This window comes from Saimiri boliviensis, chromosome 9, assembly GCF_048565385.1.
Source record: "Saimiri boliviensis isolate mSaiBol1 chromosome 9, mSaiBol1.pri, whole genome shotgun sequence".
NCBI classification, from domain to species: domain Eukaryota; kingdom Metazoa; phylum Chordata; class Mammalia; order Primates; family Cebidae; genus Saimiri; species Saimiri boliviensis.
In genome coordinates this window covers 25,431,134-25,575,312 of record NC_133457.1, presented here as the reverse complement: position 1 = coordinate 25,575,312, position 144,179 = coordinate 25,431,134, and positions in this window count along the sequence as shown.

The following is a 144,179-nucleotide window of genomic DNA, read 5'->3' as shown; positions in this document are numbered from 1 at the left end:
TGGCTGTATGATTCAGGGGTTTGTCTTGCTTTACTAAAATCCGTCTGGCCTGGTGTCTCTAATACACACATCTGCAGAGGCAGCAGGTAATTAATGTTATTGATGGTGCTCATTTACATTGCATCTTTTCACCAAACTCCTTGCAAAAATAGAATGGGCTTTCACATGAGAATTCTTTAGAGATATCTTATGATATTTCTTTACACAATTCGTTACCACTTAGTTCCTCTAGAAAACATCTTTTTTCTCTCATTACTTAAACAGATTCTAAGGTCACAATAGACCTTGCTTTTATTCACAGTGAAAAAAGGTGATGAATGTTTTCCAGGAGAGCTTTCATTTCTCTGATTGTTAACTTTTTTTCATTGCTCCATTTATCAGAGAAGATAGTAAAGGTCTTTCAGGAATGAATCAAATTGAATTAGAATGAATAAACCATTTTGAATGTTATTCAGTATCAATTAGCTATTGCTGAATAGTATATTTTGAAAGTTTCTAAGAGTCTGCTTTGATTTTAAATTGGAAAACACCTTAAGCAGTTGATAAAACTTGTGTTTACCTAACACTGCAATAAAATGCAGGTGTGCTCATCTAAAGAGATCTAATTCACAATGAAATCTCATCTCATATGAGACACAGAATTATTTGCGTAGTATTAGTAACTCATTTATCAAATACACATATTTTGATTGCTGAACACTACTTTTGCACACTAAATTAAAGATCTAATTCATGTCTTGTGGTTTCTTCAATATGCTGCCTCAATGTTTTTCTTCACTGCAAAACATTTCTTTTCCCAAAAGAAGAAAATGTAATCATACACAAATATATATTATATGCAGCACTACACTTTGTGCAATCAAATAATAAAGTTATGCTGTTAGTGCCATCTGTATTTCTGAGATTGCTCCTAGATTCAAACTATATCATCAGATGTATGCTGTTCGTTAGAATATATGATTGTTCCAGAGATAACTAATTAGCACAGGCCTATTAATTCTGTAGGACAAAGTGACAGTCATTGAAAATTGATAACAATTGTCAAGACAATGTATGCCATGGTACAACAATATTAAGATAGTTACAGTATTTTGTAATTCAAATTGTCATCGTTTGGAATTAATTTATATGTGCATTTACATAAAGATGTACTAATAAAAACCCAAGTTATGTTTCTGTATATGAAAGAAGGAATAGAGTTAAGATATACTAAGTTGTTTTAGTGCTTTATGTGGCATTACATGGCTTCTTGTTAAATTATAATAAAATTTATTTTTTAAATGAGCAAATTTTTACACATTTATAATTGCTCTTAGTTGTTTGTCTTGAAATTAAATAACCTATACCTATATATCTTATAATGATTCATTACTTTTTATATTTCACATGACCCGAGAGTACTCCTGAGAGTCTTTTGAAATATTTTGAGCTTATATTTAAAAAATAGAACATCATTTCAAGTGATTAGAAAGAAAAAGTGTTATAGATATGTGGAAAAACTGACAAGTCAAAAGTTTATAGATATAGAATAAGAGATTATCAGTATAAGTTTGACAAACAGCTACTGAAAATTACAGATTTACAAATTCAAACACATGATGGGAAATATAACATAATGTAAAAAAAAACAGAGGAAGTGATATAGACAAAGGAGTTCATGAAGTTCTGTTTCTCTTGATTAATAATTGGTAATTATTAATCTGAATAATTATTAATCTGTGGAAACACATTCAGTTGAGTTCACCAAATACTTATTGACACTACTTTGTACCAGTTCTTAATTGCTTACAGCAATTAAATAAATTAGCTATTCTTCAGGTACTTATTAATATATAGGGGATGGGGAACTAAGTGGCTACAAGAAAACAATACATCATATTAGAATAACGGAAAGCCTATCAACCAGTCATCTAGGTTTTAATTCCTGCATGCACGTGGTACATGTATACCTATGTAACAAACCTGCACATTCAGCACATGTATCCCAGAACTTAAAGTAAAATTATATATATGTACATATGAATAACAGAAAGCCTGAGATTCTGGTACCATTTAAGTCACCACAGAGGACAGAAGTTAAGATGTTGAAAATAGACCAAATTTCTGGGTTGAACACAACAACAACAACAACAACAAATTGTTATTTTCCCATATTCATTCAGCAATCATATCGATCATCTGTTTTTCCAAGCTTCCTTTTATTTATATATAAAGACATGTAAATAAAAAAACAGGAAAAACAGTGAATTAGACCAGTTGGTATTATCTCTTACAAGATCATATTTATTTAGTAACAGAGAGCTTCTGAACTTTAAAAGATGAGTATTTTTACAAATCTGTCAGTCACTTTTTTTTTTTTTTTTTTGAGACACAGTCTCGCCCTGTTGCCAGGCTGGAGAGCAGTGGCGCAATCTCAGCTCACCGCAACCTCCGCCTCCTGGGTTCAAGTGACTCTCCTGCCTCAGCCTCCCGATTAGCTGGGATTACGGGCACACACCACCAATCCCAGTTAGTTTTTGTATTTTTAGTAGAGACGGGGTCTCACCATGTTGGTCAGGATGGTCTCCATCTCTTGACCCCGTGATTAGCCTGCCTCGGCCTCCCAAAGTGCTGGGATTACAGGCGTCAGCCACCGTGCTGGCCCAATCACTTTTAAAAATTGACAAATCTGGGCCAGGCGCGGTGGCTCAAGCCTGTAATCCCAGCACTTTGGGAGGCCGAGGCGGGTGGATCACGAGGTCAAGAGATCGAGACTATCCTGGTCTACATGGTGAAACCCCGTTTCTACTAAAAATACAAAAAATTAGCTGGGCATGGTGGCGCGTGCCTGTAATCCCAGCTACTCAGGAGGCTGAGGCAGGAGAATTGCCTGAACCCATGAGGCGGAGGTTGTGGTGAGCCGAGATTGCGCCATTGCACTCCAGCCTGGGTAACAAGAGCGAAACTCCGTCTAAAAAAAAAAAAAAAAAAAAAAAAAAGACAAATCTGTACCTTCCTTGTTCTGCAAAGATGTTCTGCAAAGATTGCTTAAGCCCAATACCCTACCCCAATGTCACACAACTAAGATTTATAGGAAAGATAAATAACATCCTCTCTCACTCTGCATAGTATTTTCTTTAGAAAACACTTTTTTTTGATTGGTTCATTCCATTTGACACCTTCTGATTTTCATTTCTCTTAGCAAATGAGCCCATTGTTCACCCTTCTATTATCAGCTTTGGGATATGACACAGTGCAGAGTTTCCAGCTGGCATTTTTCTTCTCTTTTGAGCATCCATTTAAAAAATAATATTCAAAAGGGTTAAAATACGACTCCAATAAAAATATAAAGTAAACGTGTGTCTTAGTAGTTTAAATGCAATACAAAATACTATAAATGGGAAGGCTTATGAACAACAGAAATTTATTTCTCAAAGTTTGGGAGGCTGTAAGTCTGAGATCAGGGATCCAGCATTGTCTAGTTCTGTTGAGGGTCTTCTTCTGGGTTCCATATGGGCTAGTTTCATTGTATCTTCACATGGTAGAAAGAGAATCAGAGAGCTCTGTCTGGGGTCCCTTTTATAACCGCACTAAATCCAGTCATGAGAGCTTTACTCTCATGACATATCTCCAAAGGGCCCACCTCCTAATATCAGAATATTTGAGTTTAGGATTTCAACATATATAAGCATTCAGAGTCTAAAATCATGTGTCAAAAACTTTCCAAATCCATTAATTAATGAGGTGTCAAATTTTATATATATATATATATATATATATATATATATATATATATATATATATAATTAAAGATAAAATTGTGGGCCAGGCGTGGTGGCTCAGGCCTGTAATCCCAGCACTTTGGGAGGCCAAGGTGGATGGATCACGAGGTCAAGAGATCGAGACCATCCTGGCCAACATGGTGAAACTGCGTCTCCAGGGGGAAAAAAATAAAATAAAATAAAATAAATTAGCTGGGCATGGTGGTGTGCGCCTGTAGTCCCAGCCGCTCGGGAGGCTGAGACAGGAGCATTGCTTGAACTTGAACCCGGGAGGCGGAGGTTGCAGTGAGAGCCGAGCTCGAGTCACTACACTCCATACTGGCACCTGGTGACAGAGCGAGACTCTGTCTCAAAAACAAAACAAAACAAAACAAAAAAACAAAAACAACAACAACAAAAAGATAAAATTGTGACTTCCATGTAAACCTAAAACGAATGTCTCAAAAATTTTATTTATCTTTAATGATGTATGAGTAAGGAATTACAGCTTATTTGAAAAGCATTTGAAAAATTAGGATATCTATAGATATATTCACAGAATTGTATCTAAAACCCATATTGCCCTACACATTCATAAATAAGGACTTTTCAGGGACACACTCAGTAAGTAAGTAATGAGTCCAGCTAAAAACATTTCTGTAGATAATCTTTGGGTGGACTTTACTCCTGTAATGAAATTACTAGATAGAAACACAATACAGCTTTTTGCCTTAATTCTAAGTTTCAGACACATTTTCAAGCACATCAGAATTTCTCTTCCCATTTCCCAGTTAAACCTAGCCAGGCACCTCATTTTAGAATACTAGCCTTGCCCACTCGTTTTCATATTGATCTCTGTAATGGTTTTGGCTATTAATGTTATAAATCCCCCCAGAAATCCAGCATCTTTACTGCCAAAATGATAATTTCAAATTGTACCCTTGATTCTTCGAATAGTTACGCTCACCATTACATTTAAGAATACTCGGCCAAGTGCTGTGACTCACGCCTGTAATCCCAACACTTTGGGAGGTTGTGGGGGGGGGCGGATCACATGAGATCAGGACTTTGAGACAAGCCTGGCCAATATAGTGAAACCCCCTCTACTAAAAACACAAAAAATTAGCTGGGCTTGGTGGCACATGCCTGTAGTCCCAGCTACTCAGGAGGCTGAGGCAGGAGAATCACTAACCCGGAAGGCAGAGGTTGCAGTCCGAGATTGCACCACTGCACTCCAGCCTGGGCAACAAGAGTGAGATTCTGTCTCAAAAAAAAAAAAAAAAAAAAAAAAAAAAAAAAAAAAGATTAGCCGGGTATGGTGGCACATGCCTGTAATCCCAGCTACTCAGGAGGCTGAGGCAGGAGAATTACTTGAACGCAGGAGACAGGTTGCAGTGAGCGGAGATTGTGCCACTCCACTGCAGCCTGGGTGACAAAGCGAGACTTTGTTTCAAGATGTTTCAAGAAAGAGAGAAAGAGAGATCCCAGAGAGCAAGAGTGAGAAGGAAGGAAGGATGGGAGAGAGGAAGGAAGGAAGGAAGGAAGGAAGGAAGGAAGGAGGGACGGAGGGATGGAAAGGAAAAAGAATAGTCTGTGAAAAACAACTACTGAGAGATTTTTTTTTCATAGTAATTTTGTGTATTAATTTCATAAATGTGCATCAAAAAGGCAGCCTGTATTTCTGAATGTCTGATTAATAGCTGTGTAAGAGAGGTTCTACGTGGCCCCCAAATAATGTGGGAGACAATGCGTACTGACTACCCATAATACCTTAGTTTGATGTGCATCCTGCGTTTTAACTACTATAGGTTATACAAGAAAACTATTATCAATGTTTGTTTGGTTGGGGTTTCTGTTGTTATTTTATTGTTTGATTGACTGATGTTGATATCTTAACTCACCTTTGAACAGTGTCTGAATTTTATTCTGCCTAATATTATATATTCTTCAAAACCTGGAATGCCTCTTTGACCATGTAAGTAATTTCAATGAAGCCAAAATTTATCTTGTATTGGAAATCATCTCATGTGAGTTATCCATGAAAGAGGTAACATGGTTTTGATCAAATAACATGAATTCTGAGATTAGACAGACCAGCATTTCCATTTTCACTTGTAATAGCTATATTGTTTAATCTCTAAATTGTTACTAAATAAATCTAAACAACTGAATTATAATCATTCCTCTGAAAAAGTAAAGGATTACTTGAGATACTACCAACACTACCATTAAACCCATTATCTGGCAAATAACAGAATGGCTATAATTTATTTTTTCCTTCATGTATATATAACCCATAGACCCCATTTGTGAAACCTTTTATGTTATTTCTGAGGCTTTTTGTCTATTTCAATCATGGAGGACCTAGCCATTGTGTGGGGGTGGAAGGAAGTTCTAAGGCAACTGAAGATTTCTGGCTAGAGTTCCTCTCAGTGTTATCTGAACGTCCTTAGACCGCCTCCAGTCCCCAACAGCCAATCGGGGTGTCTGCACAAGGACTTCCAGCTTTTCCTATTTCATGTCTCCTATCTTTTGTTTTTTTAGAAGGAGTGTTGCTCTTGACACCCAGGCTGGTGTGCAGTGGTGCGATCTCAGCTCACTGCAACATCTACCTCCTGAGTTCAAGCTATTCTCCTGCCTCAGCTTCCCAAGTAGCTAGGATTACAGGTGTCTGCCACCAGGCCCAGATAATTTGTGTACATTTAATAGAGTTGACGCTTTGCCATGTTGAGCAGGCTGCTCTCAAACCCCTGACCTTAGGTGATCTACCCACCTTGGCCTCTCAAAGTCCTGGAATTACAGGTGTGTGCCACCACCCCTGACTTTATCCCTTTTTTATATTCAGTGTTGCAGATGTTTTTGCAACCTAGAGATATAGTCTTGTTGGGTAGAGTTCCTTGGTGTCTTAGCAATCAGGAATTTAATACAAATTATGTAAGTGTTGCAGATGTTTTTGCAGCCTAGAGATATAGTCTTGTTGGGTAGAGTTCCTTGGTGTCTTAGCAATCAGGAATTTAATACAAATTATGTAAGTGTTGCAGACGTTTTTGCAGCCTAGAGATATAATCTTGGGTATAGTTAGTCATGTCTTAGCAATCAGGAATATAATACAAAGAGTTGTTGCTTTTGTAATTTCCTAGAAGCAGGGGAATCAAGATTTCAGTCTGATTTTTTACCCGATAAGGTCCCTTCTATCCTTCAATAATAGACGTTCACAGCACTCTATGGGAGGATACTTCACCCCAAGTGAATATTCTCCTCTCCATTTGGGTTTTATTTTTATTTATATAAAAACTCAGCATTGTCCAGTGAATTTAAATAGTTCATTTAGGAGGCAAGTTAAAGTTAATTTTCTTATGCTGGGGGGCATGTTATAGGAACAGCCTATCAAACCCTAAACCTCTTTTTCTAACTTTTCCCTGAAAAGAATTTGGAGTCAGTTTTCACCTAACATTTCTAACCCTACACCGCCACCTAGTGGAATGGGATTCTTTTCCAATGGAAGCCTTGTTCGACCTCTTCCCCAAATCTCTAGTTACTCAATTCTTTTGTCTTCTGCACCCTTCTATTAGTAAACAGAACAACTTCACTCTTCCATAACCAGGAGGAAGCTATCCTGATAAGACAGATCTTGGCTTCAATACTGTTTCCATCAAAATAGAAGCAGCTATTCAATTTTCATACTCTTTTAAGACACCTGTTGTGCATACAATCACATTGGAATTTAAACAAAGAAGGAATTTTATGTTTAGAAATTAATCAATTCCATTCTGTAGGATTTCAACTTTTTGCTGCAGCCATAGCAAGGGAAATTAAAAGTAATACTAAAACATGCCCTCCATTAAAGAGTATTGACCAAATCCAACTACTATGTAACTTCTCCCAGACCTCGGGGGCACCTTGGGTACCTTTTGGGCTGAATGGGTCTAGGAATCCAGCAGTGGAGAAGGCAAGGGTTTTAAGTAGGTAAGTGTGACTAAATCCTGCTGACTAACTTGTCCAGTACCACGAGTAAAGGTCATGCTTGTATCCATGGAGTGGCACCTATTATGGTTGCCAGGACCCAGAAGAGAAGAGGAAGGAAGAGAAGGGATTCTCTTTTCCTGAAGCTTATGTCACACAAAAGGGAGGAAGTGAACTGAGGGATTTCTTGTCTTTTCCTCTTTTTCTAGATTGGTAACAAACCATCTGCAGTCTGTACAACCCTTGAGTGCATTTTGCATCAGTGGGACACCTTTGACTTTAAGACTCTAAAAAGAAACCAGCTTATATTCTATTATTGCACAAGGCCATACCCATCTTACGAACAGGAGGCATAGCCTTTTCAGGAACAAATTAGTTTCACTATTATCCCACAATTAGATCTTCCTTTACCTTGAGAGGCAACCCAGATCTTTATAAGCATTGTAAAATTAACCCTGCCCTATTGGCAACCATGTCAGGAAAGACAAAACAATAATTCCCCAAAGACAGAGAGACACACCCTTTGTGAATCCTTAAATTCAACTTCTAGGTGCCCTACTTGCCTCATGTATTTGGGAATCCCAATAGCAAAATCATTATCTCTTCTCCTTGTGCCACTGAAAAAACTCCCAATTTTACTGTTGCCCCTGCAAGAAATACTCAGTGAACATGGTGACACTAGAGTCCAAGAAGGACCTAAGCAAGATCTCTAATAACCCTGATATATATATCACGGGACTCACTTCCATCTCTGATTAGTCCTGGGCCAAGGTACCTGACCAACCCTTCACTTCAGCTCCTGATAGGTCCTGGGTTAAGCTGAGCAGGCTCTATAAATCATCACTTCAACCCTGATTGATCCCGGACCAAGGCCTGGGCCAAGCTGAGTCACAGGTACTCCACAACAGCCTAAAAACTAAGCACATTTCTTCCCCTTCCCAGTCTATAGAAACCCTGCACCCCAGTCTCATAAGAAGTACTCCCATTCAGGACCTCCTCTCTGCTTACAGAGAGCTTTCTTCTTTTGCTTATTAAATTTTGGCTGTAACTTCTCTTTTGTGTCTGTGCTTCTTAATTTTCTTGGAGATAAAACGAAAAACTCCAGGGATTATCTCAAACAACAAAAATCTGTTACAATATGATATTGTATATAGTATAGCATAACATTTTTTCATAATTTAACATGGGAGATAAACCTAATGTTATTGATGTCAAATAATATTAAAATGTACAGGACATTAAAAATGCAAAGGAGGGGTGGGATGTGGTGGCTCACACCTGTAATCCCAGCACTTTGGGAGGCCAAAGCAGGTGGATCACTCCAGTCAAAGAGTTCCATGCCATCCTGACCAACACAGCAAAAACCTGTCTCTACTATAAACACAAAAGTTTAACTGGATGTGGTGGCACATGCCTGTAATTTCAGCTACTTGGGAGGCTGAGGCATAAGAATCACTTGAACTCAGCAGGTGAGGGCTGCAGTGAACTGAGATCATGCCACTTGATTGCAACCTGGGTAACAGAGTGATACATTGTGTTAAAAAGAAAAAATGCAGAAGAGTGCAATAGTATAAAAGTGAACCCTCCCATACACACACCAAATTGATGGAATGCTTTAGTATTATGCAAGCCTTAGTAGTTAATAAAATTATAAATTTGTGTGTCAAATATTAAATTATATTTTTTATTTATGTGCGTTTACAATAAACCTTATCTGATAGCATGTTCTTATTGCTTTCCTTTGATGTAGTTTCACTCTGAAGATTATAAAATGACAGTTTATTTAAACATAATGTTTTGACAATTCAGACTTTCAGTATAATTTCAATATATACATATTAAATACTATGCACTGTCTTTGTAAGGTAAATGCTATTATGACATGTCAATTCTTAGAAAATTTATAACATTTGCTGGTCCACTCCTGAAATTAGTCAGTTTTGTTGTGCCAAATCTGTCAAATTTGCACGTGCTTCTCTCTCCGCCCGATATTATTAGAGAATACAGAAATATCCTCTATACCAAAACCCTCTCAGAAAATAATATGATCTCAAATATGTATAATTCTAGCACATTTGACCACATTTTAATTCTCTTAAGAAATTAAGCATAAACATTTAAAATTAAATGTTGAATTATGCAGTACACTGATTTCCCAAAAGAAGGGAATGATAAGTCATTAAGGACCAGGTGACAAATAATTTTTGAGGAGAATAAGGATTTATTCATGACAAAACACACTTAGCTAAATTTGTGTAAGAAGAGTCCTTGCATCTTTGTGCACATAATGCTTGTTTAACACTAATGACAAATTTACAATATACGAACTACAGTAAGAAAAAAAGAGATGAAACATCAAGTCTATCTTCTCTTTTGATGATATTTACATAAAAGATTTGGAAGATTTGCCTTGTTTTATTTGAACACTGGATGTCAATGAATTAAACACACCCAAACAATTCATTTTATGGCTCCTTTACATGTTGTGTTCAAAACATCCCTCTGGTGCTGGTAACCCAAAATAGCATTTTTATAAGGAATTCACTAACTTCTTTTTAGGAAGACATTGCACAGATTCACTATTTTCTATTCAAAACAATTTAAATTACTTTCAGTGTTAAAGCTAGTGTAATTCTTTGATAAAACTACACAGAGTGCTCCATTTGCCTTTTAACAGTTAAAAGTATAGCAACTTCATTCAACTTCTTTTTCAGTAAGGAAGCCTGCCAGCTGTAGTCCCAGTACAATTATTGCTTTCACAAAGTGCTCTAAATCTTTCAACAAGAAAATACATGAACTACTGTATAATAAAGTTGTTAAGAAGGTGACCCAGTTGTTTTTAACACAACCACTTCCTCTGGCAGAGACATCTAAGCAAAACTGCTGATTAACAGTGTCTTGGTAGCCAACAGAATTAGAGGACTTTTCTTTCTCCTTATAATGGGGGATTTTTAATGATTTGAAAAGTATTTGATAATGTTTTCATCCAATTTAATCCAAGTGAAAATTTAGGAAGAGTGTATTAATATAATATGAGCAACCACAAATAATTTCAAACAACAAAAGGAAAGATAAATAGCATTTATACAGGGACGACTATGTATCTTGTCTTTTAGTGATCCTATTTCAATAAAATCCAAATACATCTAGGGTAGGTAGTACCCCCTTTTAAGGATGAAGAAATAGAACTTTGACAATTTATGTCAAAGGGTTTGTAATTGGCAAAATTAGAATTCACAATAAAGTTAGTCTTAATACAAAGTTTTTCTTCTGTTTTTGGCTACCTATGAATATTTGCATATATGGCTATAAGACAGCTGCACATGATGCTACAGTTTTTGCATTTTCTATATCTGATCTGCTATTCTCCACAAATTTCCTACCAATTGGTTTGGGGACAATTAACCTTAGTTAATACAATCAATTAAATGTAACTTAAAATAAGAATGTTTTCAGTAAACGTTTTGTTGAAACCTACACAGAAAAAGCATGGACAAATCCTGAATATCCACTTTGATAAATTTTAAAAACGGAGTACATTTGTGTGAACATGTAGGAAGAGAAATAAAAGTGTTATCAATACCACAAGGGCCTTAAAGTGTCAACATCTTCACTACTCACCTTCTCCAAAGGCAACAAGTGTACAACATTGACCACTATAAATTATGTTTAATTATGCCCATTCCACAACATATAAAAATGAATTAAAAGACCAGGCAAGTGGCTCATGCCTGTAATCCCAGAAATTTGGGAGGCAGAGGTGGGCGGATCACCTCAGGTTGAAGACCAGTCTGGCCAAGATGGTGAAATCCCATCTCTACTAAATGTATAAAAATTAGCCGGGCAGGGTAGCATGCACCTATAATTCCAGCTGAGGCCAGAGAATCACTTGGACTCAGGAGGCGGATGTTGCAGTGAGCCGAGATCGCACCACTGCACTCCAGCCTGGACGATAAGAGCGAGACTCTGTCTGGGGAAAAAAAAAAAAAAAAAAAAAAAAAAAAAAAAAAAAAAATTTAAAGAATTAAAAGAGTATAAAATCTCTTTTGATTAGCATTGTGTGTGCAAGTGTCTTTTATATTGTTATGTATATTTGTAGCCCATTAATTCTTGTTGTCATACCAAACTACAGCTCTAACAAATTCCCTTAATCCATTCTATTCTGGATATACATCTGAGCTGCTTCCAAGGTTTGGGTATTATAATTGTGTAGCCATAAATATTCTGGGTTTTCCTGTGTGTGAACATATTTGTAAAGTCACACATTGCTTAACAGTGGGGGTACATACTCAGAAATGCATCATTGGGTCATTTCTTGTGCAAATGTCACAGTGTATACATAGAAACCTTACACAAACCTTACTGTGTACCTGGGATATATGATGTGGCCAGCCTATTATGAACACTAAAACCTGAGCAGTACGTTACTATATTAGACACTCAGGCAATTGTAACACTTTGGTAAATATTTCTGTATTTAAATATAGAAAAAGCACAATAAAATATGGTATAAAAGATAAAAATGGTATGTGTGTCTAGGGCACTTATCATGAACAGAGCTTGCCAGCCTAGACGTTGCTCTGTGTGAGTCATTGAATGAGTGGTGAGTAAAAGTGAAGATCTAGAACATAATTGCACACTACTTTAGACTTCATAAAACTACAAACTTAGTGTTCCTTAAATTTATTAAAAATTTTTTCTACAATAAGTTAAACTTAGCTTAACATAACTTATTTATTTTATAAACATGCTTTTTAAACCATCGATTCTTTTGTGCTAACAGCTTAAAACACAAACATATCATGCAGCTGCACAAAATATTTACCTTCTTTATATCCCTTTAGGATAAGCTTTTTAATATTTCTAACTTGTTAATTGCTTTAATTTTTTATTAAAAACAAAGACACAAACACACACATCAACCCTGGCCTATATAAGGTCAGGATAATCAATATGACTGGCTTCCATCTCCACGTCTTATGCCATTAAAAGTTCTCCAACGGCAATACACTCATGTCATCTCCTATGACAACAATGCCTTCCTCTGGAATACCTCCCGAAGGACCTGCCTGAGGCTGTTTTACAGTTAACTTTTTTTTTTTTTATAAGTAGAAGCAGTACCCTCTAAAATAACAATTAAAATGTAGGCTAGTAAATACTTAAACAAGTAACACAGTTGTTTATTATCATTGTTAAGTATTCTAAGTATTCTGTACTGTACATATTATGTTTTCTATCATTTTGTATTACTGGCAGAGCAGCAGATTTATCTACACCAACATCATCACAAACGTGTGAGGAATGCCTTTTAAAACAATGTCACCATGTCACTCGGCAATAGAAAATTTTTGGCTCCATTATAGTCTTACAGAACCATGGTTGAATACGCGATCTATCACTGACTGAAACGTGATTATACCTAACATGGCTACATGACTCTGTTTTTACTGAGTTTATACCTTAAATCAGAATTGTTGCTTATAGGGAAAGCATATCACGAGCTCTTAGAGATATTCTGAAAGAGTTTTCCAAGGACAGTATCAAAATAGATATACACATTTGCACTCCCACTAGCAGTGTGTAAGAGCTCTGTTTTCTTTACATTCTTGCCAATACTAGGACTTGTCAGCATTTCTCATTTAGCTCTTCTGGTGGGTGTTGTGTTGTATAGCATCTCATTCTTAGTTTGTTTTGCATTTTCCTATTGCTTGAATTAGAACTTTTTTTCTCATGTTTTATGGATATATTGATATCTTCTTATCTATAAGCCTTGTTCAAATATTTTTCCAAATTTTCTATTAGATTGTCTTATTAATTTTAGTTTTGAAACAAGGTTGAATGTAAGATCTTTATCATATATATGTTTATGTATATGTATATGTGAATTAAATTTAAACTATTTTTTCCATTCTAAAATGTTGTAATGTAAAGGACAGAAGTATGAGATAGAGATGTGGATTTAGAGACATTTAGTGCATGTATGTAATATCATAGAGACGACAAGATTACCTATAAGGTAGAATGGTAAGTGAAATAACAGCACAGAAAACAAAAGGGACTAGGTACTCTCCGAATACAACGGTCAGCTTATTCTACACAGCGCGGGGAAGATATTAACTGCAGAATCTCAGTGACTTAACAAAAGCCAGTGCTTATTTTTTATTCACAATACATATCTTTTGTGAGTTAGTGAAGCCCTAGTCTTGTCGTCATCTAAGGAATCTGGCTGAAGAAAAGGACATTATCTGGGCACTTAAATCTTCTGCTCAGAAGTGCTTCACATCACTTCCCATCATGCATTACTGAACAAAGTTCACTGGACAGGCAACATTGACATCAGTGTGGTAGAATGTGTCCTCATGCTTAGGGAAGTGGCTACAGGTAGAGGATGTATACAATGTGAACAACACCACAATTGACTTCAGATATAAAAGCCTGTGCACTCACTCCAAAATTATATGTGTTTTGAGGATCTATGCTTTATATTCACTTTATGTTTCATTATTCGATGGTTACATTTCAGTGGTTTGTCTATTTCTTTTTTATTTTTATCAGAATGCACATGTCAAAAACATTAAGCCATACATAAAGGCTTAGACTGAGTAGTAGCCATATCCAGAACCATTCTTTCTCACTTCGAGTCCCACATCCAGATGTCAAAAACTTTAACTTCCGCTACTCACCAAGATGTAATTGTAAATGTGAAATGGAAATGTAAGTAAAATTAAAATATAAGTGTCCAGACCTAATATATGCTTTTGCCTTTCTGGTAAATAACACAGTTAATACTGTTTGTCAGAATTTGCATAATTTTTATTTATATTTGTGTCACAGCTTTGGTTGTTAATTGAATACTCTGTGTGTCCCAATAGTTAGCAAGGTTTACAAATACTACATTCTAAAACAGTTGCTATATTTAGTATTTACATATTTGAAAAGAAAGAATGGAAAAATAAACATGACTATATTATTTGTGTAAATTAACCCATTGATTTAATATGATTAGATATTATGAGTCATAGATTACATTCCCCAAAAAATCAATTATTTCCTTTTGTTAAAGAAAAAATATTCTCAACATCTCTAGTGACTGAACTGCATTCTTCAAGGATACGGGTAGTTTTAATTTGAATAGCTTATGGAAGAATTGAGTTACTTCTCTTTTAAAAAGGATAGTGACATGCAAATTTGTGAAGCATTCTATATTTATTAAAAAATAAAAACACTAACAAAAAGGGACTGGCGATAAATGAAAATGACAAATATTTCTTTTGGTTCCTAGGAGTATCAGCAGAGATGTGAACTGGCAATGTTTTCTATGTATTCCACTGCCTCCTTAAACTTTGCAAGACAATGTGTACTTGATAAATTGTGAAATTCTGGGAGGCTGAAGTCTGAAAGCTATTGAAAGTCCAAACAAGAATTAAGATAATTACTACGACATCTGTGCAACAGAAAAGTCTTTTGAGTTCAGAGTCAGTCTTGTGGTTACTTTTCCTTGTAAAAATCTGGGCATGACGAGATCAACCCTGCTATAAAAATTATGTACATAAATCTGAACAACAGAAGCAGGACCATTCTACAGAAGTAAGGGTATGTTTGCCATTTTACTGATAAGCAAGAGAAACAACAGGTTCCTTTTTTAGAACTTTGAACTAGGAAATCAGAAAGTTAAACCTTGCCAATATTTGACTGTGTTTTTATAGGTTTAACTTTCCATTTCTTAGTTCCTAATACTCTATTATATATTCTGGTTTACAGTCTAATTAATATTGAACAATACAGAAAATCAATATTGACTAAACTGGCACAAGAAAATAATCTCCCCAGAAAAAACCCTTCCTATTCAGTATGTGCTTAAGTTCAACAAACTATAGAGTAAACTATATTTGCTTAACATTCTATAGTGCAGGTTTCTGCATCTTCACATAACAGGTATCTGAATAAATTTTCAAGGTAAATAATTTCTCCAAATAGTTTTAAAGACGATTATATCAACTGAGAATACCTTCCCCAATTGCCAATTTCAAATAAGATATAGTGAAAAGTCAGAACCAACTGGGCAAGCATCAGCTCTTATACAATAATGACTTAGAAAAGGCCGTCTTACCTCTTTCGGACATATTGTATGTTGACAGAACAAATGGATGGCTAAGAGTTTGCATTCTACCTTTTTCTTTGCATTATCCACCAAGGTTAAGCATTTGATGTCCATATTAACTACATTTTCAGGAGTTCCCTGTATATTTTACAGATTATAGCAAGATGTTGTGCTCAAATTTCATAAAACCTGGCAAGATTCTACAATATAAAGATAAATACCCCAACTTCATCCAGACTGCAAGAGAGAACTTTTCATCCCCAATATCTTCCGGTATAAGGAAGTTAAAATTAAATCTGAGGTATTTTACTCACACACTTTGCAATTCCAGAGTAAAATGAGACATTTCTTCGTTCGAATATATCTCAGTCTGCCAAAGTTTGGCAGTTTAAACAGTATTGCCTGCCATGTTTTCTCTTTGCTTGATTTTTAAAAAAATGAAACAAAACAAGACGAAAAACTTGGCATCCAATAATAACGTATGTTTGTATACACAGGGCTTGAATGTGTGTTTGTATATTGTCGTCCTAAGTAGGCAAAACCAAGAGATAAGGAAGAATAGATATAAAAGTAAAAAAAAAGTGGAAGGGATAAATATTAACCCTTAGTAAGGCAGATAGACAGAAAGATGTATAGATAAAATTTTGACACAGTAAGAGAAAAGAGAATGGGAAATGAAGAAAGATTTGTGGTGACAAATCTTTTACTATCTCCTGTCTTTTTCAAATGTGACTCCAAGATTCATTTCCTCAACTCTATGCCTGGGTCCTAAATTGCAAGCAACCCACAGCCTTGCTTCTGATGGAGGTTTCAAATTTTGCTGTTATTATGGGCTGAATTGTGCATTCTCAAAATGTTTATATTGAAGCCCTAACCCCTAGTACCTCATATTGAGATCGTATTTGTCTATAAATTCTTTAACAAGGCCATAAAGTTAAAATGAGGCCATTAGGTTGGAGCTTGAACCAATCTGACTGGTGTATTTATATGAAGAAGCCATTTAGACACATGAAAGGACGTTAGGATGCATGCACACAGAAAAAAGACAGTGTGAAACACAGAGAAAAGGCACACATCTAGAAGGCAAGGTGAGATGTCTCAGAAGACCCCAAGCCTGTCCAAACTGTCAACGCCTTGATCTCACCTCAATAGCTGAGAGATAGTAAATTTCTATGTTTAAGCAATCCTGTGTGTGGTATTTTGTTATGAAAGCCTGAGCTGACTAAATGCAATTGTTGACCTGGGAACCATCACACTGATCATACTTTGATACATAATCCCAAATCATTTAAAATACTGGAATAAAGGAGGGGAATGGTACTAGTTGTCATCCACGTACGATACCACTCCAAAACTCATTGATTTACAAATATAAATATAAAATTATTAGTTTTTATTTTTTTTATTCGGAATTGTTTGCTAAAAATGTAGGTCCCTGGATGACTTCCTTTTCTTTCTCCCTCATTCAAAATGGCTATACATTTAGTTAAATTTTCTTAATAAAATGTATCCTTGATAGTAAGTACAGTGTTTTCTTATGGTATGATGTATCAGTCCATTCTCACACTGCTAATAAAGACATACCTGAGACTATGTAATTTATAAAGGAAAGAGATTTAATTGACTCACAGTTCAGCATGGCTGAGGCGGCCTCTTCATAATGGAAGGCAAAACAGGAGCAAAGGCACGTCTCACATGGTAGCAGGCCGGGGAATGTGTGCAGGGGAACTGCCTGTAATACAACCATCAGATCTCATAAGGCTTATTCACTATCACAAGAACAGCATGAGCAAGATTCAATTATTTCCCACTAGGTCCCTCACAGGACACATGGGGATTATGGGAACTATAATTCAAGATGAGATTTTGGTTGAGAAAACAACCTAACCATATCACATATATTCTTGTTGATTAGAAGAATATCTAATATTGCACATAAATCATAGTGAATGAGATAAAATTATTTTGAGTAATTTATAATCTCTGAGATGTTTTCTTCATACATATATGATACTATAGCACAGAGTGCAACATGCGTCTATTTTATTTTCCCCAACGATTTAAAACTGCACACCCGAGTTGTCCTTTCTAAACCATTTGGGTAGAAAACTACTCAGAGCTCAGAAATTTAAGGAAAACTGATTTTGTATTGAGGCGGCAGGAGCCTTTCTTTTAATTCTATTATATTTGAAATATTTGCCCTTAATTATATAAATCTTATTTATGCTAGTTCATTTATTATGCTATAAGGTCCAGTCTGATCATTTGTATCAGATTGTTTTATGAATATTTTTACTTTCTATTTGAAATTCTTAATTAAAATTTTTGAAAATGATTAATGTTTGGGTTTACCATAGTTTATTTTTCCAAATATTAAAAATTTCAATATCTATAATAACTAAGTAAAAGAATTTAAATAATAGAATGTTATTTATTCTATTATAGTCAATGACTAAACAAGTCTGTAAATACCCATGTTTTAAAAATTATTCAGAGTATATATAATTATCATTAACTTGTGAAGAACACCATAGGTTTAATCTGGGGAAAATCGATATGTTCATATGTTAATGACCTAATTATTTGGCCCTTAAACAAAATCAAGGCATATTGATATTTTTGTATTTATGTACATTTGAAAGTTGAACATTTTGATAATTTTTAAAATATACTTTTCCTAATATATAAAAGTCATGCTTATATGCTAGAGTCATATAGTAAGAAATATTTACCCAGTAACCATAACACGCCTAGAATATATTGAAAACCATGAATATTTCACCAGAATATCCCACGTGATTTGATAAAACATGACCAATACATTTTATTAATGAATGCCCAACCCTATGTGCAACACCTCTATCACTTTGCACATTCTGCTGTGGAGGCAGCAGGTGACCATACAGCTTAAGGTCTCATCATGAATGTAATACTGTCTCAACCACCAGGCTATACATTTCTTCAAGTGCCATAGCAATATATTAGCAAATAAAAATGATAAGTAAGATATTAAGCAGGGGTAGATCTGGAAGGTATAAGTAAGTTGCATAAGCAGGGGACTCAGACCAGGTCAATACCACCACCTGCATTCCCTTCCCTCCCTAAATCATGTTTACGTACTGCTAGGGCACCCTTCTTGACCAGTTGACTGAGGGAAAAGAAAATATTGAGCCTGATTTATATGTGGTTATGTTTTACACGCTGATACCATCTGAAAGTGAACAAGTATAGCAGTACACACCCTCACAGGTAACCTTGAAGGACAGTGGTGAAAGAATATCCTTCTAGTAAGCAGAACTTAGAGTAGCACATTTGGAGGCCTACATGTATGAAGTAATAGGTGGCCAGAAACACAGTTTGCATTGTTTTAGGGAAAGTACTATGGTTTGTTTGGATGAAACAGGATTGATAGATTAGTAATCAGTGAAAGAAGTATTGTAACAAAACTTCCAGAATAAGCTTACACTGTGAAGATGTTTGTGTCTCATATGACTGGAAATATTTAGGATCTATAACAGAGAAGGTTTTTAATAATAAGATGGACAAAATGTCATGCTCTGTGGATGTGATGTCTTTTCTTGGTCATTCTTGTGCTTGCTCAATGGATGCATAAATATACTGGCCATGGTGGCAGAAATGAAGGCTATGTATGACCTCAACAACAAAGACATTCAGGTACCTAATTGGAAGGTGGAATTGCTTACTGAAGACTCAGTTACAGTACCAATTAGAAGATAAATACCTTAAAAAAAACTGGGCAATGGTCTTGCAGTTGCTATGTATTTTGAATTACCATTATTACAATAGTCCCCCCTTATTTGTGGTTTTACTTTCCTCAATTTCAGTTATCCATGATCAGTCGTTGTCTGAAAAGATTACAGTATTACGAGAGAGAGAGACAGAGAAAGAGAGTATCCACATCCATATAACCTTCATGACCATATATCATTATACTTTTTTTCTATTTTATTGCCATTCATTATTTATTATTATTGTTGCTATTTTTTTTTACTGTGCCTAAATTATAAATTAACTTTATCATAGGTATGTATGTATAGGAAAAATGTCATATATAGGGTTTGGTACAATCCATGGTTTCAGTCATCCACTGGGTGTCTTGGAATTTATCCCCTACCACCAGGCAGGGACTACTATGAGATCAGGGCTCTCTTTCCCATATCCAGGATATGAGGGTATGGAACTTAGAGAGTAGAATTCTGCTACTATCTAATAGCAGAGAGGAAGCTGTTCCTCTCTATTAGAAACTGACAGATTTTTAAATTTTTTTTTTCACTCCTATGCCATGGAACCAACTAGCAGAAAAAGGAGGGGCTCTAAGGGTTAGAGTGATCAAATTACAACGGGGAAATTCAGTTGCTACTAGACAAGGAGGGCAAGAAGACTAGGTCTAGCACCAAGGACAGTTTATGAAGTGCCTCTTAATACTTCCTTACTGGATATACAGTTCATTTTGTGATTTTGAAATGGCCTATGAAAAATAATATTTATGAGCATAATATTGTACACTGATAATTTTCACTTTATTTTGACAAATCTAAAGAGAAAAGCATGTTTTGCAATTTTACAAGTCATCATATTTATATACGTATTCATTTATAATATGTATTATATATTATTATATGATATACATTTTATAGATTATGTGTTATATAATTACATAGAATATATAAATATAATAATGAGAGATTATTGTTATATTAATAATAAGAGATTTTTGGGGATTTAATGGTTTTACAACTTATTTTATAGTTTAAAAGGAGCCCAGAATTGATGTACTTCCTCAAAGAAAAAATTCTGTAAACATCACTTTTATAGATGCATAGAACTTCTGCCCAAACCTTTACTTACACAAAATAACATTATTTTAAAACATACTACTCCCTTGGCACTGATAAAGAGAACAAACATGTAACTCCTTTCATTGTTAAATTTAGCACAGCCACCTTAAGAGGTTTACAATCCTCAGAGTTGTACTAATAAATGCCTTTCAACGTTACTGTCAACTTTCTTTTATCTCCCTTTTGAAACTGTGATAGTAGATATATCTCTGTATCCTGTAAGAATTTTACGTTTTTATTACAATATTGGTATATTTTCTCCCATAAAATAAAAAAAAAAAAAAACTCAAGGAAATTTAAGGCTTCAATAAGATAAAAATATTTTTAACCATGTCCTTTCAATTTATACTGTAATTTATAGAAAGATAAGTTCATGCTTCCAGAACCCAGTTTAAGGAATATACTTCCCTATACATGGATCCTCCTTCTTAGTGTCTGTGTTTCATGATGCTATGGATTTATAACTATAAGATTGACATGCTATGCATTTTAATAAATGTGCTGTGCTTTTAAAATAACATTTTACTTACTTGATTTGCCACTTCACAGTCTATTATATAAGTCCTAGCATGTAAAAGTTACCTTATAGGGTAATTTAAAATAAAAGAAGAAATTAGCTTTGTAAAATATAACATAGAGCACTGCAGCAAATCTTTAAGTTATATGATATCTTGGGGTGTTTCAGCATGTTGTGCTTTTGTATCAATTATGGTCCATTGTTAAGCAGCTTATCCTCACACCCCCCAAATGTGTTCAGCTGACAGAAAGACTAAATACATTTTCTGCAATCCATTCCCAGTATGGCTCTGCTTTAGATTCCTCTTCTAAGAGGTACTTGAGTGAGACTTGGATGACCCTGGCTTCAAATTAACCCAGAATTTTTACATCTTCCTTAGACTTCGTGATTCATTTTTATTTTCTGGTCTCAAATAAGTAGGTCACCTGAACTTCATATGCAGCCTCTTGAAGTTTTCTTATTTGGGGGTAATATCTTTACTTGACATCTGTTTCTTCTGTACTTCCAATAATTTTGTAAGTACTTATTTCTCTATATTTCTGCTGAAAATATCTGAAGTTTTGTTTTTGTTGTTTTCCTTATTAAACTTTGATAAGTATGTATTCGATTTATAATTTTATGTATATCTCATGTAGTAGCGAAATACTGAAGTCAGCCTAAATTACTTTTGATAATGATTGATTGATTGATTTTCCTGAGTATTTGTTTTTGAACCATTACAAACATGCCATTTACTATTATAAAATATTATTTTTATAATGTGTTGTTCTTTTTTTATATATATCCTCAACTTCCCATCTGAGTAACATTTATGTGGTAAAATAATTCAATTATAATATTTAAAATATACTTAATGTATTACTCCAACAATCCCATACAAAACTGTTTATTTTATAATAAACACTATCACTTAATCTTCAATGTATTATACAGAATTATATTTGTATGCCAATATTTCTAGTTTCTAAAAAAAATTCTCTCAGAAATGCTATATTAATTTATATTTATATAGAAATGGCTTTATATTTTTTTCAACTTGTTGAATTTTAATATCTGATTGATAGCATTGATAAGATACTATCAATGATGTTTAAGAAATTAAGATATTAATTATTTTTTCAGGAATAACAACTCATTAATTGGCAATCTATTTGAAAGATATTTAGAAGTCTTTTATTTCTTTGTATAATCTCCTCAGTAAAGCCTCATTGGAAACTTCATATTATTTTCAATCTGCCTAATATGTAGAAGTCACAAAACCATAGTTTAACATTAAACAAGTATGTACAGCTGCGACACACAGAGAAGATAGCCTGTCAAAATAGTCACAAAATTGTGACAATGATTAGTTGGAAGAACTATTTTAATTAGGTTTAAATGTGATTAGCATAATTACTTTACATATCACAGCTACAGAAACATGGTTAAATCATCATGGCCTGCCTTATAGCCAAATAAGCACAGTGGACTGAGTTTTGGCAAAGAAGAGTTGAAGAACTGTAAAACAAAATAAAACTGTTGATGCTTAATTAACGGGACAAATAAGAAAATTTTTTAAAAATAAAGGTTTGTTTGCCTACATATCTGCCATCTGTGACCTTGACTTCAACATTAGACGGTGAAACTCATTAAAAGGCATAATTTACTACTCATATATATACACGAGTAGAAACAAAAAACTAACATTCTAAGTTTTGTAGAACAAAAGTAATAATAATAATAAACCTATATTTACTGTTATTTCATTGAGTACTAGATGCTGTAAATATTCTTAAGAACCATAAATGCCAACAAAAGCAAAAATTGATAAATGGGATCTAATTAAATTAAAAAGCTTCTGCACAGCAAATAAAATTATTAGTAGAATAAACAAACAACATACAGAATGGGAGAAAAATTTTGCAAACTATACAACTTGCAAAGGTCTAATACCAAGCACCTATAAAGAACTTTAAAAAATTACAAGAAAATAAGCAATTCTTCAAAAATGAGCAAAGAACACGAAAAGTCACTTCTCAAAAAGACATTCATGTGGCTGATAATCATATGAAAAAAAGCTCAATATCACTGATCATTAGAGAAATGCAAATCAAAACCACAATGAGATACTCACACCAGTTAGAATAACTAATATTAAAAAGTCAGAAAAACAAAGATACTGGTGAGGTTGTGGAGAAAACGGAACACTCTTAACACCTTTACACTGTCTTCCACAATGGTTAAACCAATTTAGTGGTTAAACTAACCGTGTGGAAGACACTGTGGTGATTCCTAAAGACCTAAAGAAAGAAATACCATTCCACCCACCAATCCCATTACTGGATATAGACCCCAAGGCACAGAAATAATTACATTATCGACACATGCACACATACGTCGATTGCAGCACTATTCACAATAGCGAATACTGTAACTGGAATCAACCTAAATGCTGATCAATAATAGACTGCATAAAGAAAATATAGTACATCTACATCATGGAATACTATGCAGTCATAAAAAAATAAAGAGTTCATATCCTTTGCAGGGAAATGGATGAAGCTGGAGGCCATTATCCTTACCAGCCTAACGCAGGAACAAAAAACCAAATACGGTGTGTTCTCACTTATAAGTGGGAGCTAAATTATGAGAACACAGGGACACATGGAGGGTAACAATGCACACTGGGGCTTACTGGAGGTGGAAGAGGATAGGGAAAGATAACTAGTGACTAGGCTTAATACCTGTGTGATAAAATAATCTGTACAACAAACCCCCGTAACACACATTAGACCTATGTAACAAATCTGCACATCCTGCACATGTACCTCTAAAATTAAAATAAAATTTAAAAAGAACCATAAATACATTTAAATCAATTTGGGTATGCTTCCTTAATATTTGGAGTTGAAGTAATTCCTAATATAAACAGAATTTAATGTTAATAAAATTATCTTGTGTTGAAATTAATTTTATATTACCTTTGAATGTATTTTAATTGGATATCATTCTATGGAAAGATTCTATCAATTACAAGTCATACATGGCATTACCAGAATACAGTCTTTATAATTATTCTATTTTATAATCCTTTGATTTAATATATAATTAGATATAATGTTGTCAAAGTGACAGTTTTGAAAAACGTATTGGCAGTAATTATTGTCAGATTTGTGACCATTTACATAATTAGTTCTTGTGCAATCAAAGAAAGCAAGTAGTGGATTTCTTGCTTCATAAAATAAATTATGTCTAAAAATTCATAATAGTATTATGGTAGATAAGTCTTAAATGATCTTGTAATCTCTAACTCAGTATAACTTTTCCCTTATTACAAAATAAATTTATTTCTAGATTAAGATAAACTAGTGTGTTTATGCTTTAATAAATGACTATTGTCCATTAGTCCAGCTGTCAATTATTTCTACGTCTGGCCCTTTAACATCCCATGCTTTACCACATACGCACAAAGAGGTAACTTCTAACTCCTTTAAGAAAAGGAAGGAGGGAGAGAGATGGAGAGAGGCTGTCATGTAAATTGAGAGTTTAAACTAATATTCTAAAGCATATTAAGAAATTGTGAGTGAAGAAGTATAGCCAAAGATTTTTTTTTTTTAATTGTACTTCAGGTTCTGGGGAACATGTGCAGATCATGCAGGATTGTTGCATAGGTACATACATGGCAAGGCGGTTTGCTGCTTTCATCCCCCCATCACCTATATCTGGTATGTCTCCCCTCATTATCCCTCCCCACCCTCCCCACCCTCTGCTATCCCTCTCCTAGCCCCCCTCAACTGACTGCAGTGTGTGATGCTCCCCTCCCTGTGTCCACATGTTCTAATTGTTCAACACCCATCTATAAGGGATAACCTGTGGTGTTTGGTTTTCTGTTCTTGTGTCGGTTTGCTGAGAACGATGGTTTCCAGGACATGGATGAATCTGGAAGCCAAAGACATTTTTAAAACTACCTCCTTATAACAAAGATTTGATTGAATAATCTTCTGAAAACTTTATAATATGTATGTATAGAACATTCAGACATGCAAAATTTTAAGACAAAACAAAAATGTTAATGAGAAAAGGTGACAAAGAATTTTGGTGAGAAACTCAAAATTAAAAGTTAGTTATCAGAAGTTAAAATCTTTTAAGTGAACTGCACAAATTCTAATAAGCACATTAAAAATAAAATATGGCTATTTTCTTTTTCTTTTTTGCCCTGATAGGTAATCTAATGAAGGCTGTAGATTAAAATTTTAGGTAAAGCAGTTTGCTTTAAAAATCTCCTTTATACTTTATTCTCCTTTTTTTAGTTTTAGTTGAGTTTAAGGTTAAATTCTCAATTTTGACATTTAAGCCAGGCCTGGCAGAATTGTATAAGAAAAAACAAAATCTCCAAGGACCTTTAAACTAATAATAAATCTTTTTTTTTGTTTGTCAAATAGTTGATTGACTAGTCAATGCAATCAAGAAAGCATTTTAGGTTTTATTTATTGTGCTTTATTTTGTTTGTTTGTGTGTTTTTCTGTGTCTTGCAAGACAGAAAAAAAAAAGTTTCATGTTGAACACAGGTATCTTAATTGTTATTCCGAACTGAAGATTTTTAGCTGTATTATCTGAGAAAACTTGTATAAATGTTTATTTAGCTATTTTTATTTTAGACTATTAACATTTCAGTTAACTGTTACATCACCCACACATGATTATTAGCCAGGAAAACCTAAATTTACCTTTCCAAAAGATATTTAGGTTACAATTTGGAAAACCATTCATTTCCAAATGCCTCAAAAACTTAATTTTTTTTTTTTAAATATTGACTGGAATGCCATGAGCAGTAAGTTTTATCTCAACATCTGCAGAAGAGTAAGGAACTTCAAAGTAGGCATATAAAACAACAAAGAAAAAGAGAAAACTTAGAAGACTCTACATATTAATTTATAGTTGTAGTCTCTTAACTGGATAGTGAGAATCAAAAAGTTTGGGGAGTTGAAGTGATCCCCAAGATGGTCATTGACTAAAAATGCGCACAAGAAAAATCTGTGTAGCTAACTTGAGTCCCAGAGAGCTTGGTGTATCTTAATGTTTGAAATTACCATTACATTTTTTATTAATTTCTTGAAAGCAAAGAAAATTACATAAACTCTGTCAATGAACATCAGACATTTGAATCAGTGTGTAGACAATTGCAAATGTCCTAGTGGCCTTAATGGAGCCATGATGTGTCCACCATTTAGAATGCTTATTTTTGCTCTCAGATTTCTAGAAACTAGCAAAGGAAAAGAGCTGAATGCTTTATACAGATGCATGCAATCAAATCAAGATGAAGCCAAAATCAGAGTGCTTACAAAAATTTTAGCCGTGACATATAAAGATCAAACAAAATATTAAATTAAGCATGCAAAAAGAAACAAAAGTAAATTTACCAGAAAAGACATCGTCATAGAATGTGAATTCTGTAGAAAGCAGAGCACTCAAACCAAAAGGACGCTTGTCTTTATACCAGAAAAAAACTTTCCAGGAATGATAAAACATTTTTTATTATCTTAGGAGGGCTGGAAAGTTTTTTATTAAAGGTGGCCTTATAATCAAAACAAATCGTGAACAAAGTTAAAAAACCTCTAATAAAAAGACGAAGGCTTGGCCTGAGAAAAGATTAACCAAGGCAGAAAGGACAAGCTGTGGAAGTGGAGAGCTCTAAGGGCTCACGTGAGTACTGTACAACAGCCCCGGTAATTGCCGATTCCTTCTGAACACGATCTTGCCTCATGTCCTGCTTCTGGACACTATGTGTATCAATCAAAACAACAAACAGAAAGAAGCTCTATAAGATAAGACGATATTTATTTGGGAATAGGACATTTCAATAGGAATATGAGTGTCATAATAAACTATGTGCATATTCAGGGAGGTAAAAAGACAAAGATTTTTAACAAAAAAAAATGATGGGGGGCCGGGCGCAGTGGCTCACGCCTGTAATCCCAGCACTTTGGGAGGCCGAGGCGGGTGGATCACGAGGTCAAGAGATCGAGACCATCCTGGTCAACATGGTGAAACCCCGTCTCTACTAAAAATACAAAAAATTAGCTGGGCATGGTGGCGCATGCCTGTAATCCCAGCTACTCAGGAGGCTGAGGCAGGGGAATTGCCTGAGCCCAGGAGGCGGAAGTTGCAGTGAGCCGAGATCGCGCCATTGCACTCCAGCCTGGGTAACAAGAGCGAAACTCCGTCTCAAAAAAAAAAAAAAAAAAAAAAAAATGATGGGGAGGACAATTGTTTTAGATAAAGAACTTCAGTGATTGGGATCGTTAATGAGGAGGGTGCCAATCTAAGTTTGGACAGGCAGTTGCTGGGCAGATGCCTTCACAGAAGCATGTTTGATGTAAGGTTGTGATGGTTTTTGCTCAAGGTGCAGTTTTTGAAATCTTTTATGATAGTTTTTTTTTTGTTTTTTGTTTTTGTTTTATTTTTCTATCACGCATTTGTGCCTGAGAATCCTTTTCTCATTACCTTCCAAGCTGTCTTTGTCAGAGATTTTGTTTTGATATATCGTAAACATGAGCAACTTAATTTTGATTTTGATAACTTTCACAATATGTTACATATCACTAATAATTTTCCTAGTACTCACATATGTTAATGTATTTTTAAGTTTAAAAAAAAAAAAATCACATGAAAAGTACCTAAACATTTGTCAGGTTTTTCCATAGATATTTGTGGTATAACATAATTGTAGCTCTCATTTTTAAATTTATTTTTATCTCCCATTTTTTCTAGTATAATAAAAAAAACTAAAATAAATATATTTATTTTATGTTTTGTTTTTAAATTTTTTTTTTTACAAAATTAGCTTCTAATTTTTAATAAAATATAAATGCTTGGATATTTTCTTTTGCTTTAGTTGATTTTCCTTTTGTGGACTTAAACTAAACTGTGAAAAGCTGGATATAAAAAAGTACAGGTACAAGAAGAAAAATACAATCACTTTTTCTTCATAATATTATCCTGTGTTGTAACACGTAAAAAAGAAATGAGGTTATGCTTAAACCTGAATATTATATTTTCTTTTTTCTTTGAAAATGCATTGTTTTAATGATCCTCTTTATTGTCATTTTAGAGATATGGTCTATTTGGTCACATTGAATGCATTGAAATTAATGTGCATCATTGTAAAAATGTCAGAAACTGACTGTTAGCAGAATCTTTCAACATTCAGACATTTTCAGTTTTTAGTGTGTAAGAAAAACAAAATCTGAATTGGTTGCCAATATTTAAAAGTCAAGGAATTTCATATAGACTTCTGGATTTGTTTTCTAAAACATTTTGAAAATACATTGACACCTGGAAGTTCTAGCCAGAGCAATCAGGCAAGAAAAAGAAATAAAGGGTATCCAAATTGGAAAGGAGGAAATCAAATTTTCTCTATTTGCAGATGACATGATTGTATATCTGGACGACCCCATCATCTCAGCCCACAATCTCCTGAAACTGATAAACAACTTCAGCAAAGTCTCAGGATACAAAATCAACGTGCAAAAATCACAAGCATTCCTATACACCAGTAATAGACTTCAAGAGAGCCAAATCAAGAACGAACTGCCATTCACAATTGCTACAAAGAGAATAAAATACCTAGGAATACAACTAACAAGGAACGTGAAGGACCTCTTCAAGGAGAACTACAAGCCACTGCTCAACGAAATAAGAGAGGATACAAACAGATGGAGAAACATTCCATGTACATGGTTAGGAAGAATCAACATCATGAAAATGGCCATACTGCCCAAAGTAATTTACAGATTCAACGCTATTCCCATCAAGCTACCAATGACCTTCTTCACAGAACTGGAAAAAAACACCTTAAACTTCATATGGAACCAAAAGAGAACCCGCATAGCCAAGTCAATTCTAAGCAAAAAGAACAAAGCAGGAGGCATCACACTACCGGACTTCAAACTATACCACAAGGCTACAGTAATCCAAACAGCATGGTACTGGTACCAAAACAGAGATATAGACCAATGGAACAGAACAGAGGCCTCAGAGGAAATACAACATACCCACAACCATCCGATCTTCGACAAACCTGACAAAAACAAGCAATGGGGAAAGGACTCCCTGTTTAATAAATGGTGTTGAGAAAACTGGCTAGCCATGTGCAGAAAGCAGAAACTGGACCCCTTCCTGACACCTTACACCAAAATTAACTCCAGATAGATTAAAGACTTAAACATCAGACCTAACACCATAAAAACCCTAGAAGAAAATCTAGGCAAAACCATTCAGGACATAGGTGTAGGCAAGGACTTCATGACCAAAACGCCAAAAGCAATGGCAACAAAAGCCAAAATAGACAAATGGGACCTAATCAAACTCCACAGCTTCTGCATGGCAAAAGAAACAGTCAGTAGAGTGAATCGGCAACCAACAGAATGGGAAAAAATTTTTGCAGTCTACCCATCTGACAAGGGGCTGATATCCAGAATTTACAAAGAACTAAAGCAGATCTACAAGAAAAAAACAAACAAGCCCATTCAAAAATGGGCAAAGGATATGAACAGATACTTTACAAAAGAAGACATACAGGAGGCCAACAAACATATGAAAAAATGCTCATCATCACTGGTCATCAGAGAAATGCAAATCAAAACCACATTGAGATACCATCTCACACCAGTTAGAATGGCAATCATTAAAAAATCGGGAAACAACAGATGCTGGAGAGGATGTGGAGAAATAGGAACACTTTTACACTGTTGGTGGGAATGTAAATTTTTTTTTTTTTTTTTGAGATGGAGTTTCGCCCTTGTTACCCAGGCTGGAGTGCAATGGCGCGATCTTGGCTCACCGCAACCTCCGCCTCCTGGGCTCAGGCAATTCTCCTGCCTCAGCCTCCTGAGTAGCCGGGATTACAGGCACGTGCCACCATGCCCAGCTAATTTTTTGCACTTTTAGTAGAGACGGGGTTTCACCATATTGACCAGGATGGTCTTGATCTCTCGACCTCGTGATCCACCCGCCTCGGCCTCCCAAAGTGCTGGGATTACAGGCTTGAGCCACCGCGCCCGGCCGGGAATGTAAATTAATTCAACCATTGTGGAAGACAGTGTGGCGATTCCTCAAGGACCTAAAAAGGGAAATCCCATTTGACCCAGCAATCCCATTACTGGGTATATATCCAAAGGATTATAAATCATTCTACTACAAGGACACGTGCACACGAATGTTCATTGCAGCACTGTTTACAATAGCAAAGACCTGGAACCAACCCACATGCCCAACGATGATAGACTGGATAGGGAAAATGTGGTACATATACACCATGGAATATTACGCGGCCATCAAAAACGATGAGTTCACGTCCTTTGTAGGGACATGGATGAATCTGGAAACCATCATTCTCAGCAAACTGACACAAGAGCAGAAAATCAAACACCGTATATTCTCACTCATAGGTGGGTGTTGAACAATGAGAACACATGGACACAGGGAGGGGAGCACTACACACTGGGGTCCGTTGGGGGGAAATGGGGGAGGGACGGGGGGTGGGGAGGTGGGAAGAGATAGCATGGGGAGAAATGACAGATACAGGTGAGGGGACGGAAGGCAGCAAACCACACTGCTATGTGTGTACCTATGCAACAATCTTGCATGTTCATCACATGTACCCCAAAACCTAAAATGCAATAAAAAAAAAAAGAAAATTCATTGACACAATTCCAAATTTTGCTTAACCTGAATTAGGTGTTTTTCCCATTAAGCTATGCTGACTGTCTCTAGTTTATTATAACACTTACCACACACCAGTAACTATTTTGATTAACCTAATATTTCCATTTGCTCATTTATATTAGTTCCCTAACTGTATAAATATGACATTATATATTGTTATAGACTATATACATAATTGTAATAGCCTGCTTAGTCTTCCATAACAAAATACCACAGACCAGGGGGCATAAACAATAAAAACTTGTTTTCTCAATTCTGGAGGCTAGAAGTTCATGTTCAAGATGTGAGAAAATTTACTTTCTAGTGAGGACTCTCTCTTTTTAACTTATAGATGGTGTTTTGTTTCTGTGTCTTCATGTGGATTTTCTTTTGTGCATGTGGACAGAGTGATTCTTGGCATCACTTCTTTTTTTATGAGGATACTACTATGGAATCATATTCAAATATTTATGACTTTATTTAGCTTAATTATCTCTAACAGACTTGATATGATTAGGCTTTGTGTCCTCACCCAAATCTCATCTTGAACTGTAATCCCCAGGTGTTGAGGGAGAGATCCTGTGGGAGGTAATTAGATCATAAAGGTAGTTCCCCTCATGCTATTCTGGTGATAGTGAGTGAGTTCTCACAAGGTCTGATGGTTTTATAAGGCAGTTTTTCCTGCTCTTGCATTCTTTCTCTTTCCTTCCACGTGTAAAGAAGATCTTTCCTTCCCCTTCACATTCTGCCATGATAGTAAGTTTCCTGAGGCCTCCTCAGACATGGGAAACTATGAGCCAGTTGAGCCTCCTTCCCTTTTAAATTACATAGTCTCAAATATTTCTTTATAGCAGTGTGAAAATAGACTAACACAGTATCCTATCTACAAATGTAGTCACATTGGGGGCTGAAGCTTCAACATATCAACATATAACTTGTGAAGGGATGGGGACATAATTTAGAGCATAACATTTATGTTTTGTTGCACAATTATAACAGAACTGATCATTATTGACAGTCCTCTTAACATAGTTCCCTAGTAACCTGTTGGTTGAATATATTCAATGCTCACCAGCATTTTACTCCACATTTTCTAGACTCACTTGGTTCAACAAATATTTATTGTACTGCTCAATGTACAAATACTATCCTGTAAGTTAAAAAATCTAATGTGTACAATGGGAGGAAAAACCTTCTCAGAAATTCCTTGCATTCTAGCAAGATGAGTCACAATGAATTAAATAAAAACAGTATAACATGTTAAAGATAATAAGTACTGTGGTAATAAATATATTATCAAAAAATAAAAGAACAGGGTATAGAATAATACAAAGAGAGTCACAGAATGTAATTTAGAATAGAGTTAACTAGAAAATTATCTTTGGAAAGATGGACTTGAACAGAATTAAAGGAGGCAAAGGACTAAATCAGTCATGTGGATATTTGGAGGAAAATATCCCATACTGAGGGAATTGCAATGACAAAGGCTGTAATGAAGAAGGATTTTTTGAAAGTCTTAAAGATTAGCTGAGTCTAGTGGGGTTGCAGCTAAACGAGAGGCTACGAGACAGTAGGAAAATTTTAGAAAGGTATCAGAAGGGCCATCTAGACCATATGGGATTTATGTTTACTCCCTGTTAGATTACTTTACTAGGACTTGAGAAAAGCAGTCAATGACTCTTGCATAGTCAAAACTGATTTTGTCTTGATACTTTTACTAAACCCAAGTGTGCTTGGATATAAATAAATACTCACATGAAAAACATATTTTCATGTATTTATTTACCTAAGCCCCTGTGATATAATTCATTCCCACCAACCGCCTCCCCTGATATGTAGAGATTATAATTCTACATGAGATTTGGGCCAGGACACAGAGCCAAACTGTATCATGGGTGTTGATTTTTAAAAAAACTTATTAATTAACCCACTGATGGCTGTGACGAGAGTTCTCATGCAAAAATGTCTGACGATGAGAACTATCAAAAAGACTGTAAAAGCCACAACCATAAACAAAAGCCATTACCACCTAACACACACAAAAATGCTCCAACATCGTCTATAGAGCAAGTTCTTGTATAACCTCAGACTGATGCCATCCTTGTTATTGATCTTTTTAGGCAAGAATAATTACCTCAAAAATGCAATCCTCCTCATTTTTTCTTTAAAACCTTTGTCTCATTTTACCTTCTTGAATATGCACATCGTTTGCTATGTATGTATATTTTCATTGCAATGCCTTAATTCTGAATAAATACAGTTTCCGTTTGAAGAGTCTTTCTGTTATTTAGGTTGTAAATATATTTGCAAATCCTAAATATATAGCAAAAATAATTTTACAAATTTAATGCTTTAACAAAACTTAACCCAAATAAAAAAAAATACATCATTTTACCAACTACAGAGTAGCCCTGGTATCAGTCAGTGTCCCCAAAGGGCTTGTAACACCACACAATTACTCAGCCCCTGATCTATTATGTCCATCTCCTTTTGCTTCGCATTATTCATGTTATTCTGAGTAACAGGCACTGTAACTAAATTTCACTCTTTCAAGTATCATTTAGTAGGAATTTAAATGCTTAATGCAACTTATGCACTTTATGCATTTTAAGAATATCTCTACTAGACACCTTTAAAAAGAGTATTTTGATTCACAAGCATAGTTTCCTTTCTCAGCAAACTGACACAAGAGCAGAAAATCAAACACCGCATATTCTCACTCATAGGCGGGTGTTGAACAATGAGAACACATGGACACAGGGAGGGAAGCACTACACATTGGGGTCCCTTGCGGGGAAATGGGGGAGGGACGGGGAGGTAGGGAGGTGAGAAGAGATAGCATGGGGAGAAATGACAGATACAGGTGAGGGGAAGGAAGGCAGCAAACCACACTGCCATGTGTGTACCTATGCAACAATCCTGCATGTTCTTCACATGTACCCCCAAACCTAAAATGCAATAAAAAAAAGTTACCTAAAATGTCTCATAAAATGAAAGAGTAATATGCAACATTTGTGTTAGATTTCATTGCTTTTGAAGATTTACAAGTCCTGATTTTTAAATTGTTCTTAGGACAATTTTAGTTTAGCTTATACTTACACACAATATTTTATTATAAATTGAATAAAATATTTGTATTGGACTGTAGTTTTTATCATTTAATATTGGTAGCACTTGACTATCATTATCTCAAAACAGCATGGTTTATACAGCATATACTCTAAACCTTCTAGAAAACAAAACACATATTACCGTTACATTTAATAAAAGGCAGTGTGCTTCACACTGTGAATAGTTTCCTTCATCAAGTAAATTGCAACCAATGTAAAAAAAAATGCTGTAACTTTTTACATTGTTTATCTTTTTATTACATTTCTTATTTTATAGTACCAAAAGAAGCAACATCTGGCAGACGTTAGTATTTGTTATGAAAGGGTCAAAGTTTAACTTCCATTAGTAGATGGATGTCAATACCTTAATTTATTCATCAGTAATGAAGTAACTCCTTTCATATAAAGTTTCTGAGAGATCAAAAGAGAGACACATGACAAATATTCTGCAAAATTTCTAAAATTGTGACGTATTTAACTACCCATTATAGCTTCTACTATTATGTGAATCAACTATTACAATGTAATGTTGAGGATAAACAAAGATAAAACTTTTTCAAATTAATATTATTGAGAAATTTTATAACACTATCACGGCAGTATTACTTCCAAAAAGATCTTAGATGTAGTTATAATGAGCAAGTATATATTATCTGTGTAAAAATGAAAGCAGTTTTGCAAGTCTCAGTCTTTCCAAAGCTATCAGTTTTGATGCCACAGAGAGAAAATTACCATTTTAGGTGGCAAAACTGCTATCACAGATGAATTCCGAAGAAACAAGTATTCCTTTTTTATGCAGATATCCTCTGCAATAAAGAATGAGGTAAACAACTTACATAAGTTATGTGTAAGCAGATTGGTTTCTAAATAAAATTTTTCAAATCTTACTGAGATGTCAGCAGCTGCTATTTGGAAATGAGTGACTACTTTCAATATGCTACAGTGGAAATGACTGTCTCAGATTAAAACTCAAATTACTTGTCTCATCATTAATACATAAACTATTTGGATACTATAATGGTTGCTGTCCATGACTGGACTAAACAAGAAAATGTTAAGTACAAGAATTCAAAACTCCTATTTCTTTTATTCTAGGGTCTTCATAGAAGATGAGATTATCACTTATTGCTTAAAATTTAGCATGCAGAGCAATGATATTTAGCAGTTACAATCAAGTCAGTCTGTTTTGCAAAGGGACAGCCTGAATTACAACAGGCAAGAGGCTAAGCAAAGGTGGTTTATGCTTTCAGGTCATTAGAGAATTCTGCCATCCTGAATTTTTAAGAATATCCCTTATGCTTTATTCAAATACCACCTATAGTCTGACAACATGGCCCTACTGACACCTTGACTTCAAACTTCTATTCTCCAGAATTGTGAGAAAAAAATTTATGTTGTTATAAGCTACCCACTTTGAGGCACTTTTTAATTGCTGCTCTAGGAAGCATACATTCAATTACATATATTTTCTATACAATATGATATCCACGTTCAGTTCTTACTGTTCTCATATTATTAATTTCACCTGCAAGCTTTGCAACTGTAATTATCAAATAAAAGTGTGTGGTGTGTGTGCATGCGTGCACGTATGTGTGTGTGTATTTCAAACATGTTTTATTTTACATTTGGCCACTGGGAGAAAACAACACTGTGGTTTCCTTTCATTCTTGCGTTTATTCACATACAACAACCATAAAAGTGTGTAAGTTGAAATTTTATCACTGGTTTTATAAAAGCTGTTGAAATAAACTGATTTGCCAACATGAATATCTAAAGCAATGAGGGATATTATAGGTGAAAATGATATGTACTATAAAATTTATAGTATCTTTCTTATGCCACAATAAACAAGAACTCTCTTAAGATTGCAATTACTTATCGTTTTTTGGTGGGGCAAGGATTTGTAACTTTCCAGAACATTCACAGAGATTTGAGTCAATCCTACCAAAGTCTTAAGGAGTTAAAAGAAATAGTAATTTAATTTGTTGCCTGTCTCATCTCCAACTTTAATGTCTGCCAGAAGTTACTCCAATGAATTCATTGTTAGTCTCATGGAGTACTGGTCCTCACTGATGCCATGTTTAATTTAGAGAGTACGGTAGTATTTTAACATAGGCTATCATGGATCAATAGACACATTCTTGTTATTGTATGCCAATGTTTGTTTTCCTTTTAAAAAAACACTTGAAAGACTTTTAAAATTTATTTTAAACAGTGGGTAATTATTTGATTAAACAGAGACGAAAATGAATAGTTTTGTTATCATTTACCGTTAATAGTTTAAAAGACATCTTTGAACATGAAGAAAATCTTAGCCCAAATGTCATTGAATATTAAAAGGTTCTCCACATTTAAATGTGTATTGTTTATAATTGCTTATATTAAATCACAATTAGGTACTTAAAAGACATTTCTAATTTTATAAATTAAATTTCATGAAAAATAAAAGGGGTAAGCCCCCTTAGGATATTGCTAGCATAATTAACATGAAAACATATTTAAAGATTAAGAAAAATGAGACAGTACAGATATATATTAGCAAAATATACATTTTAGTTACCTCCTCTTTCATGTAACTGCATTCTATAATCAGTCACTTGAGTTGGTATTTTATCACCCTCAAAGGTATAATAAAGAGGAGAATAATGGCAACAACTGTATAAATGTGTTTGGTAAAAGTGTTATAAGATTAATTTTCAGGTTGCAAATTTAGTACTAAAATTATTTGCAGTTATTTTCTTCCTAAAATGTACCTTTGTATAGCCAGTTACCATCTGCATAAAAAACACAGTATTTCATTTTTAGCTCATAATATTTCAAATTTTTAATTTTTATGGGTACACAGCAGGGGTGTGTGTGTGTGTGTGTGTCTGTGTGTGTCTGTGTGTTTATATACATATTCAATAGGGCACATGAGATATTTTAATACAGTCATACAATGTGTATTAATCATATCGGGGTAAATGGGATATTGGTCACCTCAAGAATTTATCACTTCATTTTGTCACAAACATTCCAATGATAATATTTTATGTATTTTTAAATGTACAAGAAATTATTGTTGACTGCAATCACTCTGTTGTGAAACCAAATACCAGATTTTATTCAAACTAAGTATATTTGTTTATTCATTAACCATGTCTATTCCTCTTGTACCTCGCTCCACTACCCTTCATAACTTCTGGTGACCATCATTCTATTCTCTATCTCCATGAGTTCATTTTTAAATTTTAGCTTCTATAAATGACTGAGATCATGCAAAGATTGTTTTATGGGGATGGCTTAATTCATCTAACATAATGCCCTCTATTTCCATCCACATTGTTGCGAATAGCAGGATCTCATTATTTTTTATGGCTGAATAGTATTCCACTGTGCATATATACCACATTTAAAAAATTTATTTGTTAAAGGATTAATTAATCTAAGGATTAATTAATCTTGGGAATTGTGAATAGTGCTGTAGCAAGAAAGGGGGTCCAGTTACCTATTTAATATACTAATTTCCTTTCTTTTGGGTATATGCCTAGTAGTGGGATTGCTGGATCATATGGAAGTTCTAATTTTAGATTTTGAGGAACCTTGATATTGTTCTCCAAAGTGGCTCTATTAATTTATATTTCACAAAAAGTATGTGATTTTTTTTATTTTTATTTTTTTCTACATCTTTGTCAGCATTCATTGTTGCCCATATTTTGGATACAAGTCTTTTTTAACTGGAGTGCAGTAATATCTTCAAGTTGTAAGTGGTATTTTTCTGATGATTAATGATACCAAGCAACCTTTTATATATCTGCTTGCCATTTGTGTATCTTCTTCAAATAAATGTCTACTCAAAACACCGCCCCACTTTTTAATTGAATTATTATATTATTTCCTATTGAGTTGCTTGATTTCCTTATATATTCTGGTAATTAATCCTTTGTCTGATTGATAGTTTTCAAATAATTTCTCATTCCATGGGCTCTGTCTTAACTTCTTTGAGTCTGTCTTTTGCTGTGCCGAGGCTTTTTAACTTGATATGATTTCATTTGTTGTCCATTTGTGATTGTGTGGTCTGTGCTTATGAGGTAATACTCAAGAAATATTTGCCCAATCATTTTCTTGAAGCATTTCCCCAAAGTTTTCTTTTATTATTATCACAGTTTGAGGTCTTAGATTCAAGTCTCTGATTCATTTTGATTTCATTTTGTATATGGCAAGAAATAGGGGTCTAGTTTCTTTCTTCTGGATACAGGCATTCAGTTTTCCCAGCAACCATGTATTGCAGAGATATTCCCTTTCCCAATGCATATTCTTGGCACTTTTGTTGAAAGTGAGTTCCTGGTAATTATGCATTTGTTTCTGCATTCTCTATTCAATTCCACCTGTCTAAGTGTCTGGTTTTATACCAGTACCATGCTATTTCAGTTTACTAGAGCTCTGTAGTATAATTTGAAGTCAGGTAATGTGATCATTCAATATTTGTTATTTTTTGCTCAGGATAACTTTGGCTATCCTGGGCCTTTAGTGCTTTCATATAAATTTTACAATGATATTTTCTATGTCTGTGAAGAACATCATTAGTATTTTGATAGATATTGCATTGAATCTGTATATTGCTTTTGGTAGTATGGACATTTTAACAATATCGATTCTTCCAATCTATAAACATAAAATGTCTTTCCATTTTATGATGTTCTTTTCAATTTCTTGCATTATCGCTTTGAAATTTTTATTGTAGACATTTCGCTTCTTTGATTAAGTTTATTTCTAGGTATTTTATTTGGGTTGTAGCTATTGCAAATGAGATTAACTTTTCAATTTATTTTTCAGATTGCTCACTTTTGGCATATAAAAATACTACTGATTTTAAATGTTTATTTTGTACTTTGAAACTTTACTAAATTTATTAGTTCTAATAGTTTTTAAGTGGAGTCTTTAGAGTTCTTCAAATATAAGAACATAACATCTGCAAACAAGGAAAATTGGGATGACCGTTATTTCTTTCTCTCGTCTGTGCCCTAGCTAGGACGTCCAGTGGTGAAAGTGGATGTCCTTGTCTTTTCTGAATCATAGAAAAAAGGCTTTCATTTTTTCCCCATGCAGTACGATACTATCTGTGGGTCTGTTGTATATGGTGTTTATTGTGTTGTGTTACATTTCTTCTATGTCTAGTTTTCTGAGGATTCATGAAATGCTTTTGAATTTTGTCAAATGCTTTTTCATCACCAAATGAAATCATCATATGATTTTTGTCCTTCATTTTGTTGATATTATGTATCACATTAATTGATTTGCATATGTTGTGAGATTCTTGTCTTCCTGGGATAAATCCCACTTGGTAATGATGAAAAAATTGTGCTCATGAATTTAGTTTGCTAGTATTTTAATGAAGAACATTGCATCAACATTCATCAGGATTATTGGCCTGTAGTTTCCTTTTTTTAGCAGGGAGGTGGGAGGACGGAGTCTCACTCTGTCACCAAGGCTGGAGTGCAATGGCTCAATCTCGGCTCACTGCAACCTCCACCTCTCAGGTTCAAGTGATTCTCCTGCCTCAGACTCACAAGTGACGGGGACAACAGGCGCACACCACCATGCCTGGCTAACTTTTGTATTTTTAGTAGAAACGGGTTTTCACCATGTGGGTCAGGCTGTTCTCAAACTCAGACCTCAAGTGTTCCACACACCTGACCTTCCCAAAGTGCTGGGATTACAGGCATGAGCCACTGTGTGCAGCCGTATTTATGATTTTCAGTGAGTTTTGTACCCTCAGATGATTTCTTTTTGCTGGGTAATATCCTTTGCTTTCAGATTGAGTATCTTTCTCTAGCATTTCTCATAAGTTAGGTTTAATGTCCACAAAATTCTTCGGTTTTGTTTGTCTGGGAAGCTATTTTTATTTCATGCTTAAAGGATATTTTCACTGAACACAATGTTCTAGGATAAAAGTCTCTTTCTTGCACTATTTTAAATATGTCTTGATATTTCTGGCCTGTAAGGTTCTCACTGAGAAATCTGCTGCCAGATGTATTAGAGCTTCTCTATATATTATTCGTTTCTTTTCTCTTGCTGCTTTTAGGGTCCTTTCTTTGTTCTTCACATTGGAAGTTTGATTATTAAATGTCTTGAAGTTGTCTCATCTGGTTAAATCTGCCTGGTCTTTTATAATCTTCTTGAACTTGAATATTAATACATTTCCTTATGTTTAGAAAATTCCCTGTTATTAACTCTTTGAATAAACTTTTTACCCTAATTTTACCTTTCTACCTCTCTTTTTGAGGCCATTATCCCTTTTGATGCTATTTTCCCAATCATGTTAGCATGATTTATTCGTTATTATTCCCTTTTCTTTTGTCATCTCTGATGATATTTTCCAATACCTGTCTTCAAGCTCACTAATTCTTTCTTCTAGTCAATCAATTCTGCTATTACAAGACTTTGATGCATTCTTAATTTTGTACCTTGAATTTCTCAGCTCCAGAAATTCTCATTGACTTTTAAAAGTTATTTTAATCACTGATAAAATTAGCTGATAGAAATATGAATTTCTTCTCTTTCAGTGAGCTTTCCCAAAACAGCTATCTTGAATTATCTGTCTAAAAGATCATGTATATCTGTCACTCTGAGATTGCTCTCTGCTGCCTTATTTAATTTGTTTGGTAAGGTCATGTTCTCTTAGATGGTTTTGAGTGATGGATGTTTATCAATATCTGGCATTGAAGAGTTGGGTATTTGTTACGGTCTTCACAATCTGGGCTTATTTATATCTGTCCTTCTTGAAAAGGCTTTTCAAGTATTCAAAGAGGCTTGGGTATTGTGATCTAAGTTTGATCTCTATCACCACATTTGCATTATAGGGTACCCCAAGCTCAGTAACACTGTGACTCTTAAAAATTGTAAAAGTACCACTTTGGTGGGCTTGTGTAATTCTGGAGAATTTCCTAAATTATCAGGCAGCCTCTTGTTCTCTTCCCTCACATTCACCCTAACAAATGGAGTCTTTCTCTTTGTGCTGAACTGCATGGAGCGGGGGGTAGCGTGACACATGCATTCCTGTAGCCACCATCACTGGGACTGTGCTGGGTCAGAAATGAAGCTAGCACAGCACTAAATCTAACACAACTATTGTGTCGACTATTGCCTGGCTACTGTTGATGTTTATTCAATGCCCAAGGGCTCTTGAGACAGTAGACTGCAAACCCTGCCAGCTTTCGGTTTTCTTTTCAGGGCAGTAAGTTTGGCCGAGGGTGAGTCTAGATTTCTAAACCCTAGAAGTAGGGCTTAGAATCAGGAATTTTAGAAATCTACATGGTGCTTTATTTTAATGTGGCTGAGCTGGCAGCCAGCTTGCAAAACAAAGAAAGAAAGAAAGAAATTCCATATACGAGGAGCTAGGGCCTGGAATCAGGGGCTTTAGGAATCTGCTTGGTGCTTTGCTTTACTGTGGTTGAGAGTATACCCAAGTTGCAAGAGAAAGTCCTCTTTACTTTTTCCTCTCCTTTTAAACAAAAGCAGAAAAAGTCTCTACCTATGGCCACTACTACCCCAGACCCTTATTGACTCCTGCCTGGCTACTGCTGTTGTTTATTCAAGGCCCAAGGGCTCTTTTGAATTATATTTTTTTTATGTTCTCATATATCAAACTCAGAATTATACCATGGAATATATGAAAGTAACTTAAATAGGCCTGGTGTGGTGGCTTACATAACAATCCAAACACTTTGGGAGGCCAAGGCAGATGGATCACTGAGGCCAAGAGTTCAAGACCACGCTGGCCAACATGGCAAAACACCATATCTACTAGAAATACAGAAATTAACTATGCATGGTGGTGCACGCCTTTAATCCTAGCTACTCAGAAGGCTGAGGCACGAGAATCACTTGAACCCAAAAGGGGGAGGCTGCAGTGAGCCAAGATCAAGCAAACATGCCACTACACTCCAGTCTAGGTGACAGAGTAAGACTCTTTCTCAAAAAAAAAAAAAAAAAAAAAAACAACTTAAAATATTACAAAATAGCGTATTTATGAATTTGTAAAATCTTCAAATATTTATGACATTCTAAATTTGTTTTAGAGTATATTTTATATATGCTTTTAAAAATTATTATATTATTTTATACTTATTTTTTCTAATTTGTATTTTCTACTTTGAGGTTAATGATAGGAAGCACTGTGTAAAGAACTAACAATAATATGTAAATATTTAGCTGTTTGATAAATTTAATATCTTTACAAACATGTAAATATTTTATATTTAGATTGATTACCTAACTGAATTCATATCAAAAAACAAACCAAAACAAAATCCAAAAGATGCACTAATGATAAAATTTAGTATATGACTCTGTCCCTGTCTCTCTCTCTCTTTCTCTTTCTCTCTCTGTATGGAAAACCATTTTATGTAATGTGGGCAGAAATATTTAACTTAATGCATGTAAACAATAATTTCTTCTCAAGGGTAAGTTTTCTTCAATCCTAACTTAAAAAGAAATAAATTACATACAGCATGTTTGTATTATTCTTAAATACGTCTTACCCAAAATGGTTAAGTGATAATTTTTCTTGTTAGTTGGAATAATAAAACAATTCTGAAAAACTACTAGTATTATAAATCGTTTGAGCTATTTTTAACAACATCCATTCAATTCTTCGTTAACAGAGTACAGATTAATAAATTTGAACTTTATATTCCATCTATTACCAGAGGCAGAAATGGAAGTTAACATGGCTATTTTACCATTCCACACTGCTATAATCTGAGGAATGAATTTAGAAGTTAATTAAGAAAAAAAAAATCAAAAGTATTTTTTTTTTCTATATTTGCTTAGTCTCCCTGACTATCACACTACTTAATTTCTTTGGCTTGATGCCACTAGTCTAACCAGAAAGAGACCTATAAATGCATTGCTGAACTTACGATAACAATTTCATTCAAATTGTTTATTATCTAACAGGGTGTTCACTGTCAGTGTTTCCAGGAGAAATTTTTCTCTCATTTTAGGACTAAACATGATCATTCTTTTGTGCAACATCTGGTTTGTTTTTATCTTAAGTGCACTATAAATAAACAACGTGATAATGTTATCCTCTTTGCATTGGCTGCCGAAAAGCTTGGCTCTAAATGTATTACACACTTCTCGCGGTTGTATTTGAATTCGTGATATATATGTAACGTTTCAGCATCTGTCATTGCTACACCTTGCTTTCTTTTTTCCCCTTGTCTTTTCTTTTAAAATATTTATTTGTTATATAAACATATGTTCAAGTAGTCTTAAACAATTGGGCAATCTTATAGCTAAAGGTTTGAAAATAAGAAAAACAAATGCTCAAGATTTTAGACTAATTTTAACAATCTTTTGTTCATAACCAGCTGAGTTTTAAAAAACAATGAATGTTGAGTTTATGCAAGAAAATAATTTAATTGAATAGTTGGTTTCATATGGCTGTTTTTATATTTCAAGTTGAAAATTAAAAAAAAAAAAACAAAACATTGTCAGCAGCCAAGCAAAAGCAGCTCGGTGCAAATACAATGTCGTATTTTTTGTTTTTTATTTTAATTCGGTATAATATTCCTCATAAAGCCTTCACCACATGTGTATCTGGCATATGGACTAGAGGATTTATCTGTGCTTCAGGCCAACAGAAAAGGAGAAGGAAGAATGCTGTGAAGTTTAGTACAATCAGAAATAATGAGAGTTAAGACGTGAACCAAGGTTAAAATGCAAGATAGACATTATGGCACCAGATAATTTTAAGTTTTATGGGCTTCAAAGGCCCTCAGGTTTAGAGAAGTTTTGCTTAAGCCCTCTATGTCCTTTATTTTCTCATATGTAGAGTTGAATACAAATAAAAAAAAACATCTAGCACAATGCTAGAAACAGAGGATTTAAGAAATGTTATTTTCATCTTCCACCATTTTTTTTGGTCCTTATTCTTGATTCAAAACATGAATTCTAAATATTTTCTCCACTGATCTCTAAATGCCTGCCTATTCGTAGGCAAAGTAAAGTTAAATTTCACTTGATGGCATCTAGAAGTCTGCAATTTTAAAGCTTTCTAGGTGCTTTTATTTCTACAGTCATTATTTTCCCACATGGTCTTGTTAATCTTCTGAAAAATTGTTTAGAATTGGATATAACTTTTATGTCTTAATACCTAGTGAATGAACTTGAGGATCTGAGCACACCAGAAAATTCAGCTCAAGATAGAGTTCAAAAATAGTGTCAATCACAATTTGAGTGACAATATAGTCTTCCATTATTTCATGGCTATGATGAGTTCATATGAGGATGGTCCCTCTTAGGAAGAATGTAGGTACTTTGCCATTCATTCTTCTCCTTTCACACTTCTATGCCTATTATCTCCCTAAACCCATTCATGTAAAATTCATCAATTACTTCTTTGTCAGATTAAATTCTTTTTCTTACTTGTTCATATTCTTGGAGTGAATTGGTATAATTGATAATTCCCTTCTGCAACAGTATCTCCACTTCTGCTTCTGAGGAAACCATACTCTCCAGGTATTCTTCCTAGTTTTTTGGCTGTTTCTTCGGATTCACTTCTGCTAGAATGTTGTTATTTTTCTGACCATTCAGTCATTGGATGCCCCAGGGCTCATTGCTCTCTTCTCCCTTATCTTTCTTATTTTAAATCACTGTGTAGGTTATCTCTTTCAGGTCCATGACCTTCAATGTCAGTGTTATTCTGATGACTCTCAAATTTAGAGTCATGACATTTCTGCTATATCCATACTCATATTTCAGACTCACTACTTTCCATCTTAACTTTAATGTTTCATAGGCTTCTCACACCTCAAAGATACAAACCCAAACTTCTTGTTTCCTTCAAACATGCTTATCCCAGTGAAGTTTCCAGGATTGATTTTCTTACATCAAAAAACTTAGACTCATATGGACTCCTTTTTTTCTCCTACACTACTTATACAAAACATCATCAAATTTTGTCATATCTATTTTCAAATTTGTTCCAGAATTAGAGGACTTTTTAAACTTCCTCCATCTTAGAAAAATATACCGTCATATCTCATTTGAATTGTGTCACAGCCTCTGAACAAATCTTTCCTTGTCCATTATTAAGTGGCAATTAGTAATCATTTTAAAATTTAAATTCATTGATGCCCTCTCCCCCACATGCAGACACTTAACACTCAGATGGTTTACCAGCCATTTAGAATACATTTTCAAACACTTATCATGAAATATAAAGTCCTGAATTATCTGCTGGGCATAATTTTCTCTTGGACTTTAACTTGTAATGCATCCCCTATGGTAATGGAACTCTAGGTGCCCTGCTCTGCAGCACATAATCTTTCTATAACATTTACTCATACCTTAGAATCTATCATTCTCTTTATCTGAAACATTCCTCTTTATTCACTTTGTTTTGATCACTCCTCAGAAGTCACTTTCTCAAGAGGTCTTTCTAGATTCCCATATAATACTCTATCATCTTGTTACGTTACAATGCTTTTCTAATTGTTGTTGTTGTTGTTGTTGTTATATCCAAATGTGTATGTTTGTTTGTTTTTCTTTTTTTGCATTTGATCTTTCCACCAGAATGTAGGATCTGTATGTTGATGAAAAGAATCAAACTCTGTAAAATATTGTAAGAGATTTATTCTGAGCCAAATATGAGGGACCAGGGTATGAAAAGTAAAAAGTTCCTCTGCAAAGTTCACTTTTTGTTAAAAAATAAATAAGAAGGCCAGACACAGTGGCTCACGTCTATAATCCCAACACTTTGGGAGGCCGAGGAGGGTGGCTCACGAGGTCAAGAGATTGAGACCATCCTGGTCAACATGGTGAAACCCTGTCTCTACTAAAAATGCAAAAATTAGCTGGGCGTGGTGGTGCGCAGCTGTAGTCCCAGCTACTTGGGAGGCCAAGGCAGGAGAATTGCTTGAACCCAGGTGGTAGAGGTTGCGGTGAGCCAATATCATGCCATTGCACTCCAGTCTGGGTAACAAGAGTGAAACTCTGTCTCAATAAATAAATAAATAAATAATAAATGCTAGAAATAATGGCTTGTTTTAAAAACTAACTTCCTTCAAACTTCCTTGCTTTTGCTATAAACCCCATGTAGCTGTTAAATAGAGTAAGGAAATAAGTACATTCTCTGTCCTTGTACTTTAATCAAGTTATTTGTTCTAGCCTATAGCCTGCTCAGACATGTCTGATTGTGCCCAGGCATTTTCTGGCTTAGAGTCTAGGCCTCTTTATTATTTAGCAATGTTATTATTCTCCTAGTTTCTGGTAAACGACCCCCTTCCTTTCTTTGTTCTCTATCACACGTTTACCTATTTAGGAAGTTTTAAGATTTTAGCCAATCAGGATCAATCTAGATTGTCTGGCCCAGCTCCAACCAATGGAGATAGGATACAGCAGTAAGGACCCAATGTAACAGGGGTAAAAAAAACCTCTGCTTTTTTTGTTTGTTTGCGGTGCTCTCATGACAATCAGGTTTCCACAAAACACCCTTTCTGCAGAAAGTAAAATTGCCTTGTTGAGAAATTTCTTTGAGTGCTGGTTCTTATTCTTTTTGGCACCAAGGAACAAGCATTTGTTTCTAACAATGGCCCATGACACAGACATCAGAATATGCTTAGAACATGTGATCAAGGTGACCAAGGAGATTGGGGTACAGATTTAGTTTATAGATTTTAGGGAGGCACAAGGCATCAATCAAATATATTCAAGGAATACATTTGTTTGATACAGAAAGACGAGACAACATGAAGACCAAAGTGGGAGGTGGGAACCTCCAGGCTATAGGTAAATTTAAACATTTTCTGTATTTTCTGGTTGACAATTGGTTGAGTTTTGTCTGTGGACCTGGGATCATTAGAAATAAATGTTCAGGTTAAGATAAAATATTTTGGAGACAACATTCTTTTGAAGTTTCATAGTGGTTGCCCTTAGAAACAATAGTTGACAATAGATGACAAATTTTTCCTCTTCAACCCTTTTAAAAGGTGCTAGGCTCTCAATTAATCTGTTCAGAGTTGGAGAGGCCTGGAAGGAAAAGATATAGCTTTGTTAATAGGGATTATCTACAGATGTGAATTTTCCAGCACAAAGGACAGTTTGCAGGGTCATTTCAAAATAAGACAAAAAAAAAAAAAAAAAAAAAAAAAAAAAAAAAAAAAAAAAAAAAAAAAAAAAAAACATGTTTTGGGGTAAAATATTTCTGTTTTCTTCTTTGTCTCATAATATTATGCCAGAGTCTGGTTGGAAAATAAGTCACAATATATAGGGTTAAATAAAACCCATCTGATGAGAATTTATGGTTTGTAGGGCATAACTCCCCAGATTCTTCAGATGATTGAAATAACATATGTATCAAACTGTCTCATGAAATCACCTTTTTTTCATATTGTACTTCTGTTTTTACTAATTGACCTGACTTTGTATTTACTAATCATTTCTTGTGGAATGCCCAATTTGCTCTTAATCTGATTACACACACACACACACACACACACACATATATTTCATTTTGGATATTTGGTTTTTTAGTTTTATTCAAGATTTTGATTTTATTCCTTGTTATGGTATGCTGATTATTCATCAAATACCCCCAATTCTTTTATTATTTTTCTACTGTTCCTAGGATCTTAAACCTATTATTTTATAGTAACTTTATAGCTTGTTGCCTAATTTTAACACCTGTTCAATTTATGGTCATGATTTGTAGACTGATTTCTTTTATTCTGGTGTTACACTCCCCCCCCCCCCCCATTTATAGTAGTTTTTACTTGTATTCTGGATGATGTTGTAATATAATACTTTGGATTTTATAATTTTCCTCTCAAGATTGTGAATTTTTTGATAATGGGAGTTAAATATCCAGAAGATTGCTCTAAGTTTGGGGGTACTTGGTTTTACATTTAGTAGTTATAGTACATTTGGGTTGTGTGCTTACTCTGAAGGAAAATATTATATAATGTGTAGGTCTTCTAGAATATCTATGGAAACTTCAAGGCATTTAACACATTTCTCTATATTGTCAAGATTCAAACTCCAAAATTCACTGGGAAACCATTAAAATCTCTGTCCAGGTCTTTAAGCTTTGCAGTTGTGTTTTTCTTCTTCAGGTTTCTGGAATCTTGCCTGCATCTCTGGGGTCAACCAAAAACCTAGGAGAATTTATATACAGAATTTGTGTCTTATCCACATCTGGCTCTCTCATATCTTCATGAACACTTCATTTTCCAGTTTTTCTTAATGTCTCACATTCCTCAGTTTAAGAAGTCTGTGACTGTCTTCTTATGTTTTGTTCAGTAAGAAATGAGAAGTACTTTCAGAAGAAAAGCTACATAAATGAACATGTCACTCACAGCAAATCTTTTCCTTCAAGGGTTAAATTTCTTCTAATATTTGGCTGCCTTTGATCATGCTTCAGCAACTTTTAGTAGGATTTTTTTTTATATCTGCCTAAGAATTGGTAATGTTTTCTGCAAGAGGATTAATTTGATACGAGCTAGTCTGCCATTACTGGAACCAGCTGTGTATAATTGCTAGCTGTGTGATTGTGGGGAAGTTTCTCTTTTAAGAAGTGTTTTTTAATCTTTAAATGAAGAATGTCAAGAATATCTACTTCCTAAACATGTTATGACAATCAAACATGAACAATAATGTAAAGCACTGAAAAGGAAGTTTGATACACTGCAAGCACGCACACACTTTCCTATTGTATTTACCAAAGGAACATCTTTCTCAAAAGCTCTTAGAATGAATATTTCTTAGGTTAACAATGAAAAAAAAAAAACAAAATTATTTTTATTGATATGGGGGTAACTTTGTTGACAGCAAGCTTTCTAAAATCCAACTCTACTTTTTCTGAGATAAAGAGTTATTCAATTCCTGCCACTAAAGTATTTTAAATGAGATAAATAATAGAAAAAAAAATACCACACAGGAGCTTTATTTAATATTACTTTTCCTGAAAGAAGAGTAAAAGTTATGTGTGCTATATTACATCTATTTAAGCAGATATTCACAGATCAATTTACTATAAATTTCATGTATCCTACCTTGGGATGAAAAATAAGTACCACATGGAATATCCCATATATATTCTTTGGCTCTATTTTGGTGAAACTTTGATTTAATTAATTAAATAAAAATAATTAATTAAATAATATCATTAAATATCTATATATGCTTTAGCACTTGACACCAGATTTACATATATGCATATATAGAGAGACATACCCTCTCAGAACAGTCTTTATAGTAGTGTTATTTGAAAGCCATTAATATTGAAGTTGTAGAAAACACTAACTGGGTATTAATAAACCATTGAGTCTAATCTCATTGTATGGAGTTTCTTCTTTTTTCTTTTAAGTTATTACCCTGCATCTCTTCTCAAGCCATGTTGAACCAGACTAATATGTTTCAGTGACATTATATTAATAACAACAGTAGAAAGTAGACAACAGCATTGCCCTTTCTTCACATCTATGCCAGCATTATCATTCCCAGTCTTTTTGATAAAAGCAATTTTAACTGGGGTGAAATAACTACTTTTCCATTTTAAAAAATAGATATTTTGTTTTAATTTTTAAACTTTTATATAGACTACAGTCTACCTCTGTGAGTTACATATTCCATAAGTTGTCTGCAATCTATTCACTGTTTTCAAACAGAGTTCAAAACCAGCCTGGGCACTGCAGTGAGTCCCCATCTCGACAAAGAAAAATAATAATAATAAAAAATTAACCAGGCATGGTGATGTGTGCCTGTAGTTCCAGCTTCTTGGGAGATTGAGGTGGGAAGAGTACTTGACCCTAAGAGGTCAAGGTTGTCATGAGCCAAGATCAGGCCATTTCATTCCAGCCTTAATGATAGAGCAAGACCTTACCTCAAAAGTTAAAATCAAAAATCAAAAAGTCTAAACTAAAAAACACTTCACATTAAAAAAATATATATGTTATGCTTGTATTTGAAGGTGTTATTAGTAAAGCAGTAGCCAGGATGATTTTTTTAACTCATTTGTCTGCAGACTCTTAATTTCTTCTACCAGGAATGTACAAATTTAGTGCTGATGCCTGTATATTAGTTCACATAATCCAACCAATTCATTGTTCATACTGAAACATAATATTAAGCACTTATACGGTGCTTATAATGTGTAAGATCTATTCTAAGACCTTTTCATCCATAGAATTTTTCAAGGAATCCTATCATGTGGATGTAATTTATTACTTGCTATCTTACACATAAGACACAGAGGGCTTTAGAAACTTATCTAGATGTGGAATTAAAAACTTGGGCTTGGCTGGGTGTGGTGGCTCAGACTTGTAATCCCGGAGCTTTGGGAGGCCAAGGAGGGTGGATTACCTGAGGTCAGGAGTTCAAGACCATCTTGGCCAACATGGTGAACCCCGTCTCTACTAAAAACCCAAAAATTAGCCAGACGTGGTGGCACATGCCTGTAATCCCAGCTACTCAGAAGGCTGAGGCAGGAGAATCACTGGAAACCAAGATGCAGATTGCAGTGAGCCGAGATTGCACCACTGCATTCCAGCCTGGTAACAGACTGTGACAGAAAGAAGAAAGAAAAGAAAAGAAAAGAAAAGAAAAGAAAAGAAAAGAAAAGAAAAGAAAAGAAAAGAAAAGAAAAGAAAAGAAAAGAAGAAAAGAAAAGAAAGAGAGAGAGAGAGAGAGAAAGAGAGAGAGAGAGAGAAAGAAAGAAAAGAAAAGAAAAGAAAGAAAGAAAGGGAAGGGAAGAAAGGAAGGAAGGAAGGAGAAAGAGAAAGGAAGGAAAAAAAGAAGAAAAAAGGAAAGAAGGAAAGAGAGAGGGAGGGAGGAAGGAAGGAAAGAAAGAAGGAAGGAAGGGAAAGAGAAAGAGAGAAAGAAAGAGGAAGAAGAAATAAGTAGGTGGGCAATAACAGCTTCAGAGCATGTTCTAACTATGCTACTATCCTACCCCCTACAAAAATAAACCATCATTATCAACAACGACAAAATTAGAAGACAAGTATAAAACGTAAGCTAAAGCTAAGAAACAAAGGCTAAAAATAGCTTATAGCTATCAATCTAAGAATAGAATCCAACAGCTATTTTCCCATTGACCTTTCTGTTATATAAATATCATTCACTTAATGAAAACATTTTCTTCAAGGATGCTGGCCTGTGGCTATACTTTCTTTCAGATTATTCCATCTGAATTTTCTTCACCACTAGTTTCTGTAAGTTTAAATCTTCTCACTTGACATCATGATTTTCTTTGAAAGAATCTGTTTTTTGTTTTGTTTTGTTTGTTGTTTTGTTTGTCTTTGGTTGAAGGAATTCTAAATATTGAATTGCCATCTTTTAAAACTGGTTATCTACCATGAAAAATGTATAGATTTTTTTCATTGAAATGATGTGTCTCTATTAGTACAGTAATACGGTTTTTAGTTCTTCTCTTATTAAGATCCTACTTATATTTAGTCATTAGTTTTTCCATCTCAGTTTACTCAATCTTATACTTCTGTCTTCCCATACTTAACCAACCCAAATGACTATAGTTTCTTTAATTGAGGAAATATAATTCAATTGCAAACTACTTGAATACAACGTATCAAACTCTCATGGACGTTCCAACTATATTACTGAATTGATTGGTAAAATTCTAGTGCCAACTAAAAATAAAGTAATTTACAGAATTGGGTTTACAAACATTTGAAAATAAGGATTGACAAGGTTAAGAAATGTCACTCACTACACTTATGACCTACCTATGAATATGTTATTTGTTCTAGAAAAAATATCCTCTGCCTTAAGATTTGAAATAAGATACAAGGCTACAGATGGTCTAGGATTCACATTTTGTGAGAAAAAGGGAAAAAAAATCTCACTAACTTGTATATTTCCACAATTCAGTTATTACTATTAACTTTTTTGCATACTAAAGTCTTTGACTTATAAAATTTCAAATTATGTAATTATAAAATATATGAGATATTTTACAAGACATAATCACCAGTGATTTTAAACCTTAGAATACAGTGATTGTAAAATACAGTGATTTAAAATATAAATAATTAGGAGTTATATGCTATTTTTTGTATATCTCATTAAAAATAGATTTTTAAAATATTAATAAAGTCTGAGAAAAATATAATTTGAAAATTATAAAGCCTTATGAAATAAACATGGAATCTTGAGAATCCTAGGGAGTCTATAAAAAAGGGTAAAATGATAATAGTGACAAGCTGACAATTTGACTTTCATGCTTTTCTTAATACACTGAAAAGTCAATTAAAATTATTTTTTACACCTTTCACAAAATGACTTTTATTTATTTTAAATCAATGAATACTTTATGTAACCCCAGATTAGAGCGAATTTTTCAATCCAAAAACTTCTCCCCATGGAGTACCACATTTATGTGCTCCTATTTCCTCCTAACAAAGTTGCACAGCAGAATTAGTAGAAGTCAATTGCTATGTCTAGAGACTTTGTATTTTCCCATACTCTAGATCTGTAGTAAAACTTTAAATTCTAGATGTAGAGATTACATGGATGATGATCAGCAATCTCAAAATATTTAAGAAGTCTATTAAACTGCCATAAAATATCTTATTTGCAGTTTTTGGCACTAAATTGGCAACTTAGCACTATGAAAATGCTTCCATTTGTTCATCAACTGCACTAAAGCACAGATCATTTGTACAGATTCCAAAGATGATAATTAAGATTATTGCAGTGAAAATCCCCAGTATATTTGCAGACTTTCCAGGCAGCAATAATAACCAGCTCATCATCTTTTAATTAAAATGGTAGTAATTTTCTTTTCTAAAAATAAAATTGTGTCCCATTTTATTGTCAACAGAATGGTATATTCATTACATTAAACATTTTACTTTAGTTTTCATTTGACATTAGGGCTTGTTTTTTGTATTACATGACACATATTACCAAACTAAATTTAAGGTAATATTATAATGTCTGTTGTATTCAGGAAATAGTAACATATCTTTAAGGAAGCAGCTGGCATTTTATATAATCATGCCTACTATAATATTATGTTTGATTCATAAACAGAAAAAGCACAGATGTTACTCCTTCACAAATTTTAAACAAATAAATGAATTTATAAAATAATGTAATTGAATTAATGTAGTACTGCAGGTGAACAACTCTGTTATATTTATACTTACAACTTTTCTTTCTCATTATTAGCATTTCTAAGTTGAAAAATTTAAATTTATAAATATTTAAAACTCCCTAAAGACTAATAGACAGTTAAGTACTTTCCAAGATGAGGGAGAGATTGCTGACCAGGTTTTAAAAACTCAAGACTTGCTTAATTTATGTAAAATAGAGCAGCTAAGGAGTTTTCTCTAAATACAGAGTCTGATTTTTAAAAAATACACTATTTTACAAATGCTCTTTTGCTTCCTTGGTATTTCTTAAAGATTAGAGAGTTTCATATTGCTTTTCATCAAATCGTTTCATTCTCATTCAAACCAAATCTGCAAATGCAATTGCTCATAATTTTCTCCTTAACAATTAAAGTAGTAAAAATTTAAAACACTTTATTTTGGAAAACCAACCACCATTAAACGTACTCTTCTTATTACTGTTTCCATTTTGAAACCACAATATTCTTTTTGTTTGATTTTTATTTTCAAAACATTTGGATAAATAGTAATAAATTGTATGAAAAGAATATGGTAATTTAGGGAAACCAGTAATATTTCTTCATATCTAATATGCTGTGGCTTAACAAGTCATTGAAATTAGGAGTCACTGCATCTCCTTTTTGTTCTATTAAATGAATTGAAATAAATCACATTAGTTTTGAATCTGTTTAACTGCAAAATAAGGGTCTTTCTTAAATAGATATTTTTGTATGTACATTTTGGTATACATTTTATTATTGATACCTTAAATTATATGTAATTATTAGTGCAAACAAGAAATATCAGTTTATAAGCCTGACTGTGCATTACCGGCAAAAGTGAAGTCTTGGCTTCTCTCTCTCTCTCCTCCTTTTGTATGAAGGAAACTGATGAGATCTGCAACAGCAAAGCTGCAGGATAGAAGGGGCTGTGTTTAAAGAACTGGTGGCTCTCCTATTTGGTACTAGGTACTGTGATACTTCAGAAACTTGAAAAGTTCAGTTGGCAACAACAGTAATAACACCAAAAACTGCAGCTTGTATTCCAGCATCAAATTGATTTTTGTTTTGCTTTTACTTTTTTCAAATTTTTAGACTTAGAGACTGCTATGGACTGATTTTTTTCTGTCTCTCAAATTTGTATGTTAAGTCCTGACACCGACTGTGGCTGCTTTTGAAGATAGGGCCTAAAAAGAAGTGATAAAGGCTAAATAAGGTCAGGTACCTTTATTAAAGAAGATGAGAAGATATTAGAGTACTCCCTTTCCCCATCATTTGAAGATACAGTGAAAGGCAGCCATTTTAAAGCCAGGTAGAGAGCTCCCACCAGGAACTGAATAGTTGAAATATTGATCTTGGACTTCCCAGCCTCCTGAAGTGTGAAATGTAAATATTTGTTGTATAAGACATCCAGTCTACAGTATTTGTTATGGCGGTCCAAGAATACTGACACACAGACTTTTAAATATCCCTTCCAACCCTAAGAAACTTGGAATTATATATATAGTTTCAAATCAGTGGTCTCTCAGATCATCACTAACAGTGTTTGTCATAGACTACTCTACCAGTCCCAAAGAAACACTCTTCCTGGTATTCAAGCACTTGTATGATTTTCTTTTACATTGATTCTAAACTTGGTCATATTACTTGCTCTCTCCAATAAAATATCAAAAATCATGATTCAAGTAGAGGATTGAAAAGCACATGCATATTGGAGCTTGGCATCTTAGAATACCTCCTCTTGGAAGCCAACAACTTTGCTATGAAGAATATCATAGACCACTGAATGATGAGAGGCTTCATGGAGAGAGATACTGAATGATGAGCTACATATTGTACATTAATAGAACTGGCTGAGCTCCCAGATGAAGTCAAATAAACATGTGATTTTAGACATACCATGAAGAAGAGAAGGATCAACCAATTGGCATAGCCGAACTGCAGAACCGACAGAAATAATAAATAATTTTTTAGACCACTAATGTTGAAGTGGATTGTGGCACAAAAATCAAGAACTAAGTCCATGTTTAAATAAGCTAAAAAGAAACAATTTTCTTTCTTTCCAGCAATGCATGCTTTGTATCATAATCATACTGCCAAAAACATTTGTGCTTTACATATCCTACAGGAATGCTGCTCAATAGAAATTTCTGCGATAATAATTCTTATATATATATATATTTGCTGTCAACCAGCCACTTGACGTATGCCTTTGGGGGACCTGAAGTGCAGCCAGTCCAAGTGGAAAATTATTTTTATTTTAATTAAATTAATTAATTCTTTAGATTTAGATAGACATTTGTAGCCATTAGAAATATATTGGACAGTGAGGTGAGGTTCTAGCATATTTTTAGATAAAACAATTATGGGAAATGGACTTCTAAAACAAGCTACTTTCTCACATGTAAGATTTTACGATGAATTATCATGTATAAAAACCACATCTTATGTTTTGCATCTTTCCACCTTTATCAATACATTGATTCATCAATTTAATAAGGAAATGGAAATATTAAAATATAATTTAAAAAGTTTTGTTTCAAATCATCATGGTGAAAAGATAAAGAATGCTCATAATTAATATTGTTTTAATATATCCAAAGATAGTGTTTACATCAACACATTTACTTATTTAACAAATATTTCTCAACTGCCTGTGTGAACTAGCCCCAGGAAACACATTAGAGCAGGCGTCCCCAAACTTTTTACACAGGGGGCCAGTTCACCGTCCCTCAGACCGTTGGAGGGCCGCCACATACTGTGCTCCTCTCACTGACCACCAATGAAAGAGGTGCCCCTTCCTGAAGTGTGGCGGGGGGCCAGATAAATGGCCTCAGAGGAGGCCTGCATTAGAGAGTTAGAAAGCAAAGTTTTGTGTCTCACAGAGATTATAATCTAATTGATACAATGGACAATAAACATAGAAACACAGGAATAAAATAATTTGGGGATACTGATAAGAATAACATTGGAATAACTGCAATAAAAGAATGTTATCTGTTGGAGATGAAAGCACCAATATAATGGTGTATGTATGTGCTGAGACAAGAAAAACTAAGTTTTATGAGGAATTAGAATTTCAGGCCAAGATCCTGAATGAGGGATTACCCTGGCATTCGTAAGAAACACAAAGAGGTGAGAGTGATTAGTGCGAGCAAGACTCAGGACAACCAGAACAGTATTAGAAAAGAGGGCAGAGAAGTAGGGAAGGGCCAGATGAGACACGATTAGGTAGACCATGTTAAGAGATGATGAGTTTGCTTCCATAAAAATCAACCATAACAACTTTGTTTTTTCAAAACTTTGAGTAGGAAAAAAGATGATATTTCAAGTGTCTTACAAAAAGTTTACCATGACTCCTGGGGAGATTGGTAGGCAACAATGAAAGCAAATTAATAAAGAGAAAACTATTACAGATGTCTAGTGTGAGGCAATGGTGTCTTCGCACAGATGGTGGCACTTGAGTTTGAGGAATATATTCAGTAAATAAGGCTCATTGAAGGCAAGACAAAGAGTCCTCCATGATATAAAACACCGGTAATTACATTTCTAATAGTAAGTACTAACATTTCTGACTAAGATTTCTGTTAATATTTCCTAAATCAGATTATATTCACAGTCCCTAAAATGATCAAAAGAAGATGATCAGTCATTTCCATAGATGACAAAAACATTTGTTAAAATACAACATTTTTTTCATTACAAGAACTCTAAACAATCTAGGTATAGAAGGAACATACCTGAAAATAATAAAAGTGGAACACTACAAACTCATGACGAGCATCATACTGCACAGGGAAAAATTGAAAGCCTTTTATCAGATTTAAACCAAGACAAAAATACCCACTTTCAACACTTGTATTCAACTTGAAGTTCTAGCCAAAACAATCTGGCAAAAGAAAGAAACAAAAACAAAAACAAAAACCAAAAACAAAAAAAAAGAAGAAGAAGAAGAAGAAGAAGAAGAAGAAAGAAAAAAAAAAAAAAGAAAGAAAGAAAGGGCATCCAAATTGGAAAGAAAGAAACAGGCAAGAAATTCATGACCAAAACACCAAAAGCAATGGCAACAAAAACCAAAATAGATAAATGGGATCTAATTAAAGTTAAGAGTTTCTGCACAGCAAAAGAAACTATCCTTAGAGTGAACTGGCAACCAACAGAATGGGAAAAATTTTTGCAGTCTACTCATCTGACAAAGAGCTAATATCCAGAATCTACAAAGAACTTAACAAATTTACAAGAAAAAAACAAATAACCCCATCAAAAAGTGGGCAAAGGATACGAACAAACACTCTTTAAAAGAAGACATTTATGTAGCCAGCAAACATATGAAAAAATAGTTATCATCACTGGTCGTTAGAGAAATACAAATCAAAACCACATTAAGATACTGTCTCTCTCCCTAGCTAGAATGGTGATCATTAGTCATACAAGAGATTCTGAAGCAAGCACTAAATATGGAAAGGAACAACGAGTACCAGCCACTGCAAAAACATACCAAATGGTAAAGACCATCGAAACAATAAAGAAACTGCATCAATTAGCAGGAAAAACAACCAGACAGTATCAAAATGGCAGGATTCGATTCACACATAACAATATTAATCTTAATATAAATGCACTAAATGTCCCCATCAAAAGACACAGACTGGCAAATTGGTAAGTCAAGACCCTACGGTGTGCTGTATTCAGAAGACCCATCTCACATTCAAAGACACACATAGACTCAAAATAAAGGAATGGAGGAAGATTTACCAAACAAATGGAGAGAAAAAAAAAATCAGGGTTTGCAATCCTAGTCTCTGTTAAAACAGACTTTAAACCAACCAAGATCAAAAGAGACAAAGAAGGGCATTACATAATAGTAAAGGGATCAATGCAACAAGAAGAGCTAACTATCCTAAATATATATGTGCCCAACACAGAAGTATTGAGATATATAAAGCAAGTACTTAAGGATCTACAGAGAGACTTAGACTACCACACAGTAATAGTGAAAAACATTAACACTCCACTATCAATATTGGACAGATCAATGAGACAGAAAATCTACAAGGATATCCAGGACTTGAACTCATATCTGGACCAAGTGAACTTAATATACATTTACAGAACTCTCCATCCCTAATCCACAACATATATATTCTTCTCAGCACCACACCACACGTACTCTAAAATTGACCACATCATTGGAAGTAAATCACTCCTCGGCAAATGCAAAAGAGTGGAACTCATAACAAACAGTTTCTCAGACCACAGTGCCATCAAATTAGTCCTCAGGATTAAGAAACTCACACAAATGTGGTACATATACACCATGGAATATTACGCAGCCATCAAAAACGATGAATTCTTGTCCTTTGTAGGGACATGGATGAACCTGGAAACCATCATTCTCAGCAAACTGACACAAGAGCAGAAAATCAAACACTGCATGTTCTCACTCATAGGCGGGTGTTGAACAATGAGAACACAGACAGAAGGAGGGGAGCACTACACACTGGGGTCCATTGGGGAGAAATGGGGGGGACGGGGGGTGGGGAGATGGGAGGAGATAGCATGGGGAGAAATGACAGATACAGGTGAGGGGAAGGAAGGCAGCAAACCACACTGCCATGTGTGTACCTATGCAACAATCTTGCATGTTCTTCACATGTACCCCAAACCTAAAATGCAATTAAAAATAATAATAATAAAAACAAAAGATACAATTAAAAAAAAAAAAAGAAACTCACACAAAACCACAGAACTACATGGTAACTGAACAACCTGATCTTGAATGACTACTGGATAAATAACGAAATGAAAGCAGAAATAAAGATGTTCTTCGAAACCAATGAGAAAGACGACACAACATACCAGAATCTCTGGGACTCATTTAAGAAAAAAGAAAAATGATTATTGCACAATCTTATAGTTGTATCCCATGAATTAACATATAGTATATGACAAAAATTAAGAAATATTACCATCGTACACTCTGTAATTCATTTTTGAAAAACAGAGACACTCAAATTTTTAGGTCTTAGCAAATTTCTTATGTTCTTGAAAAATACTTATTACCCTAGAAAGGTTTATTTTATGCATGTTTTATCTATATTTGCCATATTAGGTATTAATATTAATAACTTAAAACTTCACTTTTTAACTTATTTTAAAATTAAAATAAACTCATAACATATACTAAAACATATGTATATCAACATTAACTAAATATTTCAAAACTCAATAAATAAATACTTCAAAATGAAAATAGAGAATAAGTACTTTGTTTTTCACTTTGGTTATTTTTTAAAGACTGGCCAAACACAAGGTAGCTGGATTCTCATATTTATTTCTTTTTTTGGTCAGTTGTGTTATGTTATGTTGGTTTAAGTACACAAAGAAAATTCAGCCTCACAAAGAAATGCATGGATATACAACTTTGATGTCACATCAAATTTTGAAAAGTGGTAATTTCTTTAAATTCAGTTGCATATGGAATATAAAATCATACAAATACACTTTTTGTACTTTATTACATTAAAATGTATTGGTCTACCTTGCTATTTGAGTAGACACCTTCTCCATTTGTGACGTTATGACAGTACAACCATTTTAGAAATATTGGTTCACTGATTTATGCAGAAAAAAACAATTTTGATATATATGCTTATGCAATATCCAAAACAAAATTACCTTCAATTTCATCAGCAAAAGCTAAGTACTAGGAATCTGTCAAGATTTTGATGGTAGGTACATGTTTTCCAAAATTCTAATATTTGGTTAAAAGCTCAACTTTTATCATTGATAACAAATGCAGATGGCCCTCCATATCTATGAGTTCTGCATCTGTGGGTTCAAGTAACTGTGGATAAAAAATTTCCAAAAAACTCACAATAAATAATTATGATAAAAGCAATACAAATAAAAACAATGCAGCTAACACCTATTTACATGACATTTACATTGCAGTAGGCGTTGTAAGTAATCTGGAGACGATTTACTAATGTATCGGGCAGAGTATGAATATGAAAATACTAGGCTATTTTACAAAAGGGACTTCAGCATTCATGAAATTTGGTATCTGCTGGGGCTCCTAGAACCATTCCTCTGTGGATGCTAAGGAATGACTGACTTTCTGACTTTCTGATACAAGAAGCTTCATTAATATTTCATAATTTTCCTTTTCTAGTACTAGAATTATTAATTTCTACAAAGACCTCTGTTTTCTTGATGTTACTGGTGTCTTGGTTTTAGGTAATTTCAGTGGGTAGAGCTAGGCATTTTATATATACATATTAATAAATGTTGATATATATATATATGTATATATATATATATATATATATATATATATATATATGGAAACCTTCAATTCCAGTCTAATACTATGGGGATTTTCTATTTCTTCTGCATTTCATGTTTGTATTTGTCTCCTCTCACAATAAAATCTTACTTCCTAACATTTTATTTTATTTTATAGTATTTAGGGGATGGCAAACAATATTTCCTGGGAATGCACTGGTATCTTTATTCTAAAGACTAGAGGCTTTATGAGTAATATAAGCCATTTAAAGTTCAGTTCTCCATGCTTCTGAAATGTATTCATTTAAAAGCTCTAATGCCCACTGAGCTCAGCATCAAATCCTGATAAAGGCAATATGGAACAGAGTTCGTTTTTAGAGTCTCTATAGGAAATCCACTTGTAAGAGGATACACATATCTCTTCAGGGGAGTACAATAATGAGAATTTGTGAAGACAATGTTAAAATATGATTGGCAATCTACCCTAAAAGCACAAAACCTTTCCGCTGTAGAAAAATATAATAACATTACTCAAACAAATAGTTATTCAAAGAATCACAAGGCTGTATGGAACCTTGAAAGGCTGTAGAGTCCATTTCCTGGCTTTCATACAAGGTCACATTTAACCTAACCTAGATGAGGAAACCCTCTTTCTTTGTAAAGTCCTTCCTTGGATTACTAATTTTCACGTTTAGCATTCTTAACTGTTAGAAAAGTATTTGTTATATATAGCTTGTACCCTCTATTCTGCAGTATGATCCCACTTCTCTTCTTACATTCTAAGTAGAGAAAGAAAATAGCTTGTCATTCTCCATTAAATAGTATCTTTTAATATACTAGAAATATTATTATATAAACCAGCCTCATTTCCTTTTTTTAAATTTGAATTTTTCTTTATGGTCTTACCTCTCTTATCTATTCATTACCTTACTATTCTGCTGAAATCTCTTCATATTATAGCTAACCTTTGAACATTCTAGAGCATCATCACAAACAGAATGAGGCACACAAAAATATAGCTTGACCATATTTTAAGGAGAACTTTAACTTCTCGTCTGTTACATATTTTTTAAGTTATTCTGCATTTCTGATTTATTTTGTTATTTTTCTCCATCATGTATCAACTTTTTTTGTTTCTTCTTTGTTTATTCTATTCAGTGATATACGGCTATTTAAGCCAATTCTTATAGTGAGCCATATTATTTAGTGCAGAGGTACTAGGAATTCTGGAATGGTGCCAAATCTACCAGAATAATTTCTCTTTTTTTTTGAGACGGAGTTTCGCTCTTGTTACCCAGGCTGGAGTGCAATGGCACGATCTCGGCTCACCACAGCCTCCGCCTCCTGGGTTCAGGCAATTCTCCTGCCTCAGCCTCCTGAGCAGCTGGGATTACAGGCACGTGCCACCATGCCAGCTAATTTTTTGTATTTTTAGTAGAGACGGGGTTTCACCATGTTGATTAGGATGGTCTCGATCTCTTGACCTCGTGATCCACCCGCCTCGGCCTCCCAAAGTGCTGGGATTACAGGCTTGAGCCACCGCTCCCGGCCCAGAATAATTTCTTATATATAATTGATTTATCTCCTGGACAACTGAATAACAATATTGTTGCAATTATAACCACTGTTTTTTGAGTGCTTAACATGTGCTAGCCATTGTGGTAAGCATATTATATAAGTCATCTAATTTAATTTTTACAAAAATAATTACCATAAATTATGTTGTTTCATTTAAAATAAAGTAGGGGGGGGTGGAAACTAAAACAGTGCAGTGATGATACACAAGTAGAGTTGTTATTCAAATACAGCTCAGTCTAACTGAAATCTGTGCTTTCAACAGCTATAGAAACCTTTCACAATTTAATTTGGTTCCTAATACTCCATAAATTCCCTTAATTACAAGAGTTATAAGATTTGATGCTACTTTGAACAATTCTATGGAAACAGGGAAGTACTACTTAAGCCCAATCCAATCTTAAAATAATCTCTGTCTGCCCAATTATGAATTGGAGAGAGTTACACAAGCAGTAGTTGCAATTTTCAGGCTATCAATTACTAAATTAGTACATAATTAAACCAAACCCTTTCCCTTATGTAAATGGATAATATGGAACATTTTATCACAGGAAGGCAGTATAGCATGAGAATGGAAAGCAAACAGAATTGACTGAGCACTGTGCTACTTTGAAGACTGAAGACAATCCAGGAGGCTAGATTTCAGATGGACCGGGAAAATGAAACGACTTGAGTTAGTCAGTGGTAACCAGTTTTAGGAAAACGGTGGTTTCAAGAGGGAATTATAAAACTATAACCTGGCCTAGAGGTTGGATAGTTGCCATCGCAGGACCGATATAGTACCTGGGCACACAATACAGCGATATTTTTCTGATGTCATAGAGGATCTAGCATCAGCGTAAGCTGACTAACAGGTGGAACTAAGAGGTACAGTAATGATAGCAGATCGTAAGCTTGTTTGAGGTAGTACTGTAAGCATAGGACAGAGATTCAGAACAAGCACATTGTCTACCACCAGCCACCGACAGTTTTGTAAGTAACCAATTTTAATTAAACACAGAGGTCTGGTCCGGACACGGTGGCTCACTCCTGTAATCCCAGCACTTTGGGAGGCCAAAGAGGCCGGATCACAAGGTCGAGAGTTCGACAGCAGCCTGACCAATATGGTGAAACCCCGTCTCTACTAAAATACAAAAATTATCCGTGCTGCCTGTAGTCCCAGCTATTCTGGAGGCTGCGGCACGAAAATCGTTTGAACCTTGGAGGCAGAGGTTGCAGTGAGCCCATATTGCACCACTGCACTCCAGCCTGGGCAACAGAGGAACACTCCATCGCAAAACAAACAAACAAAGCTTGGTTATACCGCATGGATATAAGAAGAGAAAGATGTATAATACTGTATTCTATAATTTAATCTTTCAAAACGGGTTGACTCATTCAGAAATGATTATTGTATGTAGAATCACAGAGTAAGAGCACAGAGATGAATGTTAAAAACCGTCTAGTCAGGGTTTAGAAAATGGACCAATATTAAAATTTATATTTTTAAGAAAAACCACTTAGCCGTGCTCAAATGCAGTCATAGGAACCGTGTAAAAAATGGGCATGACTATGCTCTAGCTAAAACTTATTTACAAAAGTATGTGGCAGGTCATATTTGGGCCATGACAAGTAATAGTTTCTGACCCTTGATGTAGTCTAATCCTGTCATTTTTAGATTAGAACAAAGGCTTTGTCAAATGTCAAATAGCTAGAATTTGCAGACATGAATAGAAATCAAATCTTCAGGATCCTAGATCAATATAGTGACATTAACTCTCATAATATATACATTCTGTAACAAAATAAAACCTTTGTTTCATAAGAACATTTATAAATATTATTGGTTGAAATAATTCTAATATATTCTTGTGTTTTCTCACCTTGAGACATAATTGACTGATAAAAATTGCATCTGTTTAGAGTGTACATCGTGATGTTTTGATATACATATGCATTGCACAATATTTACTACAGCGAAGCTCATAAACATATCCAGCACTTCACATAATTACCCTTTTTGAGTGTGTACTGAGAACATTTATGATCTACTGTCACAGCAAATTTCTAGTATGCAATTTATTACTATTAACTATTGTCATCATGTTGTACATTTTATGTATTCATTAATCCTGTTTAGCTGAAACTTTGTACCCTTTGATCAACATCTTCCCATTCTTGCCCCCAGTTCAGGGCAACCACTATTCTACTCTTTGCTTCTCCCAGTTCAAATTTTTCAGATTCCACATATAAGTGAGGTAATACAGTAGTTGTCTTTCCATGCCTGGTTTACTTCACTTAGCATAATGTCCATTAGGTACACCCAGGTTTTTATAAACAACAGCATTTTTCTCTTTATTAAGGCTGAATACTATTCCAGTGTGTGTACATGTCTGTGTGTGTATGTGTGTCTAATTTTCTATTCATTAGTCTCTCAATGAACACAGCTTGATTTCATATCTTGGCTATTGTGAACAGTTCTGCAAAAAACATGGGACTTCAGCTATCCCTTCATTATAATGATTTATTTTCTTTTGGACATATACCCAAAATTTGGATTATTGAATCACATGGTAGCTCTATCTTTAATTTTTTGGGAAAATCGAACAATCCCATATGTTTTTTATAATGGCTGAAGCAATTTACATTTTCACCAACAATGAACAAAGATTCTCAGTCAAATTTCCTCCAACTGTTGATATCTTTTGACTTTTTTATAATGATCATGCTAATAATAGGTATGGCATGACAGCTCATTGCAGTTTTGATTTGTATTTCCTTGATGATTACAAATATTGAGCACATTTTCATATACAGATTGGCTCTTTATATATCTTTTCTGAAAAAAAATGTATATTCAGGTTCTTTTCATTGAGTGTTTAGTTAGTAAAATAAATGTACTAAAATTATACCATTTACCCCACCACTCATCCTTATAAGGAGGGCATATAATTTTTGTATTATATACATGAGAAGCAAGTATGTAAGAAGTTGACATCCTTAGTATATTATCCAACGTAATGTCTAAATTAGTAGAGATTTGTAGAGATTTGACCCAAGACAAGTTTTTTTTGCTAGTAGACTTTGACTCTTTTCTTAAATTTCAAAATGGTTTTAGATCTATTTCCTTATATCATATGTCTGCATATATGTGTGTATACACTATTTATTTAACATTTTTTATTTTATTTTATTTTACGAGAAACATGTGCAGGATGTGCAACTTTGTTACATAGGTAAACGTGTCTAATGGTGGTTTGTTGCACCTATCAATCCATAACCTAGGTATTAAGCCCCGCATGAAGTAGCTATTTATTCTGATTTTCTCCCTCCTCATATAAATTCTTAAAGTAGTCTAAGAAATTTTATTTTGTGAAAATATTTCATCACCATTACTTTTAACTTAATTTTATATTTTACTAAAATGACATTTTAATTTTTAAAATAGCTAATCAATATATTCACATAATCTATTTCAGTTACAATATTGTTCATTCATGCTTTATATATTTCTTCCAAAATGTTTACAATTGATTTTCTCAATTTTACTAATAAGCTAAAGAGGGGATATTGAATAGACATTCTAAGCTAAAGAGTGGATATTGAAAGATAGATGATAGAGCAGAATAGACTCAAGAAATAACTGATTTTTGGCAGAGGTACTAAGGTAATTCATTGACAGAGAAGTCTTTCTTAGAAAATATATTGGATTTCAATATGCAAAACAATACAAAAATTAGCCTAGTTTCTTCACCTCAAATTTTAAACAATAATTAATTGAAACATGAATCATAGATGTAAATACAAAATCTCAAATAAAGAAATCTGGAAAAACAAAAATAAAAACAAATAGTAGAAATTTTTCTGACCTTAATTAGGAGGAGCTTTCTTAACTGCGATACCATATAAAATAGAAAATTTCTTGATAAAAGCACAAATTTTAAAAATGATGAATTATGCCTTATTGAAATTAGAAACTTCCACTTAAGTGACTGAGAGTACAAATATTCAAATTGCACATTTATTAAAGAGTTGTATCTATATTTTTAAATGCTTAATACTCAATAAGGAAAATCTCATTTTTTAAAAGAAGTAAAAAAGCTTTTAGCAAACACTTCATCAGGCACATGCCAATCTGTCTAATGTATTAATTTTTTGTACCAATAATTACATCGTACTTTGTCGCTCAGGCTGGTCTTGAACTCCTGGCTTCAAGCAATTCTCCCACCTTGTCCTCCAAAAGTGCTAAAATTATTGGCATGAGCCATTACACCAGACCTAAAACCCTGTTTTTATTCATTAATTTGTCATGAAATTCTAGAAAAGACAATTATTGAGACACAAATTAGACCAGTGGTTGGCTAGGATGGGGTTTTTAGTATTGCTGTAAAAAGACAAAGTAATTATTCAAGCTAGTAAAAATATAATTTTTAAATTAATACATATTATATATATATTAGTGAAAAGTAGATGATAACTCTGATGAACTCATACAATGTGTAATAATTAACAGGGTATTTAGAATAACCATAACCACAAACATTTACCATTTTTTTGTGCAGGGAACATGTCAAATCTAGTTATTTTGAAATGTAATAAATTATTAACTATAGTTATCCTACTGTGCTACTAAATGCTAAAACTCATTTCCTCTATCTAACTGTATCTTTGTACCATTAACCAATGTCTTTTAATCCCTCCTGCCCTTCCCAGTCTCTGGTAACAATCATTCTACTCTCTACCTTAATGAGAGAAACATTCTTAGCTTTCACATTTCGGGGAAAACATGCAGGATTTATATTTTTTGCCTAACTTATTTCACTTATTATAAGGACCTCCAGTTTCATTCATGTTGCTGCAATTTACAGAATTTTGCAATTTTTTGTGGTTAATAGTATTCTATTGTGTGTATATATATATATACCAAACTTTCTGCATTCATTCATTGATGAACACAAGTTGATACTGTGTTTGGCTATTGTCAATAGTGCTGCAGTAAACATGGGGAGGTGGGTATTACTTTCATAGTTTCCTTTTCTTTGAATAAATGCCCAGTGGTGGGATTGCTGGATCATATTCAAGTTCTATATTTTGGTTTTTGAGAAACCTGCATACTGTTTTCCATAATGGCTGTACTGATTTATATCACTGCATCCTCGTCAACATTTGATATTTTGTGTCTTCTTGAAAATAGCCATTCCAGCTGGGGGGTGAGGTGATAGCTTGTGGTTTTAATTTGCATTTCTCTGATTATTAATCAGATGGAGCATTTTTTTAAATATACTCGGCCATTTGCCTGTCTTCTGAAACAGGGTTATGCAGATCCTTTGGCCTATTATTTAATGAGGTTATTATTATTATTTTTGCTTTTATATTGTTTGAGATCCATATATATTCTGTATATAATTCACTCATCAAATGAGTAGTTAGAAAATATTTTATCCCATTCTTCAGGCTGTTCCTTCATTCTATTGATATTTTCTTTGCTGTACCGGAGCTTTTAAATTTCATATAGTCCCCTTTGTCTGTTTTCATGTTTGTTGCCTGTACTTTTGAAGTCTTAGCTATAAAATCTTTCCTGGCCTATTTTGGTGGCCCACGCCTGTAATCCCAGAACTTTGGGAGGCGTAGGTGGGTGGACCACGAGGTCAGCAGTTCAAGACCAGCCTGATCAACATGGTGAAAACCTGTCTCTACTAAAAATACAAAAATTAGCCAAGCGTGGTGGTGCACCTCTGTAATCTCAGCTACTCAGAAGGCTGAGGCAGATGAATCACTTGAACCTGGGAGGCAGAGGTTGCAGTGAGACAAGATTGTGCCATTGCACTCCAGCATGGGCAACAGAGTGAGACTCCATCTCAAAAAAATAATAAAATAATCTTTTCCTGGACCATGCCGTAAAGACCATGGGAGAAGCGCACTATCTGAACCGAGTGTGGGAGTGGCTAGATAAGTCCCTGATGACCTCCATTGGGTAGGAGGGGGTCCTCCAGCCAGTTGCACTTCCTGGGTAAGGCAGCATCCCACCCTGCCTCGGTTTGCCCTCGTTGGGCTACATCCACTGCCCAACCAGTCCCACTGAGATACGCCTGGCATCGTGGTTGGAAATGTGGAGCTCACTCATCCTCTGTATCACTCTGGCTGGGAACTGCACTCCAGAAATGTTCCTATTGGGCCATCTTGGCGGAAGTCCATATACTCTCTTTTATGTAACATAGTGGAAAATTCAATATCTACATGACTCCCATTTTCTCAGAAAAAGTGCTCTAAGTATAAAGAAAGATCAGAAAGTTCTTATCAGTTTCAAAATTTTCCCTCACCAGTGAATCACTTTTATTTCTGGCATTGGTATTCTGCCAATATAACCAAACAAATGAATATTTTATAATATAACAATTGTGTTCATGTGTTCAACTTTATTGATTAGCATAATTGAAAGGGTGCAAAATAAAATATCATGTAATGAACATAATCCATCTTTTTTTGCTAATACATGTATATATCTTGTAACTATTGTTTTTAATAGAGCAATGCATTACATTATTTACCTTGATTATGAGAATTATGAAAGATTGCTTCTTAAATAGAAAGCAGAAAATGTGTTTTTATCATAGATAACAAATATTGTGCCAGGTAGTCACTACTCTAGATGACAGCTTTCAACACATTTAAAGCATGTATTTATGTCTCACCCCCTGGAATCCCAGCACTTTGTGAGGTCAAGGTGGGAGGATCACTTGAGCCCAGGAATTTGAGACCAGCCTGGACAGCAAAAGGAGATTTTGTCTCTCAAAAAATAAAATAATTAGCTGGGCCTGGTGGTGCACACCTATAGTCCCACCTACTTAGAGGGCTGAGGTGAGAGGATCCCTTAAATTCAGAAGTTCAAACCTGCAGCAAGCTATGACTGCACCACTACACTGCAGCCTGGGCAACAGAATAAGACCCTGTATCTAAATAAATAAATACATGTATATATATAATTTATATATATTATACACACATATTGATATATCTAGAGTTATATGAAATAATACAAAACATAAAATATTTTAAAATAAATAGTTCTTTTTTATTAGGTATTTTTAGTCAATTGGCCTCTTTAAATGCCTCTTACAAAGATGTTTTCAGGGACAGTAATCACACTTACTCAATATTTTTGAATTAACCATGAACTTAATTAAATATCACCTTGTTAGAAGTTTATACATACATATTTACATTGTATGTTCTATATTAAAAAGTAAATCATTGCTATAATGAGTTGTAATCTCTAGAGTTGAGATTTCACTAGTTTTTTTGTCCTTTAAAACCTGTGACATTCTCAGTTAACATTCTATTCTAAGGCTCAGAGCAGTGTTTCTTCAATTTTAATACTTTAAGTGTAGTCTAATTATCATTGGAAAAGTCATATTGTCTATTTTTTAGTTATTTATTATTTCTGCATTTATATATTTACTTATACACCACCACAATTTGCCCTCTCCTTTATGTAGATGTCCCTACAAAAACAATTATAATTCTAAACATTTTAAATAGATACTGTTTTACTATTTCAGAAAATATCACTGAGATATGTCATTTTTTTATATTTTACTGAAAATCTTAACTAAACAAAATTGATACTATTTATGTCACTAAAGACTGGCTTTATTTTATTTTTGGCCCATTATATACCATGCATAAGAAGATGAAAAAGAATAAAAGTTAAGGAATATGCATCTATAAGATTATTATTCCCAATTACATTTACTTTGAGGGACACTAACAGATGAATTGTAACTTTAATTTAAATTGCATCATTTTACATCTTAGATACATATATATAAATATGTCTCTGTGAATATATCTCTAAATATATTTATATTCAGAGACAGAAACAGAAAGCGGAATATAGTACAAGTGTAAAACATGTATGTATATATATATTTATATGTTTTTGTTTAGATACAGACACACAATTTTTTTCTCACTCTGAACATTTCTTGCAGGTACTAGTAAGCTTTGAGAGGTTCTGGGGTCAGATGCCTGTGTATTCATTGACTGAGATGATAATGATTCTCCTGACAGCAGTGAGATACTGCCTGCTGTATGACAACAGACTTGAAAAGGCATCATTGAAGGTGATAACAATGAGGACCAGCAGGAGGACATATTTCAGACCGAGAAGCTGGGAGGGTATTAGTCTGATGGAATAGGCTGAGCTCTGGATCGGTGTGGATGTCATTCTTTTATTGAAAATCCTGAATGAAATGAATACTTCGTACTCTAGGATGGGCTTTTTGCAGTAGCTAAAGAGATTGTAAAATATTCTTCATGCAAGAGCAAGTCTGGAGAATAATAAATCCACAAGTAAAGAAAATACCTGGAGATTTTAATTCTATCATAAAACTAAATAGCAAATGATGCTATATTTTAGTGTTTATTGACATGAAAATTAAATATTAACTTTCTTGACTTACCATCAACCCTTCTGAAATGTTTGTGATAGAGGGTCACTGTTATACTTTATTAGCTAGTTTACCAGTTCTACTAAGAATATTTTTCCCAAATATAGTTCGTAGTGAAGTCCTGAGTTTCACGAAAGAATTACCTAAAAAGATTTTGGGACTAGATTTAGATTCCAAAACTCCCTTGATCTAGGTGCCAACACAGATGATATTGATACATAATAATGTATCACTGAAGAGCAAGTCTGTAAAATGCAAGGGTAAATCCTAAACTTATAACTAGATTTTTAGAGAGAAAATTATAGAGAAGAAACAGATAGGAAAATGATACTGGCTTTGTTGTGCTGGTTTGCACCAAGGATGTAATTCTAAATGATTCTGATTAAGTTACTTCAAGGCACACTCTTCTTTGAAATGGGTATGTTACTAGCCCTAGGTTCGTCTACAGGGACATACTCTGATAGGATACCTAGGGGAAAATCTATCAGGCTCACTATGGGCTCTCTAATTTGTACTAGGTGTCAGACCTTAAACAGGTAGTGATTTTGGGAGCATCCACTTCCTAATTAACCAACGTGATCATGAATACATGAAAACAAATTAGGTATTATAATCACTATACATTTTTATTAGGTTCAAATTCCTTACGTATTAAATCAATTATGTATAAAAATTACGATGAAGCCCAATTAGTTTACACTCTGATACCTGGAGTTTCTGTTTGGATTATCCCTTCAAGTCTACCTTCCATTGGGAAAAAAAATCATAAAGGAAACAAGACTGTCAAAAGCATGACTGGAGCATTGAAAAAATCCTGCAGAGAAAAGGAAATGGAAGAATTTTGCAGTCCAAGAGGAAAATAACCCACAGTGGCTAAAAATCTATCCCTGTAAGTGAAAGATCAAAGTTTACCCGTTTTATAACATTGAGAATGCTGCTCCCATGGACTGAAAACCTCATTAAAAGAATTGATTTCATTTTCTGTCTCCACTTCTTTACTTCTCAGTTATTTTTAACCCCCTCTAGCTGGCTTCAGTTCTAGTCACAGCTCTTAATACGAAGGTCTCCAATAGTCTCTATGTTCTTAATTCCAACAGATACAGTTTGTTCTTACTATATTAGCATTTTTAAGCAATATTTGACATATTCGATCATTTCTTCCTTCAAAATTCTCTCCCCCGATAGCCCTTCGTGTTATTAGGTTATTTTTACAGCTATTTCTTCTTAATATTTTTATTGCGCCTTTTGTCTGTCTACTTCTTAAGTATTAAAATTCCTCAAGGATTTTATGGACCAACTTCTCTTTTCGTTTCAGTCTTCCTGCACATCTTCACTTGAGGTATTCTATATTCTGACGTGAAATGCTTTCTTCTCTGGACTTCTGGCATTGGTCAGTTTTCCTAATACTACTCAGAGCATTTTTTCTGTTACTCTTACTAGTGTCTCCTGTTTTCTACTTATACTTCTCAGTGTTAGATTTCTGAGGGTCTCTATAATCTTTAATCTTTCTAAGTAATATTATTTATGCTAATGCTCCACAAGCTTATATTTCTAATTTATCCCTCTCCCTGAGATCTGGAATTGTTTATCCAACTGCCTTAGACTTTTCAACTGAATTGTTTTGAAAGCATTTTAAGAAAACATGTCAATTATGAAGCTTTTGAGGCTTCCAAATCTTAAAATTTCCTTGTCTTTCTCATTGTAAAATATGGTATTACCATCCTCTCATTTGCTCAAGTCAGAAAATCACTTTATCAAATCCTATTTCTCCAAAGAAAATATCTTAGTCTGTCTGCTTGGTTTAAAGCCAGTTCAACATTTTGACCCAACCTTTTCTGCTGTGTGCATATATTTTTCCTATACTATATTGGACTGTGTTACCTGAGTGTATTCATCTATTCTCAGACAGCTATAAAGATATATTTAAGGCCAGGTGTGGTAGCTCACCCTTGTAATCCCAGCACTTTGGGAGGCTGAGGCAGGCAGATCACCTGAGATCAGGAATTTGAGACCAGCCTGGCCAACTTCGTCAAACCTCATCTCTACAAAAATACAAAATTTAGCCGGTTGTGGTGGCTTATGCCTATAATCCCAGCTACTTGGGTGTCTGAGGCAGGAGAATTGCCTGAGCCTGAGAGGTGGAGGTTGAAGTGAGCCGAGATCATGCCACTAAACTAAGTTACAGAGTGAGACTTCATCCAAAATATATATCTGAAACTGAGTAATTTATGAAAAAAAAAAAAGAGGGTTAGTTAGTTCATGAGTTTTTTGTCTGTATATGCTTATGCTTCTGGGGAAGCCTTAGGAAACTTACATTGATGGCAGAATGGGAGGGGAATCAGGCACATCTTCACACAGAAAGCAGGAGAGAGGGCAAGCAAAGGGGTAAGTGTTACACACTTTCAAACAACTAGGTCTCATGAGAACTGTATCACAAGAACAGCAAGGGGAAAATCCACCTCCAAGATTCAATCACCTCCCACCCAGCCCCTCCTCTAACACTGGAAATTATAATTAAACATGAGAGTTGGGTGGTGACACAGACCCAAACCCTATCACCGAGCAAGTAAACTGAGTTTGCTTTTCTTAAAATGAGAATTATAAAGCCTAGCACATTCTTCTAATAAATAGATTACATACACAAACAATTAACAGAATGTACATATTTTTATAGTTCTTTTTCTGTTTTTTTCTATTTATTGTGAATTGTCCAACATGTTCATGTCACCTTCTCCTAGAGAAAATATCCTACATTTTCCCCTGCCCCTTTTCTATCTCATTACTCTCTGGTGATATTTTATTACACATATTTATCAGTAGATTGGGTAAATGTCTCCTCTCACTTAATATTTATGACAGCAGAAAATCTTTTTGTTCTTTTAAACACTGTACCCAAGTTCTTAAAAGTTTTGGCAAACAATAATTAATAAGTAGTGGATAAATGAATAAATTAATGAGCATACTCTTAAGAAGAAATATTCTATGAAAATATAACTGCAATATCTGTTTGTGAAATAAAAGTGTGCAAAACATAGTCAATTATTCATTTACAACTTATGACCGTCTATGAAAGTCATTCCATTTGTATTTCTCTTCTCCTTTTGTGCCCAGGTGAGATAGTGCGCCCTCACTTCAATAAAGGACTCTCTATTATTACATATATGATGTTCTGTAGCCTTTCTCAATTTTCCTAAAGCATGACTGTTGATGTTTTGAAATAAGTGTTGATTTACATTTATATGATTTGGCTTAATAGTAACCATTTGTTAAGAATTATTGTGAGTTATGAATCTAAGTCTTCAATTTACAGTATTAACACATGCAAATATTTCCATAAGGTACATTTTTATGAATGTCCACAAATATCTCAAATACAAGCCTACCAAATACATCTTAGTACAGTTTTCTCTTTTTTTCCTGCTCTGCAAATACTAACTTTTCAGCATTATTTCATGGTAGAACGTTATGTCTTTATAAACTTCCTTTGTTTAAGATATTTCAAAATTCTACATATCATTGAATGTAGCTCCCTCTTTCTCTTTTTTTTTCAGATATGGTTAGAATAAAATCTTATGAGGTCTCATCTTCTGGATATAGCATCATAAATAAGCTAGTCACATAGCCAGAGAGAGAGAGTTTTGGTAAACTGCTATTAATGACAGGGCTTTGAGATCAAAACTCATGCTCTGACCATGCATTAATCTCTGCTTTGGAGAATACCCACAACCAGATACAGTCATACATTACTTAACAGCAGAAGAACATTCTGAAAATTGTATTATTAGGCAATTTTGTCATTGTGCACACATCGTAAAATATACTTAACATAAACCTAAATGGTATAACCTATTTTAAATCTAGGATATATGGAATAGCCTGTTGCTCCTAGGCTACAAACCTGAATAACAGGTTACAATAATGAATATTATAAATAATTACAATGAAATAAGTATCTGTGTATCTAAAAATACCTAAACATAGAAAAAAGTGCAGTAAAAATACAGCATTGTAAGCATATGAGACCACCATCTTATATGAAGTCTGTTGTTGACTGAAACATTTTTATGCCATGCATGATTTTATCTATAAATGGATATTTGATTTTGAATTTCTCAATTTTCCTCTCATGTTTATTTCTCTAGGGAAATTTAGAACAGATATGGCTAGACAAAGGATTATATAATACCTGTTTTGTTGACTATAATAATATTTGATTATCAATAACTTATCCTGTAGTCAAATACATATTATATGTCTCTTATGACAAAATTACTAATCTTGCATTAGTGTTAGATCAAACTTTAAGCCGCTTTTTATTCTTGAAACACTCTTGGATGCCCTCTCTCACCACTCCTATTCAATATAGTACTGGAAGTTCTAGCCAGAGCAATCAGGCAAGAAAAAGAAATAAAGGGTATCCAAATTGCAAAGGAGGAAATCAAATTGTCTCTATTTGCAGATGACATGATTGTATATCTGGAAGACCCCATCATCTCAGCCCAAAATCTCCTGAAACTGATAAACAACTTCAGCAAAGTCTCAGGATACAAAATCAACGTGCAAAAATCACAAGCATTCCTATACACCAGTAATAGACTTCAAGAGAGCCAAATCAAGAACGAACTGCCATTCACAATTGCTACAAAGAGAATAAAATACCTAGGAATACAACTAACAAGGAACGTAAAGGACCTCTTCAAGGAGAACTACAAGCCATTGCTCAACGAAATCAGAGAGGATACAAACAGATGGAGAAACATTCCACGTTCATGGTTAGAAAGAATCAACATCGTGAAAATGGCCATACTGCCCAAAGTAATTTACAGATTCAACGCTATTCCCATCAAGCTACCAATGACCTTCTTCACAGAACTGGAAAAAAACACCTTAAACTTCATATGGAACCAAAAGAGAACCCGCATAGCCAAGTCAATTCTAAGCAAAAAGAACAAAGCAGGAGGCATCACACTACCGGACTTCAAACTATACTACAAGGCTACAGTAATCAAAACAGCATGGTACTGGTACCAAAACAGAGATATAGACCAATGGAACAGAACAGAGGCCTCAGAGGAAATACAACATGCCCACAACCATCTGATCTTCGTCAAACCTGACAAAAACAAGCAATGGGGAAAGGATTCCCTGTTTAATAAATGGTGTTGGGAAAACTGGCTAGCCATGTGCAGAAAGCAGAAACAGGACCCCTTCCTGACACCTTACACCAAAATTAATTCCAGATGGATTAAAGACATAAACATCAGACCTAACACCATAAAAACCCTAGAAGAAAATCTAGGCAAAACCATTCAGGACATAGGTGTAGGCAAGGACTTCATGGCCAAAACGCCAAAAGCAATGGCAACAAAAGCCAAAATAGACAAATGGGACCTAATCAAACTCCACAGCTTCTGCACGGCAAAAGAAACAGTCAGTAGAGTGAATCGGCAACCAACAGAATGGGAAAAAATTTTTGCAGTCTACCCATCTGACAAGGGGTTGATATCCAGAATTTATAAAGAACTAAAGCAGATCTACAAGAAAAAAACAAACAAGCCCATTCAAAAATGGGCGAAGGATATGAACAGATACTTTACAAAAGAAGACATACAGGAGGCCAACAAACATATGAAAAAATGCTCATCATCACTGATCATCAGAGAAATGCAAATCAAAACCACATTGAGATACCATCTCACACCAGTTAGAATGGCGATCATTAAAAAATCTGGAAACAACAGATGCTGGAGAGGATGTGGAGAAATAGGAACACTTTTACACTGTTGGTGGGAATGTAAATTAATTCAACCATTGTGGAAGACAGTGTGGCGATTCCTCAAGGACCTAAAAATAGAAATCCCATTTGACCCAGCAATCCCATTACTGGGTATATATCCCAAGGATTATAAATCATTCTACTACAAGGACACGTGCACACGGATGTTCATTGCAGCACTATTTACAATAGCAAAGACCTGGAACCAACCCAAATGCCCAATGATGATAGACTGAATAGGGAAAATGTGGTACATATACACCATGGAATATTACGCAGCCATCAAAAACGATGAGTTCACGTCCTTTGTAGGGACATGGATGAACCTGGAAACCATCATTCTCAGCAAACTGACACAAGAGCAGAAAATCAAACACCGTATATTCTCACTCATTGGCGGGTGTTGAACAATGAGAACACATGGACACAGGGAGGGGAGCACTACACACTGGGGTCCGTTGGGGGGAAATGGGGGAGGGACGGGGGGTGGGGAAGTGGGAAGAGATAGCATGGGGAGAAATGACAGATACAGGTTAGGGGATGGAAGGCAGCAAACCACACTGCCATGTGTGTACCTATGCAACAATTTTGCATGTTCTTCACATGTACCCCAAAACCTAAAATGCAATTAAAAAAAAAGAAACACTCTTAAAATCCTAGTCCAAATAATGTATTTCAAATATGCTCTATAGTAAATAAAGATCAAACATTTAAATAAAAATACTTTAAAGTTGAAAGGAATATATATTTTAATAGAAATATTGACAATAAAAAATATACGCAAGGTAATGAAAATAGTTCACATTAAAATGATCAACAGCAAGTAGCCGTGCAAAGGTTAAAGTATTTTTTATTTGTATGTTTTTGTGCTATTAGAAAAGTGCATATTATTTTTTATTTTAAAGTTCCAGGACTCAATTATCTAACAATAGGCTTCTGAGGGAATATAAGTGCCTCAAAGTGTCAATTTCTGTGACTAGTCTTTATATGCATTGGCAGTGTCTGGTGTCTTTGAAGTGGTCAAGGCTTAATTACTCAGAGAGATGTTTTCATTTACTATTTTCAGCAATTGAAAGAAGCAAACAACAACCAATAAATAAAGCAGAACTTTTAGAGGACTTTTGTGCCCAGTATTATCCCAATACACACATATTCTATGTGGGATTTGTATTCCTAGCTCCAAAATTCCCAGATCCAATGTCTGTTAAGTCTCTAGCCTCAATATTACACATAATCACGATTTTTCTAGCTTCTGGTAAAACTTCAGAAAATTAATCTGAGTTCTTCCAGATTTACAGAGAATTAACAACTTAAAGCGTTCAGCGATTCAGCCACTTTCACTGAATGTTTTTTATGTTTTGAATACTTTCATCTTGGTTACAAATTTAAAGCTCAACCTCTAAAGATATTGCATCAATGTCATTGCTTTCCACACATATACACTCTCACCCTGGCAAAACAAGGAAACATATTGTTAATATTTTCTGCATGTTTTCAAATGCCTCAGAATGGCAACAAAATGCCATAATCAAGATTCAAATATCCACCATCCAAACAAAGAAATTTTATTTCTGCAAGACACCCTGAGTTCTATTATATTCTTATTTCTCCCATGGTCTTGGTGTTCTTTGCAAACTGTGAGCACCTAACTTCTGTGATGTTGGAAACAGTGAGGAAAACAAAGGAATCCTTCTTTTCCCTGACCATGGCAAAGTTAGGCATTAGGTGTTCCTTCATTTCCTACAAGAGTTGTTTATTTTTATGTTTTAAATGCAACCTGTCAGAGAAAATTTAAAAGGCATCTTGCGTACCCATCTTTTCTTTGCAATTTATTGGGAAACACAAATTTAATCCTATCAGAAACCAGAAACCTGTAAAGAGAACCTATTTACCCTTTCCTCATCTTTTTTTTTTTTTTTTTGAGACGGAGTTTCGCTCTTGTCACCCAGGCTGGAGTGCAATGGCGTGATCTCGGCTCACCGCAACCTCCACCTCCTGGGTTCAGGCAATTCTCCTGCCTCAGCCCCCTGAGTAGCTGGGATTACAGGCACGCGCCACCATGCCCAGCTAATTTTTTTTGTATTTTTAGTAGAGACGGGGTTTCACCATGTTGACCAGGATGGTCTCGATCTCTTGACCTCGTGATCCACCCGCCTCGGCCTCCCAAAGTGCTGGGATTACAGGAGTGAGCCACCGCGCCCGGCCCCCTTTCCTCATTCTTATACATACACCTGCTGAATACTCTATGTCCACCAGAACTTACAAAGCCACATATAACAATGTTTCAGAGTTCATCTTATCATAGTGTGCCGGTATTTCTCCATCCACTAAAAATTATGAAAGATGATATTCATCTTTATTCATAAATTCTCCATAAACGTCATATCCATTGTCTCAATAAAAATATTTACTGCACTATAATTGTAACCCATTTGATGATGAAGCTTCCATAATTAAAAAATTTAAATTTTACATTATAATTTAGGAATAGAACTACTAAATTTCTTTCACTTTTTGAAATAGAATTTAAATCATCCCACCAAGATGGTAGAAATTGTCAGTCTTAAAGAGAATCTTCTTCTAGAGTATCAGGGAGAGGTGATACTTAAGGGGTCTCATACCATGTATTAACATATGAGGAAAGCCCCTGTGTCATAAATCTACATCAGATACTCTGGTGCGCCCATTTATCCAAATATTCCGTCTTAATGTCAGGTGGCTCCTCTGCTTTTGGGTCATATTGCGTGTCAGAGATTTTGTCAAGTATCTGTGCTCTAGTCTCCTTTAATGTGCCAAAGCTGGTCTTCTTTAATCTACCAAAGCTGGTCTCAGGCTAGTGCAAGAAAGCAGATTATGGGTCTCTGTCATTTTGATGTCCCTGTCTTGAAAATGGTTATAAAAACTGACCTCACCTAAGGCCACTTCTATATCTTGAACTTGGCATTCTCCTTCTTTATAATTCCACCATCAGAAAGGATTATCTTTTTATTTTCTTTACACATAATAAAGGCTATTTAAATTAACGGCAGTACTGTATTGTAATAACATTTTTTTTCCTTTGCTTTATTTCATTATGTTTGTATAGGTATATAATATCACAATGATTACCTATGCCTCTTTCTGAGATTAGGTAGATCTTCAATTGAAATTTTGGTTCCAACATTTACTTGCAAATTATTTAATGCCACAAAGTTTCACTTTTATCTCAGCTATAAAATAAGAATTATCATGTTGTGATAAGAGAATTACATAGATAATATATATAAATTATGTATCCCAGTATATGACATACCATAAAAATGTAATAGGTATGAACAATTATTGTAGTCATTGCCACTAACATTGACACCAAATGAAATAGATGTATATTATATCTGAAAACTTTCTCACTTTTTCATTATAATTTACAGCCTCATTTTTGTTATTTATTTCTCTGTTTCTTACATGTCTAGTGTCCTTTTAATGACTATCAGTCCTAAAATCATTGAGAACTTTTTAAGTACTTATTAAATATTTTTTGCTTTAATGACTAGTAATAGGCTTTTAAGATGAGAAATCTGGATGAGAATTTAGGGTAGGGGAATTTTTCTTTAATTTAAACTTCAGTCTGAGTTATGATAGAACCTGAAGCAAAAGCATGTACGTACATATCTATCATCTTGGAATGAATAAGGAAACATACCTAGTGCTGATTATCAGAACACAGCTGACCTTTCTAAATTATTCTTTCACTGTGATGAACACTTACAAAACTTATTGACACAGAATAAAATCAGACAAGGCCAATTTGACATTCATAGGAAAATTGACTCTGATATTGTTTATTTGGAACCTTAGCATATAACTTTTATGAATCTGGCTTCATTTACACTCAAATACTGGAGAATGAATATTTAATTCTTGTAGTGTGTCATCCTCTGATCACACTACTTTGTTTCCATAATCAAGCTGTGACTACACAAAAATGCAAAAACATTTTTAAAAAGGAAAATATATTTTAAGTAAAAATGATGTTAATAATTAATCAAGCAAAATAGATTTCCATCTTTCAGGATTGACTGTTGGCATAGCATAGCCTGAACCTGGGCAGAGCTCCCTTGTTCACCAGTGAGGTTATGATGGGGTGTGGTATCTAGATGACACCCTTCCACTCTTTCTCAAAGAAAGCAATTTTGACATTAATATAATCAGGAGCAAAAATGTTGATAAAGGGTAAAAAGAACATCAAAGATAAGAAGCAGCCTTGTTCTTGACATGTAAAGATAACAAAAAGTCTATTCCCTCTAAACCTGACAAATATATTTTTCTTGGCAACTTGGTAAGATGTTTTGACTGAGGTACTATACCATGCTTTTGGTTTTTTTTGACTTTTATTTCTTACAAAACTCCAATTATCATGGCAAGGTTTTAAAATCTAAATTTTAAATTGCTTCAACTGTGAATGAGAGTGGTTGACAATATTTTACTCCAAAAGGCATTTTTAAAAATGAGTCAAAAGATTGTCAATTGATACAAATAATAATTTTCTTAAAAAATTAGTACTTAGTAATTTTGCCTAGTATGGGGTTTTAAATAAGTATATGCCTATAGATGCTTTCTCAATAAACTTATGTAAATTTTGCAAAGACAAAATAGTGTGTGTAGCACTGGCACATGTACAAAAATAAGTTAAATATCTAAAATTCTGGTAACTTTAGCTGCCATTTATATAGAAATAATTTTTGCAAGTGTTTTGTACAATGTGGAATTTTTAAATTAAGAAAAATTTTTCCTCCATAAAACTATTCACTGTTTTTTAAAGCCATTATTACCATTCAACTAACATATTACCTACAAGTTCACATAATACAGAAAATTTGGTGACTTCAGATTATGCTATTAGCATACATCTCATGTATAATTTATGATTCTGAAAGTTTAACTTTTTATTTTCTTTCTCTTTTGGACTGTAGGCCTAGTGTTCAATTTCAGCTAATCCTTTCATCTTCCTTCCATCTAGATTGCGAAGGTCGAACTGAATATAATATTCCTTATAAAATAAAAACCAAGGTCAGCCTTTGAATTTTATGATCAAAATTTCCCACAGGAGAGAAGACTAAGACCTGGGAATCAATCCAGCAATGGAAACTAACATGAGCTAATTACTGAACACTTTCCTCTGAAGGTTCTGTTTTAAAAAATAAAATAAATTCCAAGATTCGTATTTTACAGCTTCAAATATGAGACAAAAATAGAAACAACAAAATGATAGTTATTTCTTTATTGTAAGATGTGATAATTCAGTATAAAATGTTTTCAATAAAAATGATCACATTGTGTCCAGCAATTTGGCTTCTTTATCTGGATTCAAAGCATTGAAAGCCCATGTATAGCATTTTGACATGACACGTGCTATAAAAATCCTCACTTACGCTTCTATGTCAGTTTGTCTATAGAAATTCAGAATTGATTTTCTTCTTAATGGATTATTAATTAATGGGTTGAGTAAAGACAAACCTTCTTATCTTTGAAAATGTCCTTGTAAATAAGAATTAGGGGGAAAAAAAGATAAACTCTTCTACTCATGTTTTTCTTCTAAATGTATACTCTACCTTTCTTGTACTCACATCTTGTATTGTGTTTTTTTGAGTTTTTAAAAATAATTATCATTATAAGAATAAATAATAAATTTCCTTCATGTCTAATCAAATCCACTTTCCAGAAATAAGCATTATTAACAGCTTGTTACATTCCTTTCAAATGTTTAAGAACATATACACATCATTCTCACATTAAGGCTTCATATACAAGATATTTCATCATTTGATTTTAAAAAATATATATATAAAGTATTTTACGAGGCAGAAGAACAAATTAAGCTCCTAACCCATTTATGGAAGATTTTGTTGTTATTGTACAAAGTAAATATCTCATTATCAAATATGAGCCTTTCCTTTTTTCCCAAAATTAACCACTATTTTGATTTCTGTACTACTGAATAGTTTTGCCCCTTTAAAAACTTTCTATATAAATTAAATCACATAGTATCTACTGTTTTATATGTGTTTTTAGCATTATATTTGATATAATCCAGGTTAAACATGCACTGCCATTATTTATTCTCGTAATTGTATAGTATTTCATGGTGGGACATATTTGACTTTGAGACAGACTCTTGCTCTATAACCCAGGCTTGAGTACAGTGGTGTGATCGCTTATTGCAATCTCTGCTTCCTGGTTCAAGCAATTCTTGTCTCTAAACCTTCTGAGTAGCTGAAATTACTGGGATTCACCACCATACCCAATTAATTTTTGTATTTTTGGTGGAGACAGAGTTTTGTCATGTTGACCAGGCAGGCTGGTCTCGAACTCCTGGCCTCAAGTGATGTGCGCGCCTTAGCATCCCAAAGCGATGACATTACAGGCTTGAGCCAATGTGCCTAGCCTGATGCTTGAACATTCTTGCATATAGGTTTTACTATTGTTTCTTATTTGACTTGGCAGTTACATAGAATAATTCTGGCTTGTATAATGCATAGGAAAAAGTCTTCAGATTTATTATTGATTTGTAGCTTGATTCAAAACTTTGTGACTTTAAAATAAACTGTGTGATCTGAATCCTTTGACACTTTGTTATTTAATTTTAAACTCAATGCATGGTCAATCTTAGGAAATGTTTTATGTACACTAAAAGAGACTATATAATTTGTAACTTGGCTATACATGGTCCTATGTATGCTTTTCAAGTCAATTTGTTGATTTTATTGTTCAAATCTCCAACTTTCTAACTTTTAGTTTGCTTTTTTGATTTGATACCATGAAGAATATGTCAAATCTTCAATTAGGAGAATTAATTTTTTTACATGTATTTATATATTAACCCAATTTTAGATTTTGAATACTTTACAGCTATGCTACCAAAAGCATAAAAATTTAGATTTATTTTCTTATTTTAAAGTATGAAATAGCTCATTCAACTCTAGTACTCTAGTAATGTTTCTTTAAGTTCTTTTTTTTTTTTTTTTTGAGAGAGAGAGAGAGAGAGAGTCTTGCTCTGTCACCAGGTGCCAGGCTGGAGGGCAGTGGCGCCATCTCGGCTCACTACAGTCTCCACTTCCTGGGTTCAAGCAATTCTGCTGCCTCAGCCTCCCGAGTAGCTGGGACTATAGGCATGCATCACCAAAACCAGCTAATTTTTGTATTTTTCAGTAGAGATGGGGTTTCACCATGTTGGCCAGGATGGTCTCGATCTCTTAACCTCGTGATCCACCTGCCTTGGCCTCCCAAAGTGCTGGGATTGCAGGTGTGAGCCACCACCCCTGGCCTCTTACTTTAAATTCTAATGTTTAGCAAATTTGCCATTGTGTGCTTAGATTTGCTATTATTTTTTATTTACCCCATAGCGGGTTTCTTCCTAAAAATGTGATTTCATAACTTTTTGATGGTTTTGGAAATTGACAGCCGTTTTCATTCAAAAATTATTACTCTTAATTTTTTTCTTTCTTCTAGAATAACAGTTATGCACATTAATTTCATTATTTCATGTATACATATTTTTTTCCCAGCTCTTCTGTGTTTTATTCCCACTTCTCTTTTAGTTCATAAATCCTCTCTTTGCCCACTTTTAATCTGCCATTAACCCTAATTATTAAGTTGAGAATTAGCATTTGATTTCATAGGATTCAATTCCTTCAAAATTTTTTCAATTTTTTATTCTTACGTAAAGTATTCATAGTTATTTTGTACTTTGTGTCTTGTGACCTCATTGTCTATATGTCCTGTATTAATCAGGGTTCTCCAGAGAAATATAACCAATAGGTGATTGATTCAATAGAAAAACAGCGTGAGAGATTTATTATGAGAAATCCCATAATCTGCTGTCTGCAAGATGGAGACTGAGAAAAGCCAGTGGTGTAATTTCCACCCTAAGTCCAGAGTCCTAAGAATCACAGAAACTCACGGTATAAATTCCAGCCAAAGAAAAGAGAAGACCTATGTCCCAGTTCAAGAAAATAGCCAGTAAGATAAAGGGACAAATTCCTATTTTCTTCCTCTGCCTTTTTGTTGTATTCAGTTCCTCAAAGGATTGGATGATGCTCCCTCACAATGGGGAGAGCAACCAGTTTTACTGAGTCCACTAATGTAAATGCTAATCTCATTTGGAAACTACCTCACAGACATACTCAGAAACATGTTTAATCTAATCACCTCACTATTCAGTCAAGTTCGTACATAAATGTAACCATCACACATCCTAAAAGTTTGGATTGGGTCCTTTTTCTCTTGAATTTTGATAAAATAATATAACTTGTTTTACTTGTTTAAGTGCTGGATATTGTGTCTGAGGCTTGCAGTCAAATTGAAACTCTGGATAATATTATCTCCCTGTTGAAAGAGTATCCTTTTGATTTTGACTAACGATGCCAAGGGTCGATTACTTGAATCCAGTTAATGATAGACATAATTCCATGAGAGATCTTATTCCTTTCAACAATTAATCAACTTTGGTTTTCCCCTTATTAACAGACTGTTGTTCTATGGAGTCTAAATGAAAGACTGGGTTAAAAATTCAGATTCCATTGATGGACAATGGATTATAATTTTGCTTACATTTCTGTGAAACTACCCAAAGCTATGCTCAGCTTCTAAGCCTCTCTAACACATTCTGGTTTAGGTGATCAAAATGAGGCTACTACATTTGAGCTACAGATAAGGGGCCACATGGTAGAGCTTATAGAACTTGGTAATTGAATATACAATGTGACAGATGTGTAGGTAGTAAGAAACAGAAATAACTGTTAAGGATAAAGAAGGAGAAATTTTGAAGTAATAGTGAAATGAGTTTCTTACATTTTTAATTTCTGCCTGTCAGCAAATAGATCTAGAAAAAATTACTTCTGGGGAAAAGCAACACTATCTCTGGAATCAACACATTACTTCCTTTTCTTCATTCATCCAGACCAAGGGTGTACAATCTTTTGGCTTCCATGGGCCACACAGGAAAAAGAATAATTGTCTTGGGCCACATATAAAATACACTAACACTAACAATAGCTGATGAGTTAAAACAAATCACACAAAAACCTCATAACATTTTAAGAAAGTTTACAAATCTGTGTTGGGCTGCACTCAAAATCGTTCTGGGCCACATGCAGCCCATGGGTTGTGGCTTGAACAAGTTTGATCTAAACCCTAAAAATTCTTATTACTCTTTTGCTCACAGATGTCACTAAACAGATAGGTATTTTTATGTCTAATTTGTATAGTTATTTGCTGGAGGGTTGCTGTGAATCATCTGGATCTGCTATTGCCAGAAGTAGAAATCCCCTGAACCAGGGCTATAAAATTTCTACTTATATCCCTTTGTTATTTAGATTCCAACAGGTTTATAAAATAGCCTATTGGACATTGATTTCTAATGAAAAGTTAGTAAAAATAAACGAGTAGTAAAATAAACAAAAGACTTAAAGAGACCATACAGAGATATAGAAATGTCAAGACTTAAATGTAGAAATGGAGAGTTAATTTAACTTAAAATTAAAGGAATCATTGAAGTGTACTTGTTATATGACTCATTCTAATAAATTGCATTAAATGCAAAGCTAAGGTAGGTGAATAATATCAGAGTAGCAGTTTCCTCTGGAGGTTTGATTCTGAATGGCAGCAAAGCCCAAAATAACCTGTGGTATTGAAAATGTTCTATATTTTGACCCATGTAGTGGATTTTTATTGAGCTGTTCACTTTTCAAAGACACTAATTTTTTATTAGTACCTTTACTGAGGAATAACTGATATACAAACAACCATGCATATTAAATGTGAACCATTTAATAAGTCTGAACACAGACATACACTGTGATACTATGACCACAATCAAGGTTAATTTTATTTCTAACAGCACTCGAACTTTTCTTGTGTCACTTTATTTTTTGTTTGTTTGTTTTACGTGCTTTTCCAGTAAGAACACTTAACATGAGCTCTACCTTCTTAACAAATTTTGAATTACATAATGCCGTCTCCTTAACTGTAGGCGCTATGTTACACTTTACCATATGTATGTTAATTCTCAGTGAAAAACAACATACATATCTGATTATTTGGTTTGCATGCTTAGACTTAAGTAGTGTTTCTTTTTTTTAAGAAAAAGTCCAAAGTTTTTACATGGCTTTCAGGCCCCTTTGATCAAGTTTCCCCTGGTTAACTTTCTAGCCTCATGTCTTCCACTCTCTTTGTCTTCCTTACTCACCCCTCATGCTTTAACTCTAGTTATACTAAATTTTTCTCAGCTCACAGAACTCATCCAGATCAAACAGAGCTTCTTCTGTATTTTCAACATTCCTCCCTCCCAATATCATCTGTTTATTCTTCAGTTTTCTGCTTTGAAATTACCCTCTCTGAAAATAATCCCCTGATCTAAAAGGGTGCTGAGACCACCCCCTTTACTGGTCCTCTTGAAATCCTTTACAATGCTTTCCTTATAGTTGTAATTTCATATTTTTCTACCTCTTCCAGAAGTCCTAGTGAATTTAAGCAGCCTGCTTACAATTTCTGCCATTACCTCTCTGTTATTTAGCACAAAATAAATGCTCAATCAATACATATTAAATAATGGAATAAACAGTATTTGCCAGAATTAAGTGCAACAATATTTGAGGCACTCAATCTGTTAAGAGACAAATTATTATTATTTAACAGTGAGTAGACGGTAAGTTTCCCTATCAGTTTTTCCATAGGTTTACCTCTAAACAATTGTTAAGACATTTTGAAATATATAAAGATTCTGAAAAAGTTACATTAGTTTTGTTCAATATATTTTTAATAAAGCACGCCAGAAAACATCGACTCTGTAAAATATTCTACCACCATTTAAGCCTGGCAAATGCCACATTCTGTCATTCTTTTTCAATCTTTTGTTCAGCTGAAACTCAAATACTCAGAAAATGCTTTTCCAGAGCATTATTTGAAAAATTATGACATATAAAAATCTGTGAATAATGTAATGAAAATATATTTAAACTAATTATGGAGTAATTTTCACTTAATTATCATGTATAAAGTTTGGGCAAAAATTAAGATCAATGAACACTGAAAATTTAAAATTTTCAAAAATATATTTTAATAAAATTTTTTAAGTAGAATTTTCTGCTTTTCTCCAGAAAATGTGGATCAAAATAGTATATCTCCTCTTTCATCAGGAAAATATGAAATAAAGAAGTGACTAAATTTAAAACAAATGTGCATCTATTAAAAGGAAACTGAAGAGCTAATTGCTTGGGGCTAAAATTATTCAGGTACCATATTAAAATACCTTTTACTTAGATGATAACACAAACTAAGAATACATAAATTTGTAAGACAAAAACTCTAATAAAGGTTTTGCCTCCACATTTTGATTTAAGGGGATATGTAGATGTATGTATATATCTATACACATATATGTATGTATATATAGTGTGTGTGTGTGTGTATATATATATATATATATATATGTATGTATATTACATTTTCTTCCTATTTATAATTGAAAGATGCTCTCTATTGTTTTTCCATGCCAATCAATGTAAAGATTTAAGGGTTTAATTCTAAAAACTTTATAAGACAGCTGCATCTGCAATTTAATATAAAATCCATGGCCAGGAGCGGTGGCTCATGCCTGTAATCCCAGCACTTTGGGAGGCTGAGGCAGGTGGATCACCTGAAGTCAGGAGTTTGAGGCCAGTTTGGGCAAAATGGCAAAATCCCGTCTCTACTAAAAGTACAAAAATTGGCCGGGCATGTCAGCTCAACAAGTAGCTAGTTCAAGTGATTACAACAAGTAGCTGGTACAAGTCATTATATCAAGTAAAAATGTGAAAGTTGCAAGCATCATTTAAAATTCTGATTTGAGGCCGGGCGCGGTGGCTCAAGCCTGTAATCCCAGCACTTTGGGAGGCCGAGGTGGGTGGATCACGAGGTCAAAAGATCGAGACCATCCTGGTCAACATGGTGAAACCCCATCTCTACTAAAAATACTAAAAATTAGCTGGGCATGGTGGTGCGTGCCTGTAATCCCAGCTACTCAGGAGGCTGAGGCAGGAGAATTGCCTGAACCCAGGAGGTGGAGGTTGCGGTGAGCTGAGATCGCGCCATTGCACTCCAGCCTGGGTAACAAGAGCGAAACTCCATCTCAAAAAAAAAAAAAAAAAAATCTGATTTGAAACTTCACTTGGATGAAATAAGTTGTGCATCATCTTAATTCTTGTTTCAAGGCAGAAGATATAAATGATTTTCTCATATCACCAAGAAGTGATAATCTTTTTTAACAATAGAATGTTTCCCTAAGTATGAAGCAAACCACAGGAGAATAAAAAACCACCTAGGACACCTCATCTTATACAGAAAAATGCTATCATTAAGCTAATAGTAAGAGAACAAAATATAGTTCAACATATTAAGGATCTTATGCAAGAAACTTCAAAGAGGTGTGGGGGGAAATCAATTTTTGCTTTCTGAATAAAAAACGTTCTTTTGAGGCTGTTGTCATCTGTGTTATTTCCAGTGCTACAATTATAACTATGCTCAGTCTGTACTTACAGGAAGAACAGATAATTGATCTAATGTTATTTAGATGACCAGCTAGTGTTGCTCTAAAAACCTGACAATTTAAGATTTCTTGATCACTCAGTAGAAGCTTGTAAAAAGCAAACTTTAAAAAAATGAGTGTAATGTTTTAGGAATGAATATATATACATAACTATTTCCATATAAACACATATATATTCCCTAGCAATAATTATAACTCCTCAATTAATGTCAAATTCCATTCCACCCCATGCAACAAAGGGAATAAAATATAAAATTACTAATAAATATTTTTTGGTAAAATACTTTTACCAAATAAAATATTGCTTTGTGTAATTAGTTGGTTTAGTAAATTTCATATTAATCATTCAAGATGTAATAATGTTTGGTTTATGTTTTAACTGGAATCATAAATTAATTATTGAAAACAAGAAGTTTAGAATATCACAGATTAATATCAATGAATTTGTTTTAATGATTCATGTAAAACTTGAAATAATCAAATTATGTCAAACAATAGGGTTCCACAAGACCACAATTATAAGTTTTTCATTAAAAATGCTGTTACCGTCACAATTACAATAGATGAATCAGAATAAATACTATTTATGATGAAAAGCATGGGATATACTTAGATGCTTATTATGCTGTTTTCATATGGGAAATATCAAAATATAAACTTATGGACCATTACTTTGCAGCAACATTTACATTGCTTCAGTTTGTATACTCAATATTAAGTAAAAGTATAGTGTAATATTGTTGCAATTAAGCAGATAAGAAAAAAATGCCTGGAAGAAATATGATAGACTCAGTGAAACCACATCACCAATTGATTAAAAATGTAAATAGGAATGTTAAGAATATTTTGGTTGCTTGGTTTTGCTAATAGTAAGTGCTTTATATATTTATTTTATAAGAACAATACTATGTTAATTTTAAATAGAAAGGAGATGTATACACAATTTTAAATAGATCTTGAAATTTCAGAGAAATTTCTTTCCCGTGATATTGTGGGTTATAATGTGCCCAACAGTAAAGAAACATGCATTTATTCTCAAGTTGTTGTTAGTTTGGAGAGAGAAAGTGCAGTGGAGAGGAAAGAGAGAGAGACAGAGACAGACAGAGAGGGAGATACAGAGATACAGAGAGATGTCATGTGAAAATAAAAATTATTTTAAAATATAGTATAATTTACATGAAAGTATGTATATTGGCAGTAAGTAATAAACATACCTATTTCATAGATTTAAAGAAGAAATGGGAAATAATTCCCTAAGAGTTTCTGAAGAACTTTAGAGGAGAGTTAAATAACTTTATAAATAAAACATTCATAGTTGTTCAAAAGATGTTTCAGTATCTTACAGCCATAGCTTGTAGACAAACACACACTCACCAAACTTGTCATCTGCTATTCTGAATGCATAGGTGTGTGCATCCAATTAAAGGACAAAAATTGAGATAGTTATCTCTGTTTACATTTCACAAACCTTTAAAGGGAAAATAATAAAACCTACATAATATGGTTATACAGAAGCTCTTGAAATAACAGGGAGATGAATTAGTCTCTGAGTTTTATGAATCGATGAATAAAAGTAGAGATACAATATATAACAAATTCTAGGTAAGGTTAAAGCCATAGAGAAGTAAAAGAGAGAGGAACAATACGTGCAAGAATTTGGAGGCCACTGAGTAGACCAATAGAATCAAAAGGTCACTTATAACGCCACAGGAAAATAAAGGAATTGATAAATTACTATTGTAGCAAGCTATGAAAGATTTGAAAGCCAAGAGAACAAACTTTCGTGCAAGTAATCACAATATAACTTGATAATATAAGGTTTCTGGAAGACTTTTCTGGCAAGTATCCAATACTTCATGGAAACAGAAGTCAATTTCAATATTTTGAATGTAAGGTAATATGTAAGAAAATAATAAAACTTATTGGTCATGCTGTGATATTGGATTTCATCCAAAAGGAAATGAAATGTTTAATTGCATTTTAGAACCTGCATTTTGCAGTGTGAATATCTTGAGGAAAGACAAGGTTGGAGGCAAGAGTATTAACTGAGAGCCTGCTGCCTGATTCAGAGGATAAATAATAATGTTAGAGAGAAGATTATAGACACAATAAGCATTTCAAAGTTTGACTTCTTAGTATTCAATAAATAATTGAAAATGAGGCTGGTCAAGTGAGAAGATGGATTAAGAGAGAATTATTTTTTCTGGCTTAAGAAACTGAAAACAGTGTCATCCTGAGATACAGCATGAAATTGGCAGGAGATATTTTTCGAGTGGGGGTGATACTGTGTAAGTGATGAATGATGAGTGATGAACTCAGTTTAGAACAGATTGGTTCTGAGGCATCTGTGACTATCTAGCTGGAGGTTAGATGATTATCTAGGATGTGGACACTTAGGTCTAAAGTTAAGTAACTATTAGTGTTTTCAGGTGTAGGGGAGAATTTGAAGACAGAAAGAGTAAGATCAGGAAAATATAGTGCCCAAGAAGTTAAAAAAAATGTAATGAATTTTAGAGCTGGCAATGAAATTTCATATGGACTAGAACAGCCATTATTAAGTATTTTATTATAACGTATTTAAAATGAGTTGATTTTGCTAAATATTTATTTGGTTCTCCATCTATGCCAGAAGTACAGGAATAAATGTTTGCTTTTATGCTAAATCAAAGGATTTTATTCAACTAATTAAAAACACTATGCAAAAATTGAAGGTTTGATATAAGGAAAGTTTATCTGAAAAGCCATAGCTACCATGTACCTTATTTTGAAATATGTCATGGTGAAGTTACTTAGAATCGCACATGAGATGCACTGGTATTTTCCTTTTAACATTACTGTTAAACATACACACGATCTCATGTGATCTTGGTAAGATTTACATTATGTATGTATTTGTTTGCTATCGACACACATTATACCAGAAAAGATGTTAAAGAATATATAAAGCTTGATTATAGATGTATTCAAATGGTTCATTAGAATATACATTTATATATTTATGTGTATATATTTATAGGCCATAAAATAAAAAAAGGAAAAGCTAGGATAGAGACAGTAATTAGTAATAAAATTGAAGATATTCATAACAATTGCCTTCTTAATTCTATGGACCACAAATTTGGCTCAAAGTTTGTTAAAAACTCTTGTAAAAAGAACTTAGTCTGCTCATTTACACATTTCACAGTGATCATAAAATTAAATATGTTCTTGGAGGAACAAGAGGGAATCTCCTCAGACAATATTTACCATAATAAAGTCCTTGATGACATTTTCTTAGAACAGCCATGATAAGGATATGCTTCCTGTACATTGTGATAGCATTTTCTCCAATATTGACTGATAAGGAATTTACAAAAGCAATCCTGTAGGAGTGGCGAAGTGGTGAGGTAAAATGTAATCCAGGTACTAACTCTCTGATTTAATCCAGTGGCTGAAGACAGCATACTGTATTCCATATGAAAGACTCCATGTACAGATCTGACAATGAAACAAATGTGTACTCAACCAATCCTTCTGGTGTAATCCTCTGTTGAACACAAAGTGTCTGTGCTTATAATCATCCAGGCATTCAGAGAAGATGAATGGCTTTAGCATGTCTTAAACTTCTACACACTGAGATGCATATGCATGCTGTCCATCAGGGAGGAATTCATGCAGTGAGACTCGGAAAGAGAAAGGTAAAGACTAAGGCAAAGGACATTAGCCTGTTCAAGTTGAAATATTTTAACAAATCCCTGAATTTCTTCTTATCTAAATTACTTTATACACCTCTTAGAAAAGCACTTTCTCTTCTTATATAAAATAAAAGCATATTCTAAATTACTCCAACAATTTACATATGAGGACATGGAAAATGTATGTCACACATAAAGTTAACTTAATATTACTAATTTATCTATTAACAGCATGAACATAATAATCTGTGGCTGGAAAATGTAATGCAAACTATGCTAGGATGAACATACAAGTGTTCTGTGAAAAAACATTTCAATGTTTAATTGTAATCTATAATTTTATCAATATCAACGAACATACAGAATGCCTTCTTACGTATCTTTTATTTTTAAATTAAAATAAACTTTCACCTCATTCTCCTTTAATTTGTTCTCTTGCTAGATACCTTAAACACAAATAACGATAAGTCACTTCTGCTTCAAGGAATACATACATATAAATATAATGCTTTTAAAATTAGAAGCATTAAAATTTCTTAATTCCATAAACTTTATCATGTGAAAAATCTCAGGTTTTTAATGGCATATCACTGCTGCATGATATTTTGGTCAACACACTTTTTAACAGTAAATGCCAACAAGATTCAGGCAGATAACCTAAGTTAAGAGAGCTGAATTCTATCATGAAAAATAAAGCACATACTATCAGCTAACAGTGTCCTACAAAAATCAGGAAGCTACATTTTGTCATATCTTCAGAATCTCTAAAAGACCATCTGAAAATCAAGATTTTGGATCTGTAAAAGATCATAATACAGTCAAGTATTATCAGCACCACATTGCACTTACTCTAGAATCGACCACATAATTGGAGGTAAAACACTCCTCAGCATATGCTAAAGAATGGAAATCCTAACAGTCTCTCAGACCACAGTGCAATCAAATTAGAACTCAATAGAGAAACTCAGAGAACCGCACAACTTCATGGAAACTGAACAACTGGCTCTTGAATGTTGACTGCATAAACAAGAAATGAAGGCAGAAATAAAGACGTTCTTTGAAACCAACAAGAACGAATACACAATGTACCAGAATCTCTGGGACATATTTAAAAGCAATGTCAAGAGGGAAATTTTACAGCAAAAAATGCTCACATGAGAAGCAAGGAAAGATCTAAAATCGACACCATATCATCAAAATTGAAAGAGCTAGAGAAGCAAGATCAAAAAAACTTAAAAGCTAGCAGAAGACAAGAAATAACTAATATCAGAGCAGAACTAAAGGAGATAGAGACACAAAAAACCCTTCAAACAATCAAGAAATATAGCACGCGTGTGTGTGTGTGTATGTGTGTGTGTGTGTGTGTGTGGTGTGTGCACGCATGCGTGTGCGTGTTTAGGCTCATATCTGTAAGCATAAGATATATATATATATATATATATATATATATATATATATATATATATAATTTTAGCTTTCTTCTCTAATATATAGTTTTAGAGAACTACTATAAATTTTAGTTTAACTGAAAATTTAGGATAAAATTGAGTTCAGAGTTCTATGACCTGCCTTGTTACTATCTTAATTCAACCACTTTTCATGCCATTACTCTTTGCCATTTTTTACTATTATGAAAAATTCTACAGAAAGCATTCACTGTTATTTCTTATCATCTTTAGAATAACTGATAGAGGCCGGGCGCGGTGGCTCAAGCCTGTAATCCCAGCACTTTGGGAGGCCGAGGTGGGTGGATCACGAGGTCAAGAGATCGAGACCATCCTGGTCAACATGGTGAAACCCCGTCTCTACTAAAAAATACTAAAAATTAGCTGGGCATGGTGGCGTGTGCCTGTAATCCCAGCTACTCAGGAGGCTGAGGCAGGAGAATTGCCTGAACCCAGGAGGCGGAGGTTGCGGTGAGCCGAGATTGCGCCATTGCACTCCAGCCTGGGTAACAAGAGCGAAACTCCGTCTCAAAAAAAAAAAAGAATAACTGATAGAAAATTTTTAAAAAATGAAATACATCCTACTGTCAGAATGCTTTTCACCATTTTATGAACATTTTCATTTCTGCATAGATATGAGCATCATAAGTAATAAATACTATTTTCTTGCTACAGAGGTGTTAATTTTTTTATGGTTTAATAGTATTTCATGGCGTATAGGTATGAGTGTGTGTGTATATATATATGTATGTATCTCACATGCTCTTTACTCACTCCTTAGGTGCCCAAGGAAATACAGAATAGTATAATGAATATTGGAGCTCAGAGAGTAGAGGGAAGGAAGTGGCTGAGGGGTGAATATCTACCTATCGAGCCACTATGTACACTACTCAGGTAATGGGTATACTAAAATCACCACTATACAATTCAGCCATGTGACCAAAAACTACTTGTACTTTTGAAGCTATTGTAATAAAATAATTTTAAAAATAAAAAGTAAAAATAAAATAAAATATTGTAAATTTTATTAATTCAAGTCATAAGAAATCTCTATTCTTGAATGTTTCCCAGCGGAAATGATCGTATTTTGATGTGTGCTGCCTATCTGTATTTTTCTCTAACAATTATCTTTTCACACTTATTCAGTATTGTAATAAAGAAAAAGTGATTAGTTATATATTTTTAATAATTCATGTTTTAAGGATAATAAGCCTTTTTCTATTATGCTTGCAATTATTTTTGTTTCTATTTTTAATGTTGCTTTTTAATTAAAAGTACAGTAGGATATAAATGCCTAACATTTACATATCTATTTCATTTTCCAAATATAGTAATATTAACAACAACAAGAAAAGCTAACAAAAGTGGATTTGTATATGCTTTGGATGCATAATAATCTTTCTATGGATTTACTCTCACTTTACAAAATGTTCTATTTCCTGTTTACTATCTGTGTTTAGTTAACACAGATCTCATTTAAATATCAAAATATCAGATGTATTAACAAACAATCATAAATAATGAGCCAAGTTAAGAATTTTCTATGGCTTATATACCTAGCTATAGAATGTTATTAAAAAATTATCAAGAATAAATTACTGACAAAGAGAAAAAAGAGATGAATCACTAACAAATGATTGCCAGGAAAAGATGCTGTGAGACATCGTTGATGATTAATACCAACATAATTATAAATAACTTTTCAATGAGATAATTTAATTTAACACTGAGTTACAGACAAATGATGAAGTAAAGTTTGGATAAATTGAAATCAAATGTCTAAGAATATCAAAAATAAAATGTTAGAAAAAATTTTATTCTGCAAACATATCTAGAACCATAACATAGAACCATAACATTCAAGTTTGCTTAGGGAAGAAATGAACATTTAGCAGTAGAATTGGTCATAATTGGTTAGAGTTTAAATTAGAAAAATGTTCTTTAGGGCAGAAAGAGAGCATCACGTGGCATCTGACACATCTTTGGAGTTTAACAAATGATAAATAAAATTTAAGACTGAAAATAGATGGAGAAATGCAGATCAAAACTCCATCTGCTTTTGAAACATGTTCATTGAATGTCAGATTTAAAATAACTACTCAAATATAAGATATTTTAATCAATTAATTGACATTTAATTTGGTATTTATATCTTGCCTAGTACAAATTAAACACCTGTATATACGCTTGAAGGTTAATACATTCATATAAGTGCAGTTATAATTTTAGTATGTATAAAGTTCCAACTTAATTAAATGGCACAAAGATCAATTCATTGTATACATGTAAGTGGGGCTTTCAGTTACATTTTTGGACTCCTTTTACTTCCTCATTATTTGAAAAATGTCCATTTTTTCCCAGGTGTTTCTGCATAGTAAACATTTAATTCAATCACATTTAATGTTAAAATAATAAAATTGTCATTAAATGTTGACTTAGACCAGGTGGAAAAATCAAAAATTGGAATGAAAAAATTCTCACTTAAATAATGAGAAATTAAAATAAAATTTGAGGCCTTGCACAGTGACTCACATGTGTAATCCCAGCACTCTGGAATGCCAAGGTGGGCACATCATTTAAGGTCAGGAATTTGAGACCAGCCTGGCCTAACATGGTGAAACCTCATCTCTACTAAAAATAAAATAAAATAAAATAAAATAAAATAAAATAAAATAAAATTAAATTAAATTAAATTAAAAAGCTGGGTTTGGTGGCGGGCACTTGTAATCCCAGCTACTTAAGAGGCTGAGGCACAGGAATTGCTCCAACCTGGGAGGTGGAGGCTGCAGTGGGCTTAGATTGTGCCACTACACTTGAGCCTGGAAGTGAAGGAGACTGTCTCAAAAATAAAATAAAATAAAATTTTAAGTGAAGTACTGTGCTTCCCTTAAACCTCACATTGAAGAACAGTGAGTATAAATTTGCATAAATTTAGGTATTTTTGTGTGACTTTCAAGTATTTTTTAAGTAATTTAGAATTCCCATAAGTCACATAATATTGACAGGAGTAACCATTTTATGTAAAAATATTATTAAAGCTATGGGGAGACACAGAAGCAACTATAAATGACCTAAACAGAAGTATAAATGAGATACAGAATAGATAAGAGGTCAGAAGAAGATGAACATTTGTTGAATGTTTATTATCAATATATTAATGAAAGTGTGCTTTTTAAAACAGTGTTTAATACGACAAACTCCATGACACAAATTCACTTATATAGCAAACCGTCACATGTACTCAGAACCTAAAATAAAAGTTAAGATAAATAAAAATTCATATTTTAAAAAATTATTTAAAATATTCTAACAAATATTTTTATCATCACTTGTTCCATAAACAGCTGTTTGTTTAATTAAAGGAATGAATTCATGATTCTCTCTTACAGATAAGGAAACTGAAAATCAGAATGATTAACACATGTTCTAGGGTTATTCAGCTGGAGGTTGACAAGAAATTATTTAATCATAATTCTAAAATATATTTTTGTTATTACATAGTACTAAATTTTAGTATAGTCAAAGTAAAGTATCTCTGATCTGACAGACACCTTTACCATTGTTCATCTTAGTTTGGAAAGAGATCTCAACTTCAACACTGACAATGGCAAAGGCAAGACCCATAAGAAAGTCAGAGAAGACCTAGCTTGTCTGATAACTAACCAAAGTTAACACTGCAACTTTATAGGCTCTCCACAGGGAGTAAGCAGCTCTATAATCCGGCTCAAACACACATGAATAAACGAAGTTACTTGAACAACATAGCCTATGATCGATTTTTGTCTCTGTGCTTCACCTCTACAAGACTTTTTGACATTAAACAGAGGATCGAACTAACTTGTTCTGACTTGAAACATTACGTTTAACCTATCTGTAAGACTAAATATGACTTGATTTTCAGATACTTTTCCTGACTTTCAGAGACTATATATGGCTTATCATATTCACCCAGAAAATTAAAACTGGCCTGTCAGCTTACTTACTATTGGGAGTTCTGAAATATCAGTCTTTACATAAAAATTTCCACAGGAGAATGAAGGTGAAACAAGATGACAGAATAGAAGGCTCCACTGATTGTTCCCCATGCCCCACAAAAACACCAATTTAACAACTATCTTCACAGAAGAAACAGCTTCATTAAAAAACAAAAAATTAACTGAGCACTCATAGGACCTGGATATAACTTTATATCACTGAAACAGGCACTCAAGAAATTGAAGAAACAGTCTTGAATCACCAAGGTTACCCTTCCCCTTGCCCCTGAAGGTGTAGTGCTGAGATCATCTTTGGGCACTGGGAGAGAGAGAGCACACATATTGTGAGGCCTTGAACTCAGCGCTGTCCTGTTGGAGCAGAGAGAGAGAAAAAAATAAAAATAAAAAGACCAAACTTACGAGCCTTAGCCAGAGAGGAATTGGTGACTGTAATGGTCTGAATTTAAGTGCCTATAAAAGTCACCCCCGAAGGCAGAAGTATACTATGTCTCTACGTAAATTTGGAATGCAGTCTAGGCCATGAGGACTGCAAATCTTAGGTGAGTATTAGTGCTGAACTAGGCCCAGAGGCAGTGGACTATAAGAAAGGGCATGTGAAGTACTGAGACACCTGTTGAGGTGGCTAAGGGAGTGCTGGTATCACTCCTACCCTAAATCTAGATTGCACAGATCGTAGCTCCAAAAGAGACTTCTTCCTTCTACTTGATGAGAGGGAGGAGTGGGGAGGACTTTGCATTGTAAGTGCGAGCTCAGCCACAGAAGAATAGGGCATCAGTGAGAGTCGTGAGGCCCCAGGTCTAGGATTTAGTTCCTGTATGATGTGTCTAGACACATAGTGGGCCAGAAGTGAACTCACTATCTCAAAGGGCAGGAGCCAGTCCTGGCAGCTTTCATTACTGCTAACTGAAGGGCTGATGGGCCCTGAATAACCAACAATGATACCCAAGTATTACTTAGGTGAGCCTCAGAGAATTGCTGGCTCTAGATGCCAGCATGATCACAGTGGGGCAGAGCACCAAGCTGATTCTTGGAGTCCCCAGTTCCAGGACATGACTGTCGGATGGCATTTCTGGAGCTGCCCTGGACGAGAGGGTAAAACATTGGAGAAACTCTCCATGACATTGGTCTGGGCAAGGATTTATTGAGTAATATCCCACAAGCACAGGTAACCAAAGCAAAAATGGACAAATAGAATCATACCAAGTTAAAAAAGCTTCTGCACAGCAAAGGATAAAGTCAAGAAACTGAAGAGACAACCCACAGAATGGGAGAAAACATTTGCAAACCACCCATCTGACAAGGGATTAATAACCAGTTTATATAAGGAACTCAAACAACTCTATAGGAAATAATCTAACAATACCATAAAAAAGGGCAAAATATTTGAAGAGATGTTCAAAAGAAGACATGTAAATGGTAAACAGGAATATGAAAATGTACTGAAAGTCATTGATTATTAGATAAATGCAAATCAAAACTAAAATGAAATAAAATCTCACTCCAGTTAAAGTGGCTTATATCCAAACAAAGGCTGGTGAGGTTGTGGAGAAAAGGCAATCCTGTACACTCCTCGTGGGAATGCAAATTAATACAACCACCATAAAGAATAGTTTCAAGGTTTCTCAAAAAAAAAAAAAAAAAAACTACAATATGAGCTATCATATGATCCACCAATCCTACTGCTGGGTGTATGCCCTGAAGAAAGAAAGAAAATAAATATATTGAAGGGATATCTGTACCTCTATGTTTACTGCAGCACTCTTGACGGTAGCTAAGATTTGTAAGCAACCTAAGGATCTTTCAATGGTTGAATGGATAAAGAAAATGCGGTACATATGCAAAAGGAATACGTTAAGTGAAATAAGCAAGGCACAGAAAGACAAATATCACATGTTCTCACTTCACTGTGGGATCTAAAAATATTTTTGTGAAGTGCCAAACCATGTTAATGCATAATATGTAATTTTAAGGCACATAGGTTTTAGAAAGGTGAGAAATGTTGCATTATTTTCTACACAGAACCATAGAAGAGACACTTTTCTGTATAAAGGTTACCTAATTTTTCCTGTTGTCAAAACTAGCTTGGAAGATGGAGAAGATTCATATTTGGTGGAAAACAGTGCTGAGTGATATAAGCACAGAAAGAATGGGAGTGAAAGATCCCTTGGCACGAAGACATAGAGTGAATGTAAGAGGAAGTCCCATATATATCTGTGAAAACCTAAAGCATTTGCTCCTTTTCAGATATGTGGTTGCTGGTTCTTGGGAGGCAAGGTCTGCAAAGGACCAGATGGCCAAGTAGAGAGTTATACAAATGTATCAATCTATTAACTGCGTATTGAGCAAATTTTTAGTTTCAATTGTATTTAAACAAAAACTAATCACTGAATTAAACAGACTAAAATATTTTAATAGTCAATAAAATTTGCAAACAATATACTTCCCTTTACCGTATAAAATATTAGCATTGTAATAATTCATTTGCAGCCACATGCACCAAAGAGACAAAAAAAAAAAAATTCCTGAAGTAAAGATAATGTCCCAGAATGTGTTGTATACCACAAATCTTCTGTCTGTTGTGGCAACAATATCTAGCTAAAGGTAGATATCTAAAATTACTGTGCCAGTATTTCATTTCTGCCTTCCTGGGTCCCACTCATTCTCTTGAATACAGTTGAGTTGAATTTGTTTTACTAATAGAACCTATATCAGTATCCATGAGCTATAGAAAATTACCACAAAAGCATTTTTAAAAGATGATGACATCATCAACTCTCCCCAAAGCATATCCTGGCCCTTGATGAAGAGTGTTCTCATAGGGGATTTAGGTAGTGGGTGGGCCATGTTAAGTTCACTCAACCATTTTTTTCTCTGTCAAAATTGTTTGCATTTATTTCTCAACTTACTTCCTTGGGATTGCTAACATCTTCATTTAATTCGTCATGGGATATCATTGCAATCTGACCAATAATGTGAAACCCCACAGCTGCTTATGCTACTACAATGAATCCAGAAGCTCCAAATGATAGACCTGTGTTGATTAAGTCAGGTAAATCTGTCATTATATTCTCAGTATCCTCCCTATTTATAGCCTTCAGATTTTCATTAATATGAATTACTTATATGAGTTCCCCATATTAAGTGCTGCAAGTCTTTTTGTATCATCACTCTTTTTAAAGTTGTCCTTAATTGAAAATCGTTGGAGAATTTTAGGCTGTTACCTAATTCAATGTTTTACAATCTTAGTCAAATTTCAGAATCAGCTGGGGAGATTTAAAAATTTCTCATGTTCAGGCTATTCTCCAAACTAATTAAATAATTATCCCTTGAGTGAGCCCCTGGCATTTGTACCTTTTAAAGTTTCCAATGTACAGACAAGGTTGAGAAATGCTGCTTTTTAAACTAATGATAGTGATAAATGGAGAGTGTGGTAGGCTAAATGGTGGACCCCAAAATACATATCCAGGTCCTAATGCTCAGAATATGTGACTATTACTTTACATGGTAAAAATAATGAATGTTGCCTTATATAGCAAAATATCTGTTGAAGGATCTTGAGAGAAGGAACTTTCCCTGTATTATCTAGGTGGCCCCTAACTAAATGCAATTACATGCATCCTTACAGAGGAGAGGCAGAGGAAGTTTGGTGACAAGAGAGAATAGATAGAGAAGAGAAGGCATTGTGTAGATGGAGCCAGAGATTAAGGTGATGTGGCTACAAGCCAAGGAATGCCAAGAATTGCTAGTAGACGTGAAGCATGGCAAAGATGCTAAAACCATGCATTCAGCTATGCAACCGTGGACCTTTTGTGATACAGAAAATAATCTTCAGCAATTTCAGAAGCTCAATCAGAGAGTTTGCATATTTTTGCTGCTATTAGTAAGAAATACTCTTGAATTAGCTTCTGACTAAATGACCAAAAGAAGGACACAAATAAGTGTCTCCAGGCATCTGAGTTTATCAAGTTTTAGTACTTCGTATATTTTAAAGTAATTTAATTCTGAACAACATTATTACAGCAGTGTTATTATTATTATCCCCAATGACAGATCATGAAATGATGATCAGCATAGCTACCTAACTTACTCAATGTAATGAAAATGTCAATGGCTCAAGTAACATTTGAGCCAGATTACTTAGCTACTCTATTTGTTCTCTGATCCACAAGGTTACTCTGTAGCAATGGGAACTCTGAGGTTTCCATATATGAGATATGGTGAGCCAAGACCACCTTCCTGGGCATGCAACCTATGCAGTTGCACAGAACTCCACTCTTAGAAGAGCCCGATGATTGGTTTAAAGCTCTGCTTGGTTTAATGCATCTGAAGTTCTTAATTTTTGAAAAGTGGTCTTCGCAGTTTCATTTTGCAATGGAACACACAAATTATATAGCCAATCTTGTTCTGAGCCTTCAGAGTTCTTCTAAGTAGTTTAATTATATTCTCAAGTGTTTTTCACTTACTAAGTGCTTATGTGTGTGTGGCATATAGAAATAGATGTAAAAAACTATGTATCAAATATTCTAAAATGCATATTTTAATATCGCTTTATACCATCATTAATTTTTGGATGCACTTCTCAAAAAAATGGCATCTTACATTCACCGTCAGGTAAAGATCCTGATTTAGTTGCTATTACTTAGACTTGGGCAAATATAATAATTATCTTTTATATTGTTATCATTAAAATGATTTAACTACACTGTTGAAACAACATGTGTCGTATTTAATTGCCACTCAAAATGTCTTCAAAAAGATTAAGGTTAAGCTCTTTAAAGCTCAGTGAATTATCACAAGATAGCCTGTTATAAAGCAAATTTTAGTTTATTCACCATCACTTTGGTAATGGAATACACCACCTTGACAAGGTCTTTGAATTGTCATGAAAGGGGAGTCAGAAGTGGCATTATTTAGGGTTCTGAGGAGTTTGGGCTTAAGCAGTTTAAGGTGGGTTCTTTATGGCAAGAAACTGATGGAAAGGGAAGTGGGCAAAGTTTGTAAGACATTTTTCTCATTCATATCTGTCTCAAGACCATTTTACCTGTGAATTTACAGTCTCATCTTTCTATGAATTTACAGTCTAATCTTTCCTGAAACAAGACAATCTTCAGACACGTCTCAATTTGCTTCTTTTAGTATGCTTGTAAAAATAAAGTTCACCACAGTCACAGAAAATGTATATTGTATTCTAATGAGGACATTGCTATAGTTCTGTATTCCATTACAAACAAAATCCAGATGGTTTATGTTCTGATACTTGCTACTTATGTATTGGCATAATCTGGGATATGCAGAAAATATGGAATTTCAGCTTACTACCTCTCCACTCCCAATCCTACCTAATAAATAATAATCTGTGTTTTATCTAGATCCTCGTGCGCTATATGTACTTCATGAGAAGCACTGTTTTAAGGTACTACAGGAATAAAATATACTACAAATAAAAGTTGTGTTAACTTTGTCACTAAATTTGATGTAACAGAATACTCATTCAGGCATCAGATAATGCAAATGGAGGCAGAAGAATTTGCCAAATCCCTTGGAAAAGAGGAAGTAACGTTAAAGAATTAAGAACTTGGTATAATAAGTTAACGTGACAGGTAGGAATAAAATTGTTGACTATCAATTTCTTGGAAAAATTTGAATATTTAAATAGAACTATTTCACTTCCATGTAATTTAGTTTAGTAAATGGCTAAGAGATTAATCAATCTGGAAGAACTAGGAACAAAACTTTTGTGTCAGAAGCTTTGACAAACATCCTGGAAGTTATATTAAAACTTTTAGGAAAAAAAAAATGCTGCAGCATGATCAACAGTACTGGGGTCACAAGGAAAAATCAATATATCAAGGACTCCAAGTTGAAAAGTGATCTGAAAATTCAGGTATTAAGTTTAAAGACTTTTACACTTATCTCATCTAATTTACACTATGTACTTTCTGTTATGATCTGTAAGAGTGATAAATACATCATAAGATTTTGTCTAGATAAATCTAGGACTCCGATAAATAAAAAATAAGAATTTATATCAAAAACTTATATCATAGTTTAATTTGTAGTTTTAATGTTTTCACAGTCATATAGAAAGAAATAATGTATTATTTTAATATCTCCCAGTGTTTCAATTTTATGAAATAAAGCAGGAATTCAGCAAATCATAACATCAAACTTTTCATTTGCTTTTCTTACTTTGAAACTACAAGAAGAAAGATATTACCTGGCAAGGTCATAGATAGTTTCTGAATTGGGAAATAATAAACAAATTTTAATATATTTTCTTTCTCTAACTTTCTAGCGTCATTGATGGTAGCCAATTCACCTTGTAGTTGACTGAATGAACATAACGATCCGCAGTTCCATCCATGTAGTTACAAACGGCTGGATCTCATTCTCTTTTAATTGTGTATATGTGCCACATTGTCTTCATCCATTTATCTGTCGGTGGGCACTTAGGTTACTCCCAAGTCTCAGCCGTTGTAAACAGTGCTTAAACCAACTTAGGAATGCAGATATCTCTCATATAATGATTTGATTTCTTTGAGATATATACACCCAGTAATGGGATTGCTAGGTCATAAGGTAGCTCAGTTTTTAGTTCTTTGGGGAACCTCCGAAGTGACCTCCATAGCAGTTGTACTAATTGACATTCTCACCAACAGTGTACGAGGGTTTCCTTTTCTCCATATCCTTGCTAGCATTTTTGATTGCCCATTGTTTGGAAATAATCCATTGTAACTTGGTGAGATACATCTACTATGTACTTATATAATTTGTTGAAATAATTAAATATACATATAATAAAATAATGTGAAAATGTTTATTTGGCATTTATCGATTTTTTTTTGTTAAGAACAGCTATGCAAAAATGTGTGATACACAATCTACTCTCAAATAACTTAGGCTTAAGATAGAATTTGTGTTATGTACAAGTATTTCACTGAGGAAAACAGAACACCCCATATTAGAAAATATCAGTGAACTTAGAAGCAGAATTTGCTTGAGAACTGTAAGATGACAGCAAAGACGTACTATTTAAGTTTGAAATTTAGTTGACAGTCAATTTGGGGAAATAAATTATTCCATAGATAAGAAAAAATCTTTAAAAATCATGAACATAGATGGGGAAAGTGCAGGGTATTTTCAGGGAAAGAGATTAAGTATTTTAATTGAGTTGAAGTATAAGCAGTACAAAAGGGAGTCCTGAACATGTTGAGAGTTGTCGTCAATTATTGAGAGCCTTAAAGACCAATCTTGGGAAAGTGCCAAGCAAGTGTAACTGTGGAGTTACATTTTTGACCCAGGATAGACTCAATTCCACAGCTGCCCAAAGTATTTACTTAAATTTCTTAGGTTTTGTTTTTCCTTCTGTTGCTTCTTATTTTTTTATCTTTTACTTTAAGTTCAGGGATACAAATAAGGTTTGCTACATAGATAAATTTGTGTCACGGATATTTGTTGTACAGATTTTTTATCACCTAGGTACTGCCAAACCTTCGTCACTATGGAATCCTTGAAGAAAATAAAGTTATTTATGTATTTTCTAAGCATTTTCTGACATTTCCTCTAGAGAACAATAACACAAGCAAACTAATAAAAAACCTTTTCTATGTTCCCACAGAGAACCATACCCTCTAGATACCCTTACTCCTTCTATAAATGGAGTCAAAGTAGATATCACAATTGACTCCTTCTAGTTAGTTATGCCAGGATAATACTGATGATGCCTTAAACAAATTCAGGAAAATGGGAAAGAAAAGACAAACGTAAATTTCAAAGACATGGAAGTATAAATGTCAAGCATTTGCATCTAATGGTATATGCAAAGTAAAAGAGTATAGTTAAAGGAAATCAGTTACAAAACCAGAGGTAACAAATTAATAAAATAATATCGCAAATGTAAGTCTGCATTAAAGTCTATGGATGTAAGTTTGTTTAGTTTTATGTATTCTCTGAAATGAAAATGTGCAATATTTGTTACATTACTAAATTATTATTTATATAAAAAAATGTTTTATTGCTTAGTATTTTTTTAGCAAAGATGCATGTAAAATATATTTTTAAAATGCAATTGGTCCCCAACTTGTAATGGTTCAACTTATGATTTTTCAATATTACCATGATGCAAAAACAATACACATTCAGTATAAGCCATACTTTGAATTATTAATTTTGATCTTTCTTGGGCCTGCAATAGGCAGTATAATAAATATTCTCTTGCCTTGCTGGTCAGCACCAGCAAGCCATAGCTCCCAGTCAGCCATGTGATCACAAGAGTGAACAACTAATACTCTATACAATAGTATACTCCTAGATAGTTTTGCTCAACTGTAGGCTAATGTAAGTATTCTGAGAAAATTTAAGGTAGGCTAGGCTTAGCTAGGATTTTTGATATGTTAGGTGTATTAAATGCATTTTATACTTAAGATATTTTCAACTAACGATGGATTTATCAGGACGTAACCTCATCATAGGCAGGGAAACATTTGTAAACATATACAAATACACAAAATAAGAGTTCTTGAGTATAATATATAATCTAATTTAAAGTCTCAATTTATTTTCAAGAACAATATCAGTTTATTAGAATCCTTTAGCTAAAAAAAAATGTGTTTCCTTCTATTGAGCTTGAGGCTGAGTATCATAATTTGTTGAGATAAATGTTAGTCAATGTCCTATATTTAAATTCTTGTCTTACAATATTAAAGAATTTTTTATTATCATAGTAACCTAGCTGTTAAAGATACATCCCTATATAAGGGCATGTACACAAGCACACTCACTTACTTTTGCTCAAATTGAAGCTAATGTCAATTACTGAACAGTTTTGAAGGCAAAAATGTGTTATGATGTTTAAATATTGCAACTAGTTTCAGCAACAATAAACAATTTCCTTAAAATATTAATACAAAAGCAAATCATGCAGATAACTGCAATTTCTTTGAATGCTAAATGTTAGCCTCCAGAAAGAATGAATTTTGACTCTTCCCTGAAAGAAAATGGGTCATATAAAGATAAATGTAGATGCATTTTATCTGTATTCCTCATGCATTTATTACATAAATGTAAGAATCTTTTTCTTGGGTTCAACTTAGTTAGCTAACTGAATATTAAGAATTTCATTCTTAATTAGAAATTTTATTTTGTTTATTATGCTATTCAAACACACCTGAAAACTTTTCATTCATCTAACAAAAGAAGGTACAAAGGGCTATTATTTGAAAAGCATAAATCTTTATAAACAATCTGTGCATTTTTAGGTATGTTGATAAAGATAAGATTGAAGCAGAGGTAATGAATACTGTAAAATATTTTGTCATATTTGTCTTCCTTATCTTTTCCATTTTTTCTTTTTCCTAAAAGAGATTTTAAATGTTAAAAGAAAAAGACTTTTGAAAAACATTAATTTTTTAATGTATTTTTCCAGATGTTCATTAATGTTAAACAGAAATAGAGGACAGAGTTTGATGATTTTCAACAATAAAACCAACTAGAAAAAAGGACAAAAAAATATACAAGCTGCTATCATCCCCATTTGCTAATGAAAATTAACAGACAGGATTCAAGTACTCTGTCTTTGCCAGTGATGCCCTGTCCTTCCCACACAGCTTCCTCTCCTGCCTTGGACACATTTAGTCAAGGTTTGCAGTTACTGTTTTTTATTTTTTTTTAATTTCACATCTTTTCAAATTTTATACTCTATAGCCATTTATTGCACTGAGGAAGCAGCAGGTAATAAATCCTCTGGGTTTCTTTGGTTTGTGTCTGGCTTCATGAAATACCCCACTATGAATGACAGCAACTGTAGCTGATGTTCTATTCATTCCATCACACAGACTATAGCTCAGAAACACACTGAGCAATGCAACGAAATAGAACACTTGTCAATTTATACCCACCAATATCATGTCCAGATCCATTGATCATCTCTTCAGTGACAACAAATCAATAGGGAATACACATCAAAGAAGCCAAGTAGATATCTTTGATTAAGAAACAAACATTTGGTACCCAGAATGGTACCAACATACCAGGACAAAAGCCATTGTGCAGAAAATCATCAAAATATCTTAGCAGAACACTTAGATTATTTTCTCTAAAAATCAATTACTATTCATACCAGATAAATTCAACCTGCAAATTCTGAAACCTATGTCTAAGCACTACAAATATAAAACCTAGAAAATAAATAAAATGAAAAGTTAGTTCAAAAAGAACACCAAAATGCAAGCTAAAGCAAATATATAGAATTAACAGTTCTATCAAACGAAAGTTAAGGAAATTATTTGGTTGCCATTATAAATGTCACTGTTATAAGAATGATGTATGAGTGTCTAGTTGAACAATGCCAACTAAGTGAAACTGCTAAGCAACTAAAGTCAAACAGTCCCATTAGAGAACTGGCCTATTTTAATATCAGATATGTGTGTTACAAAGCAAACAAAATATCCAAATACTTAAAAGTCTCTCTAAATAAGGGTTTCTCAACCTTATTTCTATTGACTATTTGGGTCAGGTAATTCTGAGGTGACATCCAAAAAAAAATGCTTTCAGACATTTCCAAGTGTATCATGGGGGGTCAAAAGTACATAAATTGAGACCACTGATCGAGATAAATAGTTTCAAAAAAAAATCTTTAATGGGAAAGTAAGTGTGTAGTGTGTGTGTAAATTTGCTTAAAATCTATTTTATATAATAAGGGCAGAAAACAATTGTTGGTATTCAGACTAATGGTATAAAAGGATTCCTTGGTAATTCATAAACTAATTTTACTTCAATAATCTTGCCTGACTTACGCTCTCTATTATAAAATACTATACCAAACCTATAGTTTAACACATTTTTTAAAAGAGTAAATGCAATCAACTTTTATATTGATATGTATATATTAATGATAGCAATTATTTTCCTGCTTATGTTTTACATATACTAAAATAAACTAAAAGTTCAATATGCATACATTACTAGGATAGCTTCTGTGTATTTTAAATCTTTGGATGTAACATTTTCAAACAACAAAATACAGGTTTTTTAAATTCTGATGTGGAAATATTAACATGGACTACATCAACAAAACCTCTCTAAGGTATTATGGCAATTTGCTCTTTCTGAAATCAGAATTAAAAATCTGACTAGAATAATTCACTGATTCAAGAATAATGCACTGAATGCCAATTATGTCCCAGGTATTGTTATGGGTACTGGAAATATTTTGCTGAATAAAACAGAAAGAAAATAACTTTTTAACTATAGTGAAACTTATGTTTTTATGAAAGAGCAGATGAGGAGACAGAAAAATAATATAAATGAATACATATATTTTAAATATATTTAACTACATAGTTACATAGTTTATGAAGGAAGTGCAAACTGTTAGAGGGAGTATCTTATAGGATTTGAGTGGTACTACATTAGTTGGAGTGCTCACAAGAGCCTTTCAAGAGAAGTGAGCATTTGAATTGAGAGAAAAATAATGGAAATTAGGCAGAACTATGGGGAAAAATATTTCAGCCAGACAAGCAGTAACAGCAAAGTCCCTGAAGTTCAAAGGATATGATATATCATAGTGATTTTAAAAAACGGCCAACATTATGAATAAAAGTGAAAAGAGAAAGTGGTAGGAGATAGATTTTCTTATTTCTTCAAAACAATTATTATCTTAATTAAATTAAACACCTATTTTAAAATGCTGTCATACATTCAATTTATTTGGCATATTCTTTTAGACAGAGAGTACAGATATACATTTAAATCTTTGCTGTGTTTCAGTTTCAGAGACAGATTTCACCATATCATATTGTGTCTTTCTGAACTTATTTATTTCAAGTATGAAGATAACTTATTTTATTGAAAATCACTATTTCATTTCACAAGTATTGAATTTTTTAATTAATTGAATATTTCTGACAACCCTGCATCAAGAAAGTCTATCATCACCATTTTCCCAACAGCAAGCTCTCACTTCATGTCTGTGTCACATTTTGGTCATTTTGGTAATTTTTCAAATTTTTTCATTATTATTATATATTTGTGATGATCTGCAATCAGTGATCTTTGATATTACTATTGTAATTGTTTGGGGATACCGCAAACTACACTCACATAAGGCAATGAAACTGAATCAATAAAAGCTGTGTGTGTTCTGACTGCTCCACTAACCAGCCATTCTCCAGCTCCCTCTCTTTCTTTGGGGCTTCCTATTTCCTGAAATACTATGATGTTGAAATTAGGCCAGTTTATAACCCCACAAATGGCTTCTTTGTGTTCAAATGAAATAATTACATATCTTTCACTTTAAATCAAAAGCAAGAAGTGATTAAGTTTAGTGAGGAAGGCATGCCAAAAGCCGCAATAACCCCCCACGAAAACTAAGTCTCTAACATCAAACAGTTACCCAAACCATGAATGCAAATGAAAAGTATTTGAAGTAAATTAAAAGCAGTACTCCAACAAACACATAAATAAGAAAGTGAAATAGCCTTATTGTTAATGTGGAGAAATTGTTAGTGGTCTGGATAGAAGATCCAAATCAGTCACAAAATTCCCTTAAGTCAAAGCCCAATCCAGTGCAAAGTACCAACTTTCTTCAACTCTGTGAAGGCGGAGAGAGGTCAGGAAACTGCAGAGGAAAATTTTAAAGTTGACAGAGGTTGGTTCATGAGGTCAAAGGAAAGAAGTCATCTCCATAACATAAAAATACAAGGTAAAGCAGCAAGTGCTGGTATAGAAGCTCCAGAACTAAAAGATCTAAGATAATTGATGAAGGCTATATAAAGCAATAATTTCTCAGTATAGATAAAGTAGTTTCTGTTGGAAGAAGATGCCATCTAGGATTTTGGTAGATAGAAGTGAGTGTCTGTCTTCAAGGCTTCAAAGGACAGGCTGATCATCTTAGTAAGGAGTAATACAGCTAATGACTTCAAATTTAAACCACATGCTCATTTATCATTCTTAAATGTTAGGCTCTTAAGAATTATACTAAATTTGCTCTGACAGTGATCCGTGAAAGAAACAGCAAAGCCTGGATGACAGGGCATCTGGTCATAGCATGGTTTACTGAACATTTCAGGACCACAGTTGAGACCTACTGCTCAGAGAAAAATATTCCAAAATATTACTGTTTATATATAATGTACCTAATAACTCTGGAGCACTAGTAAAGATGTACAAGGAAATTAATGTTTTCATCCTTCTAACACAACATCTTATTTGTATACCATGGACCAAGTCTTGAATGACTTACAAGGGTTCAAGCCTTTGTAGAGGAGGTAACTGCAGATGTGGTGAAAAGAGCAAGAGAACTAGTCTAGAAATGAAGCCTGAAGAGGTGACTGAATTACTACAATCTTACGATTAAACATGAATGGATGACAAGTTGCTTCTTATGAGTGAGGAAAGCAGTGTCGTAAGATGAAATCCACTCTTTGTAAAGATGGTATGAGCATTATTAAAGTCACAATAAAGAATTTAGAATATTACATAAACTTGGGTGATGAAGTAGCTGCAGGATCAGAGAAAGAGTGACTCCAATTTTGAGAGAAGTTCTACTATTGGTAAAATGCATGAATAGCTTTACATGCTACCAAAGAGAAATCTTTTATGAAGGGAAAAGTCAATCAATGCAGCAAACTTTACTGTTGTCTTAAGAAACTGCCACAGCCACCCCAACTTTCAGCAATCATTACCCTGATCAGTCAACAGCTGTCAACACTGAAGCAAAACACTTCACCAGCAAAATAATTACAACTCACTGGCAGCTCAGATCATTTCTAAATATTTTAAATAATAGAGTATTATTAAGATATCTAAATTGTTTTTAGACATAATGCTATTGCACACTTAATAGTTTTATTCACTCAAACAAAAACAAAGTGTTCACTCACTAGGCTTTTGCTTTGCAATCCTACTAATCTGATACATTTATCTATCTTCTGTATTTCAACATTTTCTCCTTTTATTTCTTAAAATCTGTCATACTCAATCTTGGTTACCATCACTTAGATTGAATTTTAACAACCATTTTCACTTGCTTGTTATTGCAATCAGTAGTTGTCCAGTTTGGAATGCACCAAATTATTATCCCATTAAACTCTTATGCTTGAATTTTATAAATTTTAATTTTCCCATTATTTATTATTAAGGGAACAGTGCAGGATTTTTAAAGTCATAGAAGGTTGCTCAAATATATATATATATATATAGATTACATGGATTATTTGAGTTCTTTACCATTCACTGTGATATGTTACTTACTCATATATAAATATCTGCTGAATGCCAGAGACTGTTCTAAGTTCTTGAGATACAAACCTATAAATAAGGCAGAATAAAATAGCCTGCCTTCACGACAGTTACATTCTCAAAAAGTTAGTCAGAGTAAAAACCATAAACATCATAATTAGGTAAATTACATGCTAGTTAAGAATGTGATAAACATGATTAAAAAGAAGAAATAAAATAATACAGCTTAAGATTTTTTAGTATATAAATGTGTGGTGTTTGTTACAATGAAAAAAAGAATAATCAGGCTATGCATATGGATGGTGATATTTGAGCCAAGACTACAAAAAATATAACTTGTTTGTTTAATTTGTATTGAAGTAGCCAGATTACTGATCAGTGCAATTATAATTCCATATATTCAGTCAGTAAAAAATAAAATAAAAATGTGTCTGGAAGGCAGACATAAATAAGAGAATTTCCAGTAATTTTGAATGTAAGTTACAAACTTGGTTTTTGCAATAGTCATTTCTTCTGCCTGCTAGAAAATTATATCTTTTGTTTTCTTTATCTTAGACTATGTCTCTCGCTAAGAAAATTAAATTTCATGAATCTCATTGTTAGAGAATGAGCATTTTGTGTTAAAACAACTTGCAATAGTCTCCTTAGTTCTTTCAATAAAATAGCACCAAAGGTTCAAGCCAATTGAACAGACAGAAGTGAGTTCCTAAGTGAAATTTTACAAAAATAAATCTATCAAACATAATTACATTTTATATTAATGAATGTACATAGTTATGAATAGTTCTATTAGATTGTTTGCTATATTTTAATATCAAGTAATGTCAACCATTAAATCAAATTGCTTGAAAAAGATATTCATCATCTAACTCACAGTAGAAAATGTAGAACTTAACAATATTTCAAGTAATATATTTTCATATGGTATGTAATTTTTGAAATTAAAATAGAAATTTTAATTGAAAAATTAAATTATAAGAACAGTTATTGTGTTTCATATCAATAATTAATATATTTTGACTTCATTGTAAGTGAATAAGGCAATTTTACACAGACACTGTATATTGAGTGGTGAAATAAAATATTAATATTTTATTAATATAAAAACCAAAAGATTAATTCATCATGTATTTTGTGAGTCGTTTTGCTGTGCAACTTATTTTATTTATTTATATTATACATAATTGTTATTATTTTATAAATAAATTCTATTTTAAGTTTTTATGACTGAGTTACTTCCTTTAGCATAAAGCTTTGTTCATTAATATTTCAAGCAATTTTGTTTGCCAATTTCAAGAGATAATGGAATAAATTCTGCAGCATTAATTTACATCTGTTTTCTGATATAGAGAAGTCACTACCAAATGAATCAGTATTTCCAGCATTAACTATTCCCAAGAATAGGAAATATGTATTATAGTTTATTTTAATCATATTATTTTAGTCAAAATATTTGTAGCTAAAACTATGCTAACATTTGGAAGAGAAAATTTAAAAGAATGCTTTAATGTGGCAAATAGAAGTGTATTTAAGAAAATAATTATATTACAAAGTGTTATTTAAGACATTTCAGAAATGTATATTATAGTCTGTTTTTGGCTTGTTGACAGTTACTGACTTTCTAGCATCCTAATATAATAAGTTGAGCTATCTTACAATTTAGTTTTTAATGAGTGATAGTTTATGTCATTGTATTTCTAGTTATTCTTCACTGTACATTCTTCATTTCACTGTATGATAACTAAAATGCTGTGAAAGCATTAGATGTCCATGAAAAGCAATGTCATTGCTGAAACAGGTATATAAAGTTTGTAGGTTTGGAAATTAAATGTCTTAAATGAACATTATGATGTGTAAAAATAAAGCAAATAAAATTTTTTGGGGAAAAAAAACTTGACCTAAGAGATTTGTTAGTTTTAATGCATTCTAATAAATATACCAAAAATCTTTTTTTTTAATAGAGCTAGTTGATACTAAAGTTACACGGAGAAATAAACATGCAAACATGGCTATGGTTTCCCTTAAAATATATAAGGAAGGCAATAACCCTACCACATACTACAATAACTATGAAGATTCTGTAATTAAAATATCGCATGACCCAAGAAAGCACGGACAGTCCAAAAATGCACTAATGGAGAATCCAAAAGTACACTGATATCCAAAAATAGAGAAAGATGTATTATATCATAAAAGTAGTAAATAACTAGATAGAAATGGATTATATTGATATGAAAAACATAATTGATTAAATTACATTAAATCCATTAATTAAATATAATATGCATTATATTATTTTTAGAAAAAAATATGTAAGAATATAGATTTTTCAGACACCTGGATGGTCATTTGGAAAAATGAGCTAAATGCCTTTCATTTTCACTTACTTTCTGTACTTCCTATTTCAAATTAATACATTGATTGCTTTTTGTTTTTTCCTTTTGTTTCAAATAATGCCTTAAGTTTTGCTTTAGCTGTATTCCATTAGTTGATGTGGTTAGCATTCAACTTCACCTTATTTCTCACAAGCAATTTATTTATTTTGTATTAAAAACTTTTATTCAATTTTAAAATTTATTTCATGTGGGGATCCAGTCATGCTGGTGGGGAAAATTTTAGTTATAATAGTCACAAACCCCCTTGGAAGGCCTGGGGGTGTTCCATAAGCTCCAGTAATAAATCTGACTGAAAGCAGCCAGAGTCTCTTTGTAGGAGTCAGACAGATTAGGGTGCAAATACAAAGGAATGCAGAGTAGTTTACTTAGCTAGCTTGTTTACTCATGTGATCCTAAGACAGACCTTTAATTTCCATGGGTGCTTAATTGCTTTCTACTTCGGAAGTCTGCAATATTAATTACCCTCTAGTGGTGTTGAGTCAAGCCTTTGTCAATTAAAATTTATTGAATAAATGTGAGTCTCACTGGCTGTCAAAGGCTGGTGGTGGCAACTATTTACATCCCTCTCCAGGGAATCTATAAGAGGTCCGGACACTCAGTCCAACTTGCAAAACATAATATCTGTGTGTCAGTGTACTTTATTCATTTGTCATTGAGTCAGGGTCTGCAGCACAGAACCCTGCAAGTGGTGACCCTGACAATTTCACTTACTGTTTGATATAAGAAATGGTTACTCCTTATATACCATAAAAATCACTGAATAATATTCAAACAGAAATAAATACCAAATATTTCACTGGTGTTTCACATTGAACATTCTATTTAGAAATATTTTGTTATGTGAAAATAACATATTTTATATACTCCAATTGAAATTGTGCTGTTTGTTGCTGTAGCACAATTTAAATATTGAAAGACTGTTAGTTTCAAATAGACTCTAAAAATACATTTACTTATTTATTTAGGACATGATATCAGTCTGTGGGCCAGGCTGCAGTGCAATAATCTTGGCTCACTGCTACCCCTGTCTCCCAGGTTCAAGTGATTCTCATGCCTAGGCCTCCTGAGTAGCTGGAACTACAGGTGCATGCCACCACACCCTGTAGTCCCACATGTCAAATTGGTAGCACCTTTGACACCTGTCTTTCTCAGCTAAGGGATGTTCTCAATTCCCTCTCCCATATATACTTTATACAGAGAAAAATGTTAATGTCTATACATTGAGTTTGAGGTATGACTTAACTTGTCATCAGTTTCAGTTGGTTCACATCAGACATATTTATGCTTCTACATTATTCTTCAAATTTTTGATACAGAGTGGTTAACAATGATGTCATTCCACTGCCTCAAAAAATAGTATTTTAGAATAAAAGAGAGATATAAATAATTACAATATCAAGACAACCTTATGTTATTCCTTTCTGAAATGCTAACACTGCACTCTATTTTCATTCATCGAAGAAGATTAGTTGGGAAATTAAAGAAGAAAATTTACACTATATGTAGAAACGTTGTTGAAAATTTCACCAAAAGCCATCATTAACATGTAAGAATATGTTTTTTTTGAAGACACTAAGTTGAAGCAGTTTGCCTTTTTCTGCTAATTTTAATTACTGCCTTTGTGAATTCCTTTATAACTGCTAAATTTTCAAGAAATTATGTGTTCTGAGATAGCATTCATCAGGTTTTCATTCATTTTGTGAAGTTAAAACTAATTGGCAATACTTTTCAAGTGTAGTTTGTTAAAACAAAAAATTCCTTGGATAGATGTGTTAACAGTGGGGGGAAAAAGCCTCAAACTGTCCAGTAAGCAGATGGTTCAATAAAAATAAAATAAACTGCATGTTTGCCAAGCTGCATACATTGTCTTCTCATGTGAAGAAAAAAAGAACAGTTAAAAGTGTTTTTAAGAATCTAGTGCTTAAAGATGAATTCTGTGCATAATTTCAACAAAAATTATGGACTCTTTTCATGATAAAACCATTATATACTGAGTATTTCACTATTAGAATTATGTGAAATCATGCAGATGTAAGAAAATTCTGAACAATTATATACAATCACTTCACATATAATTAATTCTCAGCGCTTGATTTATAGTTCAACCAGATACAGACCACACTCATAATTTACAAAACGAAGACATCCATTCCTGAATTAACTAAGGTCACTGATAAATACACTGTACTATCCTTCTTGGGGGAAAAAAATAGCATTAGGTCCAGCAGAGCTAGGTCCCACGGAGAAGAATTAGCACCCATATGTGTTCCTTGTCTCGCTTGTCCCTGAGATGCCTTCCCTGAGCTCAATTTTTGAGGAAATGTCAATCCACTAAAAATCAATAATAAAATTGGCCAAAAGCAAACAAATTTTTACATGCAAATGAAGAAACGCACTGCTATGTAATCCTTCAATGGTGGTTCTTAAAGTGCGTTCCCTGCTTCAGAAGCATTAGACAACATGGGAGCTTGTTGAAAATGCAGATTATTGGGTCTGACCCAAATCTACAGAATTATAATCTCTGAGAGTGGGCCCAGAAATATGCATTTTAATAAGCTTTGGGTGGCTGAGATACATGCTAAAATTTGAGAATCATTACTACGAACAAAATTAAAACAAAGAAATTTTAAAATTTTCTAGATCATAATGAGAAAGGCCATTACACAGGTAAACCTATGAAATAGTGAAATCTGTACTCAGGAAAATGCATAGATTTAAAATGTCTTTATATAAAACTCATAATTGAAATTTAAGGTAATAATTTATATTTTAAATCTTTATGGAAATATAAGGTCATATAAAAAATAAGTGGCTCCATAAAATTTTTAGGAATCCAGCATGTTGATACAAAAAAATCACAGTACACACACACACACACACACACACACACACAGAGATTTGCATACATATATGTATCTTTCACATTTAAATTGGAAATAAAATACGCTTACCTGAGAATGATCTAGTAAATGTATAAACAAATGTTAAAGATGCCATTTATTAAAATGGAGTTTACACAGACACAAAATAAATGTTTATATAATTCACTTTTAGCTGAAATAATGTTTTTTGTACCTTTTCTTCCTAATTAAACATTGATCAAATTATAACTCCTAATTCTAGGTTTTCTGAGAACTATACACTTAGTGATTTATCTCTAAGAATAACCTAGGCATTCAAGAGTATGAATAATCCATGAAAATGACTGAAATGGTAATGCTATTAAATTTAGACAGCAAAGGAAATATGATAGTACAAAGCTATAAAGTATAATCCTTTCAATTGTAATAAGAGTTATATGTTTAATTATCAAAGAAATTTACCTTGAGGGTCTGAATTTTTACCTATAGTGTCAACTAATTTATGAAAAAGTTGGCATAAAAATAGTTTATGTTCTTATATATTATTTTAGTATTCTTTCTAATAAATTTTAACTGTGTAGTTTGGAAATACTTTTACCAGTGGTTGCTTTTGGTCCAAATTTGGTTTAAAATTCAGAAAGTAAATAAATGAGCTGAATATGTCATTATTTAGCATATCATTAAATCTATAGTATTAACCCAGTAAGTAAAAAAATTCTCACTCAAAATATTCGATGGAAATAAAAAAGAAAGTATATTAATAGACCAGGTGTTATTAAAATTTTCAGTAAAAAACTTCTGACTTGTATTTAGCAATGTCACCCTTCAGTATTACGGTGAGTGGGCCCAAGTAATCATTTTAATCTATTGTGCATGAAGGTCTTATGCTGCCATTTTTAAGTATAAAATTTTACAGTTTTCATCATTTATTCAACTTCCCCATCTCAGGCACCTGGTAATCATCTGAATCATCAGAATCCTGTCTTTTCCTAATAACTCCATGTTTCTGTTTCCAAATTTTGTTGATTTTACATTCTTAACATTTTTCTAAACTATTATCTTCTTTTCATATCTACTGATAATACTAGAATTAGGTGAGGGGTCACAGATCCTTACCTCTACTGCTAAAACAGTCAAAACTTCTATTTCAAGTCTCTATTCTAGCTTTTCTTGTTTTTTTTTTTTTTTTTCTTTTTCAATTTTTCCTTTACACGTCCTGTAGGAAGAATAATTTAAAGCAAAACATTTTACATATTTAGATGGTCTTCCATTACTTTTACCATGGTATACAAAAACTACTCTAGTTCAATTGTTCTAAAACATAATTATGCATGGAAATCATTTGGTGAATTTGCTACATTAATCTCACTTACTAGATTCCAGGGATTAAATCCAAAAGGTCTAATTCAGTAGGATTTATATTGGATTAGAAATCTACGTTTTACTTAGCACCCCACCTGGTGATCTGGACAAATTCTCCCTAGCTATTTCAAAAATATTTTCACCTTAGTAGCTCAAAACTAACATGGTTTGGCTGTGCCTCCACTCTAAGCTCATCTTGAATTATAGTTCCCATAATATCCTCATGTCGTGGGAGGGAATTTGTGGGAAGTTATTAGATTATATGGGAAGTTACCCCACACTGTTTTCATAATAGTGAGTGAGTCCTCACGATATCTCATGATACTGTGAGAAGATTTTTCCATGATTCACTCTGCACTTCTTTCTGCAGCCATCTTATGAAGAAGTGTACAAGGATTCTAATTTCTCCATTTCCTTACAAACATTTACTTCTGGTTTTGTTTATGATAGTAGCCATTTTAATAGATGTGAGGTGGTATTTTATTGTAGTTTTGGTTTGCATTTCTCATTTTACTAGTGTTGTTGATCATGTATTTACTGGGCCATTCATATATCTTCTTTGGAGAAATGGCTTTTGAAGTCTTTCCAATTGTTAGCTAGGTTATTTGGGACTTCCTATTATTGAGTTTTATATATATTCCGGTCATTAATCCCTTTTTAGATAGATGAGTTACAAGTATATTCTATGGTGACAATTTCTGTTGGGTGTATTTTTAAAACTATATTATTAGTGCCTTACTATGAACAACTTTTTAAAAAATTTCATGTAGTCCCAATTTGTCTTATTTTTTCTTTTGTTGCCAATGCCTTTGTCATCATGGTCAAAATATTGAAAACTGCAGTGTCTAGAAGCTTTCACCTGTGTTTTCTTCTACAATTTTTAGAGCTTTGGTTTTTATATTTATATTATGGATCCATTTTGAGTCCATTTTTGTTTACAGTGTTAGGTAATAGTCTAATTTTTTTGTTTTGTATGTGGATATCCAGTCTTCCTAGCACTATTAGTTGAAAAGACTGTTTTTCTCAATGTAATAATCTTTGCACCCTTGTTTAAAATCATTTGACTGTACGTGTAAATGTTCATTTCTGGAATCTCTAGGCTATTCCATTGGTCTATATTTCTGTCTTTATGCCAATACCACAGTTTTGATTACTGTAGCTTTGGAGGAAGTTTTAAAATCAGAAATGTGAGTCCTTTAGATTTGTCTTTCCTTTGCATGATTCTTTTGAAAAATTAGGTATCCTATAAGACAGTTTATAAATTTTAGGATTGTTTTTCTCTATTTCTACAACAAAAAGATTGGAATTTTGGTAGAAATTACACTGAATCTGTAGATCACTTGGTAATTGGGGCACCTTAACAATATTAAATCTCCCAATCCAGAAACATGGGATTTCTGTTGGGAATTTTTGTGTGGATATATATAAGATATTGGTCTCTAGTTTTTTTCTAATATGCTATCTTTATCCAGCTTTGGGATCAAGGTACTGATTAGCTCATAGAATGAGTTAGGGAGTGTTCCCTCCTTTTCAAATTTTGGGAAGAGTTTGAGAAAAATTGGTGTTAGTTCTTGTTTAAATATTTGAATTCACCAGTGAAGCCATCAAGTCCAGGGGTTTTCTTTGTCAGGAGATTTTGGATTACTGATTCATTCTTCTTACTAATTGTAGGTCTGTTCAGACCTTCTATCTCTATGTGATTTAGTCTTGGTAGATTTTGTATTTCAAGAAATGTTTTTATTTTATCTAAATAATTCAATATACTAACGCCTAACAACTCACAATACAATACAATACAATACAATACAATACAATACAATACAATACAATACAATACAAAAGCTTACTGTCATGTGGTGAGGTCATATACAGAAACTCTGATTTATAAGCTCAGCTGCTTAGTTCCTAGCCAACCACCACAAAAACAATTGCTAGTTAGGTTAGTGGGCCACCTTTTAGGACTGTACCCTCATAGGAGAGCCCAAGTGAAAATGACCCAATTGAGCTCAGCCAATACACTGAACCATGAGAAATGATATGATTTGTTTTAAGGCACTAAATTTGGGACACTTTCCAGGCAGAAAAAATAAATGGAGCAACAGCAAGCACCCAGCTTGGCAATTTACAAGACTTCCATTAATTTAAATGGGTTAATAAAACAGCCTCAAGAGGCCTCTGAAACTATCTATGGGCTTTGGAACACTAGGTGGCTTCATTATTAGATATTCTACAGTGAAGGTTTTCTAAACAGCCTACCTGTTTTAAATTTTGAGCACAAACGTTTGGGCCCTCCTAACCTGCACATGTTGACTTTCCACTGATAGGGAATTCTGATGTCTGAGAAGCAGTAACTTGCTGGTTTACAATGCCATAAGGCAATTTTGAAAGTTTAAACATAGGAAATACCATTAGAAAATATTTACTCAGTTCAATGTTGCTAACAATAGAACATCATTTCATTCAATGTAACACATATACTGCCACTGTCAGTCCCCAACAATTACAAAAAGAACTTTTAAAAAATGCCTTCAAAAAGTTTTTATTTTGGTTTCACTGTATTGTAATATTAAATTTAATTTTCCATTTAAATTATTAGGTTCAAAAATTGTTTGATTATTGTTCATGATAGGTGCTGTATTATAAAACAATTTGTCATCTACAGACCTCTAAAAGTTCAGTGATTACATCTTAAATAAACACCTTCTTCATTAAAAGTATTCCATGAAGTAAGATATCTTATTTCAATAATGAGAGATAATTGTCGCTAATTACAACAATTAATTTGTCATAGTGATAAGTTACTTCAAAGTAATGGGAAATTTCCATTCTTTCCCTTTTTAAATAGCTAAAAATTATTAATAAGTTATAAGCCTCTTAATATGTCTTATATTTTGGCAAATTTAAGGTATCCATCTAAAAGTTAGCTAGCTGTTTTATTTTTTTTAATAGGGTTTTAGTTTCCTTTCAAATTATAAATTTCAGATACCAGGAGGATAATAAACAATACAAATCAGACAGTGAATACTGTCTGATTATTATAAGCTACTGGATAAATACAGTCAAGTATTATGAGACACGAGAGAAAAGCAGAGTTTTCAAAATCCAAGAGGGGTGATTATATCATAATAAATGCTCTAAAATGAAATCATTTTAGAGGTAGAACATAGATGCTATTCCTTTTTGAAAAGCCAATAAAACATTCTTCTTTTGGCTTAGTGTCCCATTATTTGTTATAGCCATCTGGAATTTGAACACATTTCATATCCTACTATTTTCAGAGGAACAATTATTTGATAGTATTTGTACCCCTGAGGTGTTTTAATGCTTAGTTACATCCGACAAGCATTTCAATAAGCTATTGAAATTAACCTGCTCATGGCAGCTAATCAAATTTTATTTGTCATTTGCAAAGAGTTACTATAAGTAACAGAATGAAGACAGGTTAATTCTTAGAAACTTACGTTTAAAATGTTTGGAATTTATAAGGAAATTGCAAAAGTACTGTCACAACTATATTTAACATAAGTTTATCCATACATTGTAGCAAATTACGTAAATACATGACAGTATATTGTAAAGTTTGATAGCATGTTAACTTTGAGTACTTTCTGTCTTTACAAATTGTTCACAGAAAAGCAAAAAAAAAAAATGGCATTTAAATTGTTGAACCTTTACAATCTCTAATTATCTACAATTATGAATAGTGAAGTTACCATAAAATTTTAAAATGAATTTTAAATACTTTACTGTGATATGTTTAAAATTGAAAAAGTTACTTTAATATAATAGCACTTCATTGTTTTTTTGCAAATCATATTTTAGCATGGAAGAACAAATTGGACGTTTTATACTAATGTTACAGAAAGCCATATTTTTCTGTCCTGTGTAGATGGAATTGACAAGAACAAAAGTAAAGAAGGGAAACACGTAAAATGTTATTTTAGTCATTTAGCAGTAGTGCTAATAACCTGGGCCAGAGCACTGGATGTGAGATTATGAGACCAGCAGAATTTGATAGCTATTTAGAGTACATAATTGAACTGTTAGGACATAATACTAACGAGATTAATAGGAGGGATTCTTTGAATACTTTGTGAGCTAATCAGATAGAAATATTTTTAAAATAATAATTATAGTTAATTATTTTCCAAATAGTATTAATAGTCATCAGACTGCAATTAGCAGAAAAAGATAAGAGCAATGAAAAATTGAAAAATTAAAAATAAGTAAATAGAAGGAGTCTCCCCAAAGATTCAAGGACGATCCCATTGTATGTGTCAGGCATGTTTATGTTGGCAGTGGGACTATACTCTCAGAGCTTCCAACTACTATTGCTACCAAAGTGAATGTTGCTTCTGAGTCATATTTGTAATCATCTCAAGCACTGTATTATGCTCCTGTTTTCCTGAGTTTCAGAACATTTAATAGCTTCTGATAAGTAGTCTTCATTTCCCTTACTTAGTTCTCTCTCTTTCCTGTCAACAAATAGACTAAGTCAAACTTGCCCATTTTTTTCTTTTGGCACTATTAATTCTTTTACTAAAACTATATAATGAGATTATAATTTCACCTACAATAGACCATTGTGTGTTATTCTATTTTTATATGTTTTACTTGAAAGACTGGAAGTTGATACTACTTTTCACGAAGAAATAAAATGTTCCGACTCAGATACATGCATTTCCAAAAGTATAACCAGCCTTGGTTTAAGAGTTAAAATCATATTAGACTAAACATATGGACAGAACTGTGAATATGATAAATATGACTCCCATGATTAGTTTTTGTTACATGAAAAAGATGAGGGATTCTCTAATGTAATAAAGTCCTAAATCTGTGAACTTTGAGTTGATCAGATGGTGACCATCCTCATTTGGCCTGACATAATAAGGTAAACTCTAAAAGTTATTAAGCTCTTTCTGAAGGAAGAGATTCAGAGCATGAGGATGTGAGAAGGCCTACAAAAGAAGCCAACTGGCAAGGAACTTTGAATGCCTCTAGAAACTGCGAGTGATCCATCACCATCACTGAGAAGCAAAAAGAGAATGGAAGGCTCAGTCCCACAAATGCAAGGAACTGAATTTTGCCTCCCTGTTATCCCCATAATCTTGAAATAGGATCTTTCAGAAAGGAATGGAAATAAATACTGCTCAGCCAATACCTTGACTTTAGCTTTGTGTGAAATCCCATTATAGAATGGGAGTCAACTGTGTGCAACTTTCAATTCACATCAATTTTTAGATTAAAAAATAAATCAATGTTTTCTTAAATCACTAAGTCTGTAGTAATTTGCTATATAATTATAGAAACAATATAATAACTATAGAAATAAGTGCTATAAAGCCCATAAATAGCCGGGTGCGGTGGCTCAAGCCTGTAATCCCAGCACTTTGGGAGGCCGAGGCGGGTGGATCACGAGGTCAAGAGATCGAGACCATCCTGGTCAACATGGTGAAACCCCGTCTCTACTAAAAATACAAAAAATTAGCTGGGCATTGTGGCACGTGCCTATAATCCCAGCTACTCAGGAGGCTGAGGCAGGAGAATTGCCTGAACCCAGGAGGCAGAGGTTGCGGTGAGCTGAGATTGCGCCATTGCACTCCAACCTGGGTAACAAGAGCCAAACTCCGTCACACACACACACACACACACACACACACACACACACACACACACAAAGCATATAAATATATCTCCCGACTCAAAACTAAACATATCTCAAAAAACGTCTACTGCTACACCAGTGTACCTGACACAAGAAAAGGAGAGATGGAGAGGGAATGCCAATGGAAAGAGATAGAAGTCTCTGGAGTGAAAACATGAGCTTCGCCTGGGCCAAGCACCAAGATAAATATATTGCATATATTATCTATTTTAATAGTTAAAATAAATCTATGAATAAATAATAAGAATCTGATGGTAAGTTACTTTACCACAGATCCTAACTGCTACACCATACCTAATCACACTGAAGTTAATTTCTCTACTTTACTTCATTTGCATGAACACTTTCTAAGCTGACCTTAAGACTGAGCTTCATGATTTAAGATTAGATTCTATTTGTTTTGAAGAATTAAAGTGAAATAAATAAAATGCTCAATCAAAAGCATTTATTGGACCCATGCTAGAACAAAACCTAAGACCAATAGGGAAAGAGAAATTCCTAAAACTGTTTTTCTATTCTAGAAGAAAAGCTCCATAATTCCAACCAGCGAATTGTGGACATTATGAGGATTCAGCTTTGGAAAAGCAAGTTCAGGCAGTCTTGAAATACAGGTTTCCAGCTAAGAAGTAGTAGAAATATTGAGTCAAAATTTTTGCCCTACGTTAAGCCATGGAATCTTCTTCACTAGACTACTTTAAAAAATTCCTTGAGGCTATAATTTGCATTGCAAGCAAAATCTGTATAAAAATATTAATTTTGTCATGCTATAGAATGTTATTTGAACTTAAATTCAAAATCGAATTTAAGATTCTGAGAAAATCCTCAGAAACCTCAGTACTTGAATAGTAAGTTCAGAAAATGAGAGTAAAAGAAAGGTACAATTCTCCCTTTTTTCCTCTCAAGTACATTAATGTTAAATTTATATTATTTCATTTTTCATACTGAGAACTGAGACTATACTTCCCAAAGATAGCTCTCTAGCCATCTTTTTCAATTCAGAACAAATTAAGATTTTGAAAAAAAGTCAAAGGAATTGAAGCCACCTTTTTCTTTTCAGAAAATGAAACTAGATAGGATAGGGAGAAAAATGGGAGTTCGCAGAAATAATACTTATATGCACGAAGTTCTTAAGTAAGAAAAATCCAAAGGGATATGATTCTTAGGTGTTTTAAGCATGAAATATAATCTTTAGAGCATTAGAATTGCCAAAGAATACAGTAAAAACAATTACATAATATGAGTAAGAGTATTAGAATCTTTCCATTTGTTATTGAAAGTTATGTAATTTAAAACTAAGTAGAATTATATGTGACTTTGAATTCATTCATTAAAGACGAAAGCATGAGAAAAACAAAATTTGTAATAGACAAATGTTTCAGAGTCTCCTAATTTCATTCCAAAATCAATGAATTGTCTTTTGGATAATTATGTGAGTTAGTTGGCCATGCTAATTATTTTATTGTAATAAAATACATAATTGATGATTTCACACAAACATAAAGTCAATATTTATTCTTTTGTCTTGATTTTTAAAATAAATATATTTTGCTTAAATTTCCCATTCTCAGTATTGACTGATGACTTGAAAGGTTTCATGATACTAGCCCTACCTTCCCTCACTGAGTAAGTATGAAAACTCATTAATGCTTGCATTTTATGAAGGAAGCGTATCCTCTTTAGTCTGCCACAGTGCCTCACTCCTCCCCAAGTGTACATGTGCTTAATTACCTTAATCATCTGAATTTCTATTCTTGTCTGACACACATGCAAACATTATCTTAACACATCAATAATATGGGGTTTATCGTAAATATATATCCATGCTGCAATTTATGTCTTCAATTTATAACAATGTACATGTATATAACAAATGCAGACTCTTCATCTAAAACAAAGAATATTTTAACTCATTTATTAGAAAATTATTTTGCATGCCTTTTAGAAGCTTACAACTATGTTAATTGAAGATCATGCAACTCACTAAGCATTTATTAATTTCTATTGGTACAAAATCTGGTGCTTGGTTTTTTGGTATGGCTCCTGATCACCAGTACCAGAGATGTGTGTATGATGACAAATAAAAGCAGAATTTGAAAAAATATATAAAATATAATTATCAAGTAGTGACGTGCTTAAAAATTATAACATTTTCAGAGAAATTAGTGTAAGACTGTTTTAAAAGTGACACAGTATTTACCTTGAAACTATGGCAGGAAGAGGCACACAATTCCTAAGCAGACAAGTATGGGTCCCTGGTGAAATCCAACCTTCAAGCCAAAGACAATTTAAGGCCAAGCTACAAGCCCCAGGTCCGTGGGGAAGAGATTGAGAATCTCTCTTAAGCCCCAGATCCAGCCACATAGAGAAAGAGACCACCAGATTTTGGGTGGGGTCCACCCTTGAATCCCCTCTCTGCTGAAAGCTATTTCATCACTCAATAAAATTCTTCTCCACCCTTCTCACCCTCCAATTGTCAGTCTTGGACATAGGACAAGAACTTGGCACCCATGGAATGTGGGGACAAAGAAGCCTGTAATACTGTGGCCCTCTGACCTTCGTCTGTGGAGGGAAGACACTCCATGTGACAGGAAGCAGTGCTGGGGCTGAGCCAGCCCGAGAGCCACAGGGTGGAGTGGGGCAAAAAGCTGACAGAATTTATAGGGCTCTGCCACCATTGTTGGGCTGTGGGCAGCGAGATCATAAGGGCTAATTAACTTGCTGTAACACCCCCTCTAGGGCTTCAGGGTATTGGGAACCCTGTCTGAGCGTTACCATGTTCTCTTCGTCTGGATGCCAGATTTCACCATGGAAGGTGCTTACGAAATGCCAGGTCTAGCCACAAGCCTTGTGCAGACCTCGCTCCCATGACACCTCTTTGAACAAACCTCACTTGCTGGACCCCTCACTTGCTTGCTCTTATACTCTCTCCACCAAGGGCTGAGGGCACAGCCACAGCAGCCACAGGATCCTTGCCAGAGTGCAAGCCCGATGCAGTCCCTTGGGCCAAGCAGAAAAGGCATCTCCTGCCGTGAACCTGGGCTTGAGCAAGGCATGAGCAGGGGCATCACCAGCCGAAAGAGAAATCATGTCAGAAAGATAAGATGGATTTTACTATTGGAGATACAAATAAGTAAGATAAAGGATCATTCTGTGCGAAAGAAAAGAATGTATTTAATTTCTAAATACTTTCTAGAATGGTGAATACAGGAGCTCCTCAAATTATGATGAGGTTAAGTCCCAATAACTTATTAGAACTTCAGATATTTTAATAAAAAAATGTATTTTGCACACCTAACCTACAGAACATCGTTTATCCTAACCTATTTTAAGCATACTCAGAACACTTACTTCAGAGTACAATTGGGCAAAATCATCTAACAGAAAGCCTATTTTATTATAAGGTGTTGACTAATTTACTGAATACTGTAATGAAGTATAATTTCTGCTCAAAGTATATTGCTTCACACCATTGTGAAGTGAAAAACTACAAGTCGAAGCATTGCAAGTTGAGGACTGTGAGTTTTCTATCTTTAAGTAAAATAAGAATATGCACTGGAAGACCAAAAAAGTAGATTAAGTCATGACTCAGAGAACCTGGCACTTAATTTTTATGTTGTGTGACTCAGAATAGGTTCAATTATGTTTCAGTAACTTAAAAAATGTTTTTGTTTTGTTTGTTTGTTGTCCTTATATACACATCTCAAATTATTATAGTCTTTGTTTCATATTATAGTAATTCTGGCAATTATCGTGTCACTTGGGAAAGAGGAAGGGCATAGTGAGTCACATACTGACTCTTAAAGGATTCCATCTGGAAGTATTATGGATTGTTTCCATCTGTAATTTATTAACCAAAGGGGTCATAGAATCAGGCCTAACTGTTGGGAGATATTTCTCCCAGATTATCTCATGTTTCTGCATAATAAATGCAAAAGCATTCATAGTTATGATAAGGCTGTTAGCATAACAATATATTAAAGGGTAGTAAACTTTAGAGATGTCTTTCTCTGTGGAGGTATTTCATGTTAGTAAAGATAAAGATATTTTCTTTTCCTTTCTGGAGAAGATTAGCTTACCTTCCAGAGTAAAGATAAGGTCTCTATCTCTTCCAGTGGTAAAGATGGGCATATTATCAGTAGCCCTGTGTAAGATCAGAATCTCCTAAAGTAAGAGTTTCTCTTGTACAGTCCAATGCACATGCAAATACAATCTAGCCCTCACCATATTATCTTGTATGAATTGGGGCATGGGAATAGACACTATGATATTATTTTGGCTTCTGCAGCTTTTTCCATTAGGAACAAACTGTTTTTGTCTCTGACCCAGAGGTCTCAGATTTTTCTGTTAGCATCTAGATATAAAACTCTGCAGGCAGGCTAACTTGTTATCTTGCAAATAGAGTAAAATCTCAGAGCCAACAGTTTCCACCTTTTAATTTTTTTTTTTTAAATAAAATGAGACAGAATCTCACTCTGTTGCCCAAGGTGTCTCGATCTCCTGGGCTCAAGCCTTCTTCCCGTAGTGCTGGGATTACAGGCGTGAGCTACCACACCCAGCCTGAAACTTCAGTTTCTGAACTAACATCAACTTGAAAAAGTCAGAGAAGTACAATTTTAACATGTACCTAGAAACAAGAGATTTGGGAATAGCAGCAAACCACCAAGAAGACTCTAACACATGGTAAATAAAGTAGGGATAATTTCTTCAATCTATTAGTTTCTCACTATTTCAAAGAAGGCATCTCGTTTATAGCAACCCTTTTCTTATATTTAATAGTCTATTTAGACCCAGATAAGAAAGGACCTTAAAAGTTCTGAGCCCCATTATTTAATGAATCCTATATATCACAAACACAAAAATCCAAATCTTTTAAAAAGAGTTGGAGATTTCTGTCACTTGTGATGTGGTGCTCAGCGTTACTGCCACACAAACTGATATACATAACATCTATTCTTGGACTAATTTTCAACATCTCTTTTCCTTGAAACAAAAGTTATTCCATCTGAATGCTAGGAATATGGCTTGTATCTGCTGCTATAAATGTTAGAAGCAAACATTGCTTTAGGGTATAAGAAGAAACAAATAAGGCATAAGTTTAAGATTTACTGAAGTGTGGCCAATTTTTAAATGTTTGTGTCCATGATATTATTGTCTTATTTTCAATGAGTCAAAATGATTTCAAAAATTCAATAAAAGAGCCTTGAATAAATTCTAAATTATACAGGATTTTATGATTTAGAGCTGTTGTAAGGGAGAAAAGATAGCCACATATGTTAATAGTGCCTAAAATAATTTTTATTTATTTGAGAAATTTTGTATATAAAACCTTTAATTTGTACTTTGAAGTCTTCATCTTAGACAAAAGAGAAAAAAAACCTTAACTTTATATTTTATTTCTGTCTGTAGCTATTATACAAACATATTTTTAAACATTAATGTATTCATACATGTTGAAAGAGTTATGTTTCAGCTTATTATAACATTTGGTCAAATATTTATGTGAAGTCAATAATATACATTGTGAATTTACTATAGTCTATCACTTTATCTTTTCAAGTGATATGATCATAAATGACATAAAGAATTATTATTAAATACTTTTAGTTATAACACTTAAACAGGTGTTAGCATATTCTTTTGCAGATATAAGTTCAGTATTATTTAAAAATTTGTTCTTTAATTTTTAAGTAAGTAATCTTTTTTTTGTTATCTTTACGTTACTGATTTTAAATGTCATTATCTGGTGCATAGAACAAGTAGTCTTGGTGTCCCTGTGACTTAATATTTTGTGCAGATTTTCTCTTTGGATTAGTAGATTGAAATCTGACAAAACATTTCCTTTGTGCCTTAGGAAGCATAGATTCTTTCAGGGCTTGAAATCGTTTTTTTATACATATATATTATGGCTGTCATAAATGATTCGTTTAAATGTATATTTCATTAAATTGTCATCTGAGCTGTCATTAACTGAGAAAATTGTCTTAGACTCTCATAATGTGATAGCAGACTTATTGATTCCTTCTTACAGTTCTGTTAATAAAGTTATTCTATAAGGGAAATATATTTTGAATTGTATGTCATCTTGGCTAATAAAAATTCTATCATTATGCAGTGAGGTTTTTTTTTCTTATAATGATTTATATTGAAGTAGTTTGGTCTGATCTGATATCAATATTTGGTTAACAGTTGATATTTGGTTAAGAATTCCACAACTTTTCCAACATTTGACTTCAAATACTTGCTGTCTTTCTGCTTTATGTTTGTATTTTGCAAACAGCATATAGTTGACAATTTTTATATTAGCTGGAGATTTTAGTCATAGGTATATTTACTGTTCATACTTAGATTCATTTTTATTGTGCTATTTGTTCTCTTTCCCCCTGTTTTACTCTTATTTCTGGTCAATTTCTGAAGTGAATTTTAATTCCATATTGTCTTCACTGCTTGAAAAATTATACAGTTTTCCTATTTTTCCAGTTGCTATGCTACAAATTTAAATACACATATTTAGAATAATATAATACAAAGTTAATTCAACTCCCAGAAGATAAATAAATGGCTACTATGTCTAGCATCTCACTTCTGAACTAACAGACCCTTCTGGTTTACTATTTCAATTTTGTTTTAAATTTACTAAGTATAATTTGTTTAAATTTTATTTTGTTTTGATTTTTTTAGAGACTAAGTTTCATTCTGTTGCCCAGATTTGAGTGCAGTGGCACAATAATCACTCATTGCAACCTCAAACTACTGGGCTCAAGTGATCCTCCTGTCACAACTTCCTGAGTAGCTGGGACTGTAGTCACGTACCACCTTGCCTGGCTTTTTTTTTTTTTTTTTTAAATTATTTTTTGTAGAGATGGATTCTCACTATGTTTTCTAGACTGATCTTGAATTGTTAAACTCAAGAGATCCTTCCACACTGGCCTCCAAAGTGCTGGGATTATAAGCATGAGCCACCATACCTAGCCACCAACTATAATTTATTACTACTGTTTTGTAAATGCCAGGCTCATCTATCTTTTCACATGTTCACCATTTCATTTTGCATGTCATTCCTTCCTGCAAGTCAAACCTTCTTTTGTAGGTCATTTACCATCTTCCTGAAATACATCTTGCAAAAGTAATTTTATCAAGTAGTTCCTGATAGTATTCTCAATGATGTATCCTTAGTTTTTGACTGAAACATTCTATTGAAATAATAGTTTTGTAGGATTTAAATTTCTGGAGTGAAATATTTTAAGCATTTTAAATAAATAATTCCATTATCTTTGGCTTCAGTTCTCTCTGTCAAAATAAAAATTATCAATTTGTCAATTTGCCATTCTTTTCCTTCAGCAATTTTAGAATTCTTTTTTTTTTTTTTTCCTTTGGTGTTCTAAAGTTTCAGTAAATCCACAACACAGATTTTTTAGTATTTATATCCTCCAGATACACAGTGATTTCCAAACACAAAACTACTATATTTTCATTCATCAATTGGGAACGGTTTTTAAATGTGATCCCTTCAAATAGTCTCCTTCTTATGTCTTTATTTTAATTCCTTCTAGTAATTTCTTTAGTATAGTGATAGGCATTTTTCCCCCTTCCATTATTCAACCTTTAACTACCATTTCATACATTCTGCTTCTTTATTTTACTCTGCTGCATTCATATTATAATCTAACTCTAATTCTTATTTAATAATTTCATATTTGGCTGGATTTAGGCTTCTGTTTAAATAATTTAGTTTTCACATTGAATAATATTTTCCTTTCTAGAAATTCAATTTTCTTTTTATACAGAACTATCTAGTCATTTTCTCTTGATAGGTTTTTCTTTATCTTATTTTCAATGTCCTTTTTTAATGTAAATATGCTCATTACATTATGTTGAAATATATGATCTCAAAATTTGGAAATAAGAAACTTGTAACATTTCTGTTCAACTAAATATACGATGTATCTGATAAATCTATTAACTACTCCTAATTTTTAAGACTATGACTTAAGGCTCTTTGCCTTCTTTGTTTTGAGATTTTTTTCTCCTTTAAAAAAATTTTTAAATTGTTTTAAAATTTTTTATTTTATTTTTTCTGAGGTGGGTCTTGCTATTTTGCTCAGGGTGGTCCTGAATGCCTGGCCTCAAGTAATTCTCCCACCTCGGTCTCCCGAAGTGCTGGGATTATGGGTGTGAGCCACTACAACAGGCATTTTTTTCCTTTTCTGTGAATGTATTTCCTTTTAATATTTTCTGTGGGCATCCGTGAAGCCTGACTTGTGTATTTTAACAGAGAATTTAAATTTGCTTCTATGAAAAATATATGGCTCTACAAACTCAGAATTGTTTCCAACTTTATTGTAAACCTGAGCTTTTTTTTTTTTTTTTTTTTTTTTTTTTTAATAAAAATTATATTCTAGGGAGCTGGGCTCAGTGGATCATGACTATAATCCTAGCAGTTTGGGAGGCCTAGGCAGGTGGATTGCTTGAGCTCAGGAATTTGATGAAACCCCATCTCTACAAGAAATACAAAAATTAGCGAGGTATGTTGCCCTGACCCTGTAGTTCAAGCTACTTGAGGGGCTGAGGCAGGAGACTCACTTGAACCTGGGAGGCTGAGGCTACAGTGAGCCTAGATCATGCCACTGCACTTCAGCTTGGGTGACAAAGTGAGACCTTATCTCAAAAAAAAAAAAAAAAAAAAAAAAAAAAAAAAAAAAATGCATCTTAGGGTAGTTTTAGATTCACAGAAAAAGTTGTAAATATAGAACAGAGAGTTCCCATATACCTTACCCAGTCTCTCCATTTATTGAAATCTTACATGCTTATGGTACATTACAACTGAGAAACCAAGATTGGTATATTAATCTCCAAACTTTATTCACATTTCACTAGCTCCACCACTGCTTTTTGTTTGTTTGTTTGTTTGTTTGTTTGGTTTGATTTGGTTCTGTTTTTCAGGATCCTGTTCTTGATGCCATGCTATATTGAACCATCATGCCTCCTTAATCTCCTCTGCTCTTTGGCATTTGTTCAGGCTTTCCTTGCTTTTCATAATCTTGGCAGTTTTCTTTAAGAGTCTTGGTCAGGCATTTTGTAGACTATTCATCAGTTTGGGTTTGCATGATGATTTTCTCGTGGTTACACTGAGGTAATAGGTTTTTGTGTAAGTGACCATAGAGACACATTTCCCTTCTTATATTTTATCATGGGCACTGATAGGGCTTGTCTTTGACATATCTTGTCATGTATTGTAAGTTTAGGTAACTGTCATTATGAAATCTTATGTGAGCTTTTTTTTAAAAATTGTTTTCTCTTTTTCTAGATCTAAAGGTAGACAAAAGTGTAATGCCAAGCTAGAATTTACCTATTTTCATAACTTAAAGAAAAATGGAGAAAAATTTATTTAAACTTTTTTTTGAAAACTTTGAGATTAACATTAGAACTTAGTGTATTAATTTTTATGTTGAAAATTTTCATAGATACTGTTAACTGCCCAACGGGTTCACCTTACCACTCCCTATACAGAGCCAATTTATGAAGACTGGGGAATTGCAATAGAGGAAGGGTAATTTACACAGAGCCGGCTGTGTGGGACACTGGAAATTTTATTATTACCCAGATCAATCTCCCCAAGCATTTAGGGATCATAGTTTTTATGGATAATCTGGTATGGAGGGGGCCAGTGAATTGGGAGTTCTGACTGGTTGGGTTGGAGATGAAATCACAGAGAGTTGCAGCCATCCTCTTGCACTGAATCAGTTTTGGGTGAAGGCCACAAGACAAAGGAGTCAGTTATCAGTACAGGAAGTGTCAGCTGATTCACTGAGTACGGGGTCTGCAAAATATCTCAAACACTGATACTAGGTTTTACAATAACAATGTTATCCCCAGAAGCAGTTTGGGGAAGTACAGAATCTTGCAGCCTCCAGCTCCATTAGTCCTAAACAATAATTACTAATCTTGTGGGTAACTTGTTAGTCCTGCAAAGGCAGTCTAGTTCCCAGGAAGGAGGTTTATTTTGAGAAAGGCCAACTGTCATCTTTACTTCAAAGTTAAAGTATAAACTAAGTTCCTCCTAGAGTTAGTTTGGACTACCTCCAGGAATGAACAAGGACAGATTGGAGGTTAGAGGCAGCATGGAGTCAGTTAGGTCAGCTGTCTTTAACTGTAATAATTGTCTCAGTTATAATTCTTGTAAAGGTGGGTTCAAAACTCATTAGTATAGTTTTCTTAATCTTATATTTGACTTTGGGTTGGTCTGTTTTGTGTCTCACTAGTTATGTCAGCAAAAGTTAAGGCTTGCCTGTAAGCTTGAGTCTTCTCACCTGGCCATGATCATGGTGATAATATTGTGTCATAACATTTGTTAGCACAGTGCTGACATACTGTAAGTGCTCAATATATACTTCCAATTATTATTATTAGCAATATTATTATCAAGTGTAGCAAATATCAAACTACACTTAGATAAAGAAAACCTAATAGCCTTGTACTGGAACCATGGATGAAAATAATTAATTTAATTGTCTATTGTGACCTTTACCTTAAGGATACACCATTTCTTAAAAGAAAAATATTATATGCAGGACAAATACTTAGGATCAAATTAGACAGAAATCTATCTACAAACCCTCTAATTTCTCTATGTTTAATGTTTCTGATGAATTTCTTGCTAAGGCAGTTAATAAATTTGTCTTTATACAAATGTTTTGTTAGTGTAACATAATTCAACTTTTGTCAAACGGTAAAAATAATTGATCAGGAAGATGAAACAACCTACAGCTTTGACCACAATTTAGTTTGATGCCATATATTTTAAAAATGTACCATGTAATCATTGCTGTATTTTCAAATATTTTTAACTTGTTATTATGCATATGTTAGAGGTGCAAAAATATTTCCTAGGTATGATTAATGACCTATGACTATTCCTGAGATCTTTCTTTTTCAATTTATAGCTTCTACACCAGCAAAAAGTGAGGAATGAAAAATAACCTCGTTATCTTTATGCAATTGCAATCACTAGGTTTTCCTACAGCCTTTTCAATCAAGTTTTCATCAAATATCTATTTCATCTTGCTGAATATTTATAGGTATTTCATGAAAAACTAGATGTTTTAGGTTCATCCTTATAGACTTTACAAAAAGAATTTTTGCAAGAACTACCATCATTTCATAAAGAAATTAGATTAATAATATCAAATTGAAAATAAATTTTACAATGAAACACCAAACAGTTGAACAGATCATCTGTCAGTATAAGAAAAAGCTCAACATAGTTATTAAAAAATTATAATGAAGCATAACTTATTATGTATTTTGGTTCTAGCTATAGTTATTAATTTTGTAACAAAAGTTAAAAATAGAGTGCTAAATATAAAAAAATTACATGATTTGATTATTATATATCAATATGCTGGGAATTCATCAACATTCTAGTAGCATGATTATATTCAACGTGGAAGCTACCTTTTATCTTTACCTTGTTTCTTAGTCTTCACTGTTTCACTTCCAAAATCATAATCTAAAAAGAGACTTAAAAGTAATAACAGTTTAACTGAATGACCTTTATATTAAATAACCTTTGTGTCCCCTATTTTGAGGAGGATCTTAAGCATTAACATGCCAAAACCTATTGGGCACAGCAAAAGCAAACTTTCCCCCTACTTAGGAGATAGTTTATAGCTACAAATGCCCCTACACACAAAAAGGAGAACAACTTGAAACAAACAACTTAATGATGCATCTTATAGAGCTGGAAAAGCAAAGGAAAATCAAACCCAAAATTAGTAGAGTGAAATAAATGATAACAGAAATAAATTTAAAATGAAGAAAACAATACAAAATATTTTTGTAAATAAAAGTTGTTTTATAAATGAGAGGTTTTTTATTTACAAACATATTTTTGTAAATAAAAGATACAATTAACACAGTTTTAGCCAGAATAAGAAAAAAGAGAGAATATCAAAATAAATAAAATCAGAGATGAAAAAGGATATAAGAAACAAAATAATAGGTTTCTTAGAAAACCTAGAAGGAAAATAAAAATTTCTTTTCATGTACAACCTACCAAGATTGAACTATGAAGAAATTCAAAATCTGTTTAAACCAATAGCAACTAACAAAGTAGAAGCCACAATAATCTCCCAGAAAAGACAAACCCTGAAACTGATAGATTCATTGCTGAATTCTACCAAACATTTAAAGAAGTAATAGCAATCCTATTCAAACTATTCCAGAAAATGGAGGTAGGAGTACTATCAAACTAATTCTAAGAGGCCAGAATTACTCTTAACCACAACCAAACAAAGATGCCTCAAAAAACAAAACCATAGGCAAATATCCCTGATGAACACTGATGCAAAAATCTTCAACAAAATATTAGCAAACTTGAATTTAATTAACACATTATAAGGATTATTCCTCATGAGCAAGTCATATTCTTCCCATAAACGCAAGGATGTTTCAATGTAAGCAAATCAATTAATGTGATATATCATATTGATAGAATGAGGGAAAAACTATGAACATTTCAATTGATGCTGAAAAAGCACTTTATAAAATTGAGTGTTTCTTCATAATAATAATAATAATAATAACTGACCATGCAAGGAACATGCCATATATTTTAATGTATGAGAGACTCACAGTTAGTACCATACCAAATGGAGAAAATCTGAAAGCCTTTTCTGTTAGATATGGAACAAGAGGAGAGTGCCCCCTTTTACCATGTTATTTAAAATCGTACTCAAAGTCCTTGTTAGAGCAACCAGAGAAGAGAAAGAAATGAAACACATCTTTTAAATTTTTTTAAAAAGAAGTTAAATTATCCTTGTTGCCAGAAAACATAATTTATGTTTAGATAAACCTAAAGATGCTGAACCAATATTAGAATATTTAAACTCATTCAGTAAAGTTGCAGAATGCACAATCAATGGGCAAAAATGAATAGCATTGCCATATGCTAACAGCAAACAATCTTAAAAAGTATCAAGAATGTAATCCCAGGCTGAGTGCAATGACTCACACTGTAATCCTGGCACTTTGGGAGGCCAAGGTTGGTAGATAACATCAGGCCAGGAGTTTGAGACCAGCTTGTGTAAGATAGTGAGACTTTTATCTACCAAAAAATTAACAATTAGCCAGGTGTGGTGGCACATGCTTATAGTCCTAGCTACCTTGGAGACTGAGATAGGAGGATTGCTACAGCCCAAAATATTGAGGCTGCAGTGAGCCATGACTGCACCACTGTACCCAAACCTGGGAAACAGTGTGAGACCCTGTCTAAATAAAATAAAAAGAAAAGTAATCCTATTTACAATAGGTACAAATAAGACAAAATAACTAGAAATAAACTTAACCAAATAACTGAAAGACCTCTATAAAAGAAATTATAAAACACTGATGCAAGAAATTGAAGAGAACACACACACACAAAATGGAAAGATATTTCATTTTTATGGATGAAAGAATCAGTATTAAAATGCCCATACTATCTAAAGCAATTTATAGATTCAATGCATTCCTTATTAAAGTGTCAATAACATACTTCACAGATAAAGAAAAAAAAATCCTAAATTTTATATAGAACCACAACAACAACAACAACAACAACAAAAAAAACCAGAATATTCAAAGCTATACTGAGAAAAATGAAAAGTGGAACAATAACATTACCTGACTTCAAACTACACTACAGAGCTATAGAAACAAAAACAGCCTGTTACTGGGATAAAGGCAGACACAAAGACCAATGGAACAGAATAGAGAACACAGAAACAAATCCATACATCTACAGTGGATTCATTTTGACAAAGGTTCCAGAGCATACATTGGATAAATGAAAGTTTCTATAATAAATGGTGCTTGGAATATAGCTCAGAAGAAAGTAGACCCCTATCTCTCATCATATACAAAAATTGAATCACAATAGATAAACATTTAAATCTAAGACCTCAAACTATGAAACCACCAAGAAAACATTGGGAAAACTCTATAAGACGTTGATCTGGGCAAAGATTTCATTAGTAATACTCCAATATCACAGACAACCAAAGCAAAATGGATAAAATGAGATTGTAGCAAATTAGAAACTTCTTCACAGTAAAGGCAACAATCAGCAATGAAGAAACAACCTGCAGAATAAGAGAAACTATTTGCAAATTATCTATTCCACAAGGATTAATCACTGTCATGGCTTGGCTGTGTCCTCAACCAAATCTCATCTTGAATTCCCATGTGTTATGGGAGGAACCTGGTGGAAGGTAATCGAATCAGGGAGGCAGGTCTTTTCCCATGCTGTTCTTGTGATAGTAAGACTTGTGAGATTTGATGCTTATTATAAGGCGGAGTTTTTCTGCCCAAGCTCTCTCTTTGCCTGCTGCAAGATGTAATTTGCTCCTCTTTGCCTTCTGCCATGACTGTGTGGCTTCCTGAGCCATGTGAAACTGTAAGTTCAATTAAATCTCTTTCTTTCGTAAATTGACCAGTCTTGGGTATGTCTTTATCAACAGTGTGAAAACAGACTAATACCATAACCAGTGTATGTAAGGAGCACAAACAAATTAGTAGGAAAACATTTGATAACTCAATTTAAAATGGTCAAAAATCTGAATAGATATTTACCAAAAAAAAAGACACACAAATGACAAACAGGTATATTAAAAGTTGCTCAACATCACCAATTACCAAAGAAATGCAAATCAATACTACAATGAGATAATATTTCACTCAAGTAAAAATGGCTTTTATCCAAAAGAAAGGCAGTAATTAATGCTGGTGAGAATGTAGAGATAAGAGAATGTGGGCACATTGTGGAGGGCAATATTAATTAGTAGGACAACAATGGAGAATGGTTTGGAGGTTCCTCAAAAAACTAAAAATTGAACTACCATATGATTCAGAATTTCCAGGGCTATATATATACCCAAAAGAAAGAAAATCAGTACGTTGAAGAGCTATTTGCCCTCTCCTGTTTATTTCAGTACTATTCACAATAGCAAAGATTTGGAACCAACCACAGTGTCTGTCAACAGATGAAAGGATAAGAAAGTGTGGTACATATACACAATGGAACACTATTATCCATAAAAAAAAAAAAAAAAAGAGAATCTGTCACTTGTTAAGAAGACGAATCAAAGTAGAGGTCATTTTAAGTGAAAAAAGCCAGGCACTGAAAAAGAAACCTCATATATTCTCACTTATTTTGGGGAGCTGAAAATCTAAACAATGGAAATTGTGGAGACGGAGTAGAAAGGCAAATCTACTTCCCAGAGGCTGGGTAAAGTAGTGGGGCCATTGGGAAATGGGAATGGTTAATGCATACAAAAATATACTTAGATAGAATGAATAAAATCTAGTATTAGATAGCACAACAAGGTGAATACAGTCAGAAATAACTTGTTATAATTTTTGAATAATTCAGGGAGTAAAATTGTAATGTTCATAACGCAAATAAATGATGGATGCTTGAGGTGGTGGAAACACCATTTACCCTGATGTGATTACTGCACATTGTATGCTTGTGTTAAATATCTCATGTACCCCATAAATATATACACCTACTATGAACTTGTAAAATTAAAAGTTATAAATAGAAAACTACAGTTCCCAAATGGCTACAAAAGAAAAAAGAAAAAAAGAAAACAGGAGAGATTTTAAAGAGAAAAATTTGGAAAAGCTCATGAAAAATCCTAATTCTAAACCATGAATTCTTGTCATGTGTAATCAGAAAACAGCTCAATAACATGAGCTATATGCTTTTAGACTCTGAGTTTAGATATTTTTTGATGTTGAGATTGTGTCAATTTAAAGAAAAAAATTAATTATTTTTCTAAGGATGTCTTTCTAAATAACAGTGTCAAATAGATGGAGATAGAGGTAGCATTCCTTTAAGAGAAAGGACCTAGAATTATTCAATATAATATTCTCAATATTCTCAGTATATAAAGTAATATTATAATTAGATATCAAAAATGGAGTTATGGAAAAGCTCATGCTGAATATCATATATGCGTGTGTGTGTGTGTGTGTGTGTGTGTGTGTGTGTGTGTGTGAAACCCACTTTATTAAAAAAACATTAATGAAACTGTACCAAGCAATGTAAACTGGTATTTCCCATCCCTACACTTGCATAAGGAAAATTTCTTATGTGACATTTTCTTTTGAAAAGATGGGGATCCTCAACATCTGAATCTGTGAACACGTTTTGAGTGACAAACTCAGAGTAGGACTTGTGAGTCAGGACTGATTTTTAGCTATTTCAGAAAGCATACTTCTTATTTTTCTATTAATGTTGGGTTTATGCTGGCAAGTTATGGACAACATTGCCTTTAGAAGTGGCTTCTTACATTTATGAAATTTAAATTTGTGTGCTGTCATTGTCTGGAGTTCTTAATTCTTTAAAACATTAAAATGAGTTTAGTCATGAAGCAGTGGTAAAAAACCCTTTTGGTAAGTAGCAATCTCTGTTGTTTAAATTAGATTGTTCACATATATAGTGTACATTTAATAAATATCAATTAAAGGAAAATAAATTACCAAATTAAATCAAAAAATGTTCTCCAAGTTGTTGTGGTTACTCAGATGAAACAGCTCTAAAATATAACATTTTCTTTAAAAGTAGTTAATTTTATTTATAAAATTTTAATCTCTAAGAGGCATAAAATGACGGGTCAAGAGGTGGATATGGTTCACAGACACTGTCTTTTACTTGACTCACACTGTAGAGTATTTAAAAACAAAATGGACTTAGCTACTTTCATAAAAACCTGGCTCATCTATATAAAGATGTAGGCTTACAACTTGTCTTGACACTTCATAAAACTTGCCCGTATCAGTGCACCCAAACTTTCCCAGAGCCTAGTAGCTCTTCTGCTTTTGGATAAAAAAACAAAGTATCCAGTATGTTACATTCCCCATTGTTCCCTGTTGTAATGGCGGCACTCAGGTCAAGCTGCAGGGGCTGTCCACCTCACCCTTCCTCTTTTAAAGTCTCCCATAGCAGAAGTAAGAGAAAAGCACATTACTGCTTGTATTCTTATCTATTTCACAAGTGGGAAGAGTAAAAATTGACCCAGAGGGATATATGTTTCAGGAAAAGATAAGGAGTTCTTTTTCCCCTGTAATGAAGACTGTTTTTCAATCTGTCATTTTTCAAACATTCCTATTACCTGCCTACCCCCTCTAGGCATTTAACTCTGCAAATCCCGCTTTAAGCAGTAACTCATGGTAACAGTGAGAACTGCACCATAAATATTCTCAAAAGTTCGTTATTATACATCTTGCTCCTGAGGGAAGCAGAAGTGATAAAAGATTTTATTAGGAGAGATAGGAGCACTTCTTTCCACTGTTCAGTGCATGCTATTTTTATTTTTTTCACAAAATTGAATAAAAGCCCACGGCATGCGAATCCTACGAAGTAGGATATCTGATTTTAAAAAAAAAAAAAAAAAAAAGTTCTCCAAACTATTCAAAATTGTCATTGAAGGAAAAGTTTTGCTCAGTTTCTATTGTGAATCTGATAATGTATTAAACTGCTTACTATCAGTGATTAATAATAGATTACTGCCTATGGATTTCCAGGCTCCTTTAATAAGATACATAGCTTGCATCTTGACCTTCTCCTGTCACTCACAATGGTAGGCTCAGTAACAATGAAGTATATGAGGATGTTGTAATCCCAGCACTTTGGGAGGCCGAGGCAGGTGGATCACGAGGTCAAGAGATCAAGACCATTCTGGTCAACGTGGTGAAACCCCGTCTCTACTAAAAATACAAAAAAAAAAAAAAAAAATTAGCTGGGCATGGTGGCGCGTGCCTGTAATTCCAGCTACTCAGGAAGCTGAGGCAGGAGAATTGCTTGAACCCAGGAGGCGGAGGTTGCGGTGAGCCGAGATCGCGCCATTGCACTCCAGCCTCGGAAGCAAGAGCGAAACTCCGTCTCAAAAAAAAAAAAAAAAAAAAAAAAAAAAGACTTCAAAAAAATAATAGTTAAATGCTGTACTACAACATAATCCTATAAACATTTATAAGAATTTGAAAGGAGAATGTGTATTCCATCATTATGAGATTAATATCAAAGTGGTTATGTTGTGGTTTCCTGCATATCACAGAATTTTTTGCATTACTGTGGTCTTTCAAACATTCTGGAACCAGAAAAATTATGCTCCGCATCATGTTCCAAGTACTGGGACGATCCATCACTCTGCTAATTTAATTAACTGCCATTTGGTTTTAATAATCTGCAAACCCAGTTAACATGTGAATATAAGCATGGCTGGGACACTTGACAAAATTATTTTCCTAAAACTGCAAATCTGAGGAAGAGAATATCAACCACGGTAAAATCACAAAATCAAAGACACCAGCTAAAATTGAACAATCATTTCTTCCTTTGATCCTTTAACAATTATTTCTTTGCTAAATGCTCTGCCAGGCATTCTCCTAGGCACCAGATAATAGGGGCAAGTTAAAAAGGCTAAATACCTGCAGTTAGTGGCTTAGGCCTTATAGTGGTAGAAGACATGAAGAACACAACCTGAACAACTAATCACCAGGAAAAACAAAAACTAGGTCAAGGATCCACAAACTTGGATACACACAGTAATCATCTGGAGAGATTTAAAATTGACGGAAGTTTATCTTTTACCCCTAGATAATCTAGGGCGATATCTGGATGTTTGAAATTTAAAAGCCCTATGTAACTCACATGTGCAGGGAAGACTGAGAACCACTGGCTTGGAGAAGTGATTAACTAGAAAATGAAAATTAGGCCGGACATTATGTCTCACACCTGTAATCCCAGCACTTGGGGAAGCTGAGGGCAGATCATCTGAGGTCAGAAGTTCAAGACCAACCTGGCAAACTTGGTGAAACCCTGTCTCTACTAAAATTACAAAAATTAGTCAGGTGTGCCTGTAATCCCACCTACTTGGGAAGCTGAGGCAGGAGAATCCTTTGAACCCAGGAGGTGGAGGTTGCAGTGAGCTGAGATGGCTCCACCGCACTCCAGCCTGGGGGACAGCCTGGATGACAGCCTCCATCAAAAAAAAAAAAAAAACAGATGATGTCCTTAGAGTGAAATGCATTTAAACTTGCAGTTTAATGACAAAGGCCAGTTATGTAAAGATAAAGGTAAAGAACACTCCTGGCAGAGGAAATGGGCTCCAAGGCAAGAATGAGCTCCATATCTTTCAGGAATGAAGGGAAGTCTAGTATACATAGAGTAAAAAAAAAAAAAAAAAAAAAAAAAAAGAAGAAATTCAAGAAATAGGAAGGGGTTTGTAATGCTCTTAAGCCAGAAAATTGATGATTTTGTGAATTTATTAGAAGGCCTCTGCAAGTTTCTACGTAAGTGATATTTATCTGATTCATTGTATTTTAAACACTAACTTAATTTTGTGATTCATTACAAGGATACTTTGTGTTAAGTGTTTCCCTAATCAAAAATCACAGCTCTATCTTTGATTCACAGTTCATTTGAAGTAACTGTCATTTTACTAAGCACGATTAAAGAAAAAAAAAAACTGAAAAATGTTTGCTAGAGAGAAAAAAGAACCTCTGCTTTTCACATAATATTCATCATCACTAGTAAATGTGTGTTTTATCAGAATAGAAGAAGGTATTTCAGTTTCTGCATTTCTAAAATACATGGACTGTTTCAAACATCACCTTAAAATATGCTAAAGGTTTCCCAGAATTGAGAATTGAAGATATCTAAACTTCATTAGAGCAGGGATACAACTGGATAGAAATGCAAAGAATGTCTGGAAGAATAGAAAAGAGCCTAAAGATTGCCTGCAAGAGATTAAAGAAGTTTCTGAAGATGTTTGAAATAAAAC